This window comes from Amblyomma americanum, chromosome 3, assembly GCF_052857255.1.
Source record: "Amblyomma americanum isolate KBUSLIRL-KWMA chromosome 3, ASM5285725v1, whole genome shotgun sequence".
NCBI classification, from domain to species: domain Eukaryota; kingdom Metazoa; phylum Arthropoda; class Arachnida; order Ixodida; family Ixodidae; genus Amblyomma; species Amblyomma americanum.
The window spans coordinates 114,326,761-114,460,221 of record NC_135499.1 but is presented as its reverse complement, the minus strand read 5'-3'; the positions used below and the strand labels follow the sequence as shown (position 1 = coordinate 114,460,221).

At 48.6% G+C, this 133,461-nt stretch overlaps 1 pseudogene; it reads right to left on the bottom strand.

The window, feature by feature from the left end:
• Positions 1 to 31,547: 31,547 nt before the first annotated feature.
• LOC144124022 (uncharacterized) lies at positions 31,548 to 98,532 on the bottom strand (annotated as a pseudogene).
• Positions 98,533 to 133,461: the final 34,929 nt, after the last annotated feature.

Below are 133,461 nucleotides of genomic sequence, written 5' to 3'. Positions count from 1 at the left end.
GCACTTGATCTCTCTATGGGAAATCGCGAGGAAGGTTTTTGTATGCATTTTTAAGATGATGATATCTTCTACTGTCAAATGCTCTGTGAAGCAGTATAGAAGCACGAAAGAAGAAACTGCCGCTTAAGCGTCATTTTAGCTGAGTAGTGATGCGCAGTTATGCCATGTTTCGGGCATAGGGGATGGAAGAGTTGAGTGCTGCTGTATTACGAAGCCTATCAGTCCCAATTCGTCCAAACGGTTCCTGTGCTTTTGAGGATAGGCTGCAGTAAAAATGTGTTAAAGTAATTTTGAACACTCGGGATCAGTGGTAATAAAAAATGTCGTCTTTCTTTTACAAGTCCATTTCTCTTCCGTATGCAGTAAACTCATGGAATTTTTCGAAAGCAATTTATGTTTAACAAATGATGTTTGCTTCTGTAAATTTTGCTGCCTCTTGGACGTGTTTCGGTATCCTGTTATGATGTATTGATCTGGCTTGACGATGATAAAGATTTTGAGCGATGTAACAGCACAAAACCATTCCGCAAACAACTATGGGGACACTAAATTATACTACACGTGGGGAATCCGAAGGTATCATAATCAGCGAATTTTATGGCAGACCACAACACCGTGTTCTTCGCGCGATGAAGCTGTGCTTGCGGCGATGCAGCTGGAGGGGCGGGGAGGAGGGGCGCGGAAAGTGGCACGCCACGTGATCTGATCACGTCCTAACTGTTTGACCAATCAGCGAATTTAATGAAAGCACAACGCCGGTTTTTTCCCGCTATAGCGCTTCTCTTTGCGGCGACGCAAGTGGAGCGAAGGGGCATCGAGGGAGAGAGCCTGTCACGGAGTGCGTCTTAACTGTCTTGACTAACCAACGAATTTTATGACAGATCATAACACTGGGTGTTTTGCGAATTTTCCCCATGAGGCTACTGTTTACAATGATGCTGGAGAAAAGAGGGGTGAAGAAAAGTGACACGTGGCACGTTACAGGACCCGATGACGTCATAATTGTCGAGGCTAATCAGGAAATTTGTTCACAGACCAGATGCTGAGACCTATCTTGATGAGGCTTCTAGTGCTACCACAAGAATACGAGAATGTCTGATATACGGCACGTGATTCAGGAAAGAAAATCACATGGATCAGCTTGAAAGAGCGATGCGCATTTCCGAACCCTCAATGAAGAGTAGAGTGCAGGATGTAAGTCGCGCCAACAAGAGGAGAATGGAATATTTATTAGAATGGGTAAGAGCAAACTTAACATCCTGCAATGTCGTTCTGTGGAGCGATGGATCAGTACTCCGCATTTCGGTATATATGACAAGAGTTCTATTCTTATTTCCACTTGTACACTGTAAATCGGTTCTTGTATATTATTTTCGTATTTACGTAACGCATAGTCACTGATTTTTTTCCCCTAGGTATGTGTTACATTTAAGGTTGCATGGGTGCTTTTGAGAGGAAATCGTTGTTTATGGCAGTCAGTGCAAAGCAATCTTTCTAGCCTTCTTTTATTTTTCGACGTAGTATTACCACCGCGCACAATCACTTAATATTACGCCTCAGTGTTACCCTATAGGTTGCATTCTGAGGTTCTTTTGAACACAAAGCGTCGTTTCAAAGCCTTTCAGATGGGTCAGGAGTCCAAAGCACAAGCCAGGGCTCCATACCGTTCATGAAATATAATAATAATAATAATAATAATAATAATAATAATAATTGGTTTTTGGGGAAAGGAAATGGCGCAGTATCTGTCTCATATATCGCAAGAGCGATTTCTGTCCTGCTCCTGTCTGCGAGGCAGACACAAAACCAGTTTGCTTTGGATCAGCCCCTCTTTGTGTGCTATCCGGCTGAAACACCTGATCAGGTGCGGACCGCCCCCAGGGCGTCCACCAGATGTAGATGTATGGATTTTTGGGCCGCACCACCAGACTACTAGACTTACTAGACTTCCTTCGAGAGCCTAGTGTGTACCTATATTCGCAAATAATACTTAATGCCAACAGGCACACTGTCGTAATAAAAAGAAAGATTCTTAGGATCATTTGAAACCATATCCTTTCGATACCTCTTAAACCAAGCGCATGCAAATGCTTTCGGTGATGCAGTGTATATTCCTTAGAAAACATCGTGCATCAAGGGCAGGAGTGGGAAATCATTATTATTCATGAAGCTTGAAAAAAAAAGAGTGCTGCCATACTGTGCGTACTTCACAGGCTGATGACAGAGGAGACTCTCGATTGCTGCATATCATTATCTCGGACTAAAGATGAAGAAGAGCTAAAAGCACGGGACACGGTGCACGGGTGCAGTATTCCCAGCTTGAATTAACATCTATGGAGGAGTGGGTCGACACCGACAAACATATTTGACGCATGCGTGGAAGTTGAATCTGTTATACCATTTTCTCCTCTACTGTCCAAAGTTCGCACTTCAGAGAAACATTTTTGGGGGTCTCTCTCTCCAGGTTAGGGCTCCCGTTATCGCTGCCAGTGCTAGCATCGTTCGGTGCGAGCGCCAAAGAATTTGCATTGGTTTCATTTTGTGGGATCCTCCATTATTAGATATTTGCAACTGGTAGGTTGATTTGCTAATTTTTTACCTTCGAGCTCTTCTTTTTCACCAAACTCCTGTCTGTTATTGTACTTTAGATATTTTTCTGCCGTTTTTATTGATACATTTTTAAACATTCACGTATGGTGCTAAAATTTTGTTGTATTCTCCTATGGAAATATTCTTGTTTATGCCACTACACACTGGCCAATCCCCCCATGTGGGTAAGTGCCATGTTTTAAGAGGAGGAAGAAGAAGAAGAGGAAGAACGGGACACGTGTCGCGTGTCTGCATCGCTCGCTCTCCACGGGACTGGCAGAAGAAGGCGGCTTTCTTTCCGGAACGCAGGTCGGCGACGTTACCTTCGCACATGCAGGCGAGTCCCGAAGAGAGCCCAAAGGCCGCCACGCCGCAGGAGCAGCAGCCGAGAGAGGGTCCAGGCCAGGAGCAGGCCGCGAGCGGAACTGCGGTGCTCCAGTCACCGAGGACACATCGTCTGGCTCACTCGAGGAAGCACCGCCTGAAGCATCGGCATCACAAGCACCGGTCCAAAGCGCCAGGTGCGACCTCCGTGGACAGTCAGCTCAGCCCGAAACCAATTGATGGACGCGGTGAGTCCCACTTCTGACGAGGATACCTACCAATGGACAGCATTTCTTCAGCAGTGGGCACAGGGAAAACATGCCGCTATTACAGCATGTCAGGCGACGTTGTGGGCGTATCGGCTAAGCCTCTCTTGCGCATGTAACTCCTGATTGGGTTCTCTTATTGATGCTGCTTCCCAGCTTCCCGTTGAGCGGGCCAAAAGGTGGCAGATAATCCGCTGTCGAGCGGGCACTTTGGTTCCAGTCGATCCTGATCTCGAGTGGTATTGCGAGCGCGCTCCTCATGCCAGGCTGCTGCACGTTCCAACTCGACGCCGATGGGTTAGATGGCCTGCTTAAATGACAAGTGGCATTGTAGGCCTACGTGGTTGTACAAACAAATCTATCAATTGGGTTCGTAAGAAGTAAAAGCAAACACAGTTGTGATAAATCATTACATAGATCTGACGCTCCTACAGGAGGTTCAATCACAAACGCACGCAAACACCGTTCAAGTGGCCAAGGCACGCGGGTGCTAGTTTTCTTTAGCGGCCAGGTAGGCGTGCTATTTTGATAAAGCAGTTTTGGTAATAAGCAACCCTGTATAAAAGAGAAAAATTCCTAAATTTTACACCTTTTATAGAACATCTTTTTGCAACTCTCATTTTTATTTAGCATTTCATTTTTTCCTTAGCAAGCGGGTAGAAGCCGGATTTGGGTCGAGGAGGATCGGGCTCGATCGCTATTTAACTGATCGAGTAGCAACGCTGGAGAGCATGGACTTCCATTACTATAATACTGATCACGATCTCAAACGCGCGCGTGACAGCAGTATGATACAAACTTATTGAGAACGGGTACGAATACCATTAAAACGGGGATTTCTATTGCTTCTTTTTCTCTTGTTTGCTTCCCCAAGAATTAATAATGATGCTAGGTTCTTTTTGGCGGAAGGGATTCTAAGGCCAAAAAGTGTCAAACTCGAGGTTTTCGGTCGGCTCAGGCTAAAATGTGTACACATGTTAAAATCAACGTCGGGTAAATAGGACCAAAGAGTAGTCAGTATGCGCATATGTATAGTGTGCCAAGAGGGTGCATAAGTCCGGTGGAATGGCCTAAAGTGGTGTAAAGCGCCTAAACATTATGGTAAGCGGTGTTATTTATTGAAGACGAGGCCGAGTAGCCTCAACCACAGTCCTTGCTTGAGCAAGAAGAGCGAGGCGTCTGGCAGCTACGGCTAAGCTTAGCCTTCTGCTCAGCAATGAAGAGGGGCGGAGATTACTTCCCTAAGAATGAATCGTTCGCATATCATCTACTTCACATAGCTGTGCTACCGTTTATGTTTGTATTGTCAGATGCTTTTAAGCCATCGGCAAGTAGGGGTACGGTACTGCCCAGAGCACGGAATTACAGGTTCCATGGCTGGTATTGCCTTTTCTTCTGGGCTCGATGATTGGTCCCCCACTCGCCTGCAACGGGTAGCGTGCTCGGCTACGAAGCCGAAGATTGCAGGTTTGAATCTGGCTGCGGCAGCCGCGTTTGGATGAAGGCGAAACATAAAAGGCGTCCGTGTGTCCTGCGATGTCACGGTTTGTTAAAGATTGCCGGGTGGTAAAAATTATTCCGGTGCGAACGGCTACTACACCTTTGTCTTGCTTTCTTCTTTCACTCTTTCACTCCCAACTTCCTCCCTTCACAAATGGTATGATTGAGAGGTCCTCCTAGAAATAATCGAGTAACTGCGCCATTTCCTTTCCTCAAAAACCAATTTTAGTTTCCTACATAGATGACGCAGAGGTTATTGATCCCTCGCATCACTTGACTACGAGTTTTCAATCAATCAATCAATCAATCAATCAATCAATCAATCAATCAATCAATCAATCAATCAATCAATCAATCAATTATTCAATCAATCAATCATTTTATTTCCTTAGAAAAGGAGGAGTACGGGACTAAAAGCTCAGACAGTTTGACAAGGTCCCGACCCCTTGCAAGTTGGCACGACAGCAAGATGACGGCCAGTCATACACAAGAAATAAAAAAATGCATCACAAAGCAACGGGTAATACAGAGCGAAACAACATGGCAAGCAATCAGACAAAAAAAAAGTTAATAAATATAATCAACACACATAGGCAACAGTGGTGAATAAAATAGGAGAATAAAAAGGCGTGGTCTAGGCTTGCAAATAAATAAGTTGACAAAAACATTTAATGCGATCGAGAGTTTAGGTTTCTGGAGGGATCAAAATTTTGTCGCTCTAATAAGTTTAACAGCGAAGGTAATGTATAAGATAAAGATTGTTCATCATAGGAGGTTCTCGGGGTGGGTGCGAACTACATTTCTTTAAGTTGGGTCTGACGAATATTTGTATTCTCTCGGAGTTTTGCCAGATGAATTGTATCAACAATGCCAAACTTTATGAAACTTTTGTAGCACAACTTCAACCTATAATTATAAAAACAAAACACCGGAAGAATTTTATATTTAGAAAAGTGGTTCTGTAGAGTACGTATAATAGACATCAGCTATGTAACGCGCAGCTCTTTTTTGTAGCAAATGTAGTTTTTGAAAGTTTGTCACACCAGTTGTGCCCCAAGACATGATTCAGTACTGCATGACAGATATCACCAGAGCATTGTACAACATTATTTTTACCTTGGGCGGGAGAATGCGACGCAGACGAGCAATGACACGAATGGCAGATGACAATTTTGATCGCAGGTGATCAACATGCTCATTCCAGGTAAGATGCTTTGAAAAACGCACCCCAAGAATATTGACGGAATCGACCCTCTCTAACTGTTCACTGCCAAGGCACAAATTTATATTAGTTGTCAACAACTTTCCTCTAGGCGTGTACAAGATTACTTTTGTTTTCTTAGAGTTGATTTTTAAGCAGTTTATCGCGGACCAGCGTTCTAAGTCAGAAAGCGTCTTATTAACGTTTATTTCTATCTCTGTTCCCACGTTTCCTGTAATAAAAATGGTTGTGTCGTCGGCATACTAAAAGAATATAGCGTTATCTCTTCAGCGTACAACGTCATAGATCATATACATTATCATTGTATGGATAATCCCCGTTTGCAGGCAAAGAAGAGCTAACCCCGTCATGCCTATAACTGAGCTTGCATTTTTACGGGGAGATCATCAGTGTAGCTACCAATAGAGCGGAGAAATGCCTCATTTACTCTTTAATCTCGAACCAGAAATCACATTGAGTTATGGAGAAATGAAGAGGAAAGCAGTAAGATTTATCTATTCCTATGGCCGCACTTCTATCATTATTCTTCTTAAAAAAAGTGGCTCACCATCCGTTACTGATAATTGTTTCGTTAATAATGCTTTCTCGTTATCAGTGAAGACTATAAATAGGTGTTTTTTTTATTCTGCGTATTTCTCTATCACCTGATTGATAATGTGAATATGATCTATTGTGGAATATCTTTTAAGAAAGCCTGCCTGATCATTCGGTTGATTGAAGTCTAATGTTTCCCTCACTTTATTAGCGATTACCTTGTAGGCAACGGACAGTAAGCTGATGGATCTAATTTTTGAAGTCCTTGACGTTTCTTTTCTTATGAATTAAGATAATGTTTGCTTTCTTCTAAGCTTCTGGTACGGTTGAGGTCATAAGGCATTGCGTATACAGGGTGTCTAGTTTTTCTAGCACAATCTCTCTTCCGTCCTTGAACAGATCTGCTGCTACCTGATCCTCGCCAGCTGCTTTTCCCCTTTGCATTGCTCCTAGGGCTCTCTTTACTCATCTTTTGTTACTGGCGGGATGACGCATTTCTGTGCCTATTGTCTCTCTCATTAAAATTCTGATCACATTGGCTACTGTGTAGTTTTGTGTAGAACTCTTGGGCTACTTTAACTATCTTATCAGTAATTCTAATGACATTGCCCTCATTGTCTCCTAACGCAAACATATGGTTTTTACTCGTGCCAAGTTTGCTCTTCACCGCTTTTAGGCTACCCCCGTTCTTTAGAGCATGCTCGTTTCTCTCCATATTAAACTTGCTTATGTCGGCTACCTTCCGCTTATCTATTAGCTTCGATAGGTCTGCTAGTTCTATGCTGTTTGTAGGGTTGGACACCCTCATGGTTTGGTGTTTCTTAATCAGACTTCGTCTCCTGAGATAGCTTGCTGGTATCCTGTTGAACTATCCTACCGCTTACTTCTACCGAGCTCTGTAAATGATAGCTGTTAGGTTAGAGATCGTGGTATGAACATTAAGATCGTCTTCGTCAGATAAAGCTGAATGTCTTTTCTCCAGCGATATCCTGAATTCCTCGATTTTCCCTCTTACCGCTAACTCTTTAATGGAGTTCCTCTTCACTGCCTTCTTCCGGTCCCTCTTCAAGTGCAAGCAAATTCGAGACCTTACCATTCTATGGTCGCTAGAACTCACTTTTACGAGCACGGCCACATCCTGAAGGATGCCAAGTTGAGCCCATAGTATGAAGTAGATTTCATTTTTTGTCTCACCATTGGGGCTTTCCAGGACCACTTCCTGTTCTCTCATTTGCGGAATAAGCTATTCATGATCCGTAAATTATTTCTATCTGCGAACTACCCTAATAACTCTTCCTTGGTATTCCTAGAACCTATTCTATAATCGCCTACCACGTGGTCGCCAGCCTGCCGCTTGCCCACCTTCGCATTGAAGTCGCCCATCAGTAGTGTGCTCTGACTTTACTTTGTTCATTCGCGATTCCACGTCTTCATAGAAGCTTTCAACGGCCTGATCATCATGGCCGGATGTAGGCGCATAGGTCTGCCCCAGCTTCTGTTTGTACCTCACATTGCGCCGAATTACGATAGCTGCCACTCTCTAGTTAATACCTTAGAGTTCCTCGACGCTGCAAGCTCTATCCTGATTAATGACGAATCCCACACCTAGTTCTCCTCTATCCGTTAAACCATGGAAGTACAGTATGTTCCCGTCCTTTAGTACTGTATGCGCCTCACTTGTGCTCCTAACTTCACTAAGCCCTATGACATTATATTTAATGCCCGCTAGTTCCTCGAACAGCACTGCTAGGCTAGCCTCACTTGATAAGGTTCTTGCGTTAAACGTTGTCAGGTTCAGGCTCCAATGGCGGCCTGTCCGGAGCCAGAAATTCTTAGCACCCTCCGCTGCGTCACAGGTCCGACCGCCGCCTTGGTCAGTTGCTCCGCAGCCGCTGGGGACTGAGGGCATTGTGTTAATTGGTTGGATCATAGAAGGTTGTGGTCGACTACTGCGCCAGGGTGGCCAAATTCTGTTCTGGTGAGGAAGTGCGTTGTCGGTTCTGGTCATCGAGATCAGGCCGCACCCCAGGTCTGCTTATGCAATTCCATCGACACGCGGAGTTTTTTTTTTCCAAACCCGGTGGAGAATTGCGCGGCACCCGGATTCGAACCCCGATCTCCTTGCCGCAAGGCGGACGCTCTACGTTTACGTCATCGCTGCATTCGCCAATCTCACTTCACGCTTAACACCGGAGATAACCGCGCCACGGAAAGTAGTCAACATATACATTTAGCGGTGATTGGGTGAAATTAACAGTGTCATACAAGCAATGCGTGCGTATATTGCTGTGAGGAACAGAAGTAGCATCTCTAGAAACTAGGTGCGGTTCTGTAACGTTTCATACGTGGTGTGCGGTGTCAATGTTTGCTGTACAATGATTTCTTCTTAGGATTCCAGAAGAATTGAATAAGGTTCTTGGACGAACATCCACATTCAGAAGAACGCGAAGACTACGCATTGCCTTAGTCAGAAACAGTTGTCGACAGGTGTCTGATTTCTAACAAATGAACTCGGCTTACGGCTTATGCGCGTTGGCATATATACTCCATGTATTAAGTGTTAAGGGGCTACACCTAGCGCACACAGCGAATGAAGCACAGGTGGAATCTGGAATCCCGGGCCCCTCTTGGAGGTGATACGTGATAGAACTCGGAGCCTCTGCAGAAAGTAAGGGTGGGACACAAGTGCTCCACTAATTTGTACGCACTAATCGTTGAGATACCAATCCCAATCCTTCCCAAAGTTGTCGTTAACTCATGCTTTTGAAGTAATTGCTTAACCCCTCTAAACCAACAAATTTTCCGCACCTGCGCAGAAAGATAATCAGTATCGATGAGTAGCAATCTTAATACACGAGCGGCTTGTTTTGTTCCGAAAATGGCTCAGGAATGATTGCCCTATAGATGCTAAAACTAGTGCCTGTTGAAGGCATTGATGCTTCGCAGTTTCTATATAACAAACGTTCGGTTATATCGATGCTCTGAGCCTGTAACGTTTCCGATTTATATTTCTATTACACGAATTCTGTACTTAAGTGTCTGAGGAGGGCAAATACAAACAATACAAAAAATACAACCGCTCTACAAGTTGAGGTGAATAGTCGGCCACGCTGCTAAAAGTTTCGCCCGAAGGAAGGGCACTGCGTAAAACCGATGCCCGTGTGTTTCATAACTGCGCAGCCGAGTGTGTGTCTGGTGAGGCGAGGGTCAGCACCACTCTGGGTCTCGTCGGTGGCACTGACCACCCGGAGCCCAAAGGCGGAGGCAGTGAGGCGGCCTCACCTAGAGCAGTTTGGCCGGCAGTGGAGTATGATGAGTCAACGGAACCAGCCTTAACGCCACCGCGGCAAGATTCCCCTCTCCTGACACCGCTGTCACCATCGTGGCTGCCATCTCCTGAGTTGAATGAGCGCCACCTGTCTGACGACGCCAAGCTCTCACCCTGCTCAGCGAGAACTCTGGAGACGCCTGTGAGTGGTGTTAAATTCTTCCTGTGGGCTCGCGGTCTTTACGGCGTAGAGGAGCTCATTACATGGGAGGGGGGTGGGGTATTGAAAGTAGCGCATTGTGGGCGAAGAGACGAGGGATACAAGAAGACCGAATAAGAGACGGGGCACTGAGCCCAACCGCCAACCAAAGTTTTCTCACAGAACACCCTCGCATTGAAGATTCGGCCCCGCAATCCTAACAAGAGGACGCCCAAACATTATTTTCTGAAGGTTTATATTAATAAAAGTTACTGTGATCAAAAGTGAAATCAGCACAAAGCGGTCCTTTGTTTGGTGACTTCAGATTTACTTTAGCACATACGTGTTTTCCGCTGTGGCTGAAAACGAATTAAATGCCAAAATTTTAGAACGAAAAGCAGCTACTTATACGTGCCTGGTGCGCAGGTTACGCGTTTAATACTGGAGGTATTTTTGTAGTAATCTGAAAAAAAGAGAAACATCAACAACTTTGTATTGCTTTTCCCAGACGACCGCCTACAAAGACTCGTTTTGAATTTATTCCGTCTCACTTAAACATTTTAGACGACTTGGAAGAATAACTTTACTAACCAGGAAACATTTGTCTTTTTGGAGTGCGGCGGGAGACGTGAATGTTCGTTTTATACTCATGCTTTTTATCCATGATAATATTTAGTGTTTACGCCAGTGATGTTCGAAAAGTATTTTTAGGCGTAAATAGAGCTTTGGTATGCGTGTTTTTCCCCAAACAAATTTACAACAGAGAACGGGAGGCTATTTTTCTTGCGCCGAGTGGCGTCCTTCTTGCAACCCTCACAATGCAGGCGATCCTATTGCGTATTCGCACTTATTCAGGTGCATCTGCTGGAAACCTAATTTGTGAGCTTGGCTGTTGTTGAATACCATGAACAGCCGTAGTTTCCAATAGTCAGTACTGTGGCGATTCAGGCTTGAATATAAAGCTGAAAGCCAATATAACAAGGTACATATGTTGACACATAAATATGTCAAGACATATACATCATGATTTGCCGGGTGTCCACATATGACCGGAGCAGTGGAAAGCATGAATTTTTCGGCTCCCGTAGCGTCACCCAGTGACGCACACGTAAACAGCGTGTCAGTACATTGTTATGTCGCCCATACATTGTGCCAGAGCACTAGCTGCGCGTTGTGAACGCATCTTCATGTGCGTTTGTTACGGCTTAGTGTAGTCCACCATGTAAATAAGGCGAACGCTCTTTCGTCATGTTCGACCTCCCTGATGTTGGAATGAGCTGTGGGTGCACGTTTGGTATGCACGCACTGAACGAAAGACAGGGTGAGCTGCAGTGCATCTTCATAAACATGTTTCTCTTCACTGAACACTGATGGAGGGAGTTGCCAACCTGCAGGAGGTTGATATTGCTGGTCATTGGCCAAAGGCAAAAGTTGAAACGACTTTTCGGGAGCACTACGGCTTCCTTGTTCACTATCTGGACAACGGAGCCGTAGTGCTCCCGAAACATCTTTTCATCTTTTGACTTTGGCCAGTGACCAGCAATCTGCATCACCATGATTCCTGACCAGACGGTATGCCGTCAAACCCTCGACTACAGGAGGTTGACATCCCTGAAACGCCTTTAATGCGACAGTATTTTTATTTTCTTTCAAAAAATTTCCGCCTTCGCTGCCACAAAACTTCCTGAGCGGTCGAGAGAGGTCACAGGACCATATTACGCCATCACAACCTGCCCAACGTGGCAGGTGGCAACATGCCGACCGTATTGTGAGCAAACTGCCCACCGTTGTCAAATTTAATGCAGTTGCCACCTGCACATCGTGGCGCTGCGCGCGAGCCTAACAGAGCTCGAGAAGAGTAACCTAAGTCACACAAACCCCACCGGTGACTGTTTTTGAAACTGCCACCTGCCGGGGCAATGGCGCTTAAATTAACCGCTGCACCCCTACGCCAGCCGTAATATGAGGACTCCCCGCGATCTATGAATGCGACTGTGAGGACCGTGATGCCATCAGCACCACGTGACCACGAGTGAATCAATCGTAGAGCGCCGCCAAATTTTAAAATTTGAGGATCCCGAAAATTTGTAAGTTGGAGGTCCCCAAGAAATTCCATCATACTCCCACAATTCTCGAAGTAGACCCAGCCCAGAAAATGAATGAAGGTGAATTATTGGGAATTAGTGGATGAAGACGGGATTACACTAATCCGTCCCACTTGACGTTTATTATTTAACTAATAAATAATAAACGTTGTCAAGTGGGACGGATTAGTGTAATCCCGTCTGATAATCGAATAGAAGGTTCTGCAACATTCTCGGCGGTGATGACTGATGCATACCATGCGATGGCAATGGGACCTGTTACAACATGAATTCTGGTGAGAAAATTGCAGGAGCAATATCAGGCAATCATTGTTGACACCATAGCAGGCAACCTAAATACTATCGCATTTTCTTCGTTATGAATGTGGTTAAGAAGGCCCCCAAGTTATTTACCGTTCGTGGCGAGAAAAGGAAGGTGATAAGCGGCTGTATTTGTAATAGGTGTTCGAAAGGTATGTTGCCTTTTTTTTTCAAATTTGTTTGTTCATTTTGTGAACGGAGCACAAATGAGCGCTCCATCAGTTTTTTCAAGACCCTCTCACAGTACTAGCTGTAACTAACACCATAACACCATCTGCCGGGCTAGTTGGTTGCGATCCATATGTATCAGCAGCGCGAACACAAAAAGGAAGAAGAAGGAGAAGATAGTACAGAGCGCTGAACTTCCAACTTTTATTTGAACGAAAACTGAACCCGCACTTTTGATGCCCTGTAAAATCATGTGGGTCCCAGTTTGTTCGCGTGGCTTGACCACTCTCTCTGGTGGGCTTTTCTTGGTGTGTGTATATAAGTGCGGGCTCAGTTTTCGTTCAAATAAAAGTTGGAAGTTCAGCGCTCTGTAATATCTTCTCCTTCTTCCTTTTTGTGTTCGCGCTGCTGATACATATGTATAGCTGTAACTGCTCCACGCCAAATAGCGTTGACATTCGTAGGCAACGCCCTCCCGCCAGATTACCGCCCCCGCTGCCACCTCGCTATCGCTGTCTCCCGATCACTTCGCATGTCGCCCGTCCTTGTGGTCTATAGGTAAACATATGCACTCTGTCCCACTCAGGATGGAAGTTGGGCGTTATCATTTAGTAAAGAAAACGCGAGTTTTTAGCTTCTTAGTGCAGTTCAGTCAGAACCATGCGTGTGCGAGTGTGAGCAATAGTTGCTACTGTGAAGCATGTTAGGTCAAAGCTGACCTTTGTAAACAAGCCATCATCATCTAGGGTTATCGTGATATTGCTGAACTTCCAAAGGCTAAGACCTCACACAAAAAAGTTCATGTATTCTGTCTCGCGGCGGCCGCGTCCACATCATACTCTGCTACGTCCGAGCTACTTACGCATAACTTATGGCCGACTCTGGCGGCTTTAGTACTAGGCTGAAGCTAAAATGTAGCTGCGCAAAATGTTAGGTGCGTGGGCGCGTTAAAGGCTGTATTCTCAGAAGCCGCACTTGGCTGCCTTCCTTGTCTGCGCGGGAGGATACCAAATGCACAGCGGCGGTGAAGTCTCGCCCAGGCCATCGGTTCACACAGCTGCGCCGTACGTTTTTGTAGATCAACAAATGAGGTGGTGTCGCTGTAGATGCTGCTCCTCTGTGGTCAGCGTTTTACTTTTCCTCACAATAGCCAAACGGGCGAGTTGGTGGTACATATTGGTGGAAAACAGCGCAACGACGCGGACAGAGTGGAAGAAAATACAGGACAAGCGCTGACTCACAACTGAAATTTATTTAAGGAAAGCAGTACATTTTATAGAAAAAGTGGCCAACTTATCAGCTAGTACATAGACAAAACCCAAGTTTCTACGTGGCATCGAGGTATGCAACCTCACTGTCATATAATGAAATAGATGGCTTACTGACACATAACCTTGTTTTTTTCTTCATGTGATATGCTTCCATAATCTCACGTGTTAATCGGGACGGGTGTTGGTAGAGGATATCACAGTAAGGCAATGAAGGAAAACAAAATTGGCAGTCTCGAACATGGTCAACTAGATGATTAGATTTGTTAGCTTCCAGATTATTTGCATGCTCTTTCAAACGTGTATTGATGCAACGCCCCGTCTGCCCGATATATATTTGTCCGCATGACATTGGGATTTTGTACACAACCTCTTTTGCGCATGGCACATACATTGTTTCGTGCTAAACCCCACAAGTTGTTTCAGATCCTTTCGTTGTTCAGCCTTTCTTTCCAAAACAACACAAACCCTTTTAAGTTTCTTGGGTGCTGAAAAAACCACCCCTACGCCATACCTTTTTGCCACATTTTTAAGATTATGTGACATACGGTGTACGTACGGGAGAATGGCAAACTTTTTCCTTTCCTTCTCTTTTCCCGGACTAAGGACCAAAGATGGCTTCCTAAGCTTTTTGGCTACCTTGCTACAGCCCAATAACATAACACCATCCGGGTATCCAGCTTCCTTCAACCTTTTAATTTGTTCGTTGAAGCTGTTGGTTGCCATATGGATACAAGATTTTGATAATGAGGACAAAAGAGATGAGACCCCAATTCCTGTTTTAACTGTTCTGGAATGATGCGATTTATAATTTAACAGCGGTTTCCCTTCCTTGGACGATATTCCCAACAGACGTGCCCCGTCGCAACCTTCAATCTCAGATCTAAAAATCAGTTGTGAGTCAGCGCTTGTCCTGTATTTTCTTCCACTCTGTCCGCGTCGTTGCGCTGTTTTCCACCAAAATTACTTTTCCTGTTTACTGCTAAGTGAGTTTATTCATCCAAAATTTATTTGCCTTGAGCTGACTTGTGTTCGAGAGAAATCAGTTATATAAGCGAAAAGAAAGAAACAAGAGTAACGTCGCGTTCGACAGCAGTGACAAAAGCTACTAGCGGAGGGAATTGCAGAGCCAGACGCGTTTCTTATGTTTTGAGTCGTTCGGAGCGAGCTCGCGATGCGCTCGATTAGAAAAGGCTACGTAGCGTCCGGTGCCCTCGACATGGATTTTCTTGCTAGCTTCAGCCGACAGGTACTGGTACAGCCTAGTCACTGTACAGCCAGACTCACGGCGATCTGCAGCCGTGCTATAATAAACGGTTTCATCATTCGTCTCTCACCCGAGACTTCTGCCAGCAGAATCGAGCATATTTCTTTGCTTCTGCCCAATCACCAAAACTCAGATATGAAACGTCGGTTTGGAAAGCCAGTGGTCATAATCATCCACACTGACTTGTCGTGGACACAGTTTCTATTGCTCTCCCACGTTTAATATTCCCAACTGCTTTCCTCGTACTACACACTGAGATGAAGCCTCAAACTTGAAGCTTACAATTTCGTCACATTTAGAGTGTGTCAATCTGACCCTTCCTCTTTTATATTAATTAGCGTCGCTTTCGGCGGTGTAAAAAAGTCCGGCATACAGAGCCTTTTGTTCCTCTGAACTTAAACAAAGGTTTAAAGGCAAAATAAAATTACTCCCGAAGTGCGGAATCGCATGCTTTATACGGCCCCCCTGATATGCCAGTAACGAAACAGTTCAAACATTTCGCAGGTCTCACCTACTTCAGAGGGTCAGCAGCCCGGCATCGCGGGTGTGGAGACCGAAACGACCCACGGTCGGAGGAGGTCGTCCGTTCGATGTGAGTTGTGGATGTGATGCAGCCTAGGCTGTATTGACCGCCTGAAATTTAAACATACTTTATACCATATGTGTAATGAAAATGGTACGATATCGACCAAGCAAATGTAATGATAGTGAGCTGCAGTGTTTTCTGCAACGTTCACAGTCACCGAAATGCAAAGGAAGGCGACAGGCTGCAAATGTGCTCATTGTTTTTTTTTTGCATTGGGAGTTGATTTTCACATGGCCCTTAGAGCCCGTATTCGGGTTAGCAAATATTTTAATAGCAAAAAGAAGCATTTGAAATGAACTGAGATGAAAGCTTTACTGCGTGATTAAGGGGAGTGCTTAAGGGGACTCAGCGATGATGTGACGAGGATTATCGGCAAAGTATATTCCATTATGTTCCTTTAATGCATAATATAGACACAGGCAACGATGAGCCTGGGTTGACCTGCAGTAAACCTTATGCTAAAATATGTGACGCTGAAGCAGCACCCGCAGTTGCCCTTGAACGAGTAAATAGCAACTTTGTTGTAGAAAAGTGCGATCTGTGCTATGGTTGCATAATGAAAATTTGAAACCTAAGTAGAGACACTTACAAACAGAAGTATATAAGATTTACTTCCATTTGTTTTTTTTTAGCCCGCACTTTCATACCACACCCGACTCTTACCATTACCATAACAAAGGTACGCATCCGAGAACCGAAGATTCATGGTCAGTTTATGTTGAATGACTTCCTTATGTACTTTGTAAATGATTGCTTGTCCAAACTTACCGGCCATATTTTCGCACTTCGAATCCGCTGCACTGTGAGTCGCAGGAAAATAAAAACTCACAGCACGAGCTACGTACTTTGAAGCGTGACAACGAAAGCGCAGACTTAAACTTTACTTTTCTCGTGCTACGACACACAGCTTTCCGCTGTAACACGCTTGCAGATATAAACCCGTCCTGACGGGTAAAACATACTCAGGCTGCAGCTGTAGGCATGGCACACATTTGGACACCTAAGGTACTTGGATGCAAAAAATAATTTGCGTAGCCTTGAACATGTCTATTTAGTTTGCTCTGCCTAGTTTTCTCTTCTTTCAAATGATTCCTAAGGCTTGAAACTGTTTCCAAGCTCCATGTCGCGCTCTTAGAGGCCACAGGGTTCATCGCGCTAGCTCTCGCTGGATAAAAAAAAACCTACATCCAAAACGAAGGCTTTCTCATGGCTTACACGCTGTCTTTCGCCATTGTTCTTTACTTTTAGCGTCAGACTCGCAATTGTTCCTCAAAATGTCGCATCTATCCACCATTTCTTTGCAGTTGGAGGCACCACAGTTCAGGAGATTTCGCCCTCAAGCAACCCGCTTCTCAACGGCCAGAATCTTGCCGTTTTCGTGAGCATCCTAGGAATAATAGCTGGGCTCATCGGCGCTATAACTTTATTACTGTTCCCTCGCAGCAAAGGGCATCAGGACCCGAACGTTGAGGAGTGCTCCAGCCAGTCTTGCAGGCGCGCACTGCGTGACTTAGACCGGCTGATGAACTTTGACGTGGACCCATGCCAGGACTTCTACAGCCATGTCTGCCAGCGCTGGCAGGTGAAGACAGAAAAAACTGTCGGGGGACCCATCACCTTCCTTCGCAGGGGCGCCGGAGAGCTTCTGTGGCGTCTCAACAGCACTCTAAGCAGCGTGAATGGCGCCATGCCAGCCTCAATCGAATTCTACCATCTGGCCAAGTTCTACCAGTCCTGTGAGCGCTTCGTGACGGCGCATAGTGCCTCAAAGAGGATCAATCTTCTTCCTTTTCGCGCCTACGGCGAGGAGCTTCTAAGCGTGCACAGTTTCCCCGCAGTTGTCCGATACCTGGTGCAATTGTCGCTGGTGCGTGGGATCCACACTGTCTTGGAGGTCCGTCTGAACAAATTCCCCGACGCTGTCTTGCTGCGACTGTTGCGAGGCCAGACGTTGTCGACCAAGATAGCTGCAGTGCCTACGTTGCCTCTGGAGCAGTACTTGAAGCAAATGGCGGCTGAAATGTCCCGCATATTCGGGCGCCAGTTTAGCGCCACCGAACTCCTAAAAATAGAACTCACGCTGGAGAAATACATGGCACAAGCAGCTGGAGAGAAACGCCAAAGCATTACCATCTTTGAAAACCTCACTGAGGCCATGGGTCTTGACGACTGGCTCAAGGTTATAAATGCACACCTGCCGCAGCAGTACAAACTTAGCAGTCGGTCTATAATATCAATCGACACCGTAGATGTGATTCAGCTACTGCTCAGCTTCTTCAGAGGCCTCGCGGATTACGGTGTGGTTTATCTGTACGTCCAGATCCTAGTTGACGCGCTCCGGTTCGACTACCTGCGCCGAGTTAGCTCCAACGACTCCGAACGTATAGTGTCATCATGCCTGAGAGCGACGCGGCTGGTCATGAGAAATGCTAAGCACATCATTGCTTTTCAGCTGTTCCCGGAGCAGAGCACGGACGTTGCCATCCTTCGCACCTTCTCCGAGGTGCTGAAGTCCATCTCAGACCCAAGCATGTTCCCTTGGATGACAGCGTTTATGAGAGGGGAGGCTGCAAACACGCTCCATGACGTCAGAATCAACGACATCGGGGTCTACTCCCCGAGCTACCCATTTGACGAGGAGACTCGAAGGGAGGCGCCTTCCGACACCAGCTACTTTCCAGGCTTATTCATCAACATGAAGGAGAGGCAGCAGTGGAGTCTTTTGGATGACCCTCCGGCACTGCAAGATGGCGATATCGACGAGGCATTTTTCTTGAGTAGCGATGTGTTTTGTGATGACCTGTCCAACACGGTCGTGGTCCCAGCCTCAGTCCGCCAGGAGCCCGTCCTGTACACAGGCGACGTCCCAACGGAGTACGTTATGGGCACTCTGGGAACTCTGCTGGCAAGAGCTCTCCTGGGCGCAGCGTTGCCGACCAATTCAACGGGATTGTGGTCGCCGAAAGAATGGTCCTATCTGCGGCGCTTCCACGAGTGTATGGACGGACTTGCTCGCGCTGCCTTCAATGCGAGCCTTGGCAGTGACGACAGTGAGAAGCCGCGTGACGTGTACATCTGGGCCCAGAGTGCTCGCAGCGCTTTTAATGCTCTCAGAGCAGTCTACGAGAAACGCCGAACGACCAGCAACTGGGAGAGCTACTGGCGTTCCGCTCAAAAGACCTTCTTCAGACGCTTCTGTCTTTTGTCGTGCAGCGTGAGCAGCCAGCAGCAACGCCTCACTTCAAGGGCGTACTGCTTACTTCCACTGCTCAATATGAAGGAGTTTGCTGTGGCGTTCAACTGCGCGTACCCAACGGCGCTCTACTCCTCAGATCATTGCGCTATTTAGTAGATTTAGTGCTCTGTGTGACCATATAGCATATACACTGTGTTCGATTCATATCACTGGCATTGACCATAAATGCATAGTCTTAATCAATGACTCATAAAAATAGTGTGACTGGCCTTGTTTTGCGCTGGTAAGATCATTATACCTGTACGTGAATTATTAGAGTACTTGACGTAAGTTGAACTCTGCAAAATGCAGATATGAGTGACAGTTTTGAGCCTTTTAAACTGAAATTTCTCAGTGTCTAAGTTGGCTTTGGTGTCAATTCGGTGTTGATCCAAATTCGGCGCCTTCTTTTAGTAACACTGCGATTTTGGTTTCATGTTTACCACCTATCTCAGCAGCTAACAGCTGGTTGAGACATTCACCAGTCGCTACTCTGCCCCCGAATGGTATCGTCTTCACAGAATTGTTGGGTATTTGTTTGGTATCATCGTGTGATTAGAGGGAGGGGTGGCGGGGTCGCTTTACTGGTGTGTATGTAGACACGTGATTTCAGTAGCGATAACTGAGGACTTAAATAATAGTGAAAAAATTTCAACCATCTCGAAGCTACCTCCACTCGGATAGGATGGATTTTTGCAGCATATCACTTTACGTTGGTATACTACTCTCATCTATTGATTATTCGTGTTGTCCAACTAGGCTGGCGTCTTCCGAGGAGTTGCGGTAGCGCCCCAATTGCTGCTTGCCGAAGTGCTTTGAATGTGTAGGACGATATCGTATGCTACGTGATCTCAGACTTAGGTTGTCATGACACAGACTTCAGGACATCAGTGCGGAACTTAGCATGTTCAAAGACGCCAACGATGACTTTCATTAAGCAAAGAATGAAGTCTCTGTGCTCTGGTATGTGTAGCGCAGTGCTACAAAAAAAAATACACGCTGCGGGTTGCGCCCTAACACTCACTGGTTTGCTAGCTTTACGATTTTCAGCGTGAAGGCCTTTGTCAATGCTCTCGGGCCTCTTTCAGTGTGAACCATAGAAACTAAACTATTATTAGAGTAACGAATTAAACCGCGTGATGTCCAAGTTTTGAGCTCACGCATGATTGGAGGTGTGTGAACCTCCTCCGTCTCATTCGCAGGCTGGTGCAAGCGATAAGTGCATGACAGTGCATGAACGAGTTAGTATCACGGCAATGAATAGAATTCCAAAGCAGGAGTGAACCATAGAAACTAAACTATTATTAGAGTAACGAATTAAACCGCGTGATGTCCAAGTTTTGAGCTCACGCATGATTGGAGGTGTGTGAACCTCCGTCTACTAACTCTTTCAGTGTGAACCATAGAAACTAAACTATTAGAGTAACGAATTAAACCGCGTGATGTCCAAGTTTTGAGCTCACGCATGATTGGAGGTGTGTTAAAATTGGTATTCGATCTTTTGAAGCTGTATCTTCAACAGCTCTGTTCTAGTACGGAGACTCAACCGCAACGCTCTGCGCGCTTCCGTGAGGATGTCAAAGCTTTTGGCTCGAAAGCGGTGAGAAGCCAAATTCTTGGGAGCAATCTAGAGCATACTGATGCTACTCCTGCTTTGGAATTCTATTCATTGCCGCGATACTAACTCGTTCATGCACTGTCATGAACTTATCGCTTGCACCAGCCTGCGAATGAGACGAAGTGAATAAATAAAATTATTTTATACCAACCACAGAGTGAGATTCTCCTGTTCATTGCACAGCAACTCTGGTCACATTCACCATTCGGCAGCATTCACAGTTATTGGCACTGGTTATGCAGTGCCCGGAGAAGAACAATGGCATCCAAGCTTCCATTGCCATGCCTGATAAATAAGCGATGATGTAAGTGATTTTTTATGGCGCAAGTGCATCTGTGGGCAAAGAGCGCCCTGCCACAAGATATTTTCGTTTGCTCAAGGTGAGGTCAAAGACTCATGTCCCAAGCATTTCACCCTGAATAAGGCGAGCACCAGGCCTGGGAAAGCTTTTAGTCATTGTATCACAGGCATCCGCCTCCCTCATGCAAGGCGGATGCTCAACCACTAGGATATTTCAAAGCGCAATACTGGAAAGATCGTTACTGGGCGGCACTGGTCCCTGGGCCGGAAAGCCAAGGGTTGGAGACAATCTCAACTTTATTTTAAATACAGTGCATACTAATAAAACAGTAAGATATAAAAATGTAAAAAAGGTTCTTAGTGTGCGAGATTGAACGAGTTACATCCTCATCATAAGCTCAGTCGTCAACACACTGCAGTACGGCGATCATATGTAGATACATGCATGACTTTTGCTATACAAACTTTTTGTATTTTTCCCGCTCCTTTGCAACAGTTAAGGAGTCAAAAAATTGCGAGCACACCTGAAGCTGCCTACAGGATCCCCGCCCATGCCGGTGATGTATACATTGTTGCGAACTGTGATCACCATGGCAATATTACCTGGTTCGAACCCGACCGCGGCGGCTGCGTTTTTATGGAGGCAAAACTCTAAGGCGCCCGTGCGCTGTGCGATGTCAGCGCACGTTAAAGATCCCCAGGTGGTCAAAATTATTCAGGAGCCTACCACTGAGGCACCTATGTCTTCCTTTCTTCTTTCACTCCCTCCTTTATCCCTTTCTTTACGGCGCGGTTTAGGTGTCCAACCATATATGAGACAGATACTGCGCCATTTCTATTCCCCAAAAACAATTATTATTATTATTATTATGACAATACTAGCTAAAATTGGTGACAGCGCCGGCTGTGTGGCCGTGCTTTCATAATGCAGGCGACACTCCTGCTGTCGACAGAAAAAAAAAATTGAAAATTGGTTGTTGCGGAAAGTAAATAAATGGCGCAGTGTATTTCCCACATCTCGGCGGACACCTGAACCGCGCCATAATGGAAGGGATAAAGGAAGGAGTGAAAGAAGAAAGAAGAAAGAGGTGGCGTATTGGAAGGCTCCAGAATAATTTCGACCAACTGTTGATCTTTAACGTGCACTGATATCGCACAGCACAAAGGCGCCTTTGCGTTTCGCCTCTATCGAAACGCAAATGTTCCTCGTTGAAGGCAGCCTCAAACGGCGCCTTTAGCATGCCAAACAATGCATAACATCGCAAGCAGATTGCCTCATTGAGTTAAAGGAACGAACATCCGCTGTTCACGCGAAGCGTTCCGTTACGCGAATGATCAAACAATCGCTCAAAATCTCACCTGATTGCATTTCAGCATCTGTAGGCTTCAGCGGAGTGAACAACTGGTGTCTTTTTTGTGATTAAGCATTGTTTCATCGCCGGGTAGTCTTTTATTTTTGCTTGTTCTATTATTTTTGCGCTGCTGCTTCCACTTGGCCATTGCGGAAAGGTAACTCATGAATCCTTACTGTTTCATGCGTGACGTAGCTTGAGATAAAGCCAGCCGCGTACATTTCAGCGGGGAATTACGTCTTAAAGCAATAGCTTTAAAGCTGCCATTGTGCCACACACACACACACACACACACACACACACGCACACACACACACACACACACACACACACACACACACACACACACACACACACACACACACACACACACACACACACACACACACACACACACACACACACACACACACACACACACACACACACACACACACACACACACACACACACGCACGCACGCACACACACACACACACACACACACACACACACACGCACACACACACACACACACACACACCCCTCCTTAGGAGATAAGCTAACACCTGTGCTTCGGACGTTTCAGTCATGTTGGTGCCTTATATATATATATATATATATTTCAGGGAAACAGACGTCTTGGCACGGTCAGTAGTAGTGACTAAAGACAGACCAACGTTCGAAAAAATTTATTTGACGTTTCGGCCGTTGAACGTCCTTCATATACAATGACAGAATAGGAATGGAGGGCACAGAATATGACGGCGGGTGCATAAAAAACGTAGAAAGATATAATGCACAGAATATTAAAAAACGTAACACACACGTGACTAAAACGCGATATGTAGGTACACGAATGTGGGTCACAATGGCTGAACAGGAGGGGTACGTTGCGAAATTTAGTGCGTTAACAAACTTAGCTATTGAATGCGACGACAGATGATCAAATGTGTGATGCTTACAGTCCAAAAATGAGAAACCAGAATTACTGGACAGCAAAACTTAAGGCGAGAGGTTGTACACTCTAAAAACACTAAAAAACACGGTTACTAAAGAACACGGTCACGATAAAGCGGCATAAACAGTAATAATATTATTATTTATTATTATTATTATTATTATTATTATTATTATTATTATTATTATTATTATTATTATTATTATTATTATTATTATTATTATTATTACATCCTGACAAAAAACTCATGGCGCTATCTGCCTGTTCTGTCCGAGCACAAAAAAGGAAACAAGAAACATTCCGCCCCGTTTCCACAAAAGCTGAAAAAAAACTTCAAAATACCGTTTCTGTGCGTTCAACCGACTCAAGAAAATACCGCTTTTATTTATCAATAATTTTAGCTTGTCCCAAAGTTTTGGCTCCAATTTCTGCGGTGCTAATTTTTAAGCGAAAGCCTTTCTTGGCTCATCAGTGGCGTGGACGGAAGTTGCAGAAGGAAGCTGTACACGCAGTTCTGGACCGAAGTGGTCCGCACGAACTTTCAATAGTAAGTTGTGCTGTAAATAAAAGAAATATGTAATAGTTGATCAAGCTACAGTTCTTAAGCAGCCGCCACGGTCGAGTTCGAACACGAGAATTCCGGACCAGTAGCTGAGCGCCCTAACCACTGAGAATTGGAAATTAGTTTTTGGGGAAAGAGAATGGTGCAGTATCTGTCTCACATATCGGCGGACACCTGGACCGCGCTGTAAAGGAAGGGATAATGGAGGGAGTGAGAGAATAAGGAAAGAAAGCGGTGACGTAGTAGAGGGCTGCGGAAAAATTTCGACCACCCGGGGATCTTTATTGTGCACTGACATTGCACAGCGCACAGGCGTCTTAGCGTTTCGCCTCGATCAAAAAGCATCCGCCGCAGTGGGGTTCCAACCCGGGAGTCGCTTTGGGTACACCTATAAACCAAACCACATGAATCTCCCCTTCCCTGACCACTCCCTGTCCTTTTATTCCTGCAAATCGCAGCTCAGGTGCTTCAGGTTCCGATGGCAGATGCCGCGGCTAACAGCATCTTTTCCCTCCATTGTTATTTTGTTAATAAATAGCTAGTAACAAAAACAACAATCTTCTCTTAAGGCCCAGCTGAGGAGTCCACCGGCATATGAGAAAGTTACTGCATCTGAAAAAGCAATTCCTGCAAAATCAAGTTTCACATCAAAAACTGGAGGACGTTTAAGCTTCGCCTTCGAGAGTGGAACGCGACAGCGTGTTGCAGCACGCCAGGGAGTTCATAGAACACCATCGCCTGTTTGGCGCAGTGTCATTCTCATATATCGTTGGACACCTGACCCGCGCCTTAAGGGAAGGGATAAAGGAGGAGTGGAAGAATAAAGAAAGAAAGAGGTACCGTAGTAGTGGGCTCCGGAATAATTTTGACCGCCTTGGGATCTTTAACGTGCACTGACATCGCACAGCACACGAGCGCCTTAGCGTTTTGCCTCCATGAAAACGCAGCCGCCGCGGGTGTTAATTATAATAATAATAATAACAGAACTCACTTTCATGACGTGCGCACGCGATTCCGGCAGGCGCTGTCTTCCCGCTTGACCGGAGGTCAAGGTGAAAGGTCAAAGCCGCGATGGTGTCAGAGCCGCTCGTGTCGCTGCTGTAGCTGACTTCATGTGTTGAACCTGACTGCCGGAACATGGACGAGCTTCTGCAAAATTGTGCGGAGATTGTCGAAAATTGTCGGTTACAGAGGAGACTGGTGCAACCACCGGATAAAACTCTATACAATAGGGAGCCAATCGCATGGGGGCGCCTCCAAGCTGGGAACTTCGTAAGCCTCGTCTGGGCATAACATATTCACAAAGACGAGAGAAAAAACGATAAGTGGCAAGCACTGTGGGGCGAGAGTGACCCTCGACTACATAGTCTGGGAATGCGCTTGCTCCCCAGTGGCTAAAGCAAATATAAATTATAGAGAAACCTGTGAAGCTCTGCTGCGGAGAGAGGTCCCTACCCCACAGCAACAAGCCGTCCGCTTGGCGGAAGAAGCCGCGAGGAGCCAAGACCTCTCCCGGCCCCCGTCAGCCAGGCCTGCGTGCCGGGGACGGGGAATACGGGGCCTCCTTATGTGGTAGAAAGTAAAGCTGGTGGCATCATCATCATCTGACTACCACCAGTTATCTTCATGGTTTGACTTCTACCTACATTCAAGCTGAAACTTCCGGCCACCGTGACCTCTAGCTACATTCAACGTCAAAGTTCCGCCCCCGTTGACGGCTCGAAAAGCTGGCGTAGTGAAGCTTATTGCTTCAAAAGACCAGCATCGCATGCGAATACAAGCCCGGAAGCCTCGGATCGCTGCCGAAACCCATTTCGGTGGCGCTCCCTGCGGCGGTGCCTTGTACTAGCGCCGATGGTGGCGCTCTGTGCATTTTTTGTTCGCCGGGCATTGAAAGAATATAGGAGGCACTGGCAGGAAGATAGAAATACACACAGCCGCCTTGCACGTGAGCAGAGAAAGAACGCGTGCGCGAGCGAATGGTAAACGCGTTCGAACGAGCAGCGCTGCGTCGTATGATTGGCCCATCAGATACGGGAGCCACATGGGATACCGTTTGAGGCAGGAGCTGCCGGCATCCTGGCGACAGTGAAAGGAAAGACGAACTGCTGAGCGGGCCTCTGTGGTGAGCATACGCGCCATCTGTGGCGTGTGCGTCGCTTTTCGAGGCGCACCTTGCGATATGTGTTCCCTGATGTTGACGCCACGTGTATTCGTCAGCTGTGCTGAACTCGCTTTGGTCGCTCCTGAAGACCTGAACGCAACTGCTCGACTTCCGTTCGATAAAAGTTCTTCCGGAGCAGCCACGTCGTACTTGAAACTTCACGGCACCTCAGGGACGATGGTGTTTCTTCTCGTGCAGCTGCCGGGCTCGACATGCAAGTAGCAAGGAGCGTTCTGTGTCCTGGCGGATGAGTACAACGTGTCACCGTGGCGTGCTTGTTCCAGCGTGATGGTCGTATAGTGAGTACACAACGCAGCGTGCAGTTTCCTAATTTAGTGTTCTCTCTACTAATGCGCTTGCGCCTTCGTGTATTCCTCCTTAGTAAGCATTGCATTGGGCCGCAGTAGACTAAGCTAGCGAGACAGTTCCCGCCGCAGCGCATGCATTTCGATAGAGGATAAGTGCAAAAATATACGTGGTTGTGCGACGCAGTTTGCATTAAAAAGCCTCAGGTTGCATGCAGTAATTTAGAACCCTTCACTGTGGCGTCACCACGAATGCTATTTGGAATCGGAGACGTTTTGAAGAGTTTCAAGTTGTTACCTAATATGAGTGTTCTTGCATTCGTGCCTATATTAAAATGCTGCCATTGCGAAAGAATTCCAGTGTGTAAAGTAGGGGTCAGCAATAGAAGCCAATGCGAATCAACCATCGAGTTGGGCGTTGCTGCAGACGCGGGTGTCCCGGCGCTCTGGACAGCTCTCCTTTAGATAAAACATTCTCTCTTTCAGTGTTAGTCTAATGATCGGGTAGCACTTTCCTATGAGGGGACCGTCTTCTTAGCGCACAAATTTCTAATTTGCTGCTCCTTCAGTTACGGGTATTTTATACCATATCATGTATTAGGACATACATCATTGCGGTCACGACGCATAGCGCTGGCCTGTCCTGCTCGTAAGAATGCAGTCACTGCTGTTTTCCATTAGCAGCCTTGCACATTAGTTTGTGTATATTCCTCTCCCCCCATCCTTCCTTCCTGCCCCCTCACCTCTTTCATTTCATTTTTTTCATTCTGCCTGCTATCCATTATTCCTGCTGCCCCAGCTCAGGCGCTTCAGTATCGATGGCAGATCCCTGGGCTAGCAAAAATCTTCTTTCCTTTTTATTATTATTTTAATAAAACCACTGACTACTAATAATTGACTGAGGTTCTGAAACCAGGAAATCGTAGATGTTTTTTGCCTGCGTAGTCGCCTCGGCGATGCCATCCGGTTTCTCTTCATTTCCCTTTGCACTACACCTAAGGTGTCCGCTAATTGCACTCGCATCTGATAATGCCGGCTTTACTCCAATTGAGGCAGTGCCTCTCTGTGGCGAGTTGTCTGCTCGGCTGGCGCGCGTTCGCTGTCGCGTTCATCAAGCGCGTACTTACGTGTGTTGCTACGTTGGGGGTAGCGTTTGCTGACTTTTTCTGCAGGCGTTTGTCGCGTTCTGTGCAGGTTCGCTGATGTGTTCTCGGGGGCGTTCGCTGTTCCGTTTCCACGTGCGCGGACGTATTTTAACGCAATGCATATAACGGCTACATTCTTGCATTTTAATGCGAAATTATTACTAGCCCCACTAAGCGAAAAGCCGGTGACGTGTATAAGTTTGTTAGTGTGTACTCGCAGATGGTAAAGAAAATCTCTTTGATGCAAAAAAAATAAGGTAACGTTATCAATGCTATATTCATGTTCATTCCTCTATATAAACCCCCACTGGCTGACCTCGATGTGGCGCCAGGTTTAAGAGCGTAAGCTCTTACTAATAACGTTTGTCGAGGACGCGTCTGTCTACAAATGAAGGTAAAATTGACCAAAAGAGTAAACACGCGACCACATTATATCACATAGTAACAGTGCGCGCGCAGCGCCTCAATTGATACCTATTCTTTAAGAGATCCGTTCTATATATATGTGTCAGTATAGCGGACGTCAGTGTAAGGCACCCCGCGAACATCACTTGCATAAATTTTGGGTCTGCCCGTTTGACGCACAATGTTCGCAGTAGTGTCGAATCACCGGGCATGTTACTGAGGATAAAATTACTGATTGAGATGAAGCCCAATTATGTGCGCAATTCGAGATGGAGACCTTTCCGGCCCCCAACCGATCATTCCGAGTACCTTCAAACGGCTATTACGGCCCCACCACTTGTCGGAGGCGGTTCCAGATGTCAAAATTCCCCGTGTTCTGATGCAGACGTTTCTAAAATGTTTTACTGCTGAACCTGGTTAGAGAGCGAAAGCTCTGGTGTATCGGGCAACTAGACATGCCTTGGCGTCCATAACTTTGAGTGTGTTCCGCACACTGGAAAGGCAGCGTGTTCACCCTGCTGCCCTGGAAATTACATTAATGGTTGATGCCAGAGTTTGGTCACCCAATGAACGCTGCGGCGTATTTCTGCAGTGCCGTGTGTTGGCCACAACGTTGTCAGCGCTAATGCATGCAGCCCACATCTCCCTCACAACCGCCACGCAGCGCGATTGTGGCCTCCACTGATCCACGGAGCCAGTTATGCGCTCTTACTTTCCTCAAAATTATTATAGACCATTGTCAACGCCAACGAATACAATGAGCGCCGACGGCCTATAGCCTCAGTGGCGCGTTACTGGCTCAATGTTGTCTGTGTCAACGCACGCCGCGCACACCTGTCATTACCGCCACGTAGCTTAAAGCGAGATTGAGGTGTCCACTTTTCCAGGGGGCCAGTTATGCGTCTGTCCTTTGCTTCCGAAGGTCCCGTCCTTTATCGGCTTCGGCTCAGTTTCACACGCCACGCGCTGACGGTCGCTGAAGGTTAAATCGACGCGGTCAGCGAAACTCGCGGAACCTAACGTAGAAGAGCTTTCGCTTTAATGTACTGGTTGTATTGAAGGTGGCTGTAACTCGCAATAGCTTTGCAAAACCCATCAGGTAGATAGCGCTGCTTGTTTCTTTGAAGGATGTTTCCGGAAAGGAAACTTCCGCGAATCTTTGGATTTGGTCTTCTCCACGGTCCGCCGCGGTGGCTCTGTGGTTAAGGCGCTCGTTAATCCGGAGAACCTGGGTTTCGGTCTCCACGGCTGGCATCGCGTCGATCACACCTAGCGTTCTGCTGAACGCATCAAAGTGCACCGGCGTTTTGGAAATTGGAAATTGGTTTTTGGGGAAAGGGAATGGCACAGTATCTGTGTCACATATCGGCGCACATCAGAACCGCGCCGGAAGGGAAGGGATAAAGGAGGGAGTGAAAGAAGAAAGGAAGAAAGAGGTGCTGGAGTGGAGGGCTCCGGAATAATTTTTCGACCACCTGGGGATCTTTAACGTGCACTGACATCGCACAGCACACGGGCGCCTATGCGTTTCGCCTCGTGCGAAACGCTGCTGCCGCGGTAGGTTTCGAACCCGGGAACTCCGGAGCAGAAGCCGAGCGCCTTAACCACTGGGCCTTAACAGCACAAGGCGCCCGTGTGCTGTGCGATGTTAGTGCACGTTAAACATCCCCATGTGGTCGAAATTATTCCGGAGCCCTCCACTACGGCACCTCTTCTTCCTGCCTTCTTTCACTCCCTGCTTTATCCCTTCCCTTACGGCACGGTTCAGGTGTCCAACGATATATGAGATAGATACTGCGCCATTTCCTTTCCCCAAAAAACCAATTATTGTTATTATTTTCGAGGAAAGGCGCGGCGCTCCGCAGCGGCGTATCACCAGTGGCTGGGTGCTACTAGTGGCGCATGCGCAGTAGTGATTAGGGAGCGAGAGAGAGAGAGAAACGAAAGGTCAGGCGACAGAGTCTGCGGTGGCCACCTGCGCCATGCGTAACATCACTCTTGCTCGGAGATATGCTGGCTCGCTCAAAGCGCGGGGTTGACTAGCCTAGTGAAGCTTTTCGCTTCAAAAGGATAACTGGAAAGCACTGTGGGGCGAGAGCCACCCTCGACTACATATTCTGGGAATGCGCTTGCTCCCCTGTGGCTAAAGCAAATATAAATTATAGAGAAACCTGGGAAGCTCTGCAGCGGAGAGAGGTCCCTGCCCCACAGCAACAAGCCATCCGCTCGGCGGAAGAAACCGCGAGGAGTCAAGACCTCTTTGACTGCTTCTAATCGCGGAGATCCTGGCCCCCGTCACTCAGGCCTGCGTGCCGGGGACGGGGAGTAGGGGGCCTGCTTATCTGGTGGGAAGTTGGTATCATCATCATCGTCTGAGTACCACCAGTTATCCTCATGTTTTGACTTCTACCTATATTCAAGCTGAAACATGAGGCCACCGTGACGTGACCTCTAGCTATATTCAAGGTCAAACTTGCGGCCCCGCTGACGGCTCGAAAAGCTGGCGTAGTGAAGCTGTTCGCTTCAAAAGCCCAGCATGGCATGCGAATACAAGCCCGGCAACGATCCGGGCCAGCGCGCGACGAGTGACGCAGAAACCCATTTCGGTGGCGCTCCCTGTTGCGGTGCCTCGTACTAGCACCGACGGTGCGTGGCCTCCGCGATCGGCTCCGGCGGCGCGCCTTTGCTCCGACCATTCCATTCGCACGGAGAAAGCGTAATCGGAGAAAGGGGTGTGACGTCTCCTCTCGCCGCACCGTGGCGCGTGCAACCCAAGACTCTCTTTCCCTGATGCGGACGGGCGCAGAGGAAGAAAATAATAATTGGTTTTTTGGGGAAAGGAAATGGCGCAGTATCTGTCTCATATATCTTTGGACACCTGAACCGCGCCGTAAGAGAAGGGATATAGGAGGGAGTGAAAGAAGAAAGGAAGAATAGGTGCCGTAGTGGAGGGCTCCGGAATAATTTCGACCACCTGGGGATCTTTAACGTGCACTGACATCGCAGAGCACACGGGCGCCTTAGCGTTTTTCCTCCATAAAAACGCAGCCGCCGCGGTCGGGTTCGAACCCGAGAACTCCGGATCAGTAGTCGAGCGCCCTAACCACTGAGCCACCGCGGCGGTTTTCGCAGTCTGTGTGCGAGGCGCCCTAGAAAATTATCGCCCAGCACAAGTAGCTGACTGGTGCAATTAGGCAATTGCTTTTTTAAATTTTGACGCAGACATCGGACCGGGGTGAGGCAGATCGTCAGAAGAGCGTTCGTTTCACAACACGCAGGCAATTTTCTTTATTTCTGTAGCTGTGCATGGTTTCAAAACCGAGAACATTTTACAGTTGAGCGGAGAGGATTATTTTAATTCTGCATTTCTTTTACATATTAGTTTTGAACCTGAAATTACTTTTGATATATAGAGATCAAGGAGTTTTGAGTGTTCCTCTAGAAATGATACAAATGTGATTTATTACACATGCGTGTAATATATTTAGCTTTCAACTCTTGCAGATGCCACTGAATGCATTGTCCCACTCAAATGTGGGGCTTCCTTTTTGTGGATGGCTCTTTTGTGACGTGTTCTAATGTATCATATTATACCCCTATCCTGCTACAACCTCGAAAGAGGCTAGCAGTATACCCAAATAAATAAAAGCCTGCAATGCATAAGGTTTTCTTACGTTGTGTATGGTTGGAAGTGAGGCGAATTTAGTCTAGTTTTTTTTCTTTCGTGCGCGGCAAGCAGACAAGAGGGTTTAAAGCGCCGAAGCTGCAGCTTGGCAGGAGGACAGATAAAACCATTTGAGGATAAATGTCATTTTATTTCCAAATACCAAATCGGAGCCACATTGTTCGGCATTCGTTTTACATTGTGTTTATTTTACACACGGAGCACTTTCCTATGCAGTGGCTTGCAGGCCAGCTTTTTGGGTTAAGCAGCCCTGTCTGTCACAGTAGCGCCGACGTTGGCTGAGAGTGGCCTCATGAACTTATCAAACACTACAGATAGTGTGCTTGCGGCGTGGGCATCCCTTGCTGGGCAAACGAAAAGGGGGCACTGCTCGAGTCGAGGCAATAACAGTTCAGCCAGCTGCTGAGGCAGGTTGCTCTTTTTTATGTGCGGCAGGGCAATGTCAACAGCTTTCTTAACGGTCACAAGGACCTTGACAAATTCTGACTTTGGGAATGTTAGCCCACCCCTTGATTGCAGGTCAATAAGCCCCATCAGCACGGGACTGGGTCCATCCGACTGGTGGAGGGCAGGGCAGAAGCTGCATGTTCTCCGCTCCTCAACTGCTCTCGCCACGAACCCTGCTATACAGTATTGTGCGTTTTTATCGCTGACACATTCAAAAATTTCCCCGCCTCAACTGCTGGCTCATTTGCGGTGAAACTGCACACACAGCTTGCGTATTATGGTAACTTTTGTATCGTAGCAAGTTTGACAATGGTACTTCCTTAGTTCAGGCGCACATGATGCGAAAACGTGTCTACGAGAGATCGGCGAGCCAAAACCCGCAGACGACGCTTTTTCGCTGAGAACCGGCAGTGGCGCCATCTGTTTTCGGCAGCGGAAAGCGTCGCAACTAGGCCGCCGAGGCGAGCATTGCAAACAATATTCTTTAAAAGGTAAAGCCTCGTTAAATCATTTGTTCTGATATTTTTCCGCTTAATTAGTCGAAAATCTTGTAAGCGCTTCAGTAGAAGCAGACGAAACGACAGGAACGGCATATTCAAACGGCCCGCGCTTCTTGCAACGCTCTCTTCGACGGCCTTGTCGTAGGCTTTGCGCTACCGCAAAGAGATGGCGCCACTGCCGCCCTTCAGCGAAAAAGAGTCGTCTGCGGGTTTTGGTTGCCGATCACTACTTAGACGATTACGTTTTCGCATCATGCACGGCTCAACTAAGTAAGTACCGTTGTCAAACTTCCTACGATACAACAGTTACCATAATACGCAAGCGCTGTGTGCAGTTTGATCGCAAATGAGCCAGCGGTTGAGGCGGGGAAACTTTTGAAAGTCTTCATGATAAAAACGCACAATACTGTATAAGCGGTGCTGGCATTTGCTATGGTTGATGGGGCCGCTGCACTGAAATAGAACATACCCATATTAGTATAGGGAGCTTGACATTCTGCAGTGTATTCCCATTTGTGAGAGCTAAAAAAAAAATCAGGTTTTGGCACTAACCTATAAAAAAGTACCGCAGAGCAAATTTTAGACAGCATGTAGAGACAAAGCTTGTGCATAAACCAAATATGACATTTATCATGTCGCCACACAACGTGCATTACCTCAAAATTTTCTAATTTTGGGCATTGATACCACTAAGGTGTTATAGCCTTGACATAACGCGAAATGATCGCTTTTTGGTGGCACTTCACATGGGTGGAGTAGGTGAACGAGTGTGCACTCATGAGGCATCGCTTCCAGGGATGTTAAGAGCTCGTCAATGTGCATCACAAAACCTTCAGTTCCCGTGAACCCGAAACAAAAATATGCACACTATTCATATAAGCCAAATATATTTATTAGACAAATCGCTGTTTGCTGCAAAAGAACAGCACTAGTAGTCCAGCGAGCCAGCCAAGCGTAAGCTCTTGAGAAACATTTGATGCAAGGTATACCTGGCTGGGGCAACTTGCGCTGTCTCGGTAGAATCGTGCGTTGCCTATGCTGTTGCTTCAGCCGAAACATGAAGTTCGGAGGACGTCACATTCAGGGAGGCACCATGCATAATGCAATACATGTAAAACAGTTACCACCACTACTAAGCAGCAGCCACATAAAAGCAAAAACTGCTTGTAACACATTGCCCATCGGCACAGCAGGATTTGCGTGCTCGTGTGCTCTGAACTGTAAAAAATTCCAGTCAGCAGGCAGGCTAAAGCACTAGTAGCTGCTCGCATCGTGAAATCTTAGTTGTGCAAGGGCCTGAAATGTGATAAGCTTTCTATTTTGAAACTAGAAACAACCAGTTCACAACTATGAGCACTCGTCCCGGAGCTCAAATAACATGCACCTACCTCAAAACAGTCTGTCCGTTTTCAACGTTTGAAGCTTGGGATGGGCACAGGCTGCCAGTCCGCAAGATCTTGCATCTTTTGCATCCAGACAGTCGTTTCCGCCAGCCATTTTCCGCAAAGAACTGAAGAGGATCTCGACGGGGCCGCTCGAGAAGTTCCTTGTTAAAACATAAAAGAAGCCGCGCTCTCGAGAAGGTACTTAATGCATAGTACCGTAGATTTGCTTGTCAGCTAGATAGCTTCGTAGGTTTCAGCACAAAGAAACTTTTTCCCGCTCCTTTTACAGGCATTGTAGAGAGTTTCGAGGTAGTCTGGGAACTCCTTCTCCAGCCATTGTAGGCGTTCGTCGGTAGCGCAAAAAAAGTGCATTTGGTCAGGCTTTCTCATATGCACATGTGCTGTTCGGTTGGCCACATTGTGGATGGCAAACCACTTCTGCATCATCTTCATAAACAATATTGTTGCGTCTGCGTTCCTGAACGGTTCTGCCTGAAGGTGGTAACTGGGGTATTCTTTCAAAAAAGAAAGCGCCGAGATAATTTCATCTGAAAACAGCTGCACTGCTCTGCCAACATGCATCTTTTCAAAATTACTTGGCTCTATGTGCTTGTGTGTCAGGAATCGAGCTGGTTTCATAATCTCGTTTTTTTTTAAGGACATAGAGCTGCTTCACAAACTCTCCAGTTATTGGCTGACTGCCATCTGTAATTTCCCCGTCCAGGAGAAGGCTTCGCACGTTTTTTATAATATGACACTGCTTAAAGGACAAGAATAGGCTTCTTTCTGGATCACATGGATGACTGACCACTGGCTTGAGTGAGCCATTGCCCAGGTGGCGCATCATTGTGACATTACTTTTGTGGTTATCCGTGACGATCCGGATGACGTAGAGGCCACACTTTTCAGCTTCAGCGATCACTTCTTTTGTCAGCTGATACAGGAGCTTGCCACTTAATCGGCTAGTGAAGAAAAAGCCGCAAGGAATTTTGTACGACGTGAACAGGCCTGTTGCAACGAAACACAGCACCTTGTTGGCAAGCACGATGTTGTTTACCTTCTCTCCTGTTCCGGCGTCTTCTCTCACAGTTTGCTGACCAAAAAAGCAGTACATTTTACGATCGTAGATGTATTTGGAGCTTATAGCCATTTCATCCAAAATAATTGAGGAAAACCGCGGCTGCTCTTTCAGCTGCCCCAACTCTTGCTTTAAGCGTTCTTTCATTAATAGTGTGATCCCACTTTCACTGTTGGATTTTCCAACATGGTGAAGTAGCGTGTTTTTTGAAGGCAATTTCAACAGCCCTCTGTTGCGTATGTAACGGTATACGTTAGGGGACAAGTAGTACAACACTACACATTCCCGGACGAAGTCTGGAGACCACACGGGCCGTTGTCTTGACGCATTGGCGATCTGTTCCTCTAGGCAGTCTTCTAAGCAGAACTGGGCTTTGCCGATCTTGTCCAAGCACTTTCTCAACGCCGAGTGGAGAGTGTGGTTTTCAAAACCACTGAGCTTCTGTTCTAGGCGGCTGTTTTCTCGCTGCAGTCTCCCGATAGCATCTGCTTTGCTGATAATAATAATAATAATAATATAATAATAATAATGTTTTATTTTATCCAACTGTTTACAAAGCGTACATTCCCGCACCGCTTAAGCACTGTTGTGCTTGTCTGCGGTGCCGGCAGCCTGCGAAATACACATGTTTTCTCGGTACCTTTCTAGAACTAAATCACTGGCTTGACAATCTTATCAAAGTACAACAAAAAAACAAGAGCACATGTTACCGTCGTCGCTATCTGGACAGCGGAAATTTTTGATTAAAGCACAAGATCATTCACAGTTTTTGTACACAAGCGCGACATGTCATCATCGTTAGTCTGTGGACAGATTGAATTTTGTTAGTAACTAAAGAATTGGGCAAGCATACACAGATACTGCATCTTCTCTACGACACGGGGAAATTCCATAAAAAAAACAAAGTAAAAAGTCTAATATATATAATTACACATCTAGACACTTGAATAAAGAAAATGAAATAGTGAATGTGGAAATATACAACGTAACACATATACAGCATGTAATGTTAAGGTGCAAACCTTTTTATAGATTTTTAAGGAAAACATCCTTTAGTACTCGCTTTACCTTTTTTATCGATGTATGGCTGATCTCGACATCGGATAGTTTATTGAATAATGCAGGCACATAGTAAGCTCTGCATCGTTTGCCATAATTCGTATAAATTCTGGGGACGCTGAATCGTTCTATGTTTCTTAAGGTGAACTTGCTTTGAGGCTTCTCTGATTTAAACATATTGTCGTAATAGAACCTGGTATAGATAGTATATCTCTTGAATTCTTCAAATGGTAGTAGGTCTCCTGCTCTATACAGGTCTTTTTTCTCTTTACCCTCTAATAGCACACCATACAAAACATTTGAACACATTTATAAATTACGCTGGTAATTTTCTTTTTTAGTGTTTCTGAGCAAAACCCGTACAGTGTAATGCCATGCCGTAACTGTGCTTCCCCCAAGGACTGGTATACCATTCTTCTTATGTTGACAGTTGTGCAGCTTTTTATATGATACATTTTATGATACATTTTATATGAACAATTGCACTCTCATTCGGTTTACATTCCTTGAATCCGACTGCTTGCGCGGAAGAAGGTCATCGGTAGTTTGCGTTGCGCAATCAAGTGCCTCACTAGTCTGCTGTAATTCACCGACTGCATCTTGTGCACTTGGTTTCTCGTATCCTGCACCTTTAAGACTTGTTTCTTCATCTCCTAACCAGGGTGCATGAATCAGGCTATCTTCATACACTACAGGAAACGAGCAGGCAGAAGTTGCCGAATGGCCTGTGCTTTTTTCGCGACCACAGGCTAAACCAGCAGCTTCATCAGGGCCGCTCGATAAATTTGATGCCCTTTCTTGGTTTGGAGTAGAATTCTGCGTCAATCGCTCCAACTTACGTCTTTTTTGTGGCTGTTGTGGCTGCATGTAGCTTCGGTAACCCGCGAACACGCTCGGAACACCATCCCGTTTCAGGCGCCGCAGCTTTGTGGACCCTGAAGTATAATCCTAATCTAAAATGTGAAGGCTGCAGATGACACTGCTAGCAGACGTGTCATTTGGGACAAAATCTTTTCTTGATATGGCCTTCAGCCATGCTTGGTAGCGATCATCATTCGCGGGAAATTTGTGAAAACTTATGCCAAGTTTTTTTTCTGTCAGAGTGGCAGAAAGGTACGCAGCAGTAAATTTATCTGAAAAATACAGAAGCAGATAGAATTCTGGTGCGAAGCTCATGACAGAGAACCGATGCAGTTTTCATCACACAGCAAATAATTTAATTGCGGGATCACATTAGCTACACGAAACCACTCGTACCTACCAGGAACACATCCAACATAGCAAAACAAAGCCCAGAAAGAAGTTCTAGCTTCAAGAGCAAAAACGCAGAGCTCAGAACTGACTCTCGTGGTGGCGTATAAACAATGCACGAGCGCTTATCGTAATTAATTATGTTGTTCGAGCCAGAGAGAGCTTCGCTCTAAAGTAGCTGCCCAGTACTTTAAAAATCGAGTGAAAGGCACAAAAAGCCACAAAAAGCATACCTGAGTTTTGTCATACAGCGCGGAACATTTTGCAAAAAAAAAAAAACATTCAGCACGATGGCATGCAATCTGGACGAAATGTTGCCCGGTAAAAGCCTCGGTTGCCCCAGTCGGCTTTTAGACGACCACAAAAGCTACATGCGAAAGCAATCCGTAACTGTTTAACAACGTACCTCGACTTCTTTGTAGCTGCAAGAAGGAGCCGAAAGAAATTGACTTCGTATTCACTGTTCTTCTGCGTGAAAACGTGCCAACAGGGTTGATGCCGCCACTGAAATCGCAGGCAGTGCCGGCCAGGCGAGCGCCGCTTGAACTTGGGCTAAGGTCGCCACCTCGCGGCATGTTACGGAGTTAGCATAATTACTAGGGGTGTTCGAATATCAAATTTTTCGAATACGAATCGAATACGATTAATTAGTTCCGAATATCGAATCGAATATCGAACAATCTAGGACAGACGCATTTAACCACTACAAAACATTTATTTGAGCATTCAAGAACATCGCAGTTCAACTATCAATGAGTAAATGAACACAAAAGGTGTGTGCGGCTGCACAAAAAGCGCCAAAGTCTAGAACAATATTTTTAGAATAGTGGAATTATCACAGAAAATGACTAGTACACAGCACTGATTAAGGCTATCTTGCCATAAGCACAAAAGCACGTTGCTGGGATGAACATTAAAGGTTGTCGTGAAGGAAAACCAGCTGCTCCACATGGTCAGGCAGAAGTCTTTCCCTTCTAGCTGAAACGACTTCTCCAGCCACAGAAAATGCCCTCTCACTTGGCACTGAAGTGGTGGGTATTGCAAGGTACTTCGTACACAGCTTTGACAGACTAGGGTACCTGAAAGAACCCACGCTCCGCCTCCAGTCGCATGGGTCACTGTCTCGTTTCAACAATGCCTCCTCTGAGTAAGCAGCAAACTCCCATCCTGCAGCAGAAACTGCTTCAGTTTCCACAGCATTCTTCACTAAATTGTCAAATGCATTCCAGACATTAGAAGACTGCTGTGCACAGAGTTCTGGCCTCTGTTTCTTAGCTTCTGGGTCAGGAGCACACCGGGGCAGATTTTGTAGCACTAAATCTTTTAGCCATATCATCTTTTCCTTGTCGGCTCTGAATACGGTGGATTTGAAGCGTGGGTCCAAAAACATGGCCAGGCATGCCTCCTTGTCCTCTGCATACAGGGGGAACTTTGATCTGATCGAGCATGCCAGGGCTGTACGAAATCCAGTAGTACCAGAGAAGTTTGCAAGATAATGCAGCATTCCAAAAATGAGTGGTATTTGAGCTGAAAGTGATGGATACGTATCTGTACTGGCGATAACAGTGGCTTCGAAGACTGGCTTGAGCGTTTCTACATATTCAGAAGCCTCTTTCCATTCCTGTGAACTGAGCCCATCAATGCTGTTGTCTGAAGTGGCAAGGTCAACAGTGACTGCCTCCTTTAGTTCCAAGAGACGAGATAGCATTAGGTACTGGCTGTTCCATCTGGTTTCTACGTCTTGCACCAGACGGAGAGGATCTTTGCCTGTTTTTTTTTTTTTGGTATTCTTCTAGCCTTTTTTGTGCCAATGAGCTGTGCTTATAGTGACCAACAATGTGTCTGGCTTTCTTGCACAGACGATCAATGGGCGGCGTACGAGATCTTGCGTCGTTAAGGGCTAGCTGCAGGGTGTGGGCAAGACACGATCGCTCAGTCCACGGGAGCCTCCTGACAGCGGCACGGATGTCGCGCCCATTATCTGTCACGATGTATTTTTCACAGTTGTGGGGTATCTCCCACTCGCTGCACATCTCGTCCAGCATAGCTGCAATGTTTTCAGCACGGTGACTGTCAGCCATATGACACGTGTTAAGCGTGAACTGCTGTATTTGAAAATTAGGAGCTAGGAGATGGCAAGTGAAGATTACGTAGCTTTCGTTTGCTCGCGATGTCCACATATCGCTGGTAAAGGCAACAGCTGCAGTTCCGCCTTCAAAAGCGTTGCTAAGCTCCATTTTCACCTTCCGCGTATCGTCATACATGCGCGGAACAAGCACCCGCGAAAGTGTAGAGCGCGACGGTAGGCGATAGTTAGGAACAGCAGCTGCCAACAGCTCTTTAAACCCGCGGTCTTCAACGGCGCTGTAGGGCTGCAAATCAAGCGCCACCATGGCAGCGACCTTCCTATTTAGTGCTTGCGTCATCTTTTCTGAAAGCGGCTCTGTCGGGCGCACAAAGTCGGCCATGGTCGGCTGACTTTTCTCCGGCACACCTGCAGCCATCTTTCGATATTCTTTCATCTGGGCCGCATGCAGCTTCAAATGGTTGACAAGCGGCGTTGTCGTACCTGAAGGCGTTCGAAGCACTTTGCTGCACGTGGTGCACTCCGCCGTCGACGGCGATGTCTTCACAAAGTATTTCCATACAGCGCTCTTTCCTTTTCGGTTTCCACAACCTTGGTTCGCCATGGCACGAATCAGAGTCGGACGCGCCGTCGCAGGTATAGCCACCAAGAAACTCACCAGCACAATCACCTACAGCATGGCCCGACGTTACGCATGGCTCTGAGCGCCGCCATGTTGCTATGTCGATGTCGATAGGACTTGCGGACCGAAACGAACGACGGTGTCCGCAGTAAAATATTCGGCTAAATACGAATATTCGCGTCGCATCGAATATTCGAAACAACACGAATACTTGGTTTTCGAATCGAATACCAATACTAAAAATATAGTATTCGGTTAATATTCGAAAATTTAGAATATTCGCACACCCCTAATAATTACATTTCTCCGCTGCGCTACGCGCCGAATGGGACAGCCTGAGCAACGGCGCGCCGCCGGAGCTGATCGCGGAGGCCACGGACGGTGGCACTCAGTGTCTTTCTTTTTGCTTTCGCCGGGCATTAAAAGAATAGAAATACACACAGCCGCCTTGCACATGAGGAGAGAACGAACGCCTGCGCGAGCGAATCGGAACGCGTTCGAACGAGCAGCGCTCCGTCGTATGATTGGCCCAGCAGATAGAGGATCCACATGGGATACCGTGTGAGGCAGGAGCTGCCGGCATCCTGCCGATAGTGTAAGGAAAGACGAGATGTTGAGCGGGCCTCTGTGGTGAGCATACGCGCCATATGTGGCGAGTGCGTTGATTTTCGAGGCGCACCTTGCGATATGTGTTCCCGGATGTTGACACCACGCGGATTCGTCAGCTGTGCTGAACTCGCTTTGGTCGCTCCTGAAGACCTAAACGCAACTGCTGGACTTCCGTTCGATAAACGTTCTTCCGGAGCTGCCACGTCGTACTTTGAAACTTCCCGGCACCTCAGGGACGGTGGTGTTTCTGCTCGCGCAGCTGCTGGGCTCGACATGCAAGTAGCAGGGAGCGTTCTGCGTCCTGGCGGATGACTACAACGTGTCACCGTGGCGTGCTTGTTCCAGCGTGATGGTCGTATAGTGAGTACACAACGCCTCGTGCAGTTTCCCAATTCAGTGTTTTCTTTACTAATGCGCTTGCGCCTCCGTGTAATGCTCCTTAGTAAGCATTGCACTGGGTCGCAGGAGACTAAGCTCGCGAGACGGTTCCCGCCGCAGCGCCTGCATTTCGATGGAGGATAAGTGCAAAAATATCCGTGGTTGTGCGACGCAGTTCGCATTAAGAAGCCGCAGGTTCCGGGCAGTAATTTAGAACCCTTCACTGGTGGCGTCTCCGTTGGTCATACATAACCACGGAGGATAAAGCAGCACATGCCGATATGAATGCTATTTGGCATCGGAGGCGTTTTGAAGGGTTTCAAGTTGACTACCTAATATGAGCGTACATGTATTTCTGCCTTTGTTGAAGTGCTGCCATTGCGAAAGGATTGCAATGTGTAAAGTAGGGGTCAGCAATAGAAGGAAATGCGAATCAACCATCAAGTTGGGCGTTGCTGCAAGCGCGGGTGTTCCAGCGCTCTAGAGAGCTCCTTTAGATACAGCATTCTCTCTTTCAGTGTTAGTCTAATGATCTGCTAGCATTATCCTATCAGGGGACCGTCTGCTTAGCGCACAAGCTCCTAAATTGCTGCTGCTTCAATTACAGGCATTTTATACAATATCATGTATTAGGGCATACAGCATCAAGGTTAAGACGCCTAGCGCTTGCCTGTACTGCTCGTAAGAATGCAGTCACTGCTGTTTTGCGATAGCAACTTTGCACATTAGTTTATGTATATCACCTCTCGCCTATTCCTTTTTTCCTGTCCCCTCACCTCTTTCATTTCTTTTCTCCATTCTGCCTGCTATCCTTCATTTCCGCTGACCCAGCTCAGGCGCTTCAGTATCGATGGCAGATCCCGGGGCAAGCAAAAATCTTCTCCTTCCTTTTTATTATTATTTTAATAGAAGCACTTACTACTACTTACTGACTAGAGTAGGCTAAGGTCCTGAAAACAGGAACTCGTAGATGTTTTTTGCCTGCGTAATCGCCACTGTGATGCCATCCGGTTTCTCTTCCATTTCCTTTTGCACTACACCTAAGGTGTCCGCTAATTGCGCTCGCGTCTGATAATACCGGGTTTACTGCGATTGAGGCAGTGCCTCTCAATGGCGAGCGGTTTGCTCGGCGGCCGCGCGTTCGCTGTCGCGTTCATCAAGCGCTTACTTGCGCGTTTTGTACGTTGTGGGAGCGTTTGCTGACTTTTTCTGCGCGCGTTTGTCGCGTTCGGTGCAGGCTCGGGGATGTGTTCGCGGGGGAGTTCCCTATACCGTTCACACGTGCGCGTACATATTTTAATGCAATGCATATAACGGCTACATTTCTGCATTTTAATGCGAAGTTATTACTAGCCCCACTAATCGAGAAGCCGGTGGCGTGTATTAGTTGGTTAGTGTGCACTCGCAGATGGTAAAGAAAATCCTATTGATGTAAAAAAAAAATAAGGTAACGTTATCAACGCGGTATTCACGTTGATTCCTCTATATAAACCCCTACTGGCTGACCTCGATGTGGCGCCAGGTTTAAGAGCGTTAGCTCTGACTACTAACGTTTGTCAAGGACGCGTCTGTCTGCAATGAAGGTAAATTTGACCAAAAGAGTAAACACGCGACCACACTATATCACATCGTAACCGAGGGCGCGTAGCGCCTCAATTGATACCTATTGTTTCGATCCGTGCTATATATAATGTAACGTGAAGATGTGCACACCAAAAGGGAAAAATATATTTACAGGGAAACAGCTTACAGCCACGCAGCCGAACAACCGGGCACGCGAAGCCCAGCAGCAGAAACGCACTTCGTCCTCTTCGCGTTCCAAGCGCGAGCGCACCAAGCACGAGCGTTCCAAGCACAAGCACAACCGTAGCATAACTCCCGGCGGCAAAAGCACCGTCCCGGTGCTAAGTGGATGATGTAGCAGGCGTGTGGTACGGTTTGAGACGGACTACATGAACGACGTCAGTCAAAGGGCTAGTGGACGACGTCGGAGCATGGAGAGGTGTAATCTCGTAGGTCACGTCGGTCACCTGACGGAGAACTCGATAAGGGCCACTGTACTGACGTAGAAGTTTCTCAGAGAGACCTACACGGCGAGAAGGAGACCAAAGGAGGACGAGTGAGCCCGGCGGATAGTGTACTGGGCGATGCCGGCGGTCGTAAACTGACTTCTGGTAGGTCTGAGATGCGGTGAGCCGGTCTCGGGCGATTTCACGGGCCATAGTTGCTCGGGAGATGGCGTCACGTGCATACTCTGAGGTCGAGGCAGTAGAACTCGGTAGTAATGTATCCAATGGCAGCGCAGGATGCCGACCAAACAGAAGGTAGAAAGGAGAATAGCCGGTGGTATCATGCCGCGACGAATTATAAGCAAATGTTACATAAGGCAAGGCAACGTCCCAATCGCGGTGGTCGGGCGAGACATACATGGATAGCATATCGGTCACAGTCCTGTTGAGGCGCTCGGTAAGCCCGTTCGTCTGGGGATGGTAAGCTGTAATGAGCTTATGCTGCGTGCCACAGGACCGGAGGATATCGTCAACTACTCGGGACAAAAAGTAGCGGCCGCGGTCCGTCAGCAATTGGTGTGGAGCGCCGTGGTGAAGGATTACGTTCTGCAATAGGAAGTCGGCGACATCGGTTGCGCAACTTGTTGGTAACGCACGCGTGATAGCGTACCGGGTCGCATAGTCGGTCGCGACAGCAATCCAACGGTTGCCGGAGCAGGACGTCGGGAAAGGTCCGAGAAGGTCGAGTCCAACACGGTAGAATGGTTCGAGAGGTACGTCAATAGGCTGTAGAAGGCCAGCAGGCAACGTTGATGGTCTCTTCCTGCGTTGACAGAGGTCGCAGGAGGCAACGTAACGCCGAACAGAGCGGTACAGACCAGGCCAAAAGAAGCGGCGTCGGACCAGATCGTATGTGCGGGAGACGCCGAGGTGGCCTGCGGTCGGTAGGTCGTGTAGTTCCGCTAGGACAGATGAACGGAGACGCTGGGGAACGACTAGCAGGAGCGGAGGTCCGTCAGGACGAAGGTTGCGGCGGTATAGGACGCCATCCTGAATGACGAACAGTTGCAATGAAGGATCTCGGCTGGCACAGTTGAGGCGATCAATGAGAATACGCAAGGAAGAGTCTTGTCGCTGCTCGTCCGCGATGTTAACCAGATCGGAGATAGCGAAGAGGCACGGGCCGAGGTCGTTGTCTCCAGGATCAGGCGGCTCTACAGGGTGCCGAGACAGGCAGTCGGCGTCTTGATGGAGACGCCCTGACTTGTAATGAACAATGTAAGAATACTCTTGGAGGCGCAACGTCCAACGTCCGAGCCGGCCTGTGGGGTCTTTCAGTGAAGACAGCCAACAAAGGGCGTGGTGATCGGTCACTACGGAGAATGGACGGCCAAACAGGTACGGTCGGAACTTAGCTACGGCCCAAACAAGAGCTAGACACTCGCGCTCTGTAATTGAGTAATTGCGCTCAGCTGTAGAAAGGAGGCGGCTGGCATATGCAATAACGCGTTCTTGCCCTTGGTGACGTTGGGCTAGCACGGCGCCAATCCCATAACCGCAGGCGTCTGTGCGAACTTCAGTCGGAGCCGACGGATCAAAATGGGCCAGAATAGGTGGGGAGGTGAGTAAGTCGACTAGCGAAGAAAAGGCCTCCTCTTGGGCAGGGCCCCAGGTAAAAGGGGTGTCTTTCTTTAGAAGGTCGGTCAGGGGGCGAGCGGTGCCAGCAAAATTTTTGATGAAACGGCGGAAGTACGAGCAGAGGCCGACGAAGCTGCGCACATCCGTAGACGACTGGGGAATAGGGAAGTCCTTGACGGCTTTAACTTTAACGGGATCCGGGCGGACACCAGAAGCGTCGACTAGATGTCCGAGAATGGTGAGTTGGCGGCGACCGAATTGACATTTCGACGAATGGAGCTGTAGCCCGGCTCGACGGAAGACAGAAAGAATGCTCGCCAGTCTTTCGAGGTGCGTGGTAAACGTGGGCGAAAAAACCACAACATCGTCGAGGTAACATAGACATGTGGACCATTTAAAGCCGCGAAGCAAGGAGTCCATCATTCTTTCGAAGGTAGCTGGCGCATTACAGAGACCGAATGGCATAACTTTAAACTGATATAAGCCGTCCGGTGTGACGAATGCCGTCTTTTCGCGGTCATTGTCATCAACAGAGATTTGCCAATACCCGGACCGAAGGTCAATTGAAGAGAAAAATTTGGCTCCGTGAAGGCAGTCCAAAGCATCGTCTATTCTTGGGAGTGGATAGACGTCTTTTTTTGTTATGTTGTTTAGGTGCCGGTAATCAACGCAAAAGCGCCAGCTGCCGTCCTTCTTTTTAACCAGCACAACTGGTGAGGCCCAAGGGCTCGACGAGGGCTCTATGATGTCTTTACTGAGCATCTTGTCCACCTCTTGCTGTATGATGGTGCGTTCTGTACTGGACACTCTGTAGGGTCGTCTGTGAATAGGAGCTGCGTCACCGGTGTTGATGCGATGCGTGACCACAGATGTTCGAGCCAAAGGGCGGTCATCGAAGTCAAAGATGTCGCGAAAAGACGACAGAAGATACCGAAGGTCGTGAGCTTGCCCTGGTAAGAGGTCAGCAGCAATCATTTTTGCATATTCATCAGGTGGTGGGACGTCAGAGTCGCGGCAGTTCGACGAGAGTGGGACGCTTCTCACCGCCGATACGACGCATTCGGCAGCAGGGCACAGCGTGGCGAGCGACATACCTTGTGGGAGCGGCTGAACGTAAGAGGCAAAGTTGAGAACCGGAAGGGGCGCTTGATTTGCCGACATGGTGACAACTGTATGCGCAAGGGCAAAACTGCGTGTAAAGGGCACATCAGGAACCGGAGTAATGATGTAGTTACCATCGGGAACTGGCGTGACCGAGGAGAAACGGACATAAGTGGCGGCATCGGGGTCCAGGCGGACAAAGTCGGCGGCGCACAGTCGGTGAACAATTGGATCCGGTGGCTCTGAAGGAACAGGTAGAGCGAGTTGAACGATGCTTGTGGCGCAATCTATAAGGGCGGAATGGTCGGTGAGAAAGTCAAGGCCGAGAATGATGTCATGAGGGCAGTGTTCGAGGACAGTGAAGAGCACAGAAGTATGGCGGCCGGCTATTGAAACACGAGCAGTACACATTCCGACGACAATAGACATACCGCCATCTGCAACACGGACCACAGTTGAGGGGGCAGGAGTGAGCACTTTCCTTAGGCGACGGCGAAGACGAGCATTCATGACTGAGACGTGCGCTCCAGTGTCGATCAGAGCGGTAACAGGGACCCCGTCCACGTCGACGTTAAGGATGTTCCGATGAGCATGAAGAGTTAAAGGAGGGTTTTCTGGTCGGGTCGTCAGAGCAGCATCACCCCCAGACGCTGCAGCCATCAGTTTTCCGACCGGGAGCGGGCATATGGGGCCGGCGACGAAGGGCGGCGAGGTCGGGGCGATGGAGATCGACGGCGCTGAGGTGTCGACGAACGGTTGGTAAGCGGGGTCTGAGCGTTGTGGCCAGCAGAGGTCGTTTCCGAGGGCGAGGGAGAGCGGCGGGAATATGCAGAACCCGGCGGGTAGCGGCTGTAGGTCGAGGACGGACGGCTTCGGCAGTGTCGAGATATGTGGCCAACTCGGGAGCAGTTAAAGCAGATGGGCCTGTCATCAGGTGTTCTCCATTCATCTGGATTGCGGCTGCGTCGAGGGTAGTATGCACGTTCAGAACCGAGCTCCGGGGACATGCGGCGAGCATATGGGGCACTAACTGAGCAAACAGGTTGAATCCCAAGATTGGCAAATTCTTTGCGAACGACAGCCTGTATAAGGGATACTGCTGGAGTACTGTCTGTTGCGGGTGGATGAAACGCAACGGGGGACATTGCCTCTACTTCTTGGCGCACAAGTCGTGTCAGGCTCTCAGATGTCGGCAGACGGCTCGGTGGAGTCGAGTCTACACAGGACGACGTCGCAGTCGTATTCGGCAACCGCGTGAACTGCGGAGAAATTCGGCGGCTCTTCGCTTGTTCGAACCGGCGGCATTCCTTGATGATTGCGTCAACCGTTCCGCAGTCCTTGTATACAAGAAGGTTAAAGGCGTCATCTGCGATGCCTTTGAGCACGTGACCTACTTTGTCGCACTCTGACATAGTGGCGTCGACTTTCATGCAGAGAGCTAATATGTCCTGAATGTATGATACATAGGACTCTGTGGACGTTTGTGCACGGCATGCGAGCTCCTTCTTCGCAGCGAGCTGACGCCCGAATGGCTTACCAAACAGGTCACAAAGCTTGCGCTTGCAGAGATCCCAGCTGGTGAGTTCATCCTCGTGGGTCTCGAACCATACCCTGGCAGTGCCCGTCAGGTAGAAGATGACGTTGGCCAACTTTAGGGTCGGGTCCCACCTGTTGTGTGTGCTCACGCGCTCGTACATTGCGAGCCAGTCCTCCACGTCGACGCCGTCCGTTCCGTTGAAGGTCCCAGGATCTCTCGGATGGGCAATGATGAACGCCGGGTTGGCGGACGCCGACGGAGCGGCCCCTTCGCTGGTCATGGTTGAAGAGCCGGCGAGCTGACGACCGCTGCGAAGTTCCGTGCTTGCTGTGGCTGTACCCAGCACCTCACACCAATAATGTAACGTGAAGATGTGCACACCAAAAGGGAAAAATATATTTACAGGGAAACAGCTTACAGCCACGCAGCCGAACAACCGGGCACGCGAAGCCCAGCAGTAGAAACGCACTTCGTCCTCTTCGCGTTCCAAGCGCGAGCGCACCAAGCACGAGCGTTCCAAGCACAAGCACAACCGTAGCAATATGTGCCAGTATAGAGAACATCAGAGTGGGGCACAATGCGAACACCATTTGAATAAAATTTTGTGCCTACCCGTTTGACGCAGAATGTTCGCAGTAGTGTCAAATCACTTGGCATGCCCCTGAGGATAAAATTACTGATTGAGATGAAGCCCATTTATGTGTGCAATTAGAGACGATCACCTTTCCGCCCCCCAACCGTGCATTCAGAGTACGTGCAGACGGCCATTACGGCCCCACCATTTGTCGCAGGCGGTTGCAGATGTTGTCAAACGATTCGCCGTGTTCTGATGCAGACGTTTATAAATTTTTTAACCACTGCTAAACCTGGTTAGAGAGCGAAAGCTCTGTTGTATCGGGCAACTAGACGTGCCTTGGCGTCCGTAACTTTGAGTGCGTTCTGCACACTGGATAGGCAGCGTGTTCACCCTGCTGCCCTGGCAATTACATTAATGGTTGATCGCGAGAGTTTGGCCAACCAATGAACGCTGCGGCCTATTGCTGCACTGCAGCGTGTTTGCCACAACGTTGTCAGCGCTAATGCATGCAGCCCACATCTCCCGCTCACCACCGCCACGTACCGCGATTGAGGCGTCCACTATCCACGGAGCCAGTTATGCGTCCTTGCTTTGCTCAAAATCGTTATAGAACGTTGTCAACGTTAACGAACACAATGAATACCGACGACAAATAGCTTGAGTGGCGCGTTTCTGGCACACTTTGTCAGTGTCAACGCATGTCGCGCATTCCTGTCGCTACCGCCACGTAGCTTAAAGCGCGATTGAAGTGTCCACTTTTCCAGGGCGCAAGTTATGCGTCTTTCATTTGCTTTCGAAGGTCCAGCTCTTTATCTGTTTTGGGCACAGTTTCACACGCCACGCGCTGACGGTCGCTGAAGTTTAAATCGACGCGGTCAGCGAAACTCACGGAACCTAACGTAGCAAAGCTTGCGCTTTAATGTACTGGTTATAGCGAAGGTGGCTGTAAATCGCATTTGTATTGCAAAACCCATCAGGTAGATAGCGCTGCTTGTTTCTTTGAAGGATGTTTCCGGAATTGAAACATCCGCGAATGTTTGGATTTGGTCTTCTCCACGGCCCTCCGCGGTGGCTCTGTGGTTAAGGCGTCGTTGAGCCGGGGAACCCGGTTGTCGGTCTCCACGGCAGGCATCGCGTCGATCACCTAGCGTTCTGCTGAACGCATCAAAGTGCACCGGCGTTTTGGAAATTGGAAACTGGTTTTTGGGGAAAAGGAATGGCACAATATCTGTCTCACATATCGTCGCACACCAGAATCGCGCCGTAAGGGAAGGGATAAAGGAGGGAGTCAAAGAAGAAAGGAAGAAAGAGGTGCTGTAGTGGAGGGCTGCAGAGAGAGAGAGAGAAAAAAACATTTAGTGAAATCTGGATGAGATTAGCGGTGGGCCGTCGTCTTCATCGTTGGCGTCTGGCCTCTTCGCAATGTCGGGACCCTAATCCAGGGCTCCGCTGAGTCTTGCTGCTTCGCATGCGTGCTGCACAAGTGCCCTTTGGGCTGTGAGCTCGCTGCTGGTGAGCAGACCCTGCCAATGCTCCGCACTCGGGGTTTTGAGTTTGTGGAATGCATAATTGCGTTTGCACTCCCATGTAATGTGGTATAGCGTGGGGGTTGCCCCGCACCACTGGCATGTGTCCCTGAATTGTTTAGGGTACATTTTGTGTAGAATGTATAGGTTGAAGAAAATTCCTGTTTGCAGTCTCCGCCAGTTCACTGCTTCTTGTGTTAATGAGTTACCCATAATCTGCCCGCGCCTCTCTTCTAGCCGCGTGGAGATTCGGGTCCATGTTCTTTGGTATAGGACAGACTTGGAGGGTTTTACGGATGTTGTCGGATATATCGGCGGATCGATCAAAATACCCTTCCATGTTGTAACCTGACATCTTTAGGAGTGCTCGGCCGGCGGCTGACGTTCGCAGTCTGAACTTATGCGTCTTGAGCTGTGCTTCCGCTAGTTCCCTGAAGGTGTTGCTGAGCCCCAGCTGCAGCCTGTCGTTTGGCGTGTTTCTTTGCAGGTGTAGCGCTGTCCTGTATGCTTTTCTTAAGAGCGTGTCAGCTTGTTTCCTTTCTTGCTTGTTCATGGGGTGGTATGGGAGCGAGTAGGTGATTCTGCTGACCACCAGACTTCTGACCAGTTTTATCGTATCCGCTTCTTTCATTCCGTATCTTCTTTGGGAGACCCTGGTCATCATACGACTCACCTGCTCCGTTGACTTTTGAAGCAGGCTGATCGTGTGGCTGCATTTCTTACTTCCTTGGATCCACATGCCCAAGACTCGTATCATGTTTCTCTGTGGTATGTTTTTTCCCTCGAGCTTCACGTGGGGCGTCTTCCTACTCTCAGGTGCTCGGATTTCTCCGTGGATCAGGCTAGTCCCCTTTCTTTAACATAACCTTCCACGCAGCTTGCTGCTTCTTGCAGTTGCTCTTGTTTTTCTCGCAAGGAGCTTTGGTTCACCCAGACTGTAATATCATCTGGATACATTGCGTGTTGTATACCTTCGATCTTGCAGTTTCTTGGCTAGACCAATCATCGCTGTGTTAATTAATATGGCCGAGATGACGGAGCCTTGTGGCGTTCCTTTGCTCGGGGCAGTGAAGATGTCGGTTCTCAAGTCCTCAAGTCTTACTGTGGCCGTTCGGTTGGTCAGGAAGGCCCTCACGTAGTCATGAGTCCTTCTTCCGCAGTTGGCGTTATTCAGCCCTTCCATGATGGCTGCGTGGCTGACATTGTCAAAGGCCCCTTTCATGTCGAGGGCCATGACTATGTTTTCGCCCGTTTTGGGTGCTGTTTCGAGGACCTCCTCCTTGATCTGTAGGAGGACGTCTTGTGTCGATAGGTTTGCTCTGAAGCCAAACATGCTGTGCGGGTATAGCCCTTTGTTTTATAGGTGTAGTTGGATCCGTTTCATGATGATTCTATCGTAGAGCTTCCCCAGGCATGAAGTGAGAGATGGGTCTGAGGTTCTCTATCTGCAGCTTCTTGCCAGGTTTAGGGACCATCACCACTACGGCGTGCTTCCACTCGTCTGGGATTCTTCCCTCTTTCCAGTGTGTTGAAGTATGCTGTTAGTTGATCCGTCGCCTCGTCGCTGAGGTTGCGTATCAGGGAGTTGGATTCTGTCAGCTCCCGCTGCCGTGTTCTTGGTTATATCTCTCATTGCCGCGATGACTTTCTCGCGTGTTATGGCTCTGTCCATGTCGGGGTTCTCTATTCCTAGGTACTCCCCGTCGTAGCCTTCGGGTTCGTTCTTGCCGTAGCATTTTGTTCGTACCGCCTCGAGTAGTTGCTCGTCGGTACCCTCGTATTGGTGTACGAGTCTCTGGATCGCCTTTCCGCTTTCGGCCTTAGTCTTTGTGGATCCATAAGGGCTTTAAGTATGCGCCACGTTTTAGCCGTGCTGAGTGTTCCGTTCAGCGAGCTGCTGAACTGTTGCCACCCTTGTTTGGCTAGCTGTTCCGCGTACTCTTCCGCCTGAGTCGTGATTTCCGCTATTTTCTTCTCGAGCTTCTTATTCAGCTTCTGTTTTTTCCATCTTTTGGTGAGCCCGCGTCTTGCCTCCCATAGCCCGAGTAGCCGCTTGTCCACCTCCGGTACTTGTTCCGTTCTATCTACTTCTTGCTTGTGCATTTCTTGTATCTGCTTTAGCTGCTGGCACCACTCCTCTATCGAGGTGATCCCGCCTTGCAGTTATCGGCTTTGTTATCGAAATGCGTCCCAATTCGTTAGGCGGGCCGTGCCGATCTTTCTCTTGACGTTTTCTGCCTCTATCGTGGTTCTTATGATATGGTGGTCGCTGCCTAGGTTTTCCAGCATGTTCTCCCATTCGGCCTGCTTTGCTCATTTAACAAAGGTTAGGTCTGGACACATGTCTGGGCTGACGCTGTTACCATCCTTGTTGGTTGGTTTTCACCTGTTAAGAGCTCGCAGCCTATCCCTTGTGCTGCATTACATATATTCTGCCCTTTTCTCTCGGCTTTCTGGTATTCCTAGCTCGGGATTTTGGCATTAAAGTCTCCTGCTATGATAGGATGTTCGACTTGGCTAGCCTACTCGCTTCAGCGAAAAGCTTAACGAAGTCGCCGCCCTTTTGTCTAGTGGGGCTGTAGAGATTTACTACGAAGGTGCTTTTGGCTCTTCGTTTCTTCTTTGGGATTATTTCTTTTATTACGTGTTCTATCTTTGTACCCTCAGTTTCCTTGTGTGCTATGGCTACTATCTTGTTGCTGATGATGGTGGCGGTGCTTCCGCTTTCCTGGCATGTGTACCCTTTTAGCATGGGTGTACTGCTGGTTTCTTGTAGCACGATAATGTCTGGTGGTGTGCCTTTCCTCTTGTTGTACTGCTGTAGGAGCCCCTGTTTACACCGGTTGCCCCTACAGGTTCATTGCCGCAGCGCCAGTTGGTTTTTTCCTGCCATGTTGTGTGGTTGTTAGTGTTAGTGTTAGGGTTACGGAATAATTTTTCGACCACCTAGGGATCATTAATTTGCACTCACATCGCACAGCTCACGGCTGCCTATGCGTTTCGCCTCCAGCGAAACGCTGCCGTCGCGGTAGGGTTAGAACCCGCCAACTCCGGAGCAGAAGCCTAGCGCTTTAACCACTGAGCCACCACGGCGGGTCCGGCGTTTTATGATACTAAATAATAGTGTTTTAGTTTCACGTACGTAGAGGGTTCACGGACGCAAACGTGAGAAGTCTACGTAGCCTGCACGCAGGTGGTTTGAAACCCTTATAGTTACACGTACGCGAAACACGCCGCGCGTTACGCCTAGCGCCATCTACTAAGAAACACAGACACTGGTTGTAGCCTAAATCATCCAAGACAAGTCTTTAAGCCAAGCCATTCATAGCGAGACCGTTGCTATGACGACGACCAGCGCTACTTCGTCAGGCTTAACAGCTGAAAAATCGCTCTTCTGTCTGAAAAACAAAAGCTATTTGTCGATGGAAACCTTATGCGAGGGTAAGAATGGGCCAATCGAAGGCGAATACAACAGTTTAGAACACGATATCGCCTCGAGGGATTAGCGACGAAGCTGTTATCGCTGTGCAGCGGCGGGCAGGGCGCCGCCATGTTTGTCAACGCTACGTACGCAAGCAACGCAAAGACCGCAACGTAAGAATCCGAATCTCACGTACGTACGTGAGACTCGCGTATACCCTTTGCGTTCTGCGCATGCGCACTGGTCACCCGTAAGAGCTCTACGTACGTGAAGCCTCTACGTACGTCAAACTAAAACTCTCTAATATTTGGTGTTTGAGGAAAGGAAACGGCGCAGTATCTGTCTCGTATATCGTTGGACACCTGAACCGCGCCGTAAGGGAAGGGATAAAGGAGGGAGTGAAAGAAGAAAGGAAGAAAGAGAGGCCGTAGTGAAGGGCTCCGGAATAATTTCGACCACCTGGGGATATTTAGCGTGCACTGACATCGCACAGCACACGGGCGCCTTAGCGTTTTGCATCCATAAAAACGCAGCCGCCGCGGTCGGGTTCGAGGCGTTTAATGCAGAATCCAGTTTCATGACGTGCGCATGCGATTATGACAGGCGCTTTCCCGCTTGACCGGAGGTCAAGGTCAAGGCCAAAGATCAAAGGTCAATGTCGAGACGGTGTAACAGCCGCTGGTGTCGCTGCTGTAGCTGACGTCATTTGTTGAACCTGACTGCCGGAACATGGACAAGCGTCTGCAAAAATATGCGGAGATTATCGAAAATTGTAGGTTACAGAGGAGACTGGTGCACCACCGGATAAAGGTCTAAACTATAGGGAGGCAATCGCATGGGGGCGCCTCCAATCTGGGAACTTCGTAAACTTGGTCTGGGGATATCCTGTTTAGAAAGGTGCGAGAAAAAAAATAAATGTTGATTAGTTCAGCTCATCTAGGATCCACCATCCTTCTTACAATCCCGGGCCATTTCAGGAAAGCCATCGAAACTATGTGTTATTAACACTAGGTTGTTAGCCCACCCCTCATGTAAAGCCCTCAAGGGCCCTTGATGTATCTATAATAAATAATAAATAAATCAATAGATATACAAAGCGAAAGCAAGAATGAGGTCTCCACTGACCCACGGAGCCGGTTCTTCACCTTTCCTTTCGTGAAAATAGATGGCCTTTGCAATGTTCTCAATGCCAATGAACTCTATGAGCGCCGTCGGCCCACTTGATTTGTTTGGTTTTTGAGGAAAGGAAATGGCACAGTAACTATCACATACTTCGGTTGACACCCGAACCGCGCCGTAAAGGAAGGGGTAAAGGAGGGAGGGAACGAAGAAAGAGAAAACTGAAAGTTGGATTTTCGAGGAAAGGCGCGGCGCTGCGCAGGGGCGGAACACCAGTGGCTCGGTGTTCCACCAGTTATCCTGATGGTTTGAATTCTATCTACATTCAAGCCGAAACTTGCGGCCACCGTGACCTCTAGCTATTTGTCAAGGTCAAACTTGCGGCCCCGCTGACGGCTAGAAAAGCTGGCGTAGTGAAGCTTTACGCTTCGAAAGCCCAGCATCGCATGCGAATACGTGCCCTGCAGCCATCCGGGCTAGCGCGCGACGAGTGATGTAGAAACCCATTTCGGTGGCGCTCCCTGTGGCAGTGCCTTGTACTAGCGCCGACAGTGGCACTCTGTGTATATTTTTGCTTTCGCCGGGCATTTAAAGAATACAGGAGGCACTGGCAGGAAGATAGAAATACATACAGCCGCCTTGCGCGTGAGCAGAGAACGAACGCGTGCGCGAGCGAATCGTAAACGCGTTCGAACGAGAAGCGCTGCGTCGTATGATTGGCCCAGCAGATGCACGAGCCACATGGGATACGGTGTGCCGCGGGAGCTGCCGGCATCCTGGCGACAGTGAAAGGAAAGACGAGCTGCTGAGCGGGCCTCTGTGGTGACCATACGCGCGATCTGTGGTGTGTGTGTTGCCTTTCGAGGCGCACCTTGCAATATGTGTTCCCTGATGTTGGAGCCACGTGGATTCGTCAGCTGTGCTGAACTCGCTTTGGTCGCTCCTGAAGACCTGAACGCAACTGCTGGACTTCCGTTCGATAAACGTTCTTCCGGAGCTGCCACGTCGTACTTTGAAACTTCACGGCACATCAGAAACGGTGGTGTTTCTGCTCGCGCAGCTGCCTGGCTCGACATGCAAGTAGCAAGGAGCGTTCTGGGTCTTGGCGGATGTCTACAACGTGTCACGTGGCGTGCCTGATCCAGCGTGATGGTCCTATAGTGAGTACACAACGCAGCGTGCAGTTTCTTAATTTAGTGTTTTCTTTACTAAGGCGCTTGCGCCTTCGTGTATTCCTCCTTAGTAAGCATTGCATTGGGCCGCAGGAGACTAAGCTCGCGAGATAGAGTTCCCGCCGCAGCGCCTGCATTTCGACGGAGGATAAGTGCAAAAGTATCCGTGGTTGTGCGACGCAGTTTGCATTGAAAAGCCTCTGGTTGCAGGCAGTAATTTAGATCCCTTCACTGTGGCGTCTCCACGTCCGATTTTTGGAATCGGGACGTTTTGAAGAGTTTCAAGTTGTTACCTAATATGAATGTTTTGCATTCGTGCCTATATTAAAATGCTGCCATTGCGAAAGAATTCCAGTGTGTAAAGTAGTGGTCAGGAGTAGAAGCCAATGCGAATCAACCAGCGAGTTGGGCGTTGCTGCAAACGCGGGTGTTCCGGCGCTCTGGACAGCTCTCCTTTAGATAAAACATTTTCTCTTTCAGTGTTAGTCTAATGATCGGCTAGCACTTTCCTATGAGGGGACCGTCTGCTTAGCGCACAAGTTTCTAATTTGCTGCTCCTTCAACGGGTATTTTATACCATATCATGTATTAGGACATACATCATCGCTGTCAAGACGCGTAGCGCTGCCCTGTCCTGCTCGTAAGAATGCAGTCACTGCTGTTTTCCATTAGCAACCTTGCACATTAGTTTGTGTACATTCCTCTCCCCCCATCCTTTCTTCCGGTCCCCTCACCTCTTTCATTTCATTTCTTAATTCTGCCTGCTATCCTTTATTCCTGCTGCCCCAGCTCAGGCGCTTCAGTATCGATGGCAGATCCCAGGGCTCTTTCCTTTTCCTTTTCCTTCTCTTTCCTTTTTATAATTATTTTAATAAAACCACTGACTACTACTAATTGACTAGAGTAGGCTGACTTTCTGAAACCAGGTATTCGTATACGTTTTTTGCCTGTGTAGTCGCCTCGGTGATGCCATCCGGTTTCTCTTCCTTTCTCCTTGCTTTACACACAAGGTGTCCGCGAATTGCACTCGCATCTGATAATGCCGGCTTTACTCCAATTGAGGCAGTGCCTCTCTATGGCGAGCTGTCTGCTCGGCGGGCGCACGTTCGCTGTCGCGTTCATCAAGCACTTACTTACGCGTGTTGCTACGCTGTGGGAGCGTTTGCTGACTTTTTCATGCATGCGTTTGTCGCGTTCGGTGCGGGTTCGCTGATGTGTTCTCGGGGGCGTTCGCTGTTCCGTTCACACGTGCGCGTACGTATTTTAATGCAATGCATATAACGGATACATTTTTGCATTTTAATGCGAAATTATTACTAGCCCCACTAAGCGAAAAGCCGGTGGCGTGTATTAGTTTGTTAGTGTGTACTCGCAGATGGTAAAGAAAATCCCATTGATGCAAAAAAAATAAGGTAACGTTATCAATGCCATATTCATGTTCATTCCTCTATATCAACCCCCACTGGCTCACCTCGATGTGGCGCCAGGTTAAAAAGCGTTAGCTCTTACTACTAACGTTTGTCGAGGACGCGTCTGTCTCCAAATGATGGTAAAATGGACCAAAAGACTAAGCACGCGACCACACTATATAACATAGTAACAGTGCACGTAGCGCCTCACTTGATACCTATTCTTTAAAAGAGATCCGTTCTATATATGTGTCAGTATAGCGGACATCAGAGTGGGGCACCTCGCGAACATCACTTGCATAAAATTTGGGTCTACCCGTTTGACGCAGAATGTTAGCAGTAGTCATATCACCGGGCATGTTCCTGAGGATAAAATTACTGATTGAGATGAAGCCCAGTTATGTGTGCAATTCGAGACGAAGACCTTTCCGCCCCCCAACCGTGCATTCCGAGTACCTTCAAACGGCTATTACGGCCCCACCATTTGTCGGAGGCGGTTCCAGTTGTTGCAAAATTCCCCGTGTTCTGATGCAGACGTTTATAAAATGTTTTACTGCTAAACCTGGTTACAGAGCGAAAGCTCTGGTGTATGGGGCAAGTAGACATGCCTTGGCGTCCGTAACTTTGAGTGCGTTCCGCACACAGGTTAGGCAGAGTGTTCACCCTGCTACCCTGGAAATTACATTAATGGTTGATGCGAGAGTTTGGTCACCCAATGAACGCTGCGGCCTATTTCTGCAGTGCCGCGTGTTTGTCACAACGTTGTCAGCGCTAATGCATGCAGCCCACATCTCACAACCGCCACGTAGCGCGATTGTGGCGTCCACTAATCCACGGAGCCAGTTATGCGCTCTTCCTTTCCTCAAAATTATTATAGACCGTTGTCAACGCCAACGAATACAATGAGCGCCGACGGCCTATAGCCTCAGTGGCGCGTTACCGGCACAACGTTGTCTGTGTCAACGCATGCCGCACACACCTGTCATTACCGCCACGTAGCTTAAAGTGAGATTGAGGTGTCCACTTGTCCAGGGGGCCAGTTATGCGTCTTTCATTTGCTTTCGAAGGTCCCGCCCTTTATCGGTTTCGGCTGTTTCACACGCCACGCGCTGACGGTCACTGAAGGTTAAATTGACGCGGTCAGCGAAACTTGCGGAACCTTACGTAGAAAAGCTTTCGCTTTAATATAGTGGTTATAGTGAAGGCGGCTGTAACTCGCAATAGCTTTGCAAAACACATCAGGTAGATAGCGCTGCTTGTTTCTTTGAAGGATGTTTCCGGAAAGGAAACTTCCGCGAATCTTTGGATTTGGTCTTCTCCACGGTCCGCCGCGGTGGCTTTGTGGTTAAGGCGCTCGTTAATCCGGAGAACCTGGGTGTCTGTCTTCACGGCAGGCATCGCGTCGATCACACCTAGCGTTCTGCTGAACGCATCAAAGTGTACCGGCGTTTTGGAAATTTGAAATTGGTTTTTGGGAAAGGTAATGGCACAGTATCTGTCTCACATATCGGCGCACACCAGAACCGCGCCGGAAGGGAAGGGATAAAGGAAGGAGTGAAAGAAGAAAGGAAGAAGTGCTCTAGTAGAGGGCTCCGGAATAATTTTTCGACCACCTGGGGATCTTTAACGCGCACTGACATCGCACAGCACACGGGCGCCTATGCGTTTCGCCTCGAGCGAGGCGAAACGCTGCTGCCGCGTTAGGGTTCGAACCCGGGAACTCCGGAGCTGAAGCCGAGCGCCTTAACCACTGGGCCTTAACAGCACAAGGCGCCCGTGTGCTGTGCGATGTCAGTGCACGTTAAAGATCCCCAGATGGTCGAAATTATTCCGGAGCCCTCCACTACGGCACCTCTTTTTCCTTTCTTCTTTCACTCCCTGCTTTATCCCTTTCCTTACCGCGCGGTTCAGATGTCCAACGTTATATGAGACATATACTGCGCCATTTCCTTCCCCAAAAAACCAATTATTATTATTATTTTCGAGGAAAGGCGCGGCGCTGCGCAGCAGCGTATCACCAGTGGCTTGGTGCTACTAGTTGCACGTGCGCAGTAGTGATTAGGGAGTGAGAGGGAGAGAAACGAAAGGTCAGGCGACAGAGTCCGCGGTGGCCACCTGCGCATGCGTGACGTCACTCTTGCTAGGACATATGCGGGCTCGCGCAAAGCGCGATGTTGACCAGCCTAGTGAAGGTTTTCGCTTCAAAACGATAAGTGGCAATCACTCTGGGGCGAGAGGGGCCCTCGACTACATATTCTGGGAATGCGCTTGCTCCCCAGTGGCTAAAGCAAATATAAATTATAGAGAAACCTGGGAAGCTCTGCTGCGGAGAGAGGTCGCTTCCCCACAGCAACAAGCCCTCGGCGGAAGAAGCCGCGAGGAGTCAAGACCTCTTTGCCTGCTTCTGATCGCGGAGATCCCGGCCCCTGTCACTCAGGCCTGCGTGCCGGAGACGGGGAGTAGGGGGCTTCCTTATCTGGTGGAAAGCTGGTATCATCATCATCGTCTGAGTACCACCAGTTATTCTCATGGTTTGACTTCTACCTATATTCAAGCGGAAACCTGCGGCCACCGTGACTTCTAGCTATATTCAACGTCAAACTTGCGTCCCCGCTGACGGCTCGAAAAGCTGGCGTAGTGAAGCTTCACGCTTCAAAAGCCAAGCATCGCAAGCGAATACAAGCCCAGCAGCTATCAGGGCCAACGCGCAACGAGCGACGTAGAAACCCATTTCGGTGGCGCTCCTGAGGCGGTGCGTTGTACTAGCGCGGACGGTGGCGCTCTGTTTATTTTTTTGCTTTCGCCGGGCATTCAAGGTATACAGGAGGCACTGGCAGGAAGAGAAACGCACACAGCCGCCTTGCACGTGAGTAGAGAACGAACGCGTGCGCGAGCGAATGGTAAACGCGTTCGAACGAGAAGCGCTGCGTCGTATGATTGGCCCAGCAGATGCACGAGCCACATGGGATACGGTGTGCCGCGGGAGCTGCCGGCATCCTGGCGATAGTGAAAGGAAAGACGAGCTGCTGAGCGGGCGTCTATTGTGAAGATACGCGCCATCTGTGTCGTGAGCGTTGCCTTTCGAGGCGCACATTGCGATATGTGTTCCCTGATGTTGACGCCACGTGGATTCGTCAGCTGTGCTGAATCTCTTTGGTCGCTCCTGAAGACCTGAATGCAACTGCTGGACTTCCGTTCGATAAACGTTCTTCCGGAGCTGCCACGTCGTACTTTAAAACTTCATGGCACCTCAGGGACGGTGGTGTTTCTGCTCGCGCAGCTGCCGGGCTCGACATGCAAGTAGCAAGGAGCGTTCTGCTGCGTCCTGGCGGATGACTACAACGTGTCACCGTGGCGTGCATGATCCAGCGTGATGGTCGTATAGTGAGTACACAACGCAGCGTGTAGTGTTTTCTTTACTAATGCGCTTGCGCCTTCGTGTGTTCCTTCTTATACCCTTGTCACACTGGCACTTGTAAGGTCTTAGAAATTAAGGTCCTTTGCCCCAAAGGCACGTGACGCGCATCAACACGGCAAAGCGTCGAGACCTTTGCGATAAAGGTCCGTAGCAATAAAGGGGGCCGTCAGCGGCCTTAAAGTTGCTTAATGGAGCAACCCAGACGGCAGCGCCAGCTAGCGAGCTCAAAGAATAAAAAATTGACGCAATTTTTAGTTTTGAAACCGTAAAAAAATACCTAATTTATCTTATTTAATCGTTAATTTTGCGTTACAGTGCACTTAATCGTAGAGGAGGCTATGACTAAAGACATCCACACTGCTAAGAAAGGACTTGAACGCTTTTCAGCAGCCGCATCGACACACACGTGCTTGCGCTTCTTGCTTTGCTGTTTCTTCTTCGTTTGCTCTTTGTTGTGTGCGTGTCTTGAGCTTGCTTGTTTGCACAAAGACACAAGCAACAAAGCACGCTTCTCGAACACGACGAGGAGCCGAACGGAAAAGTGCGCCTACCGTGGTCGGACCGAGAACGATGACAAAAAAAAAGAAACTTTGTTTCAAAATATCCATTTCTCACCGTCAGAACGCTCGTTTATTATCGCGACAGCTACTTTTTCCAACATAAACGAAAGCACTCTTAGCTGAAGTGCTACTGTCTGATTTAATTTCATAATGTTACTAGCGCCGCTGCACACACAGCGGTGACTTTTGGCATTCACGGAGGCCGCGTTCTAGCTCCTTTAGATTTGCCGTGTAGCAGCGTCGCTGCTCCTTTTCGGTTTTCCTCCTTTAGTGCAATAAGACAACCTTACGGGAAAGGCCGAGAAGAAGTCCCGTGTGACAGCGGTATTAGTTAGCATTGCATTGGGCCGCAGGAGACTAAGCTCGCGAGACAGAGTTCCCGCCGCAGCACCTGCATTTCGATGGCGGATAAGTGCAAAAATATCCGTGGTGGTGCGGTGCAGTTTGGATTAAAAAGCCTCAGATTGCAGGCAGTAATTTAGAACCCTTCACTGTGGCGTCTCCGTTGGTCATGCGTAACCACGAAGGATAAAGCAGCACATGCCGGTACGAATGCCATTTGGCATCGGAGATGTTTTGAAGGATTTCAAGTTGACTACCTAATATGGGCGTTCTTGTATCTCTGCCTTTGTTGAAATGCTGCTGCCATTGCGAAAGGAATGCAATGTGTAAAGTAGGGGTCAGGAATAGAAGGCAATGCGAATCAACCATCAAGTTGGGCGTTGCTGCAGACGCGGGTGTTCCGGCGCTCTGGAAAGCTCCTTGAGATACAACATTCTCTCTTCCAGCGTTAGTTTAATGATCGGCTAGCATTATCCTATGTGGGGACCGTCTGTTTAGCGTACAAGTTCCTAATTTGCTGCTCCTTCAATTACGGGTATTTTATACGATATCATGTATTATGGCATACAGCATCACGGTCAAGACGCATAGCGCTGGTCTGTCCTGCTCGTAAGAATGCAGTCACTGCTGTTTTCCATTAGCAACCTTGCACATTAGTTTGTGTATATTACCTCTCCCCCTATCCCTTCTTCCTGTTCCCTCATCTCTTTAATTTCATTTCTCCATTCTGCCTGCTATCCTTTATTTAAGCTGCCCCAGCTCAGGCGCTTCAGTATCGATGGCAGATCTCAGGGCTCTTTCCTTTTTATAATTATTTTAATAAAACCACTGACTACTACTAATTGACTAGAGTAGGCTGAGGTTCTGAAACCAGGAACTCGTAGACGTTTTTTGCCCGCGTAGGCGCCTCTGCGATGCCATCCGGTTTCTCTTCCTTTCTATTTGCTTTACACCTAAGGTGTCCGCTAATTGCGCTCGCATCTGATAATACCGGCTTTACTCCAATTGAGGCAGTGCCTCTCTATGGCGAGCTGTGTGTTCAGCGGGCGCGCGTTCGCTGTCGCGTTCATGAAGCGCTTACTTATGCGTTTTGCTACGTTGTGGGAGCGTTTGCCGACTTTTTATGCACGCGTTTGTCGCGTTCGGTGCAGGTTCGCGGACGTGTTCTCGGGGGCGTTCGCTGATCTGTTCAGACGTGCGCGCACGTATTTTAATGCAATGCATTTGATGGCTATATTTTTGCATTTTAATGCGAAATTATTTCTAGCCCCACAAAGAGAAAAACGGTGGCGTTTTTTAGTTTGTTAGTGTATACTCGCAGATGGTAAAGAAAATCCCAGCGATGTCAAAAAAGAAATAAGGGGACGATATCAATGTCATATTCATGTTAATCCCTCTATATAAACCCCCCAGTGGCTGACCTCGATGTGGCGCCAGTTTGAAGAGCGTTAGCTCTTACTACTCCGTCTGTCAAGGACGCGTCTGTCTGCAAAGAAGGTAAAATTTACCAAAGCAGTAAGCACGCGACCACACTTATATCACATCGTAACAGTGGGCGCCTAGCGCCTCATTTGATACCTATTGTTTCGTTCTGTTCTATACATGTGCCAGTATAGCGGCCATCAGAGTGGGGCACCCCGCGAACACCACTTGCATAAAATTTGGGTCCACTCGTCTGACGCAGAATGTTCGCCGTAGTGTCAAATCAGTTGGCATGTTCCTGAGGATAAAATTACTGATTGAGATGAAGCCCAATTATCTGTGGAATTCGAAGACTATGAACTTTCCGCCCCCCAACCGTGCATTCCGAGTACCTTCAGACGACTATTACGACCGCACCATTTGTCGCAGGTGGTTCGGGTTGTTTTCAAACGATTCTCCGTGTTATGATGCAGACGTTTATAATATTTTTAACCACTGCCGAACCTGGTTAGAGAGCGAACGCTTTGTTGCATCGGGCTACTAGACGTGTTTTGGCGTCCGTAACTTTGAGTGCGTTCGGCACCCTATATAGGTAGCGTGTTCACTCTGCTACCCTGGCAATTTCATTAATGGTTGATCACGAGAGTATGGTCACCCAATGAACTCTGCTGCCTATTGCTGCAGTGCTGCGTGTTTGCCACAACGTTTTCAGTGCTAATGCATGCAGCCTACATCTCCCTCTCACCACCGCCACGTACCGCGATTGAGGCGTCCACTGATTCACGGAGCCAGTTATGCGCTCGCTCTTCCTTCCCTCAAAATTATTATAGACTATTGTCAACGCCAACGAACACAATGAGCGCCGACGGCCTATAGCCTCAATGGTGCGTTTCTGGCACAACGTTGTCAGTGCCAACGCATGCCGCGCACACCTGTCACTACCGCCACGTAGCTTAAAGCGCGATTGAGGTGTCCACTTTTCCACGGGGCCAGTTGTGCGCCTTTCATTTGCTTTCGAAGGTCCAGCTCTTTATCTGTTTCGGCACAGTTTCACACGCCACGCGCTTACGGTCGCTGAAGGTTAAATCGACGCGGTCAGCGAAACTCGCGGAACCTAACGTAGTAAAGCTTTCGCTTTAATGTACTGGTTATAGCGAAGGTGGCTATAAATAGCAATAGTATTGCAAAGCCCATCAGGTAGATATCGCTGCTTGTTTCTTTGAAGGATGTTTCCGGAAAGGAAACATCCGCGAACGTTTGGATTTGGTCTTCTCCACGGCCTGCCGCGGTGGCTCTGTGGTTAAGGCCTTCGTTGAGCCGGCGAAACCGGGTTCGATCCCGACCACGGCTGTCACGTTGCGACGGAGCCTAAGACGCAAAAGGCGCCCGTGTGCTGTGCGATGTCAGTGGAGGTTAAGGATCCCCGGCTGGTCGAAATTATTCCGGAAACCTCCACTTCGGCTCCTTTTACTTCCTTCTTTCACTTGTCTATCGCTTCCCTTACGGTGCGGTTCGGGTGTCCAGCGAGATAAGTGAGACAGTTGCTGCATCATTTCCTTTCCTATAAAAAAAACCCACGGTCATTTTCTTCACCATGTTTCCTGAGCACACCAATGTAAACACTTTAAGCTACCCATACCCACCAGCACTCCTAAGTCAAACACTGAAGTAGTACTGGCAGAGAATTTTTATCGCGACAGAGTTAAGAAGCTCGTGTCGCAGAAAAGCCGATGTCGTCGGCATCGGCGTCTTTCTCTGTGAGCGAAAAATGGCGCATCTCGGTGGACACCTTAACCGCGCCGTAAGAGAAGGAATTTTAGCGCGACCGCGCTAAGGATTGATTGATTAGTGGATGAATTGATTGAATGATGGATTGGTTGATTGATCGATTGATCGTCGATCGATTGATTGATTGATCGATCCATCGATAGATCGATCTTCGGTTCTCTTACGGCGCGATCCGGGTGTCCAGCGAAAAATGTGACAGACGTCATTTCCTTAATAGCAATTCATTTCGTTTCCGTTCACTTACGGTTCGGTTCGGGTGTACGCCGAGATATGTGAGATTTTTAAAAGCAATTGTTCATTTCATTTTCCTTCCCTTACGGTCCGGTTCGGGTGTCCGCCGAGGTATGTGAGACAGGCGTCCTTTCCTTAAATTGTCCAACGGGCCATGCGTCGCGCCGAACGGGCGATGGCGTTCCGTGTACTCCTGGGCAACGCTGCGACACGCTGTCACGTCTCACTCTTAAAGACGGAGCTAAAGCGTCCTTTAATTTCTCGATTTACAGGTGCACACCCCCGACAACTTCATGTAAGCGCGATAGAGGAGTCAACTGATCTCTGAGCCTGTTATGCGCCTTTCTGTTTCTTGCTCTGGTATTGGGAAAAGGAAAGGGGAATAACAGCCACATTTTGCAGGAAGATGCCACCGCCTACTCCGAGCTTGATTAAGGTGCCCACGCGAAGCAGTTGTGCGTCTGGACAGGCTATGGCGTGAGCAGACTTAATGCAAGCGCCTAGCACAAGTGACTGTAGCGCAAGGAGGACTCCGAACTGCCGCAACGGGAAGCGAGGCGAAGCGTGCCATACGTCAGGCCGAAATACCTCGGCGAAGGGCAGTTTCAAGCAGTGACCCTTTCAAGCGGGTACACCGTGCAGCAAACCAAGAAACCACGTCAGGGTTTAACCAACAAATTAAGTTATCAATTATGTGCATTCTATATTATCGCACCCTGTAGTGCACCGGGTGCTCAGCGTCGGTCGAAGCCTCGATTTGTTTCTGATTTCTTTATTCTGGCACCCAAAGCTACTTTACAGCCAATATTATGAGAGAGAGCAGGAAAGAAGCGTAACAATAAGGGCAATAGCAGAATGGGTAAATACACCAACCGCATGGTACGGTGACATTTGCTGAGCTAGGTTCACCGCTTAGGATAGCGTTGCAAAACTTTGTCACAAAACAAAGTGTGGTAAATACTTCGCGCCTGTTCTATAGTTTTAAGGACGTCGCTCCCGAGGCACACAATTCTTTTACTCGCCATCCTACTGGGTGATAGTAGTAGACAGAGTGTGTAGCGAGAGGTGCAGTGGACTGCAGCATCGAACCGCATGGTGACTAATGGCACATGTCAGGTTCGTCAGAAAAAAAAGCTGGAGGACGCTTAATCTTAGTCTTTAAGAGTGAGACGCGACAGCGCGTCGCAGCGTTGCCGAGGAGTACACCCGTTCGGGGCGACGCATGGCCCGTTGGACAATTTAAGGAAAGGACACCTGTCTCACATATCTCGGCGGACACGCTAACCCGGCCGTAAGAGAAGGAAAATGAAATGAACATATGCTTTTAAGGAAAAGAAATGACGCCTGTCTCACATTTCTCGCTGGACTCCCGGATCGCACCGTAAGGGAAAGAAATATCAATCAATCAATCAATCAATCAATCAATCAATCAATCAATCAATCAATCAATCAATCAATCAATCAATTAATTAATCAATCAAGCCGTCAGTCATTCCATCCATCAATCGATCAATCAATCCATCCATCCATCAATCCATCAATCAATCAATCCTGAACGCTGTCGCGTTAAAAGCCCTTCCTTTACGGCGAAGTTTAGGTGTCCATCGAGATGGGCTATTTTTCGCTCACGGCCAAAGACGCCGACGACACCGGATTTTCTGCGGCACGAGCTACTTAACGCTGTCGAGTTAAAAAACGCCGTCCCAGCAGCGGGTGTCGCGCTGGACTTCGCTGAGCTTGTGGTGTGCACAGAGAGCGCGACACCTGCGGTTGCCCGAGAAGACTCCAGGCGGACAATTAACCGAACTAACATTGGCTATGCCTCCTTAAACTACACGGCAGAAAACACGACAGATGTAAACAATGCGCCTAGAGTGGGACACTAAACCACTTAATCTGGTAATGCCCATACTCACCTGGGGCTGCCGTAAACATTCGTAATGAGGAAGCTTGGGAGTCTCTCCTTCGAAGCTCGAAACTCGAAGACCAACTCGAAGCCATCCGCCTGGCAACCGAGGCTTCGAAAAACCAAGTGGTTCGCCACACAAGCCTCTAGGCGCGGAGCTCCGTACACCTTCCCGGGTTGGCGCACCTGAGTTGGGAAGGTAGGGGTGCCTTATATATCGGTGCGCAATGAAGTTTTTTCTTGTTTGCGGTTTCAGCATGAACAGGGGGTATTCGCGTGACGTCAACAGGCTTACATTAGCGCCTTAAGGGCACAGGGTAAGGTAAAATTAGAAAAAAATCGTTCTTTTCTTTTGGAATTTTAGAAGTTCAGTTCTTTCTACACATGTTCCATAATCGCACTTTCCTCAGAAAGCCATATTTACGGCTGAAAAACGCTTTTTCCGAAACCAAGTAGTGAGCGGCCACGCCCCCTTTCAGGATTAACGTCAATTTTTTCAACCAAAAAGTCCACCACCTGATTTCAAAACTTGTCTAAAATCAACTACATATAAAAAATTGTCTGGCAACTATTGTACAGCTCCTCTTTTTTAGCCAAGACAATCCTGAGACGCTTTGCACGTTTTTTCTACGTTTCTGCAACCTTCATGCAGCTGCGTCCGAGTGCTATCCCTTTCGATCAGTATTGTAAATTGTGCCGGTGTTGGTTGCTGCTGATAAGTTGAGATGCCCAGGGCAAAGAAGGCCTTCGTCAGGCGTGAATTTCACGGCAACCGCTACGCTCATCGTGAAAAAGCAAAAGGATGTCCACGACCGAATGAGATCCCGAACGCCGAACGCGCCAGCTCCTCGTCATCGAAGTTTTCAAGATTTTCTCTGTGCTTCCAGGAAGAGGATGTGCTACAGAGCAGCAGCCAATATGCCTTAATGGACATGGACGGCATTTGTGCCGCAATTACACAGATTTGTGTGTGCAGAGAGTGCGGTGGAAGTGTTGAGCTCATCGAAATTGTGACAAAACGGGTAGGTGTTGCAAGCGTTTACAGTTTGAACTGTGAAGTGTGTAGTGCCGCACAACGATTTGAGACGTCGAAGAAAACTACTTCTGGCCTCTATGAAGCCAACCTCAGGTTAGTGTATGCCTTGAGGTCCTTTGGTAAGGGAATGGCTGCAGGAAATATACTCTGTGCTATGCTAAACCTTCCTAAGCCGCCGACAAAGTTTGCGAAATACAATCGAGCTTCTAGGTCACATCGAAGCTGCTGCTCAGGAGTCGATGAAAAGGGCAGCTGACGAAGCTGTGCAGCTGAATGAAGGGGATAAAGACATCGCAGTTGCTCTTGATGGAAGCTGGCAGAAGCGAGGCCATACTTCCAATAACGGCATAGTCTGTGCGACCAGTGTAGACTCTGGGAAAGTGCTGGATGTGGAGGTTTTGTCTAAACGTTGTCCAAAGTGCAGCATCAAGGGTACAAACAGTGACCCCCTTCATAGAGATGTGTGCCAAAGCAACTACCAAGGCACCAGCGGTGGAATGGAAGTCGCAGGAGCACTGAAAATTTTCGGCAGGAGTGAGGAGCTTCACGGCGTTCGATACGTCAAATACCTTGGGGATGGTGACAGCAAGGATTTTATGGCTGTGAAGGCACAAATGCCATATGGTGATTCCGTTGAAATATCCAAGGTTGAGTGCATAGGGCACGTGCAAAAAAGGATGGGCACAAGGCTACGAAGGCTAAAAACAGGAAACAAAGCAGGAAAACTCTCTGATGGAAAGAGCCTCTCGGGCCGAGGCCGACTGACTGATGCAGTAATAGACAAGCTCCAGACGTACTATGGTTTGGCCATCAGAAGAAATGTAGGAAACCTGGATGAAATGCGAAAAGCCGTTTGGGCAACCTTCTTCCACTTATCGGCCACAGACGATGACCCATGCCATGGACTTTGCCCAAAGGGACCTGATACGTGGTGTGCCTTCAACAGAAGTCAGTCAGAGGGCAAGCCATTTTTCCACAAGGAGAGTTTGCCTGCATCTGTCTTGGAGGCTATCAAACCCATTTATAGGGAGCTATCGAAGGCTGAGCTCCTAGAGAAGTGCCTGCATGGGCGAACTCAAAATGCAAATGAGTCGTTCAACCATGTTGTTTGGGAACGCGCGCCAAAGAATGTGTTTGTTAGGCTTCGGACCCTACGGATGGCAACACTGGATGCTGTTCTTTCATTTAATGATGGTAGCATCGCACGGGCCAACGTTTTGAAGGCGTGTGGATTGAACCCAGGGAGCAACACCATCAAGTGGCTGAGGGAAGCTGACCATAAGCGCATGTACTTTGCGGACCGAGCAACACGACAGCTTACAAAAGAGGCCCGACAGCCAAACGACAAGCCGAAAAGCGAAAAAATGACGGCGACAGTGACTACGAAGCAGGGGGCTATTAAACCAATTACTATGGAGGCGTTTCTGCGAATAAAAAATGGTTTTTCACATCTTTTTTCTCTTTACGCTCTATTATCTCAAAACAGTGTTTTTTCTTACAAAGGTACCATTATTTCCAATGCCTTTCAAGACAGACGGCAGATTTTTTTTGCAATCATCTACATAAGTGTTGCCAACTACTGAACTAGAATTAAGCAATTTCACTGAGCAGTTATTCTGTTATGAATTTTGAAATGCGCAAAGAAAGGCCAGATTTGTGTACTACCGGAAAAAATTTTATTAAAAATCGAATTTTCAAGACATTTCAAATATTCTAGTTCAGTAAAAAGAGCACAAAATTTGGCAAACAATGATATATGTATTATTAGGCTACTGTTATTAGTTAGTGAGAAACATATACCTCAACATGGCCTAAAATGCATGGGAAGTATAGGGCTTACCCTGTGCCCTTAATATAATTTTGAATGCGGCACGGTGGTTAACCTCGCCAGAAGAAGACCCTTAAAATGTGTCTGGAAATGCTAACTTATTTTTTTTTATTTGTTGCTTAGACGTTTGCCTAAGAAGGGGCTGAGGCTAAAGGCACAATGTTGCCTGACAGGGCCTCAGCCCCCTACTACATGACAAACAAACATACAAATTACAAATTATAACAGTCCGGCGGGCCGGTAAAAAAAAGTAGGCCAGATGTAAGCGTTTTACAGAGGAAAATACATACGGAAGAAAATACATACAGAGGAAAGTACATACACACTCAGAAAAAAAAAAAGACAGAAGCGCGTGACAAAAAATTTGCATAATAAATGTACGATGAGTATATAAATAAGAAACAAGGACCAAGACATACATGAAACACTACATCAAATAACAAAGTTCTACTTAAGGCTTGTTCTAGCCTACTGAAAAACAAGACATTATGTACATATAAACACAAAAAAGAGTACAGAGAGGCGAACACAGAATCAGTAAAAAAAAGAAAAAAATAGACCACAACTTGCTCGCATAAGAAATTTTAGCGATTGCTATAGGTGACATCGCTGCAGAGAAGAGCTCCCTTACATTCGTTTTTGAAAGTGGAGAAGGGTTTACTGTAATTAATATTTATATCTCTTCTATTGAGAATTCTGATAACTTGAAAAGAAAGTGCTTGACGACCATAATTTGTCCTTATCCTCGGCATCTCTATTTTCGGGTCTCTGATAGCGTACAAGTTTATTCTGTCTGTGGATGTGACATACAAGCGATTTTTATGTATCCATTGTAGCAACTTAAAGTAGTATACCTTGTCTGCCCTCAGCATATTGTACTTAAAAAAAAGTGGATGCGTTCTTAGTTCCCTATTTTCGCCATGATAATTTTCGCATATGCGTAACACTTTCTTCTGTAAAGTAATTAATTTTTTGTAATTAGTTTCAGTTGTCGTACCCCAGACTAAAATACCATAACTAATTCTAGAATAGAATAGAGAATAATATAATGTCTGCTTCATCCAAGATGGAATCAAGTGCTGGATTCTGTAAAGACAACCAATTATCCGTGATAAATCAGACTTAAGGCAACTAACATGGGCGTTCCAGGACAGATCACTGCTGAACCATACACCTAAGAATTTTTGCTCAGTGACCTCCTCCAATAGGCTACCTTCATATCTGATGCTAATAGGGTTCTGATCCCTAACGCTTGTCGGTTTAAAAATTACGTATTTAGATTTTGTTGTGTTTAGAGTAATGCGATTGGCTTGTAGCCACCTGGAAAGTTTTAATAAGTAATCATTGACAGATTTTTCAAGGCATGTTTTTGTTGTTCCTGTAAAAAATATATTCGTGTCGTCAGCATACATGATTAACTGGGGGGATCCTGGTATCATAGTTATATCATTCACATATATAAGAAAGAGTAAAGGCCCCAAAATTGATCCTTGAGGGAGGCCGTGTTTTATCTTCATTTTACTCGAAGTGCGATCGTTTATGACTACATACTGTAATCTGTCTTTCAGGTACGTTTGCAACAGCCTCAGCGCAACGCCCCGAATCCCGCAGATCTCTAGCTTTTTTATCAATATGTCATGTTGCACAGTATCGAACGCTTTCCGAAGATCTATAAATAGACCAAGGGTTAAGAGTTTCTTCTCTATGTTTTCAATAATTTTGTCTTTTATATGTATAAGAGCTTGTTCCTTAGACTTATTTGCTTGAAAACCATACTGTGCATCAGCTATTATTTTATGTTTCTGAAAAAAGCTGTTAAGTCTATCATTAATGACGCGCTCAAATATTTTTGAGAATACAGTTAGAACAGAGATTGGCCGGTAGTTATTCATATTTGTTGCACCGCCGCCTTTATACACGGGTACTACTTTAGCTATTTTCAGGTCATCCGGAAACTCCCCAGTAAGAAGCATTAAGTTGATTATATAGGACAACACATAACTAATATGATTTGCAACATGTTTAATTGGCAAAGCCTTTATACCGTCATCTCCAGGCGCTACGTCACTTTTCAAGCTTCCGATTATTTTGCAAATTTCAGTTGGATTGCACGGAAAAAGCGAGATAGAGCTCATTGGACTGTTTGCATGTGTATAGTAGGACATGCTAGCAAGTTGGCCTGTATATTTCCCTGTGCTAATGAACCTAAGATTCATTTCTTCAGCAAGCTGATCATCAGACAGACGTTCGCCATCGACTGTGATATCTGTAACACAATGGCTTGAGCGCCTTTTGTTCATTAGGTCGTTAACCATCTCCCATAACCTTTTATAGTCGTTGCGAGCACGAAGAATTTGAGCCTGAAAGTACTCGATCTTTGCTTTTTTTCAGGTCTGAGATCAATTTGTTTCTGTAGGATTTAAATTCTTTCAGTAACTGCAGATCACGACATTTAAGAAAAGCATGAAACTTCTTGTTTTTTTCTCTTATTCGTTTAAACAAGTCAACAGTCAGCCAGGGTTTCCGCATTCTTTTTCGTTTTGTTTTATGCTCGCGCAAGGGAAAAGCTGCATCGTAGCACTGTAGCAGCCTACTCAGGAACATTTTGTAGGCGACTGTAGCATTAGTTTCCTTGTAAACGTCGTCCCAGCTTTCTTTCTCGATTAGGCTGCAAAAATGTCGCAGGCTTTGGTCATTAATTGTGCGATACCAGGTACTTTCTTTGCTACTTTTATATTTACCAGTCACAGGGGGTCCCAAGCAGAATACTGGAAGGTGATCACTGAGGTCGCATATCATGACTCCAGCAGAAATATCCTCACAACTCATGTTGGTAACACAGATATCCAGGGACGTTGCGGTTTCAATAGTCACCCTTGTAGGTATTGTCACAACATTAGTGCAAGCGTACAGGTGCATAATGTCGCGGAATTCGTTTGCATTCGTGCTGTCCGATATTGTATCAATATTCACATCTCCGAGAATAACAAACGACTTTGTAATGGCTCCAACATAACTCAGTGCACTTTCTAAATAGTCACAAAAATCAGACATGATACCAGATGGCGGTCTGTATATGGCTCCAATGGCCGTATCAGATATTTTAAGAAACAAGCTTTCTGTGTTTTGGTCACTCCTGGTCAAGTTATCTAGAACTTCATACCGCATACTTTCCTCGATATAAACAGCTACTCCACCTCCCCTTTTTTCCTCCCTGCATACGCTTTCGCACGTATAACCTGGCAAGTAAGGCGGAATGTCGTCCTTTGTTAACCAGGTTTCAGTTAAAACTATTACTTTAAATTTAATGGTCAGGGACTGCAGGAATATAGCTAGATCCTCTGCTTTGTTTCTTATGCTGCGCATATTGAAATGAATACTTGTAAGCTCTCGTTCTCTTGTTTTATATGCTTTGTTGAAAGCTTCAGGGTCATAATAGCAACACTCGGCCATCTCCATTGCAAGCGTTCAGTGAGCGTTTGAAACATTCCTGTAGGATTCGCTTAGGTTCCTATTTTTTCCAGATCAGATGCACTGGCAATTCTAATGACATCTGCAGTTTCATCCCTGCGCGCATAAATTTTTCCATTGGAGGTCCACACGAACTTCCATCCCACCACTTTCTTGCGGGCAACCGCAGCACCCAAGAGCTTTTTGTTCGAGGCAGTTAAGTGCTCATTTACGTACACAGAACAGCTTTCCCCGCCGAAGTCAAGATCTTTAGTTGTTAGCCCCTTTTTGCGGAATTTCTGCAGAACCTTGTCGCGTTTAGTGCGCTGTACAAAACGGACAACAATGTTTTTTTCTGTTTGCTTGAATGTTGGGACGCGGTGGCATACATCAATGTCGGAGTCAACTATTGGTTCATCTAGAAAGGCTCCAATTCTCTTGACAGCGTCGCATGGGTCGCCGGCATCTGGTACTCCTTTGATCTCAAGATTATTAGCTCTCTGGTACTGTTCCAACTCTTCTATCCTTTCACTCAGCCGTTTATTTTCTGCTGTCAGCTCATCGTTCTTCTTCGTCAGTACCTGAACTTCTTTTCGCAGCTCTTTTAACTCATTCTTGATTTCATTTACGCCATCACACGTGTCATTGCAGTTTTTCACGCTGTCTTTCAATGTTCTAAGATCAGCCCGCAGTTCCCGCTTCAGATCTTCTAACGCCTTACTGATTTCTTTGACGTCTTTGCTCATGGCGAACAGTATAGTGCGTGACAGAGATTAACACCAAATTCAGACAATGTACGTACACAAAGCAGATGAAGCACTTCGACACTCAATGCTGTGTTCGGCAGCGGCGCACAGACAGTTTTCTGAATTGCATAATAAGGAGCAAAAGCCTCACCTGCAATAGCAAAAGTATGCTTAACACGATGTCTGTTGCAGCCGCCGCCGAACTGATGCCGAACTGGGCAGTCGCGCTCTTTATGGGGCACGATCCGATCACCGATGACGCCCCCTTGCCGGTCACCTCAGTCCCACCGCGCATGCGCAGGATGCTGATACGAGCTCAGGAGCCGGCGATCTTTCTTCACGGTCCTTCTTTATTCACAGCTTCTTTCTTCACGGGCGATGGAAACAGCAGGCTTGCAGAACTGCAATAGCAAAAGTATGCTTAAGACGATGTCTGTTGCAGCCGCCGCCGAACTGAAGGTCATTGCGGTGGATCGTCAATATTCTTGTCGCTAAAATATTTTGCTGCTGCTTTTTCTGAGGATGGCAAGTGTTGCGAATAAAGTGCCACAGTATGCAGTGGTTGTGGAAACCCAACAACCAGGTTTTTCATGACCTCTGGACCTGGGGTACAACTGTTAGCTCGCAGTGTTCTACCTCGTCCCTAAAGCATATACAATAGCTGGGACATTCGTGTGTTTTATTCGCATATAACTAGTTTCCTGCTCTGCCATCATCATGCAGGAATGCATGTGGCCGAGATGGTTTAAGTGCACAGGCCCTTTGTCTTTCCTCTTCATTTGCTTGAAGCTACTTGGGGTATTTTGGTTTGTGATCTAATCGCGTATTCCACTTTGTTTGCTGCAACTTGCCAAAACTTATCAACATTTGTTACTTTTTCAGCTTCCCTTTCTCTGATGTTTCTGCCCTGTTAGTGTGGCAATTATTTACTACAACTTTCTGACGGGCTAGTTGGTACATATTCATTTCTGAAAGCTGTGCGCTATAAAAACGTTCACAGGAAAAAAAGAGGACAGACGACAGGAAAAGTTGAAAGTTGAAAGTTGCGCTTCTTTTCTGTCGTCTGTCCTCCTTTTTTTTCTGTGAACGTTTTTTTTTAGCGCAGAGCTTTCAGAAATAAATTATTTACTAGCCGGTTAACACAGAAGTTTACTATAGCGACTGCCTATTGCGAGCTGTGGTTTCACGAAAATTGGCGTGGTAGAGTCGAGCCTTGTCCTTGCTCTATGTTCCATATTGCCTAATACGCTGTTCTCGGGCACTAATATATGCTTTTGGCGATAATATTGTTTTTTCGCATGCTAGTAGAGTTGGGCTAACGTCTATGCGTTGTTTTGCAGACTGGTGCACCATACAGCGTCATTTCGGCAGGACAGTCGAAACGAAGAAGGATTCAGTTCAAGCTTCGCATTTTAAACGGTAAGTGCTTTGCGACGGCGAACGACGTCCAGTCTGTGCTGCGTGGAATTTCTACACTGAGGTAAGCATTCGAGTATCCTAACGGTATTTATGCGGTACAATCGTTATTTTATGAGTTATTTTTCTTGGCGCTGCCACTGGGCTTGGCACAAACGCTGGGCTTTAATGGAGCTCGCATGCTAGAAGGCCCGGCTGGTGGGACAGATTCCCTGCACACACGAAGATTTGCGGCTTCAAAGTTTCAGTGTCGTCCACCGTTTTGTTCGGAGTTGGTGATGACATCATTTGTATGTGTAGCAAGGAATTTCATGTCCACTGTCATGGTTTGTGTCCATGTGTACATGACGGCGTAGGGATTAGTAGCGGTCTATACCACAGGCATTGTATGTAGTCTGAGGGTTACTTGACGTATGCCTGGAGCACTTGAGGCATATCGGGTTATGGGAAGGCGTTCACAGGGACGATATTAAATGTGTATTGCCGCTTAAGCTACAGTGGCGCTTCTGCGCTCATTATAATCTCCTTTACCTCGGGAGACATTAGTTGCACCTCGAAAACAAGGCATCTCCTAGTGTTCCCTGGTTACCATTTATTCCTATGGCTAATGCCATTCGACCTCGTCAGATTCCTAACCATGTTGCTTCATCTTAGTATACTGTCACATTCTGCTACACTGTTTCTCTCTTCGCATCTTGAGATGTAGAATCTACGACTCAAGTCTGGAAGCTGTTGAAGTTCAAAAGGTTCATAGCAAAATGAAGCAGCTGTTCCTCCGCTTGCGGGTTTCGTGGCCGAATGGTCTTGCACGCTAAGCCGACAACTGGGATTGCGAATGTCGGCTTCACTGGCAAACTCCCATCAAGGGTAGTATAACTTTCTAGGGGAAGAAGAGCGAGAAAGGTGAGTAGAAAAGGCAGGGAGGTTAACTAGCCGACACCCATTAGACTACCCTGTTCGTGGGAAGGAGAACGAAGTGAGATAGAAAGGAGAGGGAGGAAAGGGAGATCTCTATTTCACGTGCCTGAAGGCCAATGCTAGCAGGGCATGCAGGGCACGCGCTGAATGTTTATAACCTTAAACTCAGTACTCTGTTCAGCGGTTTCACGTCTGTCGTCTGCGATGAATGTTTAGCCCAAGGACTCAGTACCTTGGCTTCTGTAAGTGGACGAGGATCTAAGCGGCGGAGCGTTGCAGCCAGAAGGACTCGCTCACGCTAATACTGAGGGCAGTCACAAAGTTGGTGCTGTATTGTTTCGTCGCGCCCGCAGTTCTCACACGCAGGAGAATTTGCCATAGCGTTTAAGTAGGAGTAGGATTTTGTAAATGGGCCACTCCCAGCCACAGCCGACATAAAAGCATAGAACTACAAGGGAGAGGCATGATGGAGAATTCATTTGAAGTAGGGGGTCGAGGCGGTGCAAACGGCATGCCAAGGTTCCCGAGTATGATCAAGACTCTAAAATCTAATTTCGGCCAAGCACTCGCCGATGTCTTGCACGCACGCACACGTGCTTCTGGCGTTTCTGTTGCTGCGTTGAGGACACAAGATCAAGGTCGTTTTCTATAGAGGCGTGACCCTAGCCGGAACCCGCCATGTCATTAGGGAACACTTTATATAGTGCTCAGGGTACCACTTAAGGCGCGTCAGAATCATTCTTTCCATTATTTTTCCCACACAACTGGCCAAACCTATTGGCTTGAATGTTGTTAGGTTGAGCGGGGATTTCCCTGGTTTTAGTAGTGTATCAGGCGACTGGATTTCCATTGCGGAGGAACACCATTTTGCCATGAATGGCTGGAAAGGTTGAGTAGCTCTCTTTAGCGCATCATGGCCAAGCTGGCGCAGCGCAGAATATGTAATGCCATCTGGGCCTGTTGAAGACGAACGCTTAATTTTCTGCAAAGGCAGCATCAACTTCCATACGAGTAACAACTCTCGCTGAATCTCATGATGCAGGTGGAGTACGCTAAGAAGTCGAGGTAGTCATTGCAAACGCAATTCTCCTGCCGTAGTCAGTTGCCACTTCAATCTGGTGACGGTCTTGATGTAGAGCTAACGCATTGAAAGGCTTTCTTTACTGTGGAAGCGTTCGAACCCTGCACCGTCCGCCAGATGAGGGACGTGAGCTTTCGAGGATCGAGAGTCTGAAATGAGACTTGCAGTGCTGGTCTGCCAGCGTGTCAATTCGTCGCTTGATTTTTCTCGGCAAACGTCACACTTCTCTTAGGTTCCTTACGCATTTTTGTCCTTCTGTAACGTCTTTCTGCACGGCGCCAAACAGCACTTAGGTGGTCTAGGAGGAGGAGGAGGAAAGGCAGAGAGGTTAACCTGAAAAATAGCCGGTTTGCTACCCTGCACAGGGGGAAATGGTTGAGGGGAGAAAAGGAGAAAAGACAGTTCGAGGAAATTAGTCGCTCTGCGAAGTCACAGCGTTCAGGAAAGTCACAGCCTGTCGTGCAGGCCAGAAGTCTTCAAAAAGCGGAGAAGTGACTTGGAGGCTTTCACTGTCGAGGACCGCCGCGGCCAGTGGCCTAGAACCTTCGTTTTCGTCAGTGGGCGCAAGTCTAGATGCTTCAGTGCACGGCAGAGAGACTGTCTTTCGGCGCTGTAGGCCGGGCATTCACAAAGAATGTGGGCTATAGTCTCATCACACCCGCAGATGCAGTTGCAGGGCTTTCAGCGATACCTATTAAGAAGGAGTAGTGCTTGGTGAAAGCTGCACCAGGCCACAGGCGACACAACAAAGTTGCTTCACGTCGTGGTAGGCCGGATGGAAGCCGAAGCTTCAGATCTGGGTCCAAGGTTTTTAACCGCGAATGCGAGAATTGACCTCAGTTCCACGCGACGAGCGTGATGTCCCGCGACAGTGGTCTAAGCCTACCCGCTGCGTCGGCTCTCGAGATGGGGATGGACACAAAATCGCCCTCATGGTGAGCAGTTCGCGTGGCCTCGTACACGTGGTGGTTGCCTGCGATGCCGCTGTGTCCTGGCAGCCATTGGTAAACAATGTCGTGCCCTTTGTTAATGGCTGTGTGGTGGAGCACTCGGGTTTCCCCGACAAATAGTTGTTCATGGGACCCGTGACGAAGAGCAATTTGTAACGCTTGGAGGGCTGTCTTTGAGTTAGTGAAAACAGACCATTGCTGGGGTGTTTCTTCACTGATATGCTCAATGGTGACACGAATAGCAGTGAGTTCTGCCCCAGTCGATGAAGTCCGGTTTGATGTTTTCACTTTCTTAACTATGATCTTTTCAGGGATTACTACGCATCCCGCTTAACTGGAAGGGGTCACTGGGCCATCGGTGTATACGTGCCAGTCGGTGTCCATGTTTCTCATGCAAATATTCTAGAGCTTTAGTGCTGTCGACGATAAATCAGCGTTCTTTTTGATTCCCGGTATGGAAAGAAGCACACGAGGTTGGAGCAGACTCCATGATAGAGGAGACGGTCTACAGGCTGGTGTAATTTGGGTTGGCAGGAAGTCGCGATATGCATCAATAATTATCGCAAACGATGTACCCGGCCGGTTAGCAGGAAATCTGACAAGATGGTGTGCGGGAATCCGAGAGAGGTGACGAATATGTGCCCTCAAGGCTTCGAGTGTGACATAGGCAGCCACTGGATTCTCCTGAGCGATGAGTACTGTTGCGGCTGTAGACGCGCATTTTGGCAGTCCTAGGCACGTCCGCAGAGCTTGGGCCTGAATACCTTAGAGACACCGCATGTTTGTTTTCCTCAAGTTTCCTAGTGCAGGGATACTGTACAGAACGAATCCCATGAATAATGCGGTGCAGAGCTGGAGCATCGACTGCACTGATGCTCCCTACGACTTCCCTCCGAGAAAGGAGAGAACGTGAACGATTGATGTCAGTCGCCTTTTCATGTACGAGACATGTAGGCTCCATGTTAGATTGCGATCGATGATTATTCCAAGGAAGCGATGGCTTCTTTCGTAGGGTATTGTTGACCCATTTATGCGAAAGGGGTAATGGGATATGATCTTGCGTGTAAAGGCAACAACGTAAAATTTTTCAGCAGGAAACTCCAGGCCTTGCACGCGGAGGTAGGCCGCAAGAATGCTTGCCACCTTTTGAAGCCTTGCTCGAACTTGTGGTCGCGTAACTCCTGATGCCTAGATACAAATATCATCTGCATAGAGTGAGACTCTCGCCGACTGTGGTAGTACATCGACAAGGCCGACAACCTCAAGATTGAAAAGCGTTTGGCTAAGTAATCCACCCTGTGCGACCCCAAGGGAAGTGTAATGTGAAGATTTCGCGTGTTCCATAGCCTCCTTGATGCGCTCGTGAATGCACATCATAAAGGTTTTAAACATAGACGAGTCTATTCGTCTATTCGTTCCAAACGTTTGACAGATCTGCATCCAACGAGACCAGGAACTATAATATATGTGATGTGGTCACATCCATGCGCTTCTACATCGGCAAACCACCGGACGCGTCTCGCAAGGCACCGAGACAGAAACGCCAAGTCGAGACAACTGCTGTAAGACAGCCCGCGAATATACGTTGGAGAACCGTCGTCAAGGCATTGTAGGCCGTAGTCAGAGGCGAAACAGACAAGACTTCTCCCCTTCGAATTCATCCGGATGCCTTGCCACATGGCGTGATGCGCCTTAAAGTCACCAGTGACGATCCAATGCCCAGGTGTTGCAGCCAACAAGTCCCTTAGTCTGTCGGCGTGAAATCTTGTTGTTGCAGATAAGTACGTGCCCAGAAGCGTAAATGTCAGGTTGTTCGATTTCATCGTTAAACAGACGTACTGGTTATGGTTGTGAGGGGGAACCGTATGGTGCACATAAGCTCCCTTCGAATGTAGAGGATGACCTTGCTATTTCCCCTGTGCGTGGAGGATGCAAACGCTTCATAGCCAGACACGCGGATGTTATTTTGTAAATCGGGCTCACAAATCACAAGGACTGGAAATGTGTGTTCTACTGAAAAGCTGCAAGGACTTGATTTAGCGCATCCAGAACCTGCAATGCATTAAGTACTGCTGGCGAGTGAAAGCTAGACAGCATCACACGCATGGCATTCATAACGGACCTCAAGAAGGCGAACACTTGCACTTCCTCACCTAGGGCTGGATTTCTTCCCCGGGCTCGCTCAGCTGTAGGCGTGGGACAGTGGGGGCGTGGTGCCTGCTCAGACACCAAGGTCGAGCGTGGCTGCGGCAATGGTGGCCATTTGACCTCTGAAGAACTAGTTCCGGCTTCACCAGTCACCGGCCTTACATTACACGGTGGTGGGGGAGGACAAGTAGCAGGAGCGATGGGTGCTTCCCTGCCGCTCTCAGCCTTTTGTCTAGCATATCGTCGACGACGAGAACGACGCCAACGCACCGCAGCTGCGGCCTCTCTCTGCGTTGAATGGTCTCGCATCATTTGCTTCAACACCGCCCTTCTTTCTTCAGGCGGGGACAGACTTTCGAAGAAGCGTCGTGAGGGCCACGGCAGTTGGTGCACTTAAAGACAGTAGCGCGACAACTGTCTCCGCTATGTGCTTCAGAGCAGCGCGGGAACGCTACGGTGTTATTAAAAACACCACTTACATGCTCAATTTTCATGCACTTCCGACACTGAAGCGGCCTCGGGACGAATGGGCGAACTGCATGTCCAAAGTGGCCAACCTTCACGTGCAGTGGAATACAATCGCCCTTAAAAGTGAGCTTGTCGCACCTTGGCTTGCCGAGGCGCTGAACTTTGGTTATTTCGATGCTGTTCGCCGCTGGTTTATTGAGTATCGGCAGGTCGGAGTCAGAGATGTTCGCAACGATGTCGTAAATGTCGCCAGCGGTTGTGCCATTGTTTTCAAGAACAAGAGAGCGGACGGGGATGTCTTTGATCTGCTTGATGGTGGCTAGACTTCCAAGGCGCTCCGCTCCGTTACATCGATGGCAAGGAGGTTCCTTCGGCTTTTGATCCTGTAGTCCTTGATCACCCCCGGGACGCAAGCCTCGAGGAACACCGATGTAGCATGTCTGTTCAGCAGGTTGGGGTTGTCTTTGGACGTTTCAGGCAAAAACAGGACTGTATGCGCCGGTGCACCACGCGTAGTGATAACAAAAAAAAGTATGGTGGGGCATCCAGAAAAAGAATGTAAACCAATAGGCCCCTGCTTGTGCCACTAAGTATAACAGGCTTAATCCAATCGTAATATAAATGAAAAGGCCCGAAGGCAATGTTGTGCTTTTGCCACCCGTAGGTGGGAAAATAAAAAAAAAATGAGAGGGGTATGCTACAAAGTGACCCACAGCCGGGGGAACGGGCCCGGGGAGACTCCCCTGATCTCCCCTGGGACGTAGCGGAGGGGGTGGGACGTAGGTTGTGGGAATGGGACTGAGGGAAGGGTTATGGGTAATGGGATGGGACTGGGGACAGCGAGACATTGACCCTCATTTTATCATTGCTCGACTCCTGTTTGGCCAGGACAGGGACGGCGTCGATGTTGACCAATGGTGCGGCTCCACTCACGGGATGCCCGACCACCCAACGACGCAATAGCTCCGACTCGGAGACAGGAAATCCTAACCCGGGGCACCTGCCTCGGGCTCCTCCACGACTTTAGGGGTCCGGTTCGGACTTGCGAATCGCTGCACAGCTACTAACCGTCAAGTGTTTTTCGCGGTTTTTCAGACTCCGAAAGTATGTGTGGTGGATCCAGCCAATGGAATTAGCCTCCCGGGGACCCACCTGTGCTTCCAAGCAACCAGCCTTGCACTTATTTCCTCGCCTAGCTTTCTCCACACCTACTGAGGAGGGAATGTTCAGGGCCGGGCTGACCGGGCGACAAGCCAAGAACCTGGCCGAGGGTGAGATAACCCGGGCCTACTCCACCGCTACTCCACAACATCGACGGTTTTCGCATCGGTCGTACTTAGGTCCCCCGTACCTCGGCGTCCCGCGCTCTGGCCTCACGGCCCCGGGGTCAGCCATACCTGGCTGCTTCCCCGAGGACATCGCTCCCGAGGAGCCCTTCTGCTCGAAACCCCCGCGCGGACCTGGCCTCTCCGTGACCAGAAACCGACGCGCCAGCCGGTAGCCACGCACGCCCCCGCGTGCAGAGGCCTTTTGATTTTCGAGCGCTTTTCGAGCTAAATTCCGCGAGTCCAACCTGATTGTGAAACCAGGCATGCCTCCGCACAGGCATCGGACCACACGTGCGCGACTGGCCCACACAGTCGCTTGGGAGTCGCTGCCACTCCCATGGGGCCACTCCCATGGGCCCGGCCAAGCCCATCCCCACCGCTGGCGTTGCACCTGAACAAAGCCTAGTAGCCGAAACTACACCGGCCCGTATCCGGTGGCAGGGGGGCCCACGAGCAGGCCGCACAGTCGGATTACCCCCCCCCCCCCCCCGTAGTGATAACAGTAGATGTACTTGAGGACGTGTCCTCACTTTTACGCAGTCTTCTGTTCGCTCTCTTACTGATCACTGGTACGAACTCGTCGTCCTCCGAGGAGTCCTCGCTTGTGGCTGAGTGCAGCACGGTGGCCTGGCTGCTTGCCTCGCTCGATTGGTAGAAGCCCTTCCTCTGGGCGGCTGCCGCCGACCAACCGAGTTCCAGAGGAGGCGTGACGTTCTCCACTTCCATCGCCGTCACGAAGAGGGAGCGGCGCCTCCCTGATTGTGAGAAAAAACGATAAAACTGCAGAGGCAAAAATATAGCGTTCTGGTCTGGAACAACTTCGTCCTCTACGTCTAATTCTTTATCAAAGTCAGTAAGCATTCTAATTGACGTGAGGTAAAGTTTATCAGCCTTCATTGCAGTTACTAGAATGCCCTCCAAACAAGAAGTGGGGGCTCCTTTGCACGCCTCTTTCATATGTGTTTTAATGCCGTCCAGGAAATGTGTGCATTTGGCTGGGCAGGACGGCCCAAGGCCTGGAATCTTGAGATAGGTGAGTATGTGGTTACTTCCAGGAGACTCCACATCACAAAACCAGTGGAAACGCGGTGTAGGGACCGCGCAACTAGTGTCAGTTCCAGGCAGCTGCTGTAGGAGCCGCCTCGCTGGTGCGTCCGGCTGCCGTCATTCAATAAGTAATAAGAAATAAGGCCAGATCTCTTGTCCTGGCGCTGATTCTAGGTCTTCCCAACAGTTCGCGGTGTGTGTGGAAATCGCCACTAATGCCTCAAGGTGGCCGGGTTGCCTCCATGATGGCCTTCAACCTCTCACAGTCCAAATGAGAGGAGGGGAGGCATACGCTTCAATCAGTGTGAACTCGGTGGGTCCTTTTTTTACTAGGAAATACGCGTACTCATTCTCATTGTGGGGTTGAACTGGGCAGCAAACACACGTCAAGTCGGTGCGAGTGTAAACCAGAATTTTGCTTCGCTCCCCGCTTGGGGAGGCGGGGGCGGAGACGGGCTCGTACCTGGAAAGCCTGATTGCTTGGGATAAGTTAGGCTCACAGACGACCAATATCGGTAATTGGTTGTTAAAAACATATTGTTGGAAACTTGAGATTCGTGACTTCAAGGCCCTTGTGTTCCACTGTTAGAGCGCAGCGCCTCTACTTCCTCACGAAACGTGGGAAAGAGCAGAGAGCGAATACCGTTGACTAGCGCCCTAAGGGTCACGAGGGCTTGGAGATCTTGCTGTGGAAGCCCGTCTGTAAGACTGCTGAGCTGGACGATGGGAGCTTACGCTGAGGAGGGTCGGAAGGATGTAACGGCGGAAGTGCTGGCCAAGCATTCGCACACGATGAGGTCTGACCATACTTGACCAGGCTGCGCTGACAGGACACACTTGGGCGTGGTGGCACGGGAGAGGGTTGGGACGGAGGTGCCATGGGCGTGTCGGTGGGGCTGCTTCTGGCAGCTGCCTTTCTGGATTTTTTTTGCCGCGAGAACGTATTTTTCGAACAGTAGCAGGAGCTTGGCGGTGCGTGGAGTTGTACCGAGCCATTTAATTTAGGACGGCACGCTCATTTTATGCGCGGGCAGTCATGAGACGACACGTCATGGGGCCCGTTGCAGCTAGAACACCTAAAAACTTTTACGTTGTTGCAGGACGCAGCGTTGAGCTCCGGCACAACGGGAGCACACACAGGAGTTACCGCAGATACCGCTCACATGGCGTAGCTTCAAACATTTGTGGCACTGAAGGGGCTTTGGTATAAAAGGCCGCACAGCATGACGAAAATAGCCGACCTTCACGTGTGACGGAAGACTGTCGCCTTCGAACTGAACCTTCACATTGCCCAGACGTGATAGCCGAAGAACTGCGGCGCCTTCGTTTGTCGGCCTCACGAGGATGGGCAAATCATCATTTGTGATAGCCTCTTAGACGTCATAGATTACGCCGGAATAGGACTCAGCCCCGCCGAGCGGGATAACCGTACGGACTAATAGACAACCGAGTTGAGTAACGGCCCTCAGTGAATCCAGCGCAACCGTATGGTGGACGTCAACGGCAACAAACTGCAGCAGTTTCACCCCCGGGGGATATAATCGCAAGCAGCCTTATCCAAGCGGTGGATACCACATCGGCTCAGGAAGCAGCTATTGCACTAGTAATATAAAAAAAAACGAGGCAGCGGTTGTGTCCGACTCACAAGCAGCTTTACGCAATAACCTCTAAGTTCATGTTGGCGCTCCGTGTTGGGAAATTTTGGAAAAGTCTAATCCTTCGAGCGTCCAGATCTTCTTGACGCCTTGACGTTCAGATCTTCTTGAACTCTCAACGACTTGCTATGAGGCGGCCAACACCGCTGTTCGAGCTGTTCTCCTCCGAGCATCTGGCGCGCAGCCTCTCTCTGACACAGTTAAAAACCCCTCACCCTCACTAAGCTACGCAGAAATTACGGAGTACTATAAGAGCATAAGAAGGAAACATCCTCTTCGTCACAAAATCCTTAACAAATTTGAAGAGAACATAGTCGGGCGACTACATACTAATACTGTACCCAATCTCTACTTGATGAGTAAATGGTACGCAGACACATACGATTCGTCCTACCCCTTATGGGGAGCACTTGGCACACTCGTTCACGCAGTTTTGGGAATGTCGAGAACACCCATGCTTGGCCAGCAAACCCCAACCGACGTATGAGCACTGGGAGGGAACCCTTCACAGCCACTGTCCCCTCTACCAGAAATTGTTGGTTGTGAGAGGCCGGGTTATGATGGGGACCAATGGGTTCTCCTACTTAACATACCCAGCATTTACGCTCTTTATATATGTCTTTCTCCTCTCTCCTCCGCGTATTCACCCGAATGTCTTTAATTTCGTTCGGTACGAGCCCCTATGGTTCCACAGAGACTTATGCCACCTCATGTTGTCGGTTGGCTGCACAGGAAGGACGATGGTGATATGTGTCGGTGTGTCGCCATTTGGTTTTTCAGTTGACTCGCTCGATGACGAACCGGCTCTTAGCAGTCTTCTCTTGGTCTTCCGGCTGAGGTATGTCCCAAAGCCGTCTTCACTTCTGCCCTCACTAAAGTACTGGATGGTGTCTTCGCTGTCGGGGTCGCTCGGAAGGCTGCACCGCTTTCTCAACGAGCTCGAGAAGGAAGCCGCTATGTTAGTCGGGTGCCCAGGAGGATCCAGATTCATCGCCGTTTGACGAAGGACTGCGTTCCTTATCAAACTTGCTACACAAATAGCACCATTAATTTAAATAGGCGATCATTGCGATGTTTGGTTTTAGTTTACTGATGTGTTTTATTGAAATTCTTGCCGATTAAAATCAAGCGCTGACTCTGATGAATTCATATTATTATGGCAGTTAACTCAGCGCGAGGCATCTGGCGCTTCACCGCAGTGGGCAGGCAGAGACAAAAACGGAGCAAAATTCTTGCACCCTTTCCTGCGAGACGAACGCTGCGACTGACCTCAACGTTTCGCAATCAAGATGTCGCTGAAATTTGCAATAACGCAAAAGTAAACACACGGTGATTTTTGCTGCTATGAATACAACTTTCACTGCATCGCTTGTCTTTACTAAATCGGTGCTGTTGTATACAATATATATAGTACCAGTTGTGCTAACTAAGCTTTATAGAAAAACAGTGGTCACTGCTTTCAGGCTCTTGTCGCGCTTGTTGCTGTGTCACCTGGAGTTGCTGCTTTGAATTGTGCCACTGCTTTCTACAATCTTTTTATTCCCTGATAGATCTATTTCGCAAATTTAAAAATTTAACAATTTCGGCCCAGGCCTCGGACCACTTTTTGTATTGCTGATGGTCGAATTGAATTTTTAAAACATGCCTGCTGCGCTTTCGGTGCGCCATAAGCGACCCGAGCTTGGCGTGCATTGTGTTAGCAAGTATTTTCGGACATTCTATTCCCAGAAGAAATAACCAGGCGTCACATTTCGAATTATATACCGAATCTAAAAATTACACTCTGTAGATACGACCCAAATTTTGCCGCATTATGTACGCAAGCAATACTGACATGTTGATGTCTTTTTTCACATCGATTGCGACTATGTTAAGACTGTGTTTTAGACTGCATTACACTGGCTGTGTTCCAGAGCTATTCGCGGCACTTCTGAGAAGTGAATAGCCGTCCATGCGGAAATGCTGTATATAATAGGAGGCTCGTCCATATTTTATGAAGTCAGAAGGGATTCTGTATCCACTATGCCGGCAGATCGTACTGCATTGCAGTAAGGCGCACCCAAATTTCACGCTGTAGCATAGATATGTTTGACGTCTTTCAAAAAACCACGCAGCGATAACGAGCGTTGTCCATTGAAAGTAGGTTTGCGCGCAATGTCACAATTCACCTTAGGTGCCCGAGCGCATGGGTGACGTGATGCTTTTCTTAAGTTTCCTCAAAGTTTGTGAGCTGGGTGAAGGCGCCTGCAGTTGACGAAGGACGTCCCACACTGGCTAGGTTCACTCCGGTGAGCGAGGCGGCAAGCATCACATGGTGCAGGACAACCGACCCCACGCCGACCTTCAAGCCGGCTGCATCGACATTTCGGGCGTTTGCGGGATAATTGGGCGCGGCAAGGGAACATTCACAGGCATCCAATTCGCCTCCACCTCGCGGCCGACGCACCGTCCTCTTCCGCTCACGCTCGTCGCCACCTGCAGCCAGCTCGGTCCTTGCCCCTAGCTCACCCACTGTCCTAATCGGTTGGTCCGGCGCTGCCTCGTCGCCACAGACGCCATCCTCTCGTTCCACCTTCTACAGCCGCTCGAACAGACGGCCCACTCGCCGATGGAGGCGCTCAAAGGCGGCCTCCAGCGCCGGGGAAAGGAACAGGCCGTCGGAATGTCCGAGATCATCGGCGCCGTCCGCCGCGCCGTGTGTCGCGTCAGCCTGAGGGCGCCCGACGTCCTCGGCCGCTGCCGCAGCCTGACTCGGAGCGCGGGTGGCCGCCATCCCACCGCTGCCACCAAAATGAAACGGGACGACGGTCCCGCCCAAAGGAAACCACGCCTGGTCGGAGAGAGCTCCAGGAACACCGCCTGGCGGGCTCCAGTCTTCGTCTCTGCGCGCGCTCGCTCCTCCGCGCGCTCCCCGCGCCTCCTCCTCTTCCGCCCAGGGCACTTGGTCGGTTTACGCCGTGCCCTGGGCGTTTATTCCCCTAACAATATGAACACGAAGTCATGTACACCTTGCACGCGCCATGCGCCATCTCAGTTGGCATGATTTTCATGGTTTGCTTGGCAGTATTACTTGCGTATGGTGGTTGTAACGCGGCTCTCTTTCGTGAGACTGTGCACGATGGCTCGTCGTTAGTTTCTTCAGAACGGTATCTTGAAAAGATCTGACAGCCATATTGTTCATTAGCAATTGATCGGTGCGGACAGGATTTACCCGGGTTCCAACCAGGTCGAGTATGCACCTGCACAGCAGAATAACATTTTAACCTATATGGTTCCAGCTAGTGAACACTAAGAGAATGACTAGTAGAGTAACGCGAAGGGTATTACAATAGCTATCCACGATTTCAGGCAGCACACTGTTGGATTTAAACGAACTGGTAAAGTAAATCATGCAAAGAAGCTGTATCGAACATCAGCACACATTATAAGTGAAAAAAGTGGCGGGGCCTGATAAAGTACATAACATTCATAACAGTGTGATTTCACGGGTGATCAGCTTGCCTAAGTGCTTCAAATTTTGAATTTTCTTGATTATTCCACATATTTGCGCACATAATTCAGTAGGCAAATGGTGAATTTCATTTTGTGAAAATGCTAATATTTCGGCAGAAAAAATTACGAATGGCATCATGTGTAGAAGCAGAGTTCTTGCGCATAGCGCTGTTTCACAGCTTTGGAGCTCAGTTCAGTTCAGTTTATTTACCTTAAAGGCCCCCTTGTATCGGGGGTATTACATGACAATTAAGATATTGAAGATATTAAGATATTACGTGACAATTAAGATATTGAAGCCATGATGCACATATTTTGCAAAATAAAAGTAAGGTAAGAAAAAATATTGTCATAATGTTCGTGACAACAAATAAACGGGACCACTTCAATATACGACCTTCAGGAGGGGAGCCGGCGAACTTCGGCGTCTTTTAGTCTCAGCGCGACCTGACATTCCTCCATTTTCCATCCTGATACATAGGCTACATTCTCTTCAATTTCCAGATTATATAGTTGCATGGATATCTGCATTTCTTTATAACAGGGAATTCTTTTGCGTCCATAATGGTGTTCATTCAGAGAGGTACAGACAAACGCGAGGTGTACCCCAAGGAGCTGTTCTTTCTCCTGTGCTCTTTAATATTTTGTTGAGCTCAATTCCTCTCCACCGCCATGTACGCACTTACGTCCATGCGGATGACATTGCGTTTTTTGCTGCTGCGCCTTATATACATTTTCTGTTCATGACGAAAAATTCACCGGTGTTGCGCTCCCACGTGCTTTTCTTTTTCGTTAACTGCGTTCAGGTGAATAGCCACCCGATTCTTGGCCGATCCCCCAGTGTGGATATGTGCCATCTTTTGATAGGCTAACAACGACACAAGAAAAGGTTCGAAGAAGCTGGGGTTGTAGTGAGGGGTTTTATTGAAATAATAATAAAAGGAAGGATAATATTTTTTTTTGCTAGTTCCGGCATCTTCCACTGAAGAAGCTGAGCTGGGGAAGCGGAAATAAAGGATAGCAGGCAGAATGGAGAAATGAAATGATAGAGTTGAGAGGACAGGAAGGTAGGATAGTGGTAGAGGTAATATACACAAACTATTTACACAATAAGAAATGCGTGCAGGTTCAAAAAAGGTAATAGTCAAGCTTATTCGCGTAGCACGCGGTGCAACGCCAACAAAGCGAGTGGGCAGAGTCGTGTTGGGACGCAGAGTTGAGAGAGTAGGGCGTACCTCATTGCCCGAATGTCTTGTACACGCTTGGCAGAGGCCAGTTAAAAACTTAAAAACTGATCACACAAGGCTATATCCAAGAATGTTAGCGTAACGCGTCATGCAGTGCCATCGAGGCGAACCTGGAGTCCACTCCTCTCGTCCCTGTCAGCGCTGTTCAATTCAGCGCGTTGTTTCAGTACACCTGGTAGAGAAGCTTCCCGCCAGTAGAACTTGTGCTTGAAAACGAGGTCATCCGCGTCGAGAGGAGAGAAATTTAGGAGGCAGGAGGCCAGAAATCTGCAGTGAACAGCACGCAGTCTCGGGGAGGGGGGGGGGGGGGTCGCACGCCAGTAGTAGGGGTTTTGAACAAGTGGCAAAAATAAGCATTTGAGAGAATAAAGGAACAGAGCAAGTGGGTTTGCTGGCGTCGCGTAGTCACCTTTATGAGGGGACAAGGTTCCACTTGCCCCTTCGAAAGGATCCCGGAAACATTCAGCGTTAGCCACCCCGAAAGGCCTAAATATTGGCTAAACCCGATGGCGATGGATTTGTTATCCGCAAGCGCTTGCTGCAAGGTCCACTTCTGGGATGTTGAGGTCTTTCCTGGGTGTTTACGTTATCACCGGCAGTCTCTGAGCTTCTGCCGGAGCTGCGGCATCGACGTCCCTGCACATCGCTTGCTTCTGCGCTCACCGCGCGAAATGCGGCTTCATACAGAAATTATGGAGGAGCCCTGGATGCGGTAGCTGACGCCGTCTCTGGTCTGGGCCGTCCACGCTCACATTCGCAGTGGAGCTGGGAGCCGGAATTCGTCGCGCACAATCGAAATGATGAGGTCCCTTAATACAGAGGCGTCGGTTCGATGCAATGGCTACTAGCGGAAACGAAGGCGGCGACCACGGTACGATCTTGGAATGAAGCTCTTTGCTGAAGCACCTTCTGAATGGTGTAGTACTCTGTGAGAAACTCGGTGACAGTTTTCGGAAACCTTCGGACAAGGCCAGCTAAAAGCTGCTCCTTGATCCCACGCTTGAGATGGCGCACCTTTTTGTATTGGAACGCCGTCAGTTCCCAGCGCTTGAAGAGGCACATCGTGTCTTCGACATACGCTCATCGCGGGATTGTAAAGGCATTCTGCCCATTCGGGACGATCCGAACTGCTGCAAGTTTTCAGGAGACGACGCCGGAACTTACTACAGGAAGACAGCTGCTCTGCGTGTCATCGGAACCAAATGCGAGCGCCGTCGTCAAGGCTGAAGTTAACGGTCCATAGCTGGGCGGCGTCATCCCACTGGTTTAACGCGGCAACTCTCTTAGTGCTGGAACAACTCACAAGTCTTCAAAGATGTCGCAGTGGAAGGACTTTGGGATGCGGGGGTTCTGGAGCGTGAAGTAAGGGTTGGTCGCGGCAGGCATTGCGCTGGGGCCGAGTCTCTCCGTGGACATGCCCGATGGTGAAAACTCAGGTGCTAAGCCTCGTAGCAGACGGCTGGCATGTGAACAGGCGCGTCAATGGATATAGAGCTGGAACTCCTGCTAACTGTCGAGGTACGGGACATGTGATCTCACCTCTAGCTGATATGTCATGGTGTTGGTGACAAGAAATAGATGGTACCACTTGACAGTACATCATACAGAAGGGAAGCCCGGAACTTGAACGTTCGTCTTTCATGTACAGTGCCGTGCACGTCAACGTCTTTTAGTCTGAGCGCCACCTGGCAATATGCAGGATGATTTCAACCATTGTTAAGGAGTTTTCACTTTTCTAGAAAGAGAGAGGAGGAGGAAACAACTTTGTTAAGTCGCCGGCAGAACGGCACCATGACTAAATGGCGCCGTGACGCGGGACCTGACGCCTTCTCAGCGGGTGGTCTCTACTCAAATCCAGCGCGTGTTACTCCCGCGGTCGGTCGCACTGAGGGGCAACGTTCTGTCGGTTTCGCTCGGCCTTTGTCTTTAAACAGCCGCCGAGACCTGCTGGACGGCCCCAGTTTGGATTTCGAGGTAATAGCATTCCGCCGCAGCCGTGAGTCACGGCGGAATCGTTGTACTTGTCGAAGCTTCGTCGGGGAACTTTGTGCAATCCCATAGGAAGTGCGTCAGGGTGGCCCCCTCTCGCTGGTACACGCGGCACACATCACTCACGTATACGTTTGGGTAAAGATGATTTATTAACACTGTAGTGGGTAAGGAACCAATTTGTAACTGTCTGAACAGCACCGCCTCTGCTCGGCTCAGCCCCAGGTGCGATGGTGGGAAAGTCCTTCGAGCCAGGCGGTGAAACTGTGCAAGTTCGTTGAACGTCGTCATGCGGTTCTTGGCACGGAGTCCTCGCGATGTTAAGGTCTCCTCCAGGCCGCAATATCACCTTGGTCTCCTCTCATGTTAGGCTGTCCGGCATCCCTGTAGCCCTCGTCATCGAATCTTTCACGTTCCTGGCGAAGTTCGTCGTAAGTCTTGACTAGCGAGCGGGAATCCCCTCGCCGGTGAAGGTCTTTATACGCCAGCCTACGTGCGACCAGTCTGCACCGTTGTTGAATTCCTCGGAAGAAATTTCTTCCCTTTGTGCCTCAACACACATCTGGCTAACTCCGGAATTCGCCAAGTCCCGAACAATGAACGTCTTCATCTCTGTGGACATCTTTGTACAGCCGCCGCCTGAAGACACCAGCCTTCCCTCGCCGAGGTTAGGCCTGGCTATGGGCAGTTCCAAGCTGTTCGATTAGGCCTATCGGAGCGGCGCTGACCTCCACAGAATTTGGCGAAAAACCGTACCTTTTGGTAGCCACCGGTGCCGGTTGATAACCCGCACCTGCACGGACACAGTGGAAACAGATACCATGGTAACAAATAATTAGCACTGCAAAATTGGTCACAAAAGCCGGAGCCGATGTCACGTTTTAGCTGCCATTTCTTCTTCATCGCCTCCCTCTCACTTTCCTAGAAACAAATCTCAAAAACTGCCCTTCGTGATTCGCTGCGTGATTCACAAAGGTTCGACAGAGAGAACCACTCCCGACACAAGTAAATACTTATTCATGGTATTCTGCACCGCAAGAGGGTCCCAGACAGCTCTCATTGCTGCGAACTGCATTAGCGGACACTTCTAGTTACTTCAAAGGCCGAAAATTCGCTCTGGTAAGTAAGGGCTCGAACAGCAAGCAGTGCAATTGCAGGAGACGTTGAAAGCGGGCTGCGTCAAACGTACACTGTTTGGAATACATGGCACCACAGATCCGTAAAGAAAACACTTCGCTAAAAAATTGCTGTCACATTAGAATAAATGCCACGATGTCCAGGAACCCATACAGTGAAAACGCACTTCTGTAACTTGTGGTGGAATTAAAAGTTTTAGAGAACTGCTCAGAAGAGCAACCCTCGAGCTTTCGAGCGCAGTCGGGACAGAAAGGCCAGCAGCAAGTAAAATCACCTGATCAACATTACCGAGGATCTTCTATAAGGCAACCTCAATCACTAGAAATTTGTCAAGGAATGTAGCCGCATAATCAAGGGTCGTATACTCAGGAGCCTGAAATGAGTAACTCATATCATGGGGCTGGGAACAAATGCCAATAGCTGCCTTTTGGTTTTTTGGTCTTTCGCCGCATGCGTAGGGAAGCCAAGGACTTTGCACTGGGTGACGACAGGAATGGGAGAGCCAGAAAGGCCCTCAGGGTGGCCTTGAAGTGGTCGTACAGGGAAGAAGGGTCGGGAGTCTTCAAAATGTCGTCAAATGTGTCAATCATCTCAGGGAAGAGGGTAGACACGACGTAAAAGTACTTCAAGCGTTTTGAAGTGATGCGCCGAGCGCTGAACACCACAGCCTCTAGTTGTGAGAACCACACGGCGGGGTTCCGAGTCCAAAATGGTGTCCTGCGCAGCCGATACATAGGCCGGGACGTGGGGCCTGGACGCCGCACCGGTGGCGGCGTTGTTCACATCCATCACGTCTGAATTCACCAAACTGTAGAGGGACGGAAACTTAGTCTCCTAGAAATTAGACAGTGTGACGCGGACGAAGCGATCACTCCGGGAACCAGGTGTCGACTACTTTAATCTCCTTGGAGTGTGGCTTCGCGCTGCCGGTGTCAGTGCGTGCTGCAAGCCGAGGCGACTCACCTCTGACGGTGGCGATAGCGCCACTACAAACCTTTTGCAAGGCCAGATTGGTCATCGGTAATGATTTGATGTTTTTTTTACAGAACGAATTCGCTCTGACCTTAATTTCTCAATACTATATTACAAAGACAGGCAGTATCAATATAGGCCTGTAAATTGATAATAGGTTCTTGTCGCCACGTTTCAATATTATGATTACTTTTGCAATCTACGTGGCACTTGAAAATGTGCTGTTTAAACATTCGAGATTAATCATTGCTCTCGCACCGGACTAATTATATTTATGACATGTCGGCTACATACCCATTAACCTTTTAACATGAGTGCTTCTATTTTTCGGGAAAGCTATGAATGCATTCCATATTTCCTGGGCACTGGTAGGTCTTAGAAATCAACTTATATGATTTTTAGATTTAGGATGAATTGATTCAAAGAAAGTCATTTGTTTTGAAAGGAAGGCACAAGGCCACTATGGGGGAAATGGGAAAAAACGTTAGTCAACGCTCGAGGTCTCACTCGGTGTATTTTTGATTTCGCCATTGTTGGAACATATGAAAAAACAACACAGCACATCCATGCGCAATCGAGCGCTTGAGGTATCGTTGCGTCAGAGAACTGGAGCGTCGAAGCGGTGTAGCAGAGTCGTGAGTGTCGTGGCGGCGGGGAATTGCGCGGTCGCCTCATTGCAGCGGGAGGGGGGGGGGGATCTAGAACATTTCCCGATGAGCAACCTCCCATCCAAGGTCAATGCTACTTTTCCCGAATGGGACTAGGTGGCTGTCTTCGCGTCAGGCCGGCGTATGGACGTCGTGGAGACGAGAAATGTCGCGGGGGCGGCGACCGGCAATACTGGTATGGCGCACCGGACGCCGTGGCTAGGCAATCATCAATCTCAGGGGGCAGCTGACCAAGCTGCAGTCGCGGCGCGTTGGCCGGGGTTCGTTGGTAAAGGCATTCGTTGGTAAAGGCAGCTGCGGTACACGTGATCAGCGTCAGTTGTACCACAGATGGCGATTATCGGCAGTGTGCCAGACGTCGCTTTTGCGTGGGCACACCAGAAGAGGTCGAGAAACGGACGCTGGGTGCATGCAGGCAGAACCTCATGGCGGAGGCCTGGAGGAAGGCCAGCACGACGAACTGCTACGGCGTATGCATTCCCTGTGACAATCTTGCTCGGATATGTTCAGTTGGTGTCAGTGCCTGCTGGACGTATCAAGAATTGAGTCCCAAAAGAATGAAACTTGTGACGGCTGATGCGTCGAAAAGAGCTTCTGGAGCTCCTCGCGTACGATGGCCCGTATGGTGTCCCGGAACACGGGAACACGTCAGGGTTGGTAACATCGACGATGGCGGAAGCCATCGGGGAAGCCGGACGCTCGTACTGCTGAGATCGTATCTCGAGCGTCCTCTTTATAGCATTTTTATGAAGAACAGCGCGAACTTGGGCACGGACAGAAGTAAGGCACGAGACGGGCGTGTCCAAGTTCGCGCTGTTCTTCAGGAAAATGTCGTACCAGCTCTTCGCACAACCTTCGTACAAGCTTTTCGCACAACCTGTTGCGGCGCACGGGTGTCACACCCATACCTGGTCACCCGGCTCGTAGTGTACGGCCCTGTGGCGAAGGTTATATTGTCGAGCATCGACGGATTGCTGGTCCTTAATGTTCAAGCGGGCCAGCTGACGGGCTTGCTCTGCTTATTCCACGAAGTGGCCTGCTTCAGGGGGTACCTCTGCATCGCCGTACGGGAGCATCACGTCCGACATAATGCGGACCTCTCTCCCATAGACGAGACGGAACGGGGTAAACGGTGGTTTCCTGCGTCGCTGTATTGTATGCGAAGGTGACGTACGGCAAGATCTCATCGCACGTTTTATGTTCAGCGTCAACGTACGTCGAGATCATGTCCGCTAATGCTTTGTTGAGCCGTTCCGTTTGACCTTTGGTTTTGGGAAGATATGTTGTTGTTGGTCGATAAGCTGTATGGCTAAGCGTTAAGACGTCACGTAAGAGTCCGGCTGTAAACGCCTTGCCTCGGTCAGTAATGATGGTCGATTGGGCGCCGTGTCTAAGCACGATGCCGTGCATAAAGAAGTTGGCAACTTCGACGGCAGTACCTCGAGCAAGGGCGTCCGTTTCAGCGTATCGGGTCAAGTAGTCTGTGGCGACTACGATCCACTTGTGGCCAGTCGACGAGAGAGAGAATGGCCCCAGAAGGTCCATGCCGACTTTGCCGAACGGTATTTGTGGCGGCTCGATGCACGGAAACAGTCCGGAGGCTTGAGGGCCGATTTTTCTGCCGCTAGCATTGTCGGAATGTCCGGACATAACGCTTGACGCTTCTACTCAGCTGCGGCCAGCAGTAGTTCTGCCGGATTCGGGACAAGGTGCGTGAGAAACCAAGGTGGCCGGAAGTCGCTTCATCATGGCTGGCAAGGAGAACTTCATCCCGTAAATCAGACGGTATGACGAGCAGGTAAGTTGTCGGACTGGTAGTAGAGTTATTTTTATAAAGCAGCCCGCTCCAGAGGCAGAACGATGATAGCAAACGAGGCAGGTACCGTGGTATCTCAGGGTGCCCACCTTCGAGATTTTCTATGAGCAGACGCAGCTCGGTGTCGGCACGCTGTCTGGAAAGGAGCTCAGACGTGCTGGCCGCTCGAAGGAAGCGATCGCCGTCGATGGTGTCTTGTGGAGGACGGTAGACGGGAGCGCGTGACAGGCTATCAGCGCCGGTGTGTCTCCGGGCGGACTTATAGGTGATGGTGGAATCCAATTCTTGCAGGCGTTATGCCCAACGTGCGAGGCGGCCGCAAGGGCAAGGGCCTTTAAATTTTTCCGCCAGCTCAGCGAATGGTGGTCGGAGATGACGCAAAACGGTCTGCCATACAGGTACGGGCGGAACTTAGCTGCTGCCCAGATTACCGCTAAACATTCTTTTTCGGTAGTAGAGTCGTTCAACTCAGCGCGCGACAGTGCGCGAATGGCGTAGGCAATTGCTTTGTCGATACCGTCTTGCCACAGGACGAGAACGGTGGCAAGACCGACGTTGCTCGCATCCGTATGTACCTCCGTGTCGGCATCATCGTCGAAATGTGCTAGGATTGGTGGCGATTGGAGTCGGCGTCGTAATTCGTCGAAGGCAGTTTGCTGTTCATTGCCTCAGGAAAATGATGCATCATCCCGGGTTAGGAGCGTCAGAGGGCTGGCAAGCTGGGCGAAGTTCATAATGAAGAAATGATAGCAGGAGCACAGGCCCAGGAAACGTCGGACTGCTTTTTTGTGAACGTGGACTGGAAAGGCATCAACGGCAGCAAGCTTTTCTGGGTCAGCTCGGATTCCATCAGCACTAATGAGGTTCCCGAGATACTTCAATTCGGCGAACCCAAAGTGACATTTTTGTGGTTTGAGGAAGTGGTTGGCGGAACGAACGGATTCGAGGACAGTTCTGAGGCGGTGCAGATGTTCCGCGAACGTTGCGGAAAAAATGATGACATCAGCAAGATAAAAAAGACATGTCTGCCACTTCAACCTGTGAGCACGGTGTCCATCATTCCTTGGAAAGTGACCGGAGCGCAGCAGAACCAGAATGGGAGCACGCGAGATTCGTAGAGCCCGTCTTGTGTGATAAAAGCGGTTTTCTCACGGTTCCTCTCATCGACTTTTATCTGCTAATAACCGCTCCTGAGGTCTACCGAAGAGAAGTACTTGGCTTGACGAAGACGGTCGAGGGAGTCATCGATACGCGGCAGCGGATACACGTCTTTTTTGTCACACGAAGTTTCCTATAGTCTACGCAGAATCGCAGTGTTCCGTCTTTCTTCACGAGGACAAGAGACGACCACGGGCTGCTTGACGGTTGGATGACGCCGTCCATGAGCATCTCTTTGATCTCTGTTTGTATAGCATCTCGCTCCCGAGGGGACACACGATAGGGATGCTGATGGAGGGGTCGAGCTCCTTCATGCGTGATGATGCGGTGTACTCGCCCGAACGACTATCGGCATTTCTGTTCGACATAACTATCAAGGCACATAAATAACGACGTTTGTCGCACTTTAGACGACGACGTGCAACACGTACGAAACTCCCGCAAGAGGTCCAGGAGTTGCCTTTTTTCAGCGGATGCAAGGCCCGGATTTATGTTGACGTCCTTGAGCGCTTCTGCGTCACCTCCAGGTGTGCCCTTCTCGCAAGCAAAGCATTCGGCCACTTCATGAACATAGTCGACGTAAGCGATGGCTGTGCCACGGAATAGATGTCGATGCTCATTGCAAAAGTTGGTAATAAGGACCTCTGTCCAACCGTCATGAAGGCAGCCAAGGCCTCGTGCTTCTGCAATCTCCTTAGTAAGTACGAGAGAGACATTAGGCTCGACAACCCAGAGTACCCGATTTGACTCGTCACAGGTAACTGTAGCGAGAATGCTGGCACGCGGGGACACCGTAACGTTATCGTCGGCGACTCGCAGGGCGGACCGAGAACCCTGGTGCGCCGGCTTTGCTGTATCCATTTTGGTAGAAAACGTCACCAAGCGATTCGGGAGGTCTATTATAGCACCGTGCTCGCGAATAAAGTCGATGCAAGGATGACATCGCGAGAACGTTCGCGCAGAACACGAAAAGTGGCGTCGAAGGTGCAGCCTCGAACCGTAACCTGGGCCGCAAGCATACCGAGCGGTGCGACATGTCCGCTGGCCGTACGTATTCGGGGCCTTCCCACTGTGTCGTCACTTTTTTCAGGGCAGTCGCAAGCCGTCCGCTAAGGATGGAGTAATCTGCGCCCGTATCGACCAACGCGCTGACCTCCTTAACGTTGGCGAGAACAGGGACGTCCAAGGGGATCCTGCCTTCAGCGCGGCCTGTTGATGGCTGTTGGGAGTGACTCAATCGGTGCAGAGGCGGAAGCTGGTCGGCGACTGGGGTAGCGGCGCCGGGCGATTCAGGTGACGTGTCGGGGAAAACTGTGCGGCGATGAGGCGTTCGACGTCGGGGCGAGTCGGTCGGTGCGGCGGTGGAAGCTTTGCGGAGGATCGGCGTTCGGCTGCCTCGCCTGCAAAGGTCGCCGGAGGTAGTTTTCCCTATGAGGGCTGGAGGAACCATGTTGTGCTGAGGCATAAGGGGACTCAGAAGGCGAAAACCGGCGTGGAGAAAGCGAGCGCGACTCGCGGCGGGGAGACAGGTGGCGGGGAGGAGGCAGAGTACTACGCTGGCGGGCGACATACTCGCCGATGTCCTGAGGGTGCTCTTCAGGTCGTGGACGGGGACTGTACAGAGAAAATCCGTGCAGATCCGTTTCGCGATATGGGCACCGCCGGTAGAGATGGCCGGCTTCATTCACCACAGTGGTAGCAGAACGGGCGCTGATCCGCAGTGCGCCAGAGATCAGTCTTCCGCGGTGCCTGGCGCCGATCAGCCCAGTAAGGAAACGGTTGAGGAGCGTGCACCGCGACCACTGGAGGGGTGTAAGGTGAAGGCCAAGGAAATGATGCTGGGCGGCACACGACGTCCGCGTACGTGACTGGCTGAATAGGGGCAGGGTACGGCGCGGGAACGCATGGGGCCGGTTGCGGCGCCGGCACGACCGCAGCGGCTTGTGCCCTGAGCGCCTGCTGAACTTCATCGCGGATATGACGCTGGTAACGCAATCGATGCGAGGGGAAAATGTTCCTTGAAGGTGCTGCAGCTCCTCGCGGACCATGGAACGAATGAGTTGGCGAAGGCAGCTCGGATTCATCCTGGGATCGGGGTCGAACTGGTCCAAAGTGGAGAGCGTCGGAACTGGACGCAGTTGCCGGGATTACTGATTGGACCTCTGCTGCAGCAATTGCTCTATGTGCACGGCGTAGGCCAGAAACTCCGCGACGGTGTTGGGCGGGTTCCGTACGAGGCCGGAAAAAAGCTGGTCTCTTACGCCGCGCATCAGGTGCCGGAGATTTTTTCTTCACTCATGGCCGGGTAGGTGCGATGGCGGAGACGTGTCACATCCTCTACGTACATTGCAAAACCCTCATTTGGAAGTTGAGTTCCAGAGGTCAGGGCACGTTCTGTGCTCTCCCGGCGGTCGCTGTAGGCGTACGTGGTCAGGAGCTGACGTCGGAAGTCCGGCCACGTTGACAAGGTAGCCTCACGGTTCTCGAACCACGTGCGGGCAGTGTCTTCAAGGCTTAAATACACATTACGCGTCTTGGTCGCGTCGTCCCAGCAGTTGAAGGTCGCAACCCGTTAATAGTGGTCCAGCCAGTCCTCGGCATTCTCGAACTGGCCACCGCGAAAGGGATTAGGTGTTCGTGGGTCTGAAGGGTCAGATAGATGGGGCTTGCCGAAGGTACAGTCATAGTCACGGAAGGCAGTGGCGTCGCCATGAGCGGAGTGAAAGTAGAGGGTGCGCCGTCACGATGGAGACCTCGGAGGACAGGACTCGGATCCTCCGGCTGGCACGATGGACAGGAGCGGTCACAAGAGGCTGGCGCGTCGAGTCTTCCGCAGGAGAAGGGAGCATCGGTCACACCTCCACCAGTGTCACGACCTGAGGAGCCGTGCAGGTAGGCGTCGGGGAGAACCCGACTGAGATCTTTTAATTAGAGAGCCAGGGTCCAGGCCACAGAGCCAGAGCGCCTCGAGAGCCAGCCACCGATTCGTCGTCGTTTCGACTAAGCGTGGAGGCCACGCGGCGCATTAGGCACGTGGCAATATGCTTCTGGCATTCGCGTTTGTGACTTAGAACGGTTTGGACCCTGCGTTCCTGAGTCAACCGCTACTCCCAGAAGGAGTGTAGCATTTGTACCTTTGTTTTGTAGTATCGTCCCAGGCGTAAAGTATTTTGTTCTCCCTCATCTTATCGAATACCATCTTTACATTGGCCCCGTTTTACGTTTCATCTACAGTGGTATTCCAGAGGTTTTTCCGAATATCCTGCACTCTTTTGGAATAATCCTCTGAAATGCTTATTTGGCCTCGTTTAAGCTTGTAGCAATTATTCATAATCTTTGTTTTTTCTCTAAAATCACCAATCCTAAGGATAACTGGGCGATGCTTACCCGGACTCAGATTACTAAGACGGTGTATTCTGTCAATGGTACTTAGATTCTGCGAGTTTTGCCTCAAAAACACCGTCCTTTACTTTTCTCAACAATGTTTCTTCGTTTTTATTGTCTTCTTTCAGTGCACCTCTTACAATCAGGTTGCTACGCCGGGATTGATTTTCCAAGCCATCAACTTGTTTTGCTTGTGCAGCAATTTCCACCTAACAATCACTCATAGTATTTATTTTCTAGCCTTATTTGGGATTCCTCTAGGACGACGAGCTCCGCTTCGATGGAATCGAGTCTCGTTTGCATTTTCACTACACCTGCCTCAGACGATGCTTGTTTTTCTTGAATGTGAGTAAGTTTGGCCAAAATATCTTTTCTTCGGCTGAGACGCACTGCTTCGGTGCCGGTGTGCTGGAAGTGACGTAAAATACTACACGAGTGGCACTTCCCTTTGCACATCAGCCGAAAATGCGAAACAGTCGCAGAGTCCCATTGGTCTTTCTACCCTCTCTTCAACCGCGCTCTTCAGACAGAAAAACTTTATTGCTGCAAGTCAGTTTTAGACCCTGCTGGGTCCCTGGGCCACTGCGCGGTCCCGCACTGCACCAAGTTGGTCATGTCTGGACATGATGTCGGCAGCCCGAGTCACCGCAGCAAGCTCTGATGTCGGGTCTAAAGATGTGAGCAGGACTTCCCAGCCCTCCCAGCTTTAGATGGCGTGCTGTCTCTGCGGGGAAAGTAAGCAGGGCAGCCGAAAAGGACGTTGGAGAGTGTGGCGTGATGGTCATCGCATAGGGTGCATTCAGGGGATGTGCCACAATAGTGGGATAACAGCTAAGGAGATGATAGAGTGCGGGTCTGGAGGCGTCTGAAGAGGATCTGTTGGGAGTGCGTAAGAGAGGGTTGGGGAGGGGGTAAGTCTGACGGTCCAAACGGGGTATTTGCGTGAGCTCTGCAAAAGTGTGCGCCCGTTCCCTCGAGAACCCTGGATCGAGACTGTCCTGAGCCCGAAAAATCAAATCTCGGGCCAATTTTTCGGCAGCCTCTTTTTCCAGGGTTCCCAGAGTGAGCCGGCACCCACTGGAGCTCTACCCTGCGCGGTAAATTTTAGGTAGGGGTGTTCAACAATTGCCAGGCAGGGGTGTGAATATTGCCCCTGGCAAAGTTGGACAGTCATTTCGGAGTCGCTGAAGATGCATTCCGTCCGGGACCCTCTATTATCTCATAGACCATTCAGCGGCCAAGGACCATAGTCAGCAATTTGTGCAATTAGAAACAGCCTCTTCAGTAACAGCACGCAGGACCGTGCTTGTAACCGGCGTTAACAGAAATTGCTGGAAACGCGAAACCCACGAGTATGCTCGTGAGATACTGTGATGGTACGTGGGGCAGGTTTGTCAGACACCGCACAACGGGGTTATGCTTGCTTGTTTCTATGCACACTCTTTAGAGCTTCAGCTAGGGTAACTTCCGAAAATATCTGCAGGCGATCCTCAAACCATTAAGCCTCCCACATTGTCGCTCTATTGATATCCTCTAACCGGCGCACATGCGGACAAAAAGGGCAGGCACCCCGGATATGTCATTCGCTGCATGAGCTGAGGCAGGTTTATCACGACTAGAAATACTGACAAACCTTTAAATTTCTCATAAGGGCAAGGGACACGGCTCACCGCCCGGTGGCTGCGTGATTGCAGAGCGAATAAATGCATTGCATCTGATATAATGTTCAACATTTCTTTTAAAATCTGCCCACTTGTGATGCTTCGTCTGTCATTCCTCTTCGTCGATGCTTTCTATCGGCCACTGAAAAATTTTTTGAGTCAACAGCGTCGTCTGCCCGCAACGTCTGCTAGAGCACGTTGCACGACGGGATTGAACTGAGCTCCACCAGCTCCACCGTTGGTCTCCCCGTTGGTGTGGTGGCGCGCACGCGTGTTGTGCTTGCTCCAGCCGAACGCACGGCACCGCACCAGTGCATCGAAAATTAGACTAGTGTCGTCAGCCGAGGACACCATAATTATTTGCTCGTGAAAGGGACATCTGAACTGAATCTGTGGTAAAAGCACGGATGATGGAGCGGAATTGAGGCGAAACAAGAAATGTGATTGCCAGATTGAGCTTTTAAAAGTGAATCGTACCAATGCTAGGCATAGCTTGTGCACCTCGGCCTAAACGCTTTCTGACGTCCGCAAGCAGGAGATGCCCTTGTTAGGAGCTGCTCGGACGTTGTATCGAATGCAGCCTAAGAACAGTCTGTTCAATTCTCAGCAATGGGCGCTCCGTGGGGCCCCATTTAATGTCTACTAGGAAGCGAAAAACACGGCAAAAATTACTCTTTTCATTAGTATATTGATAATCCTGGACTATGACAGACCGCGGTCATTGATAACGCAAAAGAATCAGTAGTGGGAGGCATAAGTTATCTAAACTTCATGAAATGATATCGGGGAGCGGCAGACAGATTTACGCGTGAATGGGAACATAATACACCTCTCCTGGTAAGAGTGAACCCTGATGTCATATTTACCTCGATGGAGACGATACAGGCCGTTGCAATTTCGAACGCATTTGTGGGCGCGTTGATCCAGAAGCCCGGATGAAAATGTGATCTGCATACCCACTGATTCCGACATTATCTGGTAGTTCATTTAACAGACCCAGTCAACTAACCGTGAATTAAGGTTGGTTTGAGGATTTCTTGGCACTCCACGGCAGAACTGATGACCACTAGTCTCTCCCTCAGGCGTAGATCTATCAACTGACCGCCCACTGAGGTAGCTCACTGTCAACAGGTGGAGCCGGTCGCCAGCGCCAAAGTAGTGAAGTGTATAAAAGATGGCGCCATGAATGACGTAGTCCTTAGGCCGTTCGATATCTAAGATAGCAGCTATGAGTTAGCAGGGAAATTTTTCATGTTTCAGTGTTGCAGCAGGGTCCAATACCTTGTCAGTTTAAGAGCGCCCCTGGAAAAACCCGGTGATCATGTTCCGATAAACAACACTACACTCATTCAAGCCCAATTTGCAGCAATCACTCCACAACCTTTCCAACCCTGCTGGCTAGGCAGGCTGGAAAATATGAGGTAAGCTCGTGAGGAGGCTTTTTAGGCTTAAAAAGTGCAACCATCCAGCTGATTTTTCAGCGCTGTGGAACATTTCCGGAAACTCATTTCTCCTTATAAAAAACTTAGCAGCGCAGTTCAACCATCCATACCAATGTCATAAGGAGCTTATTTATTTATTTATTTCACGTACTTTCAGGGCCCGAAAGCATTACAGAAAGAAGTGGTACAACAAAACCAAAAAAAAATACAGTGCATAGTTACACAAAACAAGTTATATGATGGCAGAAAACACAGTTTTCTTGAAGTTCTCAACATCGGTAATGGCAGCGATGGAGGGAGGAAGGTCGTTCCAGTCAACGCTGGTTTTAGGAATAAAAGGATCATAATACAATTTTGTTCTCGAAAATGGAACACCGACTTTAAATATATTGTTACGTGGCGGCCAGCCGAAGAAAGAGACACGATGATCGATGGAAATGAGATGATTTAATGGCTGCCGGCCTAGCGCGAGCGCTCCTGCCCGCGCCACTGCGCAGTTCGTCGTCTTCTTCGTCACACTACTCGGGGCCACCGAGCGATCGTCCCGATCGGCGACAGAGTCGCGCGAAGGGGTTACGGGCTAAAGAGCATGGATGATGGATGGACAGGAACGAGAAAGGGGTGAGGTGCTGGCCGCCACGATGAATGAGATGTCTGAATGATTCCTGGTCTTGAAGCTTCCGGTCCGCAGGTCGCCAAGAGCCGACGGTCGAGGCCCCAGGGCACGCCGAACGGCCTGGGCAGGGGAACGATGTCTTCAGATGTAAGCGCGGTCTCGGGTCGGTGGGGTCGGTAGGTCAGGTCCTTGCGTCGTGTTCAGTTCGTCGTGTTGAGTGGTCAGGGCGGGGGACGGGGCGGGGGGGGGGCAACAACGGCGAGGTTGGTTCGGGTCTCAAAGGCTGGGGCACGACAGAGCGACGCACACCAAGAACTTACGGCTGGCGACCACGGCTGACGCAGGACGCCGAAGCTCCTTGGACCAGGATGTCGACGGTACCCCGCAAGCTCCACCAAATGTTACGTGGCGGCCAGCCGAAGAGAGAGACTCGATGATCGATGGAAATGAGATGATTTAATGGCTGCCGGCCTAGCGCGAGCGCTCCTGCCCGCGCCACTGCGCAGTTCGTCGTCTTCTTCGTCACACTACGATCGGAACGGGATGAAATGTATGAAGGGCTCGAAAAAAGATGATCCTTTAACAGAGCGTTATGGTGATACAGTCTGCGGAAAAGACACAGTCGAAAACACTTTCGGCGCAAAAAAAGGTCTGGTAAGGCAAGTGTGTTTTTCATAGAAGTAATGCTGGCGTAACGGGAATAGTTAGATAAGATAAAACGTGCTGCACGATTTTGAATGGATTCTAGTGTGTTTAACAGTGTTATTATATTAGGATCCCAAACTGCAGATGCATATTCTAACTTTGGTCGTACTAATGTTTTATAAAGGGTTAGTTTTATCGGCAGAGGTGCGGTAGAGAAATTTCGGCGCAAGTATCCAAGAGTCCTGTTGGCGTTATTTGCGACATGTTCGACGTGTCTATGCCATGATAAGTTACGTGAGATATGAACGCCTAGGTATTTGTTGGAGTTAACTGATTCAAAGGGAATGTCGTGAAGAACATAAGTACGCTTGTTATCAGTGATGTTAGTGCGACGTGACACATGCATCGTTTTACATTTATTAACGTTTAGTCGCATGCACCACTTATCACACCAGTTAAATATGCTTGTGAGATCATACTGAAAATAAATAGAATCAGTTTGGTTAGATATTTTGTGATAGATGACACAGTCGTCTGCGAAAAGCCTGATAGAAGAATGAGAGATGCATTCAGGAATATCGTTAATGTAAATTAGGTAGAGAAGAGGTCCCAGTACCGACCCTTGTGGTACACAGGATGTCACAGAGGTGTGAGAGGAGGAACAGCCGTTAGCAGAGACATATTGAGTTCGATTCGATAAGAAGCTTTTAATCCAGTTAAGTACGTTAGGGTCAATGTTAAGCATGCTAAGCTTAAGAATTAGGAGATCGTGGGGAACAGTATCGAAAGCTTTCGCGAAGTCCAAAAACACACAGTCTACATCTATGTTCAAGTCAGTGTAAGCAAAAAGGTCATTAGTAAAACATACAAGCTGTGTTTCACATAAAAATGTCTTCCTGAAACCGTGTTGTTCTGCTGAAAAGAAGGAATTAGACTCAAGGAAATCAATCAGATGAGAGTATATGATATGCTCCAAAATTTTACATGGTATACTTGTGAGTGATATAGGACGATAGTTATCGGGAGAATGAGTGTTACCTGATTTTGGTACTGGAACAACCTTGCCAACCCTCCAATCTCCTGGAAGTACTGAGGAACAGAGTGACTGGGAAAAAAGCATTGAAAGCATAATAGAAGAGTAGGGTTCAGTGAGGTTTAGCATTTTAGAGCTGATTGCATCGTCACCGGGTGAAGAAGACATTTTCAAGTTTCCAACCAACTTTTGCACGCCGACCCAGTCAATACTGATAGGGTCCATTGGCAAATAAGAGAAAGTAGTTACAGACGGTACAATATTAGCACTTTTCTGGAAAACGGAAGCAAACGCATCATTTAAAACGGAACAACACTGGTTCGGAGGAATGGAAATATTGTCAGAACGGGTTAGTTGAATTACCTTATCTTCTTTGCCCCCAACAATATTCCAGAATTTACGCGGATTAGATTGCAGAAGTGATGGGAGGGTGTTGTCAAAAAAGTTCTGTTTTGTATCTTTAACAGCTATTAAATATTCAGCATGAATGCGATGATATGCTGTCCAGCGTTCAGGAAGGTTAGATGCTTTAGCGCGACGAAAAATACGCTTCTTTTTGTTGCATAAGCGGCGTAGGGTTTTGGTAAACCACGGAGAGGTAGTATTTGAGACAATCTTAATTTTAGGTACATATCTATCTATTAATTCTATCAGTTTATTTTTGTACAATGATCAGTTTTCTTCAATAGTAAGTTCGGAAAAGTTTTGAGTGTAGTCGGCAAAGAATGATTCTAGTTCAGTTGTTATGGACGTGGTATCGGCGGCATTGTAATCCCATATGATCTTAATTATTTTCTTAGGACGAACATTCTTCCTAATTGTGAAGTGAAGCAGTGAGTGGTCACTCAATCCTTCCAGGTACGTTGGCGGAGAGACCAAATCTGGAGCTGTAGTAACACAGAGGTCTAAAATATTAGACGATGTGCTGGTGGTACGTGTCAGTTTGTTAATTAGCTGGGTTAGAATAAATCGGCGCAGGTGTCTAAAAAATTAGTGCACTCGGAGGATGGCTGCTTAAGGGAGGGAATACAGTTTCGCCACACTATGTTTGGGAAGTTAAAATCACCCAGTAGGAATAAGTGTGATTTCAGGTGTCGAACAATTAATTTGTTCAGGGCATCATGAAGGTCGACGCAAAAAGTAGTAGGTGAGGATGGGGATCTATAACAAGCGCAAAAGATAAGGTCACCCGTTGGAAAGCTAACATGGATGCAAGCGATTTCTAGTGGGGAATCAATAGAGATAGGAAAGGAATTGATATCAGAGCTCACGGCAATCAGTACACCTCCGCCTGATCGGAAGTCGCGGTCGTATCTGTAAAACTTATGTTTTTTGGCAGTCTAGTATTTCGCTGTTCTTTTTATTTTTGCTGAGAGCCAAGTTTCGGTGAGCACGACAATATCAGCCGAGCATGCATCAATATGTGACGATAGTGATGTACGTTTGTTGATGACACTTCGGATATTAGTGAAAAGAAGCGATATGCAGTCTGTTTGCGTTTGATCATGAGATAGCTATGCTGAGCTTGAATGTGTGGTGGGTGAACCTGGTGGGGTGATGTCTCTTTTTGGGGTAATTGCACTCCTGGCTGGTCCGATTTCGCATACTTCGTCAGTAGCTGCACAATAAGCGTAGCATTTTTTACCTATGATCAATAAAGAGCTGTGATCAATATAAAGACCTGTCAGGACCACGTGCAGATGAATGCCTACACGAGGAGGCAAGGGTGTAGTTTAATGTAGGAATCGCGAAAAGTAAGTCGGAGTCGTCATTTAGCCTAGGTGGCTCAAAAAATTCTTAGCTAGGTGACGTTGCCCGAATCATGCCCACGACCGTCAGGAGAGAGACAGTGCATGGAATGGGTGCCTTTCTTGTGGAGGTGAACGCAAGCATCTCAAAACACGCCAAATACTTGACAGTTCGCGCTTTGTAATTCAGCTCGGAGAAAAAGGGCGAGGTCGTACGTGGATTTTGGTGTGTGCTTCCTTTAGACGGGCCGACGGAGCGACCGCAGGCTCTCGAATTCCACGTCGATAGCAGACCCCAGCGTAGCGCACATACCTAGCACATTGTCTCATCGAAAGAGCACATCAATAGGCCCTCTATTCGATGGCAACATGCAATCCACTTGTGACCTAAAGGTGGGCCAGTCTGTGCATTGCACACGCGACGAATCGGTAGGTACGGACAGTTTGACACATGCATACTCTGGTGTGTGGTCACTCCCATGTGTTCCCACATCACTGCACCAACTAACAGGTCACTGGAGACTTGATGAAAGAAGCTCCGAATCCAAGAAGGTGCCGTAAGATGTTCCACGCAGAAATATAGATGAGCTATCGTTTGTATTGAAGAATTCCTGGGCTTGCATAAACAACAACAACAACAACAACAACAACAACAACAACAAAAACAACAAAAACAACAACAACAACAACAACAACAACAACAACAACAACAACAACAACAACAACAACAACAACAACAACAACAACAACAACAACAACAACAACAACAACAACAACAACAACAACAACAACAACAACAACAACAACAACAACAACAACAACAACAACAACAACAACAACAACAACAACAACAACAACAACAACAACAACAACAACAACAACAACAACAACAACAACAACAACAACAACAACAACAACAACAACAACAACAACAACAACAACAACAACAACAACAACAACAACAACAACAACAACAACAACAACAACAACAACAACAACAACAACAACAACAACAACAACAACAACAACAACAACAACAACAACAACAACAACAACAACAACAACAACAACAACAACAACAACAACAACAACAACAACAACAACAACAACAACAACAACAACAACAACAACAACAACAACAACAACAACAACAACAACAACAACAACAACAACAACAACAACAACAACAACAACAACAACAACAACAACAACAACAACAACAACAACAACAACAACAACAACAACAACAACAACAACAACAACAACAACAACAACAACAACAACAACAACAACAACAACAACAACAACAACAACAACAACAACAACAACAACAACAACAATAATAATAATAATAATAATTTTCTTGCACAAAAGAATTCAAAGTACAAGAAACGGGCCTGTCAAAGCCACCAATGGCTTGAAGGACTTGGCCCGGCAAAATCAGCTGACGAGTGTGCAATATTCACTCGACGCCAAGGGTATTAACAGTTAAGAGGCTAAACACAAACAAGGAGCAAATCACGAGACAAGAATCAATACACATAAGATAAGATGAACATATTTCAGAGGTGATGACCATTTAGAAGTATTGAAACAACCGCGTTACAATGAACAATCTTTTTCAATGCCTTTTTTGACTGAATCGAGAATGCCTCATTTGGCAAATCGTTCAGAATTTTCGGCACGTAAACACAGCGTCTAGCTTCACCATATCATGTTGAGGATCGCGGCACTACATAGCGAACACTATTACGAAGGCCTCGGGGGGCTGTATAGCACGTTTTAAAATCACTGAAGCAAAAATGCCGTAGCACCACAGTTTGTGCAAACAAAGACCAGAAGCAAGGCAAGCCAAGCGCCGAGAAGATGTTATGATTTTTCAGTGACGGATTATTGTAGGCTAGATTTCTCAGTATGTTCGTTAACAAAGAATCCACGCGGTTTTGCCATCAGGTAGGGCAAAAAGCAAAGACGGTAATCCCATATCGAAGGGTGCTGTAGACCAAAGCATGTGCTATCATTTTTTTTACTGGAAACGGTACGAGAGACGATGTTGAAGAACAACCATGCAGCGCTCCTGAGCTTATCGCAAACATATGATAGCTGAGTGTGCCACGACATATCACTGTCGAAGAATACTCCCAGGTATTTTACCGAGTTCACGTAGGTAGTTGGCACGCATCGACAGGAATGGTAGTGGTCACTGTGTAGAAAAACTGGCGCGTTTATAGCGGTTAATTTTAAAGGGGATCTAAAGCAAACGAGTTGGATTTTTAAGGTGTTAACCTTCAAATGGTTATCAGCGAACCAAGTCATTGTTTTGTGTATATTACCTTGGAGATTCGAGACAGACATGCTGTAAGAAATATGTTTTGAGAGCAGAACAGTGTCGTCAGCGTATTGAAATAGTAAACCTTTTGAAACAACCCTAGATAAATCATTAATAAATATATTGAAAAGTAGAGGTGATAATATACAACCCTGAGGAACTCCGGCCTTCAGTGGAAGTTTACCACTTGCGTTTTTAATTTCGTCTAAGACAACTACTTGTGATCGTTCGGCGAGATATCTTTTAAGGACATCGTAAAATGGCCCTCTAAAACCGCTGGAATATAATTTTTGTAAAAGAATCCCGTGATGAACTGTCTCGAAAGCTTTTGATATGTCCAGGAATAAAGCAACGCTAAACAAATTTTGGTCAAAAGCCGAAAACAGTTCATCAGAGAACTCTTCTAGAAGGGTTATCGTACCACAACCGGACACAAAACCAAACTGTCGAGTCGACAGAATTGAAAATTTCTCAACGAAAGACGACATGGATTTCAAAAGGAATTTTTCAAGAATATGAGACAGTATGGGTAGGATTGAAATAGGCCTGTAGTTTTTGACGTCATCCCTTTTTCCTCCTTTATAAAAGGGCTTAACAATCGCAGTTTTAAGCTTCTTGGGGATAGGCGCTCCTTGGGAATAATAATAATAATAATAATAATAATAATAATAATAATAATGTGAGGCAGAAGGACGCACCAGCAAATTCACCTTTTTACTTCAGGTAGGCCGAAGCAGCAGCTACCGACTAGTCACAGCTTCGCAACACTTCGTCTTCTTCGCACGACCCGATGACCGATGATGATTACGCTGAGATGAAGATGAAGGTCACTCACAGTGCTTACAACATTCCCCCTCCCGAACGAAAGCGACCATCCTGGTCGCAAATTAAATCTTAAGGTCGGCGGTTAAAGGGTTTCAAGCGCGACACGTGCACAATCTCGGTGCCGCGACACCGACGATCGCGAACAGGCGATGCAGGTGTGATGAGATAGTTTACAGGGGAAGTTTGTTCCAGAACCGTGTACGGGCCAATAAAACGGCTCAGAAACTTTTCACACAGGCCGGGGATGCGAGTAGGTGTCCAGAGTAGCACTTCGTCTCCAGGGCGGAAAGACACTGAGCGATGAGTCGCATCATACGTGCTTTTCCTGGAAGCTTGAGTGGCTTCAGTTTGAAGGCGGGCACGATCACGGCAGTGGGCGATACGAGACACGAACTGTTCGTGGGAAGGCGCGGCAGAAGGAGTAGAAGCTGTGAAGAAAGATGCTTCGAGGGAGAAGGTAGGATGGCGGGCATAAACAAGAAAAAACGGAGAGTAGGTGGTGGTTCGTTGAACGGCAGTGTTGTAGGCGAAGGTTGCAAAGGGGAGTAAAGAGTCCCAGTTGTTGTGCTGAGGGTGAATGTAGGTGGATAGCATATCAGAAAGGGTGCGATGAAAGCGTTCTGTGAGGCCATTGGTCTGAGGGTGGTAAGGAGATGTAGTTTTATGCACCGTGCCTGAAGCATGAAGCACTGCGGCGAGTACGGTGGAGAGGAACGACTTGCCACGATCGCTAAGGAGGAGGCGAGGGGCGCCGTGGCGAAGAAGTATGGTGTGGAGGAAGAAGTTGGCGATTTCGGAAGCGGAGCCGGAAGGAAGTGCTGCGGTTTCAGCGTATCGGGTGAGGTGGTCAACGGCAGTAACGACCCAGCGGTTGCCAGCTGGAGTCAAGGGCAGGGGTCCATACAAGTCGATTCCGACGACTTCGAAAGGTGTGGAAGGACATGGGAGAGGTTGCAAGAGACCGGCAGGAGGCGACGTAGACCGCTTGCGTCGTTGACAAGGGATGCAAGACGCTACGTATTTTAATACTGAGGTTGAAAGGCCAGGCCAGAAGAAACGACGTTTGATGCGGTCATAGGTTTTGTGGTACCCAAGGTGACCTGCGGTGGGGTCGTCGTGGAAGGCTTGTAGAACTTGAGGACGCAGGGAAGAAGGAATTACGGGAACCCATGTGTGGCCCAGTGGGCTGTAGTTGTGCCAAAATAATGTGCCATCCTGTAACTTGAAATTTTTGAGCCGACGACGGAGACGGGCATTTGGAGGTCTAAGAACACCGCTGAGACTATCAATCAGCTTTTGACAGTAAGGGTCAGCACTCTGGTGGTGAGCAAGATTGCAGTGTATATCTGGCATGGGAGCAATAGAGGCGGCGCTCAAAGACTGCATAACTGTAGGGTTTAAATGGCTTGACTCCGTTGGGACAGGAGAGGAATGCGAGGACATGGGTTGCGACGGCAAAGCAATAGGGCAACGAGAGAGAGCGTCGGCGTCCTTGTGCTTCTTGCCCGATTTGTAAGTGACAGTAAAGTCGTACTCTTGAAGGCGGAGGATCCACCGCCCGAGACGACCGGACAGATTTTTCAAAGTGGATAACCAGCATAGGGCGTGGTGGTCAGTGACGACTGTGAAGTGACGGCCGTACAGGTAAGGACGAAACTTCTGAACAGCCCAGACGACGGCGAGACATTCTTGTTCGGTAATAGTGTAGTTTTGTTCCGCAGAAGTCAGAGTTCGGCTCGCATAGGCAACAACATTTTCTGTAGAGGTGTTTTGGCGTTGCAGAAGGACAGCGCCAATGCCATGGCTACTGGCGTCGGTGTGCAAAATTGTCGGTGCTTTATCATCAAAATGGCAGAGGACGGGACCCGAAGTCAGAGCACGCTTCAGAGTTTCAAATGCTTCTTCGCAAGCAGGAGACCAGATGAAAGGCGTGTCGTTGTGAAGAAGCGCATGTAAAGGTGAGGCAATAGAGGCGAAATTGCGGATGAATCTGCGGAAGTATGATGCCAAGCCGAGGAAACTGCGGAGATCTTTGACCCGAGTTGGACGGGGAAAGTGCAGCGCAGCAGCGATTTTTTCAGGGTCAGGCTTAATTCCTTCGCTGCTTACGAGATGGCCAAGAACTTTAATGGATTTTGATGCAAAACGGCATTTCTTCGTGTTTAGCTGTAGGCCAGCGCTGGAAAGTGCTGTCAAAACTTCATCGAGACGAGTAAGGTGATCAGGAAATGACGAAGAAAAAATGACGATGTCATCTAAGTAACAGAGACATGTTTTCCATTTGAGGCCGCGGAGAACTGTGTCAATCATACGCTCGAATGTAGCAGGAGCGTTGCAGAGTCCAAAAGGCATTACATTGAATTCGTATAAACCGTCCGGTGTTGCAAAGGCGGTCTTCTCTTTATCATCTTCATTCATGGGGATCTGCCAGTAGCCTGATCTTAAGTCAAGGCTGGAGAAAAATTGGGCACCTTGCAAACAATCGAGGGCGTCGTCAATTCGAGGGAGGGGATACACATCCTTACGAGTTATTCTGTTTAGAGCACGGTAATCTACACAAAAACGAACCGAACCGTCTTTTTTTTGCACTAGCACAACAGGCGATGACCAGGAACTAGACGATGGGCGTATGATGTTGCGTGCAAGCATGTCAGCAACATTTTCCTGAATAACTTTGCGCTCGGTTGGAGAAACACGATAAGGCCGGCGTCTAACTATGCTTGATCCGTCGGTGAGTATGCGATGCGTTGCTGCAGCGGTTTGACCCAGTGTGCCGGAATTGACGTCGAACGAGTCTGCGTGCTTGTTCAATACAGCGAGCAATGCGTCTGTCTGGTCTGTTGTCAGGTCGGTGCTGATCGTGTGGCGAAGTGCTGCACTGAGCGAGGCAGGGGATGAATCAGAGCGATCGGAGGTGGAAATGGGAAGAAGTGTGACAGGCTGGGCGGAAGCAATTGATGCAACAGTAGAGTCGCGTCGCAGAAGAATGGGCTCTGATGTGGTGTTGAATGCGGCGAGAAGAGAAGAACCGCTGGAGAAGCGAAGAAGGGACACGATGATGATAATACCTCTTGACAGGAGACGAGGGCTGGGTGTAATCAGGACGTCGCCATCGGTGACGGCGTCAGAAGTCACAGATAGAATATCTTCGTTGCCCGGATAGAGGACGTGATCGGCAAGCATAACTACACGGGAAGAAAGTGGTTCTCTATCGGCAAGAATGTTGCATTCAGTGACTTCAATAGTGGGAGGGGAACACGTAATGACTGCTGAGGCGTTTTGGAGGAAATCCCAGCCGAAGATGAGTTGATGGACACAGGAGGATAGGACAGCAAACTCAATGAAGTGCAAGATGCCATCAATGGTGACTCGGCTGTACACGCTCCACAAGGGTTAATATTCTGTCCATTTGCAGCACGTAAAGGAGGACCGGTATAAGGTGTGCGCACTTTTCGCAGTTTTAAACACAAGTCAAGTTTCATAATAGAAATAGCGGCGCCGGTATCAATTAAAGCTTCCAGTTCATGTCCCTCAAGGAATACAGTCAACATGTTTGATGGGAGCAGAGGAGGAATTGGAGCGACGACAGGCGGTGCAGAGGTGGCATGGGCAGCCGTGGGATGCCCATCGGTAGCTACAGGCGCCGGAACGGTGAGAGCAGGGGGATGTGACTGCGCCATGGCGGTTGATGTGCCGCCAAGAACACGACCGGAACGGAGCTCCAGGGGGTGCCGCGTTGAGGACGCTGGGATCAGGAGTCACCTCCACCACTTGTGAGGCAGAAGGACGCACCAGCAAATTCACCTTTTTACTTCAGGTAGGCCGAAGCAGCAGCTACCGACTAGTCACAGCTTCGCAACACTTCGTCTTCTTCGCACGACCCGATGACCGATGATGATTACGCTGAGATGAAGATGAAGGTCACTCACAGTGCTTACAATAATAATAATAATAATAATAATAATAATAATAATAATAATATTCCACCATCATGCGGTACATGATGACAGAGCCCGGACTAAAAGCTGCCCATTAACAGCTTGACAGAGCCCTGGACCCCCTACATTTTGGCCACCACAATGAAGGTCGAAATGAAAACTTATTGTAATGGAAGAAAAAGGTAACATAAGCTATCACGAAATAACACTTCAAGGTGACAAAATACACGATCACAAGAAATAATAAAAACAACAACAAAATATTAGCACAGCCAACCATTGACTCTTGATATTATAGAGAGGTGGGTAAGCATGCAAAACCAATAGCACAATCACAAAATATGTTTTCAAGAAAAAAAATCATGAAAAAAAGCCAGAAACGTTATGTGTGATAGAGGAATAGTTCCACTGAACGTTTGTGTGAGATATCCCGCAAATTTATGTTTTGTTCTAGAAGTTCATTCAATATTCGTCGGCTAGGTCTCATCCTCGATTATTCATTATGGTACTTCCCTACTGAGGATAATGAACATTAGTATAATACACCCCCCAAATTGGGAACCGTTAAACACTGGATTACTGACGTAGCTATGAATGGTCAGTGTCATCTCTTGGTGCAATGTAGCCGTTTATTACAGAAAACACCCCTCCTTTTAGCGTTGGTGTAAGGAAAATGCATGGTTGTAGAATGTGGCGGATTTGCGCAATATCTGCGTATGTTGTTCTGTCTGCATTTAAAGACCATATGAATACATACCCAGTAAAGCGGAATGCAGAAGGCATGCTGGGTTCAGATATCAATTGCATGAAAGCGGCGTATCTGGGCGCGTTGTTGGAAGTCAGACAGACGACAGTGCAGGCCTCGGGCATCAACTACATCACTACTCTACGGCGTATGTATATTGCCATGGAAGAGTTGTCTGTTGGTAGTGCCATGGTTAATAGTGCGTCCAAAAACGAAGGAACAATCCTTGTTCTTAGTTTGTTGGTACCAGAGAGCAGCACACGCATTGAATTGAATTGAAAAGCTCTTTCAGCATATCATTCACACACGCACTGAATTGAATAGAAAAGCTCTTTCAGCATATCATTCACTTACCAACTTCCGAGTCTGTCCATATTACCAGCTGCACTGGCAACAAAACTGGGTCTTAGCATGGCGACGGCGGTTATGGTAAAAAACTCTTACCCAGTCCTAGCGGTTATATGTAACGCCGCAGGAGGCGTCGTCCTATGCTTTGTGGGTGAATCTGGCGACACAGGTGGCGTTAGCTGAGGCGGTGATTTCTGCAGACTAGGTTTCCTGTGTGACTCTGGGTGTAGGCGTAAGCAACTTTTCCGGCAAAGAATGTGCTCATCCTCTTTTTGGTTAGTCGAATGGTCTTTCTACAACTTCTTCAGGATGAGTCTCTCGTTCTTCATTTCAGGACATTGGCTTTTAAGGTGACCCGAGAACAAAAACCGTGAACATGAACTCGGGAATTACTTATAGGGCTGTTCTTATGTTGCAGGACCTTGCCATTCAGTGCCATCCTTGCGGGGCAGTCGGGGGTTTGGAGCTTGCGAAGCACCGTTGAGGCGATCAAGGAGCATTCGGCCGCAAGGGTCGGACTGCTGTTCAGAGACGAGATCACTGTGCATGTTTGTAGAGACAAAGTCAACTTTTACGGTTGCCGTTGAATAAGGGGTCGTGCCTTGGGACACAATGGCGATGAAGCAGAGGTCATGGGTTGGGGCAGCGGCGAAGTGAGCGGACAACAAGAAAGGTCGTGCAAAAGAAATAATTTTAGCGCAATATAACTAAGAGAGCACAATGACAGAACACAACACACGAAAGAGCGATACTCTCAACTAATTTTTATTGGCAGAAGAAACAGTTATTTCATACATTGATTCCATGTACAGAATCTGCGCACATGCCAAAGACTGCTTCTAGGCGCACATGCCAAAGAGGCTGTCGCTCACACACCCTCCTCAGATAAGTCTATTCGAGAACTTCTACTCATTAGAGTACCTTCTTGAAACTTTGAAAACACACTGGCGCAAAAAAAAAAACTCAACACACAGTAAAGACGAGGAGACGATAGACAAGCGGGAACTCCTGTTTAATGCACGAGAAAAACGCATACAATTATACCCCCGAGCTGCGCCTACTTCGCGTGCCTTGTCAAAGCCTGACTTATCACCTCGCACTGTCGTCTTTGCTCAGAAATCGTACTTCGCCGTACACCATTTGACTCATGTATCAATCAGGCACAAGGATGCCTTTTTCTTTATGTGAAAGGCTTCCAACAATAGCCTCGCCTGCTTGATCTTGCTTCTGCCTAGAATCTTCGCCTTTTCCAGTCGAGGTTCTCACTTGCACGTGTTAGTATGGCTGACCAAATTGACATATTTATCTTTATTCTACCACTTGCACGTGTTAATATGGCTGACCAAATTGACATATTTATCTTTATTCTACCTTTTTTTCATGTTCCCTAAGGCATTTCTTGATGCACCTCCCCGTTTGCCCTATATAGGACATCTCACAAGTAAGATGTATCTCGTACACTACTCCTTCCACACAGCGGGTAAACGCACGCTGTTGTTTTACCCTGCACCCAGGAAGCTCACTGCCACAAATCCTAATACAGGGTTTAAGTTTGGTCAACTTGTTTGGGGGCTGAGAAAACCAGTGGTACCCTGTGTCTGCTAGCCACCTCCTTCAGATTGTGTGACACTTTGTGCACATAAGGCATAACTTAAGGTTTCACCGCAGGACCCCCCCTTTTTCAGGAACCTTTGGACTGGTGCAGCGTTTTTTGGAGGAGGGTTTCTGCGACTGGAGTCAACATTACCGAGGGGAAGCCAGCAGCCAAGAGGCAGCTGGCTTTCTAGTCTAGCGTGCAGTTGATGCAGACAGGACTCTGAAAGCGAGGACTCAATGTATAAAGAGGGGATTGCATGCTTTACAATTTTTAATGCTCCGTATTCAAGGACAGCAGTTCCTTGATAATACAGGGAAAGTAACCCGAGCCTAAATGGTCCACTGGAAACGCTAATCTTAGGTCTGAAAACTGCAGTTTTCTCTCACTTTGGAACTCATGCGTAAGAAATAGGCCAGGACCTTCGAGGTTAAAAACACTTAAAATGCTGGGCACACAAGCTTGAAAAGTATTCTCAAAACCACTCAATAAAAGGATAAAAATCATCAACATAAGAGTTGTGTTTTTAACCTCAAAGGCCTTGGCCTAGTATTTACGCAAGATTAGGATCCTGGGAGGACCATTTATGATAGGGTTACTTTCCCCGAACTTGCAAGGAACTGCTGCCCTTCAATACGGCGCATTGAAAAATTGTGAAGCACGCCACCGCGTTTTTGTGCATTGAGTGCTCACTTTCATTCCTGTCCGGCCTCACGATAACGGTGTGTAGACTGCCTACAGGATTTGTATTGCCTCAGACTCTTCTCTAGGCTTTGTCTATCGAGAGTTTATAGTATAGACAGAAGTTTATCAGCAGTCTATAGAATGTCTAAAGAAATCTTTGTAAGGAGCGCGTTCTAAATGCACGCTAGCCTAGGAAATCAGATTGGCTGCCTTTTGGCTGCTGACTTCCTATCGGTGGTGTTGACTGCCATCGCTGAAACTCTCCCCCCCCAAAAAAAGCTGCAACAGTCCAACCAGTCATGAAAGGGCGGGGCTGCGATAAAACTTGAAGCTATGCCTTATATGTGCACAAAATGTCACACGATGTGAAGAAGGTGGCTAACAGACACAGGGTACCGCTGGTTTTCTCAGCCCCAAACAAGTTGACCATACTTATACCCTGGATTTGGATTTGTGCTATATAGGGAAAACGGGGAGGTGCATCAACAAACGCCGTGTAGAACATTACTAAATGGTAGAAAGTAATGATAAATATGCCAATTTGGTAAGTCATGTTAAGATGTGCAAGTGTGAATCTCGACTGCGAAAGGAGAGGATTCTAGGCAGAAGCAAGATCAAGCTGACGAGGCTATTGTTGCAAGCATTTTACATAAAGAAAAAGGTAGCCTTGTGCGTGAGTGATACGTCAGTCAAATTGTATTCGGCGGGTTACGATTTTATTTGCAATGTTGTAAGTGCGAGGCGTAAAGTAATGGCTTTATTCAGGCACGTGGTGTGAAAGGGCGTAGCTTGAGGTTATAAATGTATGTGCGTTTTTCGCGCAATAACCAGTTGGAAGTTGGCGCCTCCTCGTCTTTACTTTGCATGTGAATTTTTTTTTTGTGCTAGGGTGTTTTACAAATTTGAAGATGCTAAACCAACTAGCCCGGCAAGATGATTTACTGAGCATTAGAGTACAGGTTCACCGAAGGGCTACTGACAAAATCAGACCCCTTCTTTTGGATGCGGAACGCTTTAATCAACACCCGCGTTGGCTCGTCATTGCCTCTTCCGATAGCCCATGTCTGTTTTAGCTTAGGCGCGCATGTCCCCAGCCGGTCCCAAGGCCTCCAATGAACAACCAAGTTCGTTCCGGTCCTCTCATCAGGGCACATTTCTTTTTCCCGTAAGCGCTTGTTTAAACAACTTCCAGATTGCCCAAAATATAGTCTTCTGCAAGTGAGAGGTATTTCAGAAATGATTGCAACCTTGCAACCAACATATCTGAATTTGTGCTTCGTTATGCATCCTCTCTTCCTTCCTTCACCCTTTACCCTAGGGCATAGGCTTTTCAGCTTGCAGGGCGCTGAAAAAGAACTGTAATTTGGTATTTGTTGGCCGTTTTTTTAAAGTTGTGGGCCAGACGCAGAGAGCACGGTATTACCTGAGTCCTTTTCTTGGTTCTCTTTTCGTTATCTTCCTTAAGTACTGCATCCACTGCTGGTGCCTTGTTAATTTTTCGTAACATTGTTTCTGCCACTGCAGATAAAAAGGCTAATGGAAAGCCGGCTGATAGCAGCCTAGAAATCTATCAGTCAAAACTTTCCTGAACAGCATGACAATGTGAATTATTAATATTTAGTAAACCCATGGTTGCAACAGGCTCTTTCACTGTCTTGGACTGCGCTGAATCATACGGCATAATTTCTTCTCGCGCACGAGGCTTATAGCACACGCAAACCAGCCCTTCTAGAACATAGATCTCAAGGTCCAGGAACTGTTACTTGTTAACCTTCAGAACCTCATGTGTAAAATTTAAGCCTTTTTCAAACTGTCTAAATATGTTCGGAACTTCCACCACAGTGTCGTTGTAGGTCAATGAATCACTTTTTCTTAAAATCACTAGGAAATCGTCTACATGCCTAAAACTTTTGATACCTTTCTTCTTGTCGAACGCGTGATTTAAAACTGTCAAGGGAGGAGGGGAAAATCTTGCATAAGATAGGCGCCACACAAGATAATGTAGTTATGCTATTTTTTTGTACATATGATTTGCCTTCAAAAGTAACAATCGTTGCGCTCAGACAACAATGCTAGAAATGACAGCAAGCTTTCAACAACTATGACAGTGTCGTTTTGAAAGGTTAACACCCCATTCCCTTCAATTGACACGAGAACCGAAGTAAACACTTGTTGGTGGGATAGAATAGAATAGATCGTCAATATCGATGAGAACATGCTGCCGAAGATATTGTTTTTCATAAAACATATTTCTTCACACGAGTTCCTAGTTTGAAAAAAAATTTTGCGCTCAGTGTATTCACGTTTTTTAAAGAATACCTACAAAGCATTAATTGCCAGGTGTCCCGTTCAACTACAATACTGCGGAACGGTGCTTCTTATTTATGAGTTCTTTAGTGAAAAAAATTTTAGGCTTGTTCCAATGCAATCAGCTACACTTTTTCTAAATTTACACAGCTCTAGCTTGGAACACAGAAAAACTGCAGCTGTCTTTACCTTGCCGGGTCTGGCCCGTGTAAACGAGGCTTTTGCTGACGGCTTGGGAGGATTTTATGTTGTACATTGCTGAATTATGCACCACGAAACCACCAGGTGAACAGCAGTATGGCATCGAAAGCGCAAATGGAAGACCGAGAAAGATGGCTTGTCAATGGTGTGGACAGCCTCTCAAGGACGCTTTCACAGAAAGCGGTTATTCATAATGATTCAATGCGCTGTGTGGTGGATTATTTCAGGACTAATTCCCGTCCCTTACCGGAGAGATAAAGAAGGAGGTTTTGTGGTGCTTACTTCAGCCATGTTCAGCAAAACAACATCGTCCGCATTGTTGCCGCTCGCTGGGTTCGTAGCACGGCTCCCGGTGGCCGAAACACTTCCACAGTGCTGATTACTGACTGTCAGAGCAGGGTAGGTGACAAGGCTTCAGGCGCGTCACGTGTTCGATGTCGACCTTTGCGGAACTAGAAGTGGACTCAGGGAACTCTGGAGCGATCTCCTAGGCGACTGCCGTGACTTGGGGCAGCACGCGATATACGGGCCAAGTAGCAGGATAGAAGCTTTTCTGAGCGCTCAACACGGCGAGAAAGCGCCCATAGCAGAACAAGGGACCCAGGTGAGAGGGAGGCGACGGCGTGAAGGCTGTTTTAGTGCTCTTGCTGAGAGGCTCGGGAAGCTTGTAGGCGGGAGCGTGCAGGATTACGAGCGTGGCCGGCACGAGCAATGGTTTCGCTGGCGTATTGAGAAGGCGGATGAAGAGACCGCCGAAGCACTGTGTCAAGAGGCAATTGATCTTGGCGGCTAACAAGAGGCAAAACGGGGAATAGTCATCAGTGTCGTGGCGGGAGGCATTGTATGAAAATGCAACGTATGGGAGGCTTGCGTTCCTATAGCGGTGGTTAGAGGAGACGTACATGGCGAGCATGTCAGTGAGGGTGCGGTTGAGCTATCAGTGCGGCCAGTAGTTTGCGGATGGTAAGCGGTGTTAACTTGTGTTTAGTTGAGCACGCACGAAGAACGTCTGCCACAACTTTTGAAAGAAAGGTGCGGCCACGGTCTGTGGGCAGTTGGTGGGGGGGGGGGGGGGTGCGCGCCACGGTGGAGTATGAGGTCGTGAAGAAGGAAGTCGGCGACTTGAGTGGAAGTGCCGGTGGGGAGCGCACGCGTTATAGCGTATCGGGTGGCACAATCTGTTGCTACCGCAATCCATCTATTTCCAGAACTGGACTCAGAATATGGTCCGAGAAGGTCGAATAGAACATAGTAGAGAGGCTCCGGAGGGATGCCGATGGACTGAAGAAGGCCAACCAGAGGAATTTAACACAACTCCCAACGCTGGTACTGATCGCAAGCAACGGCTGATCGGTTGAGGCCAGGCCAGAAGCACCGACGACGCACGCGGTCGTACGTGCATGAAACACCCAGATGACCACACGGGAGCAACGAGGAAGAGGTTAGGTCCAACGGGGCTAGAGGTCTGAGGTTATAAAGTGCCGCTAACATGTGCAAAGCGGCTCAGTGAGGGGTTGGCGTGGGCGGCCGTAATGTGTTCTGTGATGGAGAGCAGCACAGCATCCCGGCGCTGTTCTTTGCCAATAGTGGTGAAAGAAGAGCGCGAGAACCGGGTAATAGCGCATATACTCTCAGGAATACCTGCCTAGTCAACAGGGTAACGAGAGAGGGAGTCAGCATCCTTGTGAGCCGTCCAGAATTGTAACCCACGGTGTAGTATTCTTGGAGGTGTAACGCCTAACGACAGAAGAGACTTATCGGGTTTTCCAGAGAAGAGAGCCTACAGAATGCATGATTGTCGGTGACTACCATGAATGCCCTGCCCTATAAGTAAGGTATAAAGTTCGCAATAGCCCACATTAGGACCAAGCGCTCTCGTTGCGTAATAGAGTAATTTTTCTCAGATCGGCACAGGAGGCGGCTGGCTTAGGCGACCACACGAGCTGTCCCTGACTGACGCTTGTGAAGCATTGCACCAATGCCATGGCCACTGGCATCAGTACGGACTTCAACAGGGGCTATTGCAACAAATGCGCCAGTACCAGGGTGGCGGTTAGCATTACAAGTTTATCGAAGGCTTGTTCTTGGGAGGGCCCTTGAAGAAAAGGCATCCTTTTTAAGAAGTTCTGTGAGGGGTGGAGCTACGTCGGCGAAGCCGTGAATGAATCGACGAAAGCACGGACAAAAGTCCACAAACTTTGGACGTCGTTGGATGAACGGGAAGCGCCTCACTATTCGGATTTTTTCGAATCGGGGCGAACACCGGTATCGTGGAAGGCATGGCCTAGTATACTGACCCGGCGACACTCGAAAGGGCATTTCGAAGAGTTGAGCTGTGGTCCCGCATTTCGAAAGAGCGAAATAATTTTACGAAGGTCTGCTATGTGGGACGAAAACGTGGGTGAAAAGGCAATGACGTCGTCTAAGTAGCAAAGGCATGTGGTATATTTAAATATTCAGCCTTAAGCCTTTGTAAGGAAGGAATGAGCAGTTAACTCGGATCTAGGCAGGAAAACAGCCTGCCGTGACCTCAGGTGCAACCCCACCGCACCGCCTTTATTTTCTTTCTCGCACGAGCAGGCTCTGGCCGTGGTCAAGTCGCATCCAAAGGAGGGCACTACAGTGTCCCCTGCCTAAGCTAGGAGGACATTACAATATCCCCCCCCCCCCCCGCGCGCCTATACTTTAAGTCGAAATCGCACTGAGGGCAGGTGCGCAGGTGGGGAAAAGGGGAGTCGCAGGCCGCGGATGGGGGGCAGCCAATGTAAGGCGGCACTGCGAGCCACTCAATCGAGGTCTTCACGTAAGCCTGCTTGAGGCGGCATTCTGTGTCTTCGCGGCCATTCTGAAGGAGGGTGGCTGTTTTAGGGTGAGGTGAAGGACGCGGAATGGTCCGTCGTAATCCGACGTTAGCAATGCCCGGACAGCGTCACGGTGAACGTGAACGATAACATGGGTGGAAGCGGCGAGGTCCGGGTGAACAAAGATTATATGGCAGTGAAGGCGAAGCGGAATAGGCCGGAGGTCTTGGAGTCGACCAGACGCAGCAGGGACTCTTGCGGCTGGCAGGTAGTTGAGCTGATGTGAAGTCTCCGGGGAGAGCTAGAGACCTACCGTACACCAACTCTACTGGAGACCAGTGCAGATATGCTCGGATAACGACCGATAAAACCAGGAGTACAAGGGGCAAGGCATCAACCCAGTGGGTGCAATTGGGATTGGTAGCTAGGGTGCCCTTCAGTTTTCGGTGAAGGCGTTCCACCATGCTGTTGGTGCATGGGTAGTACGCAGTGGTGTGGTAATGCCTGGCGGAGAGCAGGCGGTCAATGGAAGCAAAGAGGGCGCTCTATAATTGGCACCCACGGTCTGTTGTCACGGTGTCAGGACGACCAAAAAGCCAGATACCAACGAAGAAACGAAGCTTCGGGAAACAGTCTCAGCGGCGATGTCAAAAATGGGAACAGCTTCCGGCCAGCGTCTGAAACGGTCGACCAATGAGAAGATGCAATGGTAGCCTTGGCACACTGGCAGATGACCCACGAGGTCGAGATGAACATGGGCGAAAGGCGGTCGTGTGAAAGAAGGACTAGGGAGGAGTCTTGGTCTACAGGTCGTCGCCAGGCAGGGGAGACATGTACGCGTGCACGCGCGCACACCGCCATTAACACGGGGCCAGGCATATCCCTGGGTGAGAAGGCGCTGAGTAGCCCGAATGCCGGGGCGACAAATGTCGTAGATCGAGTGGAAAATGATGATGCGAAGTGTGGAATAGGGGGGGGGGGGCGGGGAAGGCCTGCTGAGATCGGTCCACAAGGGCTCAGGAGAGCACGTATTATGCACAAGCCTGAGTCGCAGGGAACGGAGGTTATCCCGGAAAGTATTGAACTCGCTGTAATCCTGCTGTGCGGAATAGAATGCGGCCCCAGTCAATGGTTGAAGCTTGAGTGTCTTTTTCTTTATTCGAGAAGTGTGCCATGAGGCATAAGTTGAAAAAAAGGAAGGGGGAAGGAATGCACGGGATTGAAAGTTAAAAGGAGTGAAGACCCGTTGCGCTGAGGTAGTAGCAGAGGTTGCTAATTAAACGGTTGTTCATAGTCCACTTCATATACTCCCTATCGCGGTTCCACCGCAGGCCGTCTTTCCCGAGGAACTGTTTTCTTATAGCAGTCGTCGCTGGGCACGTCCATAAGTACCGCACATCACAAATGTCCGGTGCAGCGCTACAGTGAGGGTTGTGATCGGTGAGCACGTGAAACTTGCGGGTCTAAGCGGTGTTCGAAATGGGGTGGCAGCATCCCACTGCTGCCACCAGTTGTTTGGACACAGATTGCGTAGTTGAGTCGGAGAAGGTACTAGAAGAATCGGAGACGCGGTTACGAATGAAAAGCAAAAAAAAACTTTATACACGCTATTTACATACTGTACAAGCAAGAGTAACATAGAGTGCCTCTCAGTAGGAGGCGGGTGTATCCCCGCAATCGGGGTCTCTCCGCCAAAAGGGCTCTCTCTCAAAAGAGGCCTCTCTGGTACCAAACCAGAAGCTTGTTAAATACTCTTCGCATTCACCAGATCTCTGACTGGGGAAAACAGTTCGAAGAATGATGTGCAATCAAACGTGCAGCTGATGACACTGATGGTACCGCCCACGGCAGGGGCGGTGCTCATGCTCTCTCAGCTCGTCGATGGAAAGGGCACAAGACACTCAGGTGGTTGTCAACACCGCTTCCACGTGGGCGCGCACGTTGGCCCGGAATGCGCCCACGTGACACACGAATGCGCTCATGTCGCACAGGAATGCGCGCAAGTTGCACAGGAATGCGCCCACGTTGCACAGGAAGGTCAAGCCGTTTCGAAGCAGGGGTTAAAATACCTTTCAATTCCTCGCCTGTTGTCCGAAACGCGGAATCTCTCTCGAAGGCGCAGCTCTCCGTCAATAAGCAATACCAGCGTGACAGATGAGAACAACCCAAGCAGCAAAAGTAATTGGCCCAACATTGGAACCGTATTGGCAAAGCTGGCCCTACAAAGGACCAGGACGGGACCATCCGGTTGCAATATTGGGCCGATGACCTGTGCTGCTTGGGAACGTTCCGTTCGTCGACCCGATGGCATGCTTGACCACGTGGGAGGCCATTGTCGTCACTGCTTCCGCCGTGCCCTCCGCGAACGCCAGTCCTTATAGACACGTTTCTTTCTGAGGAAACGGTACTATTAGCACAAGTGATGACGTGTCTTTGATGTATATATATGTTGCATGTGTGAAATAAAATTTGTTGGAAGTTAGCGCTCCTGTTGTTCGTTTCTTCTGTGTCCTGTCTACTCTGCGCTATAGTCTCTTGCTTGACTTTTCTTCAGAAGTCTCAATAGCCTTCACGTTGGTTATCTGGAAATCCTGGTCGGGGAGTCCGCGTCTTTATTCATAAGGACTGGAAGGCACGCTGGGCATAACAGCACCCCCGCCACCAGACAATGCGTCGGGAAGATGAGCTGCTCCTACGCAGCTCGGCTGACAGAACGTGCGAGAATGGGTTCTCGTTCTGCAGTTCTCCAGGACTCTCCTCCTCTACTGGGGGAGTCCAGCTCTGGGACCTCTGCAAGGTGAGCCAGCCGGGACAACAAACGCCAAGCCGCACTCATCAAAAGCGAGTGCCGTCTGAAGCTCATTCGTTCCGCGAGACCAACACTAAAACAAAACAGATTACACTACAGAAATCCCTCTATGTTAAACCGTAAATTAAACTAAAATTTTCCTCAAGGAACATGAAGTGCGAACACGATGAAAGGTTCAGGTGTTCGGACCTTTTTAAAACGTTCTCGTAGATGAAACTCAATTCAGAGGAAAATTAGAATTGGTGTACAACTGGTCGGAAAGGTTGAAACGATATCAGATGTCACCCTAGCAGGGAGGAATCAAGCGAGAGGTTAAACAGAGGCTTTCAATTTTGCCCGATCTAGTCTTCACTCCAGACTAGCACAATTGACCATGCGGTCTTCCTTTCGTTCTGCATGTCAGCAGACACGACATAAATGTGCAAAGCTTGCACAACAAGCAGTGCAGAAACAACAGCATACTGCACAACACAATGTGGCCAAAGAAAGTAGCATCCTTACGGGTTCTCGCGAGCTACCTAAGCTGAAAATGTCCATAGAGGCTTCGTTCGTGGTTCTGTGTCTCCGGACACTAGCACCTAACCATCAGCGCAGGTAAAGTTTGCGTGCGAAACCACTATACAAGCCTAACAAAATTAGTGTTAAGTTATCTCGAGACACCCACACGAGAGACTATGCTCACAGGCCCAACAAGGACCTCGCTGTACTTCCGCTCATCAGCGGACACACTCAGTGTGCAGCTAAACCTGCTGCAAGGCAATTCGCATCAAACCTATTAGCATATGTGACGCCGTCAAAGAAAAGGACAAAACATGAGATAACTGCGCAGGTGAGATTACAGCTCACAAAGCAAGTGGTTGTTGCTACGGTGCTAGATTGCGCTACATTGAACTGTACAACACTAAGTGGTTACATAAAAACAAGCGTCTGCAAGGCTGCATGATGGTGAACATTCATGAAGAGTGCAACACTCCCCACTGGCATAAAGGTCAAATCTTTCATTGCATGAATCTCGAAGCAAACAGTAATACGCGCAGTCATTCTAGCAATACGCCTTAAAAACATTTTGCGATTCCTGGAATCCACTGCTCCTTCAGCCGTGCCCTGCGAGGTCGCGGTCGAACGGCCCTTCTACAAGTTATGGTAGAGCATCCTATGGCCAAGGCTTCGCAAAAGTTCAGAGGCTGATTAGCTACGCCTCTGTCGGAAAGCATGGGTGGTTATCTGAAAACTGCACGCGACAGGGCAAGCGTGCTGGACAGAGACGCTTCCTCCTCTCTCTCTTCCTTGCATGTTGTGTCGCCTCCGACTCGCGCGCGTTCTGTGGCGCCCTTTTGTGTGGCGTCCGCGCACCTTTCTGTGTAGCACGCCGCATGTGTCAAGTTTTCTAGGACAACAACAGTCCCATAGTGGGACAGGTGGCTTTCGTCCTGTACGCTTAGCTGGTTGGTTTTGCACACGAGGCCTTTCCGATTTCCTCTGTCGCGGCGAAGATGTCGGGCCGTTGCACTGCTGATTAGCCTTCACACTTTCGGTGTTTGTGGCGCGCGCATCTTTCTTCGCATGCAGCTGCCCTCGGGAAACTGTGCCAGTTTCTCAGTTACTTCTCAAGGTGTCGTCAGGTGCTAAGCTGCCGGACCTCCCCTCAGCATCGAGAATTGACGCATCAATCTCCGAAAATTCGTTGCTTTCGCGATGTTTCTTGCGTAGGGACATCACTTGCGCTTGGCTCTCAGTGCTAGGCGACAGCCCACCTGACGAACCGTTCGCTACCATTTCTACCGAGCACGATAGCTAATTTTCTTGCGGTCTGTCACTAGCTGCTGAGATTTCCTCATCACTGAGCTGCTCTTTGTTTCGATGCCGCACTGGGCCGCATTCTGCGCTTACAATCAGTCTGTCAGCGGGCGCTATCCGTGGGCCACTACCTGCCGGAAACTGAAAACAATCTGCTCGCATTTGAATCTCCGCCGAGCGTAACACTTCACTGTCCTGAATTCTGGATTTCGGAGCAGCGTCATTGCCATTCCGGGTTACAGCGACAGCGCACTTTTCAACTAATGCTGCTCCCTGTCTTGGCGCTTCATCGCTGTTATCAAGTGGCTCTCCGTGACGCTCTTTCCCAGAAGGCGGTCTTTCGGTGCGATGGCACACAAGCTCACCGCAGTCTTCCTGGCGCGGAACCTCCGCCTCATCTAAATTAGCAATATATCTTTGTCAGGGCCAGATCCGGCCATTTCTCCGCTCTTCTGATCAAAATTTGTGTCCCTAGCTGACCAAGCCGGGTTACTGGGCTGGTCGTTGACATAATGATGGGAGCGTTGCTTGCTGCCATCACTACGACCTTTAGAGTCCGCCTCTGTACATATGCCGAAGAAATGGAAGAGTGCTCTTTTCGCCACTTCGTAGTTGTCGGCATCCTCGCCGCACAGCCTCGCTAATCCGGCGCCGACATCACAAGGGAGGATGGCCGTCAACATCCATGGCCAGTCGCCCTTGTCTACCTGCTCATCTGCGCAAATGTTTTTGAAATTTCTCAGAAAAGCTTGGAAATTTTCTCCTGCTCTAAAAATTCTCAGACGCGCTCTCGCTGTTTGCCATGTGAGCAATTTAACTTTATGCTTGATATCTTCCAGTTATCGTTCATGTTGCTTCTCTAGCTTTGCCAGTCTCTCGAGATGCTCCGCCTCCCTCTGCTTTTCTTGCTCCTCGCGAAGTTTTCGTCTTTCTTGTTGCTCCAGAAGCTCTCCCTTCTATTTTTCCTCGCGGAGCCTTCGCTTTCCTACTCCTCAAGCAATTGACGCTCATTTTTCTCCTCACGAGGTCTTTGATTTTCTTGCTCTGCTTTTCGTCCCAAAATTGTCTTCCACACTCGTCTGCCTCCTCGATTGTCACCTCGTCCGCCTGTATAACATTCATGACCGCCTCTCTAGCTTTAGTGGGGTCTACCGAAATCCCTAATTCTAGAATTTCAAGAAGTTTCTTTACATTTAACTTCTCCATCGCGGATCACACCTCGTACCGCTAACACCCACTACAATACAAGCCTCAACTTGAAGCGAACACAAAACTGCCAAAATTTCATTCCCCAGAAACTCAAAATCCCACCACTAACATTGCCTGTGGTAGTGCGGTCTGGCGAAATGAATGGCAAACATCGGGCACTCACCCTGCCGAGATGCAGCTGACGCCGTCAATCACGTAGCTGCAGGGGTCTATGGGAGCTGGTGATTTCACGTGGACATCCCATAGCTGCCAACCAGTTGTTGGCACGCCCATGTTTCGGATCTCACTAGTGATCACCAGTTGTTGGAAAGGGGTAGCAGCATCCCGCCGCTGCCACCAGTTGTTGGGACTCGGGTAGCGTGGTCGGGCCGGAGACGAGACGAGGAGGATCGGCGACGCGGTTACGAAGGAAAAGGCAAGAAAAAAAATTATATACGCTATAAATACTGCACAAGTAAGAGTAACTGAGAGTGCCTCTCAGTAGAAGACGGGTGTCTCCCCGCAAGCGGGGTCTCTCCGCCAAAAGGGCTCTCTCTCAAAAGAGGCCTCTCTGGTACCAAACCAGCAGCTTGTTAAATACTCTTCGCATTCACCAGATCTCTGACTGGGGAAAACAGTTCGAAGAATGATGTGCAATGAAACGTGCAGATGATGGCACTGATGGTACCGCCCACGGCATGGGCGGTGCTGATGCTCTCTCAGCTCATCGATGGTAAAGGCACAAGACACGGCCACGTTGTTGTCAACACCGCTTCCACGTGGGCGCGCACGTTGGCCCGGAATGCGCCCACGTGACACAGTGCAAGAATGCGCTCACGTCGCACAGGAATGCGCGCACGTTGCACAGGAAGGCGCCCACGCTGCACAGGAATGTCAAGCCGTTTCCAAGCAGGGGTTAAAAGATCTTGCACTTTCTCGCCTGTTGTCCGAAACGCTGAACCTCTGTCGAAAGCGCTGTTCTCCGTCAATTGTCAATCCCAGCGTGAATGATGAGAACAACGCTCCGTTCGTCAACCCGATGGCATGCTTGATCACGTGGGAGGCCTTTGTCGTCGCTGCTTCTGCCATGTCTTCCGCGAACGCCGCTCCTTGCAGACACGTATCTTCAGAAGTCTCAATCGCCTTTACGTTGGTTGTCTGGAAATCCTGGTCGGGGAGTCCACGTCTTTATTCATATGGACTGGAAGGCATGCCGGGCATAACAGCGATAAGGAGCTTCCGAGAGTAAAAGGACAAAGGCTGCCACTCGGAGTTAATGAGCTGATGTAACACGGCTCCGACAGCGGCGCTAGAGGCATCCGCCATAAATCTAGTAGGGACATTGCTGCGCGCATGCCACGACAGGACAACGCTCCAATCCAAGATCCGAGAGTTCTCAGGCAACATCAAGAGGAAGCGCGGAGACAACCTGGTAGTAGCGCATCGTTCCCGAGGTGATGCTGTGCAGGATGAACAGCGCCTCGATTTGTAAAAACCAGACCTGCGGGTTCTGAGGCCAGAAGGGAGGGAGGTGAAGCCGCTGTGACGCCGTGGAACTGCGCTGTGGAGGGGTTGACCGGCTCAGTCATGGTGTTATAAATCTTTGCAAGACGGCCAGTATCATGCATTTGAATGTGGCTGGGGTGTGTACCCCAAAGCTCTTATAGCCCATCTGGAGTCACAAATACAGGCTTCTCAAATACAGGTCCTGGTAATCCACGGTAAATTGCCGCTAGCTGCATCATAGATCTCATTGAGGAAAATAATTTTGCCCTGTAAAGACAATCCAAGATATCATCGATTCGAGAAACTTTGTATGCATCCTTTTTTTGTTATCTTATTTTGTGGCGGTACTCAACAAAGAAGCGCCGCGAGCCATCTTTCTTCTTGACCAGTATGGCTGGCGAATCCCAAAGACTAAGAGGGCTCAATAATGTTCGTGTAGAGCATTTTTGTAGCCTCCACTTTCATAACCTGTCCCTCAGCTTCGTACACCAGGTATGGCCGGCCGCGGATGGAGGGGTATCGCTAGTGCCGATGTGGTGTCTCACAGCGAGAAATTTGCCGAGAGCTTTGCTATTCAGGTCAGAGATGTCGGATAAAGATTCTAGAAGCGTACGAAGCTGACTTGATTGGGCGGGGTGGAAATCGAAAGTAATCATTGCCGTGAGTGCCTAGGTCGGAATTTTGGGAGCCCGATTACGGTAAGCAGCACCTGAAGTATGGTCAGCGGATGCTGGATGGGAGTTCGGAAACGTCAGTGACAGTGTTCTCGTTGGCCGTAGCGACGGTATCGGGCACGGTAACTTTGCGAATCAGCGGAAGATCGGCAGCAGGCGCAACTAGGTAGTCCCCATCGGGGATAGGCGCGGTGGAACGAAGGGCAACGTACGGTGTGGCTTGTGATGCAAGAGAAACTGGTGGGAGAATGCTATCGGTACGAACAAGCCAGACTCTCAAGGTCGATGAGCAGGAGCCCGGCAGCTTGCTCTCCTGAGGAGAAGATCGAGGTGCAGAACGCCTTGCGAGCAGTCGATGTGAGCAGAGTGTTCTCATAGCAGACCGAGAATGAGTTCACGAGCAAAGTGGTTAAAAATAGTGAACTGCACTGAGAGAACATGGCCGGCAACACTAACATGAGCGGTGCTTCTTCAGACAACGGCGAAATGAGGAGCTCAAGACAGAAATTCGGGCGCCAGTGCCAATCACAGCGGTAACTGGTGCACTGTCCACGCAGATATCGACAAGGTTGCGGCGAAGAGAGCAATTTCGGGCCGGGTCCTCTGTCACCTACGGGAGCTTCATTGATTAGTTTTCTGAATGACAGCCAGGTAAGGGTGGAGTGGACGGGCGCTGAAGTTGCGGCGAATGGGAGTGGCGGACCTACGGTGAAGGAGAGCGGCTTGACCTGCAAAGGGTCGGCCATGGCGCCCTGAGGGATCTTTGAGAGGTCAACCAGCACAAGGCGTGGTTGTCAGTGACGACGGTGAACGGGCGGCCAAATAAGTATGGGTGGAGTTTTGTTAGAGCCCACACTACGGCTAGACACTCCTTTTCAGTCACGGATTAGTTCGACTTGGCTTTGCTGAGGGCACGGCTGGCATACGCAACGACGTATTCAGCAAATTCGGGCTCGCGCTGGGGAAGGACAGCACCGATACCGATTCCGCTTGCGTCGGTGTGCACCTCACTAGGAGCACTGGGGTCGTAGTGTCAAAGGATATGTGGTGAGGTAAGAAAACAACAGAGCGCAGCAAAAGCATCGTCGCAGGCCGAGTACCACGTAGACAGGTTGGCGGGACCATTAAGGAGTGTCGTAAGGGGCGCGACGATAGAGGCGAAATTGGGGACAAATCGCCGAAAATAGGAGCAGAGACAAAGAAATCGTCGCACCTTTTTGTAGAAGTGGGTTTAGGGAAGTCAGCCACAGCACGGAGTTTGTCAGGATCTGGCAGGACACAGTCTTTGGATACGAGGTGGCTGAGTACTGTCGGCTGCCGGGCGCCAAAGTGACATTTTTTTAGATTAAGTTGAAGACCAGCACTGGTGAGGCAGCTCAGTACCTGGCGCAAGCGCTTGAGATGCGTAGGAAAATCGATCGAAAACGCAATAATAATAATAATAATAATAATAATAATAATAATAATAATAATAATAATAATAATAATAATAATTAGTTTTTAGGGAAAGGAAATGGCGTAGTATCTGTCTCATATATCGTTGGACACCTGAACCGCGTCGTAAGGGAAGAGATAGTGGAGGGCTCCGGAATAATTTCGACCACATGGGAATCTTTAACGTGCACTGACATCGCGCAGCACATGGGCACCTTAGCGTTTTTCCTCCGTAAAAACGCAGCCGCCGTGGTCGGGTTCCAACCCAGGAACTTCGGATCAGTAGTCGAGCGCCCTAACCACTGAACCACCGCGGCGGGTCGAAAACGCGACATCATCTAAATAGCAGAGACAGACGTTCCACCTGAGGCCGCGCAAGATATTGTCCATCAGTCGTTCAAACGTTGCGGGAGCGTTACACGGGCCGAATGGCATCACGTGGAACTCAGAGTCCATCAGGGGTGAAGAACGCCGTTTTAGGACGGTCGGACTCAGCCATCTGGACTTGCCAATAGCCTGAACGGAGATTATGAAGAACTCCGTGCCTTGCAAGCAGTCAAGTGCGTCGTCAATAAGTGGTAGCGGGTAGACGTCTTTGCGCGTAATTTTGTTAAGCCGGTGATATTCCATGCAAAATCGTATCGAGCCATTCTCGTTTTTCACCAGGACAACTGGAGATGACGAAGGACGGCGGATGGTTGAATAATGCCGCGTTGTAGCATGTCAACTTGCTCAGTTATGGCGCGGCGCTGAGGAGGCAATATACGGAAGGGGCGCTGGCGGAGAGGAGCATCGGTGCCGGTGTCAATGCGGTGCTCGACAGTGGTCGCACGGCCCAAAGAAGTGGACTGGTGGTCAAACGATGTGCGAAACTGGTTGAGCAGGGCAAAGCTGCACGCGGTGAGCCGTGTCGAGAGCGCGGTCAATGGAGCGCTTGAAAATGCCCGAAGACGGCGGGTGATCTGGAGTAGCGCGACATGGGGTCAGGGCAGCGACGTCGGCACTGGAGGAGGTCACATCAGTGTCCAAGGAAGAGATCGAGTCAGCGGTTTCAAAATGGCCGAAGCACTCGCCACGGAGCAGGGAGAGCGTGGACAATGTGTTAGAGACGAGGATGGCGGCAGCACCGTGGTTAATGTCGATGATGGCGAAGGGAAGAGAAATGTGTCGGCGAGAGGCAAGGACGGGCGAAGGCTTAGAGAACGGTGGCGTCATGAACAGAGGCGGCGGATACAGGGACGAGCACGGCACTGTGGGGGGGGGGGGGGGGGTATGTGAGTGGCCTCAGTGACAACAAGCTTAGC